This window comes from Lepidochelys kempii, chromosome 3 (genome assembly GCF_965140265.1).
Source record: "Lepidochelys kempii isolate rLepKem1 chromosome 3, rLepKem1.hap2, whole genome shotgun sequence".
Taxonomy (NCBI): Eukaryota; Metazoa; Chordata; order Testudines; family Cheloniidae; genus Lepidochelys; species Lepidochelys kempii.
In genome coordinates, this window is record NC_133258.1 from 130,690,853 (window position 1) to 130,825,161 (window position 134,309).

Below are 134,309 nucleotides of genomic sequence, written 5' to 3' on the forward strand. Positions count from 1 at the left end.
CGCTTAGTTAGAGTATCTGAATAGTGCACTGTAGCACCCTATATAAATTGAACTTGTTTGTTATACTAACTGATCGCATTTTCCAGCATTGCCCTCTTCAGTTGTTTTTTGTAATTTTTTTGTATCCTGAATTAAAATTTATAAAGAAAAAATGTATTGCATCTGTTGTCTCCTGGTAAGACATACTGCTTCATAATGATGTAACAAGAACTTTGATCATTTCAAAGACTGATTAAACAGTTCTTCTGAAGACTTGAAATTTAGAACACTAATGGTGATGTACTGAATGAGAGTGCATAGAACTCCCATGTAATTTAATGGAAATCTTGTTCAAAACTCTGAAAGTGGAATATGGCTCTGTTTCCAGTGGTATAACACTTAAAAAAAAAATTCCCATTTACTTACTCCCTCAATGTAGTTATTCCGTACTTGACACATTTCTTGGATTGCTGTACACATTAAATAAGATGACCAGCCTGTCCAACTTCAAAAGCCAAATTCTCAGAAAGAATGAGTAACTACTTTCTTCATTTGGAATTGTAGGCACTCAACAGGTGTTCAGCATCTCTCAGGATTTGACCCAAAGAAAATAAAAACCTTTTCTGTAATGTATAATATAATCTTATTTAGTGTTGAGTGCTTGCTGCCCCAGTGACAGGCTAGCAGTGACTGCTCCGTTCACTGTGTTTCTAATTTCTGGTAGTATGAATGCTTTCCTGAGGGAGCTAGGACACTGAAAATAAAATCACTGTCTTACAAGAATTATTTTGATTAGCTTTTTTAAAATATTAAATAAAGTATTATCACTGTTAATTATTGGCATGTTTGAAATAGAGAAGATTCTTTAATTCAAGTAGCTGACTGCTGCTGTGAAACTATATTTTTATCCTCTGATGCATAGAACCTCCCTCATTCTCTTCAAAGACTGCATATTGGCAGTCTACTTCTTGTGCAATACAAAAGATTATAATTCCTGAGAGAGCGCTTAAACAATACTGCCTTCACACCACTTCCACACTGCTGGGGTTAGGGTAACAGTTGTTCTACTGTCTTGCGAAAGTTTAGTAGCTGTTAAAACAGTCAAGAAAACACTATCAGCATCTTAAAATGGAGGCTGCAATTTGTGGAAAAAGGAGTCAGGTCAACAGTTGATTGTCCTTGACTTTTAGAGTAAATCTTTTGTATTCTGTGTGATGCAAGAAGCTGCATTTCTTATTTTTTGAAGAAAAACATTACTGTTCTGTCAGTTAGGCACATTAGTTTGAGCCTCTGTATTGTCCCCCAAGACACCTTTGTATTCAGATAAATTAGTTTCATATGAACCAGCTGCCATAATATCAATTCTTGAAGTTGTTATACTAACTCTGCAGATCACAAGTCTGCCTGCTTCTATCTCCTAAAACAAATTGTGTTCCCAGACAGGTAGGCAATTCCCTAATTTTCTGCAGTAACCTTTTTAAAAATAAAAATAAAAAAAAATTCAGGTCTATTACTTTCCCAGAATTTCAAGACAAGCTTGATCTTTTTGAAGAGGTGTACCTGAGCATTAACATCTCTGCACATTTCAAGGAATTGGTGATGGGTGAGGGCAGCTCTGGGTACTGTCTTCCTGATCTGTAAAGCACCTAGCACAATAGGGTCCTGGTCTATGACAGACTCCTAGGGGCTATGATAATATAATATAAAAAAAATATTTGCGAATACAGACTAACACAGCTGTTACTCTGAAACAAATAATAAAGAATACTGTAATTTAATTTCAAAGTTGCTAGTTTAAATCAAGATCAGGTCAGCAGCGTCTTTTATTCAATGCCATATGTGAAATGGGATGATTGTCTAAGTTCATTTCCTAGGTGAAAAATGGCTAATAGGTACAATTAGCACTAGTTGGCATTCTTTCTCCTGTGCCAAAGTTTGAATGACCTCCTCTCCCCCGGAGGCAGTGCACGAGTCCAGTTAAGATGGGTTGACAAGGCAATGAGGGAAAGCTTCATTGCTACAGTAGCTGCTTTGTTAATTAGTAAACACAATTTAATTAAGCAAACCTGTTGTAAGTACTATATTCTTTTAAAGTGTGACATAAGTTATGTGATAGGGAGCTAAATGACATTATAAAGAGTTTTAAAATCTGTTTTGATGGATGTTGGGAGGAGTGGATTGCACTCCAGTTCCTTTTTTTGGTTCCCCCACCCTCACTTCTGAGTATTGTTTGCATTCATTTTTGTGGTTTGGTTTTGTTTTTATGAAACAGCCATAACATGTGAGTTCCATGCCATTACATAGGGGTGAACTACCATAACAAGGAAAGACTGCAGGATAATAATTAGAATAAAATGATACAGTGAAGTCCTATTGGACATTCTGATTTATTCCCTCCTGTAAAGCAAGAACCGGAGGACACCAGCTGAAATGAAAAGGCAACTTCTTTAAAACATCTGGAAGGAATTTTATGCAGCAACGTATAACTAACAAATCTAGTACTGCAGGTATGATTGAGGCTAATAGCTTAGTCATGTTTTTAAAAAATGGGCATATGACTATGAATAGTAACTGCTGTTGCTCTAAGTAGGAAAAGTAAAGGTTTGGATCCTCAACTGATATAAATCAGCTGACCTCTATTGGCTTCAAATTATGCTAAGGAGGATGTGTCTGTCTTGAAGCAAGCCCATGGGCCACATCCACAACTGGTGTAAATTGACATATGTCCCTAACTGGGGATTTGGCCCGAGAACTATTAAACTTAACCCTTAAAACAAGAAGCTAATCCCCATGTGAGGGTCAGGAAGAAATGCCCTGTATTTTTATACTGTACAATTGGCCAGGTGCCATACCTCTCAATGTACCAAGGCCCAAATATGAGATGCAATGTGTGACCCACCCAAAGCAAGGGGCATAAGAATTATTTATGCAACTTGGTTTTGGAAGCTTAATGATGTAGCAGTCATTACTGTAATTCAGGAGTGTATGAAGGTTTTGGAAGAACATGGAATGGGGTGAGAGGGATGGGGATGCTCCGACTTCCTTTGTGGCATGTGGGGTATGAAGAAGTGCTTACGTTTGCAATGAGAGAGGGGTGCTACTTGTGTATGGGGTGTGAGGTTAGCGGGGTCCATTTTTACCCTCCCTACTTCAGCATAATGTGTGTTTTCCTGATGCTACGGAGCCTGTCAACTACATCTCCTAAAACGTAGGGGCCTCTGACTTCCCCTTCATGCTACTCCCTGGTGGCTGCTCACCAGCATCACCCAAACAACATAGTTCCAAGCTTATGGCCATGGTTGGCAGGGGAGACTATGCTTTGACTATATCCGTGTGGTTTTTCCCCAGCTGCTTGGTGTCTGTTGTTACAAGTATCTAACCATGTAGTTGCAGCCTGAAGCCTCTCCTGCTCTCCAAATCAGTTTCAGTCCCACTGGGTAGCTTCAATCCTATTAGAAATTTTTAAAAAATTATAATAGCAGCCATTTCTTATATGGGAGAATTATGAATATAATGGAAAAGATAGGGAAGAACAGTAATAGCCTTGCTGATTTGGAACCTAATTTCTTTGAAGGTATGTTTGAAGAATGCTAGCAATGATTTTGTGAAAAGTATGACTGACGCAAACCAGCCGTTAGCAAAAAGTAAAAGAAAAATGTCTTTAAAATCCTGTTTAATTTTCTCTCATAAATCGAGTAACAGATTTAGTTAAGTTTCAGAGTAACAGCCGTGTTAGTCGCAAAAAGAAAAGGAGTACTTGTGGCACCTTAGAGACTAACCAATTTATTTGAGCATAAGCTTTCGTGAGCTACAGCTCACTTCATCGGATTTAGTTAAAAATCCCCAGACAATTCAATTTCAATTTCCCTAGAGTAGATGCTGTAAGTATACTTTCCCCAAATCTGTATTCTTCATAAAAAGCAGTGCAGTTAAATGTCTGCTTAAATGGAAAAACTGAACCTTTACCTAATATGGAGGTGCTACTGCACATCGAAATGTTTTTTCTATAACCTCACTTCCATGTTTCCTTATTTGTAATGTCATCTTCAACATTAAGGTTGAGTAACAACAAATCTGTGTGAAGCACAATTAACTTGGGGACAAAAATAAGTTACACTGCTCACAACAAAGGAAATTTTAGAGATATGGCACATGCATCACTGGGTTGAGTATTAGTTTGCTTTCCTCTGAAACAGTGGTTTGTAACTTCAAAGGCTTTCCTAGCAAGTTGTATTGGGTGTCTAATTTTCACTACAAAGAGTTTATTTAGTTACTTGCAACCTGTTATCTACTGCTGCTATGTATGCCCCATAAATCATTACACTAATTTCCAAAGCAACTATTTTGAAGTAACCTGGGACTTACCCTAAAGGACTTGGGTGTATCTGAGGAGGATTAGTTTGGGAAAAATCACATATGGAGCCTAGGTAGGAAAAAGGTGGATAATTCCTGTGGCAGATCTGATAAAGGCCTCTGTTGGAGATGCAATACTAGACTAGATGAGGGACTATTTATGACATTGTTACCCCATTTGCCTAACCACTCAGGTCAAATTTGGGGTGTTGCAGGTTGCCCCAGCAAAGTGAGATGGAGAGATAGATACTTTATTTGATTTGGTTTTTTCCCCTTGTTTATTTACAAGGAACATACAAAGACCTATTTCCCCAAGGACGAAATAAAACACAGGAGGCAGTTTCTTTGCTTACAGCCCCAAGCCTCTTTAGCCAGCCTCCTCCCGAGGCTTTTCTCAGAGTCACAGGCTGGCCAGGCTATTTCGTACTTTTCTCCTGCACACCTGCCCCCTCAGTCATAGGATACTCAGTGATCCCTGTCTTGCTTCTTCCAATTGCTGGCAGCCTTGGTTGCATTAGTCTGTGTTGGGTAGAGCCATGTGCTTGTGCTTTGGGTTTGGACACTTATGTCCGTCCCTTCTTTCAATGTTTTCCCGAGAAGTTGAAATTAGGGGAGGTGTTTGAATTTACAGGGGAGTGAGGGTGAGACCGTGAGGGTGAAGACGTGCTGTTTTAAAATCATCACACAAATTAAAGTTGGCTACTCAAGCCTATTGGGGGGAGGGATAGCTTAGTGGTTTGAGCATTGGCCTGCTAAACCCAGGATTCTGAGTTTAATCCTTGAGGGGGGCCATTTAGGGATCTGGGACAAAAAATTGGGGATTGGTCCTGCTTTAAGCAGGGGGTTGGACTAGATGACCTCCTGAGGTCCCTTCCAACCCTGATATTCTATCATTCTACTATGAAGCACTAAATCCTTATTGGTTTCGTACTGTAATTTTGCACAACTCCATTAATGAACTTCTACAATGCAGTGCATTCATCTTTGGTAGCTTCTTGTGTGTCCAGTACTTCCAGTCCTTCATGATATGTTCACGATCAGGCAGAAGGTGACTTATTTCAGACCACAAAATTGTATCCAGTGAGGAAAAAGAATGCTCAATTTAAACTGTAGCTGTTATGACTGAGAGGAGCAAGAGATGAATTCCTACTTCTTTCATCCCAGGAAACACAACAAAGATTGGGACAAACCACTGGTGATGATAAAGAAGAAGTTGAAGTCAAACTTTCATTCATTCATTCATTCATTCATTGTATGATATTTCATTCTGTGTTCAAATTCTTTATTCTGTCCTGAAAACATAGCAGCCCCATTGCTGGTACTGCCTCACTCCACTCAACTGTCAGTGTTTTATAAGACAGGCATCTGTAAAAGCTCTGTAGAAGCTGAGTAGAATCCAGAAGTTGCTGTTGGTAGATTTGTAAGAACCAAATCTGTGTACTTTTTCAGCTGGCTTAACAAACGCTTCTTGGCCTCTTCACTTAAGGAGTCAATATAAATGCTTTAATCAATCAACTTCTGAACTGAAGTCTTTGCTTCTTCCAGTATGTTTTCAACTGATAACTATCTGATCCAAAAAGAAAAGGAGTACTTGTGGCACCTTAGAGACTAACAAATTTATTTGAGCATAAGCTTTCGTGAGCTACAGCTCACTTCATCACTCTGATCCAAGTAGAGCTTTTATCACTGGACAAAGATCTACTATTGTTGTAGCAGGCACTTGGATGGCATTGTTTAATGACCCAAGTGGTTTCAACAGTAGACTTAGAAGAGAGACAATGGCAATAGTTTTCTCTGAACTTAGTAGCAAAAGTAATCCACTAGCCTCACTACTTAGATCTGTCCCATCTCAGTAGATACTTTCCGAAGCCAATAATAATGGTTGCAGTAATTTTAAGACAACTGCCAAGGACCACTCATAAGAAAGTCACCAGGTTTTCCCAGGTTGCACTAATCTGAACTTCAGTCCCAGTGTATCTTCTATTTTTCCCAAGACGTTCAGTCCTTTCGGACTTTTGCTGAAAAAAATAATATAACTAAAACATTAAATTTATGACTTTTTAATGTCTTTTGAAGATTCTGCAGCTTGTACTAGTGCTAGTTGGAGTAGATGGCCTCGGCAGTGTGTATAGGAGATATTAGGAATACACTTTTCTCTGGTCAAAGCTTGTACCACATCTTCTAAAGAACTTTGCAGATCCATCAACTGCACAAGAAGCCATATCTTTAGGGTTTAATTTACAAGCATTTAACTTCTAAGATATGGGTTGTCACAGATGCAGCCAATCTATCTTCTATAACCTGAACATCTAGAAATGCATCAACTGGCCTACCATTGCCATCAAGATAACATATACAATGACTAGGGCCCTACTAAATTCACAGCTGTGAAAAATGTGTCACGGACCATGACATCTGGTCTTCTGTGTACTTTTACCCTATACTATACAGATTTCATGGGGGAGACCAATGTTTCTCAAATTGGGGGTCCTGACCCAAAAGAGGGTTGTGGGGAGTTTCACAAGGTTATTGTAGTGGGGTTATTTCACAAGGTCGCAGTATTGCCATGCTTCTGTGCCGCTTTCAGAGGTGGGAGGCCAGAGAGCAGCAGCTGCTGGCCAGGCACCCAGCTCTGAAAGCAGCACTCTGCCAGCAGCAGCGCAGAAGTAAGAGTGGCAATATCATATTTCATAGAATATCAGGGTTGGAAGGGACCTCAGGAGGTCATCTAGTCCAACACCCTGCTCAAAGCAGGACCAATCCCTAATTTTTGCCCCAGATCCCTAAATGGCCCCCTCAAAGATTGAACTCACAACCCTGGGTTTAGCAGGCCAATGCTCAAACCACTGAGCTATCCATACCATGCCATCCATAATTCTGGGTTGCTGCCTTCAGAGTTGGGTCAGGACCCCTACAGTTACAACACTGTGAAATTTCAAATTTAAATATCTGATATCATAAAATTTACAATTTTTAAAAAACTAGGACCATGAAATTGACCGAAATAGACTATGAATTTAGTAGGGGCCTAGCAATGACTTAATTCTTGATGCCCATTTGCATCGGTGCATTCATCAGTCATGTATGCACATCTTCTGAATGTGGTGAGAGAGTTCTTCACTTTTTAAACTGCTGAGTCTTTCACTGTTGCATCGCATGCTTCTAACCAGTCAGTTGAGTTTCTTGCAGAAAGAGAGTGAGCATTTGCTGGTCTTGTTTAGAATCAGTGTCCAACTTCAGGATTAACAAGTGACAATGCACCTAACATTGGCCTCCAGTTTGTAGTATTGCTTGCTTAAATAGAAAGTATGATGCGAAAGCCATATTTGTTTGCATAAACTGTGTGAGTCTCCAGCATTTTTAACAGCCTCATTAAGTACTTCTAAAATTGACTTTGACAGTTACTGGCTTATAAGGCTTTCTGCATGTCGATGCAGTCCAGAGGCTTGGTGTTTTGCAGCCTTTTCATAGAGGATGTCTGCACTGGCTTTGCTGATCACTCTGGCAAACCAAGCTCCTCCACATTTATATAAAAACACAGTATGCCCACATCTTGCATACTGTATGCAGTTCTTGTCGCCCCATCTCAAAAAAAGATATATTGGAATTGAAAAAGATACAGAGAAGGGCAACTAAAATGATTAGGGGTATGGAGCAGATTCCATATGAGGAGAAATTTAAAAAGACTGGGACTTTTCAGCTTGGAAAAGAGAAGACTAAGAGGGGATATGATAAAGGGCTATAAAATCTTGACAGGTGTGGAGAAAGCGCATAAGGAAATATTGTTTGCTCCTTCACATAACACAAGTACTAGGGGTCACCCAATGAAATTAATAGGCAGCAGGTTTAAAACAAACAAAAGGAAGTACTTCTTCACACAACACACAGTCAACCTGTGGAACTTTTTGCCAGGGGCTGTTATGAAGTTCAAAACTATAACAGGGTTAAAAGAAGAACTAGGTAAGTTCATGGAGAATAGGTCCATCAAGGGCTATTAGCCAGGATGGGCAAGGATGCAATAAAGAGTAGCCCTAGCCTCTGTTCGCCAGAAGCTGGGAGTGGACGACAGGGGATGGATCACTCCATGATTGCCTGTTCTGTTCATTCTTTTTGAACAGAACAGCCAACAGGCCACGGTCGGAAGACAGGATACTGGGCATAGTTAGACCCAGTATGGCTATTCTTATATAAAAATTAATTATAATATTGTAATAAATATTTAGTATAGAAACTCTCCAAGATAATGACCTCTTGAAATAGTGATGATGTGAGAAAATGACCTTGGCAAATAATGCATTTAAAAATGTTGTCCTACTAGGATATGTATATTTATATAAGTTTCCCAGTCATAAATCAAGCATTCTGGTGCAAAATCACTAAAACATAATCCAACACACAAGCGTTACTTTAACGTGCCCCTCCCTTCTCCCTCCACTGCACCCCACTCAGAGTTGTTGTCCTTGGTCAGTGGAGACCCAGAGTTCAGAGGTGCTTTCACACGAGTTCACCTCTCACCCTGGGGTCTGGAGAAGAACGCACCTAGCTTGTGCGTCCAGCTGCTCACCACTCGCTCCAGCTGCTCACTCTGGCCACTATCGTTTGTTGTGCAACCATTCACGCCACTGCTCTGTTGCTGATGATCCTGTGCTGTCATCTTCTGATGCCACCTGCCAGTGTGACATCTGCAAGTCAGTCTCTTGAGATTCCACCCAGGTCTCAGTGGGGGAACCTCACTGCTAGTGCAGGCTGGGCTGTTTCTTCCACAGAAACACTATCCCACAGCAGGTCTAAGCACTTAGACCTGATTATCAGTGATTTCAGCTCTAGGGTTACTTAAAAAAATCAAAGACACTCTATGGAGCCTAATTAGTTCATCTTTAAACAGGGGAGAGGACAGGTCAAACAGTGCCTGTGACTCTCTAGGCAGAGCCCATCCTCTCTCTCCACCGGGATCTGGCATCCAAGCCCCCTGATTAGCTAGTGCAGTTCAGTTGAGAGTGACCAATGCTTAATTTGTAATGAAAGAGGTGCCAGGGCTCAAGCAAGTTTTTTACTTTCATAGCTGATGTGGCAAGCCCAGATGTCCCAGGGCTATAAACTGCCAAGCCTAACTGTGCTGGGGCCCAGCCCTAGCATACACTGGCACAAATTAAGCACTGAGTATGACCCCCCGCTCAATCAGGACAAGCTTAGTACAGTTCTGCTGCCCTTTACTCATACAATAAGGATAATTATTCTTGCATTCAATATGACAGTGATTTGTAACTCAACACTGGCCAAAATTGATCACTTGGGCAACACAGCTCTGTCTGCTGGATACCTAGGGAGAGTAGGTGTGCCTGTAAATACAGTCTGGTCCTGAAGCCTTTCCCTACCACTTCCCGGCTCATTACTGGCTGTCAGGGGAAGGCTCATTTGGACCTTGCTTACAAATCATAACTTGAAATTATTAGGTTGGCCAACATCACCAAAATGAATGCGTCAACATTGTCATAAAAAACACAGCTGGGTGAGAAGCTAATCTTTGTTCATACTTTTCAAACCTACTATGCTTTTTCAGTATATATGCTTTTAAAGTCCGTATTAATGTTTCAATTTTAAGTCAAATTTCCAACAGACTAAATAGGCAACACTGCATGTAACCAGTTGATCACTGCGTGGATGATGAGGAAATTCAGAAGGGGTGTAGGGAAATCTCTGCCTTCTTCCTATTCACTTGGAATGAAAGGGGGTTGGGCAAACCTCACGCCTGACACCAGGGCTGGCCCTAGACCAAATGGTGCCCCAGGAAAGGAACATCTTTGGTTCTCCCCACCCCCGCCATTTGTTAAACTTTTGAATACCTTTTTTTAATCGTATTTGTAGCCCATTTCATGAGTTTGATACATTATTTGCATGCATGATTTATCCCTGTCACATAAGATGATAAGTTTGCACACTAAGCTCCGTAAATGCAGTTCTCAGAAAGTCTGGAAGGTTCCATGAGATTCTACGAAGGTCCAAAACATTCTAGGAGGTTAATGAAAAATGAATCCACATATTGAATACCTGAAACATGTTACTTCAAACATGCTACTTTCCCTTTTGCTGCTAACAAAAACAGCACCCTAAGCCCGGCAACCCCCAGGCGGTCACCTGCCCCTAAATCTGACGCTGCCTGACCCCAAGGTTTAATCCAAGCCCAGAGGAGGATGCTGATGGGCAGAGTGAGTCTGAGGGAAAAACCGCCAAGGCATGGAGCTCAGTTCCACCCCCCCCCCCCCCCCAGCAAAGTCAGCACGCCTGCTGGCCTGTGGACACAGAACACTCCTTCCCGCTCAGACTGTCCAACAGTTGGAGCTGGCTGCACCTCAGGTACGGTTGCCAACTTTGGTTGGACGTATTCCTGGAGGTTTCATCAGATAACATAATCTTTAATTCCTGGAGACTCCAGGACAATCCTAAAGGGTTGGCAGCCGCAGGACAGGGCGCGTGGGGGCTTCCCCCGCGAGAATTCAGTTCCTCTATCTCCTTGGGGGATCACCCGGCTCTGGAGGCACCGCCGCTGCCCCCGCCTGGTGCGGGAGGCTGTGCAATCCGCCCCCCCTGCAGCGCTCGGCCGGGACGCTGACAGAGGCGGCTGAGTGGCGAGCACTGGGGACCCCTGTCCAGCCCCCTGTTTGTGCTAACGGCGTTTCACCGGCTAGCGACAGCCCGGCCAAGGTGGGTCCCGGCTCCGGGGGCAGCGCTTCACGCACGGCACCGCCTCGGGCGCGTGGTGCTCGGGGTCGGTGCTGCCCCGCGCCCCGCCTCCCAGCAGCGCGAGGTATCACCTCAGCGCCGCCGCCTTTCCACTCCCTCCCCCGCCTGCGGCCGGAGGCGCGCGCGCCCGGGCCCCAGCTGACTCCTCCCTCTCTCGGGCAGCGGGGCCGGGAGCGTGACGTCGGCAGTTGCGACGCCCGGAGCTGAGCGTGTGGCTCTCGTACGTTGGCGGCGCGCGCGAGGCCCGGCACCGGCAGTTGGTCCCCAGGCGGTGCCGAGCTCGCGCCAACTCTCTCCCTGCGCCTCCTACCATGTTCCCTGCTGCCCCCGGCTCCCCGCGCACCCCGGGCGGACCGGCCCGCAGGACACTCGGGGCCGCCGCAGTCTCTGTTCCCCGGCCGGGCGGCAGGAAGACCCTGGCGGCGGCCGGCTCCCCGGGGCTGTTCTCCCCGGTGGGGAGGCGGAGCGGCTCCCTATCGGCGCGGTGAGTTCCCGGCGGAGGCGGTGGGTTCTGGGCTGGGCCTTAGTGCTCCAGAGCGGGGCTTAGGGGTACTGGGGGGCCGCGGCTTGTGCCCCCAGAGCAGCCGTCCCTGTCCCCCTGCGCTGCCCAGCTCAACCGGGAGTGAGAGTGACCCGGCTCGTGGCAGGTCCGCGCTGTCCGGTGTAACTGCGCGGGGCTGCTGTCTAGGAGAGCCATGGCCAGAGGCACTGAGCTGCCTGCCGGCTCGGGAAGCCGTCCCTGCCTCAAATCATCCCTCCATTGCGAAGGGCTAGAAACTTAATTGGTGCTGTTTCAATTAACAGTCTGCAGTGGGGGGGTCCCTGTTCACAACTGAAATGCCCCAGTGGGTAGGTGGGCGGGATGGGATTTATAAATCCAGTGTAATTTTGATGTGGTCATCTACGTTTAGGTTCTCTTTTTCATTCTGTAAGTGTGCTTTAATATTGCAGTGCTCTTTTATGAGTTTATTTTATGAGTGTAGCGACCTAAACTGTGGTTCAAGTAACCTGCTTGATCACCCAGGGGTTTGTGCATTACCCAATTTCTTTGTGGTATTGTGCACAGGACAGTCCATTCCTAAAGTTGGCGATGTAAGCAGGATGTCTGCCCACTTCGATTGTAAGCACTTTGGGGCAAGGATTTTTTTTTTTCTTCTGTGTTCATACAGTAGCTAGCACAGTGAGCTCCTGTCCACGACTAAGGCTCCTAATGCTGCCATAATTCAGATAAACAAACAGTATTTCCTTTATACTCATTATAGTGTTCATTTTCTTTTTGATATTTCTAAGAATATGGGGCACAGGTCTTTGTTAGGTCTTGAGTAATTTTGTGGCTGCTGGTAGTAACCCTGAAAATCACATGAACTGAAGCTCAGCATATGATTATTTCCATTCATTTTATGTCTAGAATGATCGTCAGTTGTACCTTTTTAGTTTTTGGGCCTCTGGTTGTCAAAGTTTCCATGGATTTAAAAAAAATCACTGTCCAAAAAAAATTATTGTTCTCTATCCCACATAGGTCAGAAGTGTTATAAATCCAGAACAGTTATATGACCCTTCAGAATTCAGTCTCAAAAGTAGTTATTTGCTCTTGAGACTGACAGGTGTTGCTCAGATGACATTTTCAGCCCTGGGGAATCGCTAGACTGAACTTTCAGCCTGTTTAGCATGGCAGCCCATTCTCACTTTCTGACCTTGGTTTCAGGTTTGGGTTACAGAGATAGTCAGTCTTTCTGATTGAAAGATGCTATTGCAGTGTTTTCCTGCTTGTTGGCAAGGAAAGTGCACCCTGCTGAGAAGCAGGGAAAATTTGTAAAGAACTGAATTAGAGTAGAAAGGAATCTAATAGCAACCCAACAATTTCCTGGAAGGAGCTGTGATAATTAGGCCTACAAATTTACCATCATTTTGAGTTTTAGATAAAAAGTGACAGGTTTCAGAGGAACAGCCGTGTTAGTCTGTATTCGCAAAAAGAAAAGGAGTACTTGTGGCACCTTAGAGACTAACCAATTTATTTGAGCATGAGCTTTCGTGAGCTACAGCTCACTGTAGCTCATCAACATCTGATGAAGTGAGCTGTAGCTCACGAAAGCTCATGCTCAAATAAATTGGTTAGTCTCTAAGGTGCCACAAGTACTCCTTTTCTTTTTTAGATAAAAAGTGCAACTTCATAAGATGTCACAATAACCTATAATAACAAATGTTGCTGGGAATAGATGCAAGAAAACCAGACAGAGAAACTAGATTTGTCTAAACCAAAAAGTCTTCATTGACATAACCTGTTGAAAACAGATGATGTGGAGCTGGAAATAAATGTACCAAAATTGGTGTGCCAGATATTAAGCCTAATTGGTGGACAAAATAATGAGGGTATGGGCTATTCCACCCTCGCTCGCTTTTTGGGTCCTTAAACGAGAGAGACTTTGGGGGTGGGGGGGAATGCAGAGCAAAGATCAGACTGAGGCTACTGGAGTGAGCTTCACCATCACTGTCTCCTGGGACCCCAGGCCTTCTTTGTCCTAATCCTGAGGGATGTCCTGACCAGATGGGGTCAGAGGGAGCGATCCAGGTGATATTGCTACCCCCTACCAGTTCCAGCTATATCCCTGACACCATTGCAGATAAAATGGGATCTGACTTTAACAGCAGCAGGAATAACATCAGTTCCAGCCCATCTCAACTAACTTATTTTCATTTTCCCAAAAGGAGTTTTAAATTTTTTACAGCAGCAACAGCTGCAGCTCATACCAACCAACTTCTTCTCTTTTACCCAACAGGACATATATTGCCATCTTTAATACCATCTAAGAGACTCACAAAGTTTTTTTTTCCTCCTAAAACTCTTTCCAGCTGAAAGATTTGCTGTGACAAGCGCCAGTGTGAACAGCACGTTCTCAACAGGAGAGCCGACAAACAGCGGCTACACTGCATGACTTTTAGCGGCACGGCTGTAGCGACACAGCCATGTCGCTAAAAGCTGTGTAGTAGTAAAAGCAGTGTAGACATAGCCTTTGTTTAACACTGTTTAATGTTGGATTGTGACTGGGTTTTATTAATACCTTTGGTCCATTTATTCCATCTAAATTAATACAACAAGGGAAACCTAATATATGGACTTATATGCATTTGTGCCTCTTTTCCACAAACCTGGCCATTTAATCAAATCTATCTTTTAAACAATTAAAAATGAAATAAATATTGTATATTAAAATTGCAGGAGACATAGTAGAAAATTAATCACAGCTGGTGTGTTGGTTTTTTTGTTTTTGTTTTTTTTAGAGCAACACCCACAAGGGTCATACAACATCCTTCAGCCAGTGAGACTATCAACTATGATGTTAAGAGTTTTGGATCCTCTCTCCCTGTTAAGGTTATGGAGGCCCTAAGAATGGCTGATGGTAAGGGTTGCATTTTTCTTTTCTCCACATGGGAATTGGATCAGATAAAGGAAAAATGGTAATCTCTTTATACTTTTAAATAGTTGATTTTTGAGCAAGGAGGAGGAGAAGATAGCACCTCTTTTTAATTGCATGCAGTAAGTCACTTGTCTGAGCATTTGTAAGCTTCAAAACATGTAAAACTGTAATTGTTTATGACCAGAACAACACAACTACTTTCTTTCAAATGTCAGTCATCTGGATATCAATTCAGTAACAGACTTCTTTTGAAGAGCAGAACTATTTCATTATATTTTTGTTTTATTTGTAATATTGGAGAGTATCATTCAGGTCAAGCAAAACAAGTACCTTCAAAGTTAAGGTTGCTGCTCCATACATTCAACTGTGTTTAAATGTTATCATTCACAGTCTTAGGTAAGCTCAAGAGGTGTTTAGGCCACTTGTAATAGTCATGTACAAAGTCCTAAGTTAAAAAAGGACAACCATCCTTAATTGTTTCTTGTTTTGCACTTGTTGGTTGATGCCATCAGTCGTGCTGTATAGGTGCATAGCATGTGTGCACAGTGCTGTATTTTTATACATAATTGGACTGTATCCATTGATCCAGATTCTTTACCTTCAAAACAATAACAAATGTGAGTGGCTTCTAAAATTCAAGACTTGGGAATCACACTGCTGGAAATGATTAGAATGAGCTAAAACTTGTCTGTTTTGAGAGCGCAATGCAAAACTTTATGAAAAAGTCTTCCCTCAGTAATAAAGGCTGAACTAATATAAAACAAAATCCTTTCCAAATATAAATAGCTGAATCTAGGAATGATAAAGGAGCTGGATCCTTTATCAACAAAGTTAATGAGTTTTGAATTTGGCACCTAGATAATACAGTTAGAGGCATGTTAAAAACGCCTAAAATAGTGTCTAAACGGGGATTGTCTGTGTCAAATCCAAAGGATTGAGTAAAGAAATCAAGTTGTGTATATGTCTTTTTTTCTCTCTTTCATTTATTTTGTACCTATCTCAAACTTTAGGTGCTTTAATAGTTCTTTAAGAACACATAATGCAAACTGTTAAAACACAGATACACCAGCTTGATATAATCCAACCCCACATAATGGCATAAAACCAGCAGATAAATAGAAAAAGGTACTCATTATTATCTTCTTATCATTCTCCAAAAACCCAGGAAAATGGGCTTTGCATTGAAACCAAGAATATCTCTTCAGAGATATTTCTGTACATTGTTGTTTCTTTTTTATAATGGTTCACTGTTTTAGGTTTATATTATATCTGCAGTAACTTTAAGTAATTTTCTCAGTGATTCTGCTGCTCTCAATTCTTATCTAATAAGATGTAAATAAAATGTAAATGGGTCATTTTCTTGGAGTGACTTTCAACTTTTGTGAGAAATGTAGGTTACATTGAAATGTATTTTAAACAATATTTGGTAAATGAGTGTCTTGCATTTAATTAGCTAAAGGACATAGAATTTTTCATGTGGCGTTGGATCTATTAGAAAAAAGTTTCCTCCTTTCCTACCAAAATGAAGATTTGATAGTTTAAAGACTGTTCTACAGAGTTTTAGAAGTCGTATTACTTCATGAAATTTTATATGGTCTTTTTGGATGTAGCTGATGACCTGTTAAGCGTGCAGGTGGATGAAAGTGGATGGGCCTGGCTAGTCTACAAAGAGAGGCTGATTATTTGGAAGATTGGTCAATCACCAGTTGCTAAGGTAAATGGGCTGTCAAACTGATGATGAAAAAGTGGGTGTGTATTTGTTATGCTAATTGAACAAGTCTTTCAATTGTGTAGTTTGACCCAAGGGATAGTCGAGGACCTGAGACCCTAACTCACAAGAAAAAGTGAGTGATGAAGTGAGCTGTAGCTCACGAAAGCTCATGCTCAAATAAATTGGTTAGTCTCTAAGGTGCCACAAGTACTCCTTTTCTTTTTAAGAAAAAGATGAATGGGTTTGTACAAATCCGTGGTAGCAACTGCATAAGAAAGGTGAAAGTTTAGAACTTAACTCTTGTATTTTCTCTCTGTGCAACCTTAATATTTCCCTATTTCCCCTGGTTTTTTCCTCCCCCGCCCCCCGTTCCTCAGACGTTCTTGTTAAACCCTGGATTTGTGTTGGAAATGGCCCACTTTGATTATCATACACATTGTAAGGAGAGTGATCACTTTAGATAAGCTATTACCAGCAGGAGAGTGGGGTGGGGGGAGAGAGAACCTTTTGAAGTGAAAAACACCCATTTTTTCATGGTCTGTGTGTATAAAAGATCCTCACTACGTTTTCCACTTTATGCATCTGATGAAATGAGCTATAGCTCACGAAAGCTTATGCTCAAATAAATTGGTTAGTCTCTAAGGTGCCACAAGTCCTCCTTTTCTTTTTGCGAATACAGACTAACACGGCTGCTACTCTGAAACCTTAATATTGTATTGTTTTTTTTATTTAATAGGTATCTCTCAAAGCAGATGCACTCTAGTGATCTAAATAACGTTTTTAGAAATTAGCTAGTATATTAAGATTGGTTTTGATAATCCTATGCCTGCTCTTCAACATGTGCGATGAAAAATGAATTTTTATAAGCCTCTTGTATTGTGAGTGGATGTTTTGATTAATTTCCTTTTTGTCAAGAACATATTTTTACCTATGCACCAAGAAACACTTAAGTGAAAAAACACTTTGGTGCATAGCAATTAACATCTGTAGGAGCCTGTAGTTGTTTCAAGTCTCTCTTGCTGATAGGGAATATGTCTCTCCTCCTCGGTCAAATGCAGTGTGTATTCCTTGTACAACTCCCACAGTACAATGTCCACAATACCAGAGTGACAGGTGCAGCTGTGCTGATTGTACCGATACAGTTGCCTTCCCTATTCAGTAGTCATGATTTTCTCCAGCACATTTCTTTGGATGATTTTGCCATCTTGTGTCTGAAAATGTATAACCAGTGTTCCGGCTAAAAGGCTTCAAAGAAGCCTGCTTTGTCCGTTGTAGTGTTGAGACGCACTCTTACCCTGTGTAATTTGTGAATTGTATTTTAAAATAATGTGTAAATACATATTTGAGCTATCAGCTGGCTGTGGCAATCTTGCTAAAAATGACAGCTGTGACACTCCATATGGGGACCTAATGTTAGAACTTAAGATAGTTTAAAAGCAGAAAATTGGTTCAAAATTTAGAGCTTACATTTTTTAAAAGAAAGTGCTTCATACATTAACAGTATTGTTCTGATTGGTACACCCATATTAGTGCAAAATAAGTAGTAGTTCTATTATTTACAATTTTTATTCCAGTAGCACCCAACCAGGTGCCAATCAGGATTAGGGCTCCATTATGCTGGGTGCTGTAGAAGCAGATAGTGATATAATCTGTGCTTTAGAGCTTTCAATCTAAAAGATTCCAGAGAAAATGAAGGGTTGGGGACATTGTAATGACATACATGCAGATGAATCCGATGCTTGGCACAGGTTGTTAGTTGTATGTTTTTCTTTAATTGGGGGTGTCATAAATATAAAGGGAAGGATAACCACCTTTCTGTATACAGTGCTGTAAAATCCCTCCTGGCCAGAGGCAAAACCCTTTCACCTCTAAAGGGTTAAGAAGCTAAGGTAACCTTGCTGGCACCTGATGCAAAATGAACAATGAGGGGACAAGATACTTTCATATCTGGAGGGGGGGACAAAGGGTTTGGTCTGTGATGCTTTTGCTGGGCACAGATCAGGAATGCAGCCTTCTAACTCCTGTTAAGTTAGTAAGTAATCTAGCTAGAAAATGCGTTAGATTTTCTTTTGTTTAATGGCTGGTAAAATAAGCTGTGCTGGAGGGAATGTATATTCCTGTTTTTGTGTCTTTTTGTAACTTAAGGTTTTGCCTAGAGGGATTCTCTGTGTTTTGAATCTGATTACCCTGTAAGGTATTTACCATCCTGATTTTACAGAGGTGATTCTTTTACCTTTTCTTTAATTAAAATTCTTCTTCTAAGAACCTGATTGATTTTTCATTGTTCCTAAGATCCAAGGGTTTGGGTCTATGTTTAGCTGCACCAATTGGTGAGGATTATTATCAAGCCTTCCCCAGGAAAGGGGGTGTAGCGCTTGGGGGAGGGATATTTGGGGGGCAGACGTCTCTAAATGGGCTCTTTCCCTGTTCTTTGTTTAAAACGCTTGGTGGTGGCAGCATACTGTTCAAGGACAAGACAAAGTTTGTACCTTGGGGAATTTTTAACCTAAGCTGGTAAGAATAATCTTTCATGCAGGTCCCCACATCTGTACCCTAGAGTTCAGAGTGGGGAAGGAACCTTGACAAGGGGTAAAGGTGGGGTGAATTTATGTTCTTTAACAATGGGTTTTCTGAGAAGCCTAACCTAATACCACTGCCAAGCTGGGGCTGTTGTATCTTCTCCAGCCTTCACCTCCTGAAGAATTTCTCGAAGTGGTGAGGGAGCATCATCTGAAAAATGATTGGCATTGTAAATCACATTTAAGACATTTAAATAAAGAAATAAGTTCAGTGAAATAATTGCCTGCTTGTTGGCAGACACAAGTTGCTGTCTGGTTGACAGAAGACTGGAATCTAGAGTTCCTGTATTTGTCATTAAGATGGGAGTGAAGCATGCCTGGGTATTTATTTAACACAAATGTGACTATCCTCTGATAATCCTCTCTAAAACCCTTTGCTGTAGTTTCATGTAATTTGAGCAATTTAATTGTTTGCTTTTACCTTAGTATCTACTGTCAGAACAACGATTTAGTAGAATTTGTAAAATGGATATACAAATGACTTTGTCTGAGGCATGTTTATGATAGTGTCTCTTTATTCCTCGTTGTAGTTATCTGTATGCAAGGAACTACAGTTGCCATCCAGTGACTTCCAATGGAGTTCTAGCTTAGCAGCTATATCCTGCCTCAGTACTTCAAGTGAAGTACCTTCTCTACAGGTAAGCAACTTAACAAATTAAAAAAAAAATCTATGACTATCGTCTTCTTTGTCACTCATTCTTTTGGAAACTGCATTCCCTGTGTTATAATTAGGTTGGGCATGATTCAGTTTTAATCGATAACTGTCAATAAACATCGATTTCTGTTGACATACTCAAATTGATGAAGAAACCATTGTTCGGTAACTGTCAGCGTGCCTACAGGGATTTGGTGTCACCAGCCCTGTGGCCCTGGAGGGAGTCCTCTGCAGCCCTGCTGTCATGGGGGTGAGTGGGTCAGTCTGTGGCAGTGGAGCTGCAGAGAGTTCTCTGGGCTGGTGATACCTGATCCCTGCACACAAGGTGCAGGGGGAGGCTGCAGTCTTGGAAGGGCAGAGCGGAGATCTCTGTCCAGGACTGTAAGGAAGAGGAGTCGTCCCTGGCTGCGGGCGTGGCCACCTAACTGCTGAATGACTTATGTAGCAGTGCAGGGAGCCCTCTGTAGCACTGCTGTCATGGACTCTCACTCACCAGGTGGGAGTGCTGGGTGGTCTCTGCTTTGCTCCACCAGGATGACAGCCTTCCCTGCTCCTTGTGTCTGTAGAGATCTGGCATCAATGGCCATGTAGGGATCTCTCTGCAGCTCTGCTGTCAAGTCCCACTCACTCACTTTTTTTGGTAATTAAATGTAGTAATTAGAAACTTCTTACATTGCAGTTCTTAAAGGATTAATTCATTAAAAAAAAAATCAGACTAGGGAAAATAGCATCATTCAGCAGTGGGACACCTGAAAGTTTAGTCCAGGTAAGTGAAATTTGAACATAGTGCTTCCTGAAAAAGTTATGCATCATCTGTGTTTTAATTCTGGGTGTGTGGACTGACTGCAAATGAAAACTGTTTTTTTGCCTAAGTTTCATTATGAATGCCATCCAACACTGGAAGAAATAGGTGATCTGCCTGTCTGGGCCTGCTGCTTTGCTAAATACCTCTTGTACTGTGCGGGGATGAGAACCCAGGATCAACTAGGTATACACAATATTGCACTACTGTGTACGATATTGTGTGTAACTACTGTTCACAAAGAACATGAGATAGTGGCCAGTTTTCAGTTTCAGGTTGTACACAGCATTCGTTCAGTGCACCCAGAGCTTTTCAGTGAGGATCAGATCAGCAGCTAGTCCTTGAAGGGAAGAAGCCATCCATCCTGGCATCATCTTGAATTTCTAGGTGGTGAAAAGAGGTAGTAGCATTTTGCTGTCACATCCCTCCCCCCAAACTTGACCCCTTTAATCTTGCCACAGTTTAATCATGCTAGAAGTAATATAAGAGGTGAGAACATGCAAAAGCCTAAATTATTAAATTAATCTTTCCTTAGCTGGGTATGTTTTGCAAAGACATCACTGTTTTGTGGACCACAATAGTAAGCATGTAAGGGGAATATTAGTGGTGGGAAAACTGCAAGAGGTAGGGTAAAAGGAGTAGCTCAATGACATCCTCAACAACAACATTATAACGTAAATTATTGTTAAATTTTTAAATATAATTGAATTGATCAGTAATAGTGACCATAACGTAATTAAATTTAACATCCTTGTAGGGGGGAAAATACTGAAGAAACCCACCACAGTAGCATTTAACTTTTAAAAGGGGATCTACACAAAAATGAGGAGGCTATTTAAATGGAAATTAAAAGGAATAGTCACAAGAGTAAAATGTCTTCAAGCTGCATGAAAACTATTTAAAAACACCACAGTAGAGGCTCAAACAAAATGTATACTCCAAATTAAAACAAAACAAAAACGTAAGAGGACCAGAAAAATGCCACCATGGCTAAACAACAGAGTAAAAGAGGCATTTAAAGGCAAAAAGGTATCCTTTAAAAACTTTCAGAGTAACAGCCGTGTTAGTCTGTATTTGCAAAAAGAAAAGGAGTATTTGTGGCACCTTAGAGATTAACCAATTTATTTGAGCATGAGCTTTCGTGAGCTACAGCTCACTTCATCGGATGCATGCCATGGAAACTGTAGCAGACTTTATATATACACAGAGAATATGAAAAAATACCTCCTCCCACCCCACTGTCCAGCTGGTAATAGCTTATCTAAAGTGATCATCAGGTGGGCCATTTCCAGCACAAATCCAGGTTTTCTCACCCTCCACCCCCCCACACAAATTCACTCTCCTGCTGGTGATAGCCCATCCAAAGTGACAACTCTTTACACAATGTGCATGATAATCAAGTTGGGCCATTTCCTGCACAAATCCAGGTTCTCTCACCCCCCTCCTAAAAACCACACACACAAACTCACTATCCTGCTGGTAATAGCTCATCCAAAGTGACCATTCTCCCTACAATGTGCATAATTAAGGTGGGCCATTTCCAGCACAAATCCAGGTTTTCTCACATCCCCCCCACCCCCATACACACACAAACTCACTCTCCTGCTGGTAATAGCTCATCCAAACTGACCACTCTCCAAGTTTAAATCCAAATTAAACCAGAACATCTGGGGGGCGGGGGGGGGTAGGAAAAAACAAGAGGAAATAGGCTACCTTGCATAATGACTTAGCCACTCCCAGTCTCTATTTAAGCCTAAATTAATAGTATCCAATTTGCAAATGAATTCCAATTCAGCAGTTTCTCGCTGGAGTCTGGATTTGAAGTTTTTTTGTTTTAAGATAGCGGCCTTCATGTCTGTGATGGCGTGACCAGAGAGATTGAAGTGTTCTCCGACTGGTTTATGAATGTTATAATTCTTGACATCTGATTTGTGTCCATTTATTCTTTTACGTAGAGATTGTCCATTTTGACCAATGTACATGGCAGAGGGGCATTGCTGGCACATGATGGCATATATCACATTGGTGGATGTGCAGGTGAACGAGCCTCTGATAGTGTGGCTGATGTTATTAGGCCCTGTGATGGTGTCCCCTGAATAGATATGTGGGCACAATTGGCAACGGGCTTTGTTGCAAGGATAAGTTCCTGGGTTCTGTTGTATGGTATGTGGTTGTTGGTAAGTATTTGCTTCAGGTTGCGGGGCTGTCTGTAGGCAAGGACTGGCCTGTCTCCCAAGATTTGTGAGAGTGTTGGGTCATCCTTTAGGATAGGTTGTAGATCCTTAATAATGCGTTGGAGGGGTATTAGTTGGGGGCTGAAGGTGACGGCTAGTGGCGTTCTGTTATTTTCTTTGTTAGCCTGTCCTGTAGTAGGTAACTTCTGGAAACTCTTCTGCAGGTGGGTATTGTAGTTGTAAGAATGCTTGACAGAGATCTTGTAGGTGTTTGTCTCTGTCTGAGGGGTTGGAGCAAATGCGGTTGTATCGCAGAGCTTGGCTGTAGACGATGGATCGTGTGGTGTGGTCAGGGTGAAAGCTGGAGGCATGCAGGCAGGAATAGCGGTCAGTAGGTTTCCGGTATAGGGTGGTGTTTATGTGACCATTGTTTATTAGCACTGTAGTGTCCAGGAAGTGGATTTCTTGTGTGGACTGGACCAGGCTGAGGTTGGTGGTGGGATGGAAATTGTTGAAATCATGGTGGAATTCCTCAAGGGCTTCTTTTCCATGGGTCCAGATGATGAAGATGTCATCAATATAGCGCAAGTAGAATAGGGGCTTTAGGGGACGAGAGCTGAGGAAGCGTTGTTCTAAATCAGCCATAAAAATGTTGGCATACTGTGGGGCCATGCGGGTACCCATAGCAGTGCCGCTGATCTGAAGGTATACATTGTCCCCAAATGTGAAATAGTTATGGGTAAGGACAAAGTCACAAAGTTCAGCCACCAGGTTAGCCGTGACATTATCGGGGATAGTGTTCCTGACTGCTTGTAGTCCATCTTTGTGTGGAATGTTGGTGTAGAGGGCTTCTACATCCAAAGTGGCCAGGATGGTGTTACCTGGTGGCTGAACTTTGTGACAATTTCCATCCCACCACCAACCTCAGCCTGGTCCAGTCCACACAAGAAGCCTGCCAAACAATCAGTGGGGCCACTGGATGATCAAGGTGGTAAATGAGCACTCAAGAAAGACAAGGCCGTTGTAGAAATGAATTCTTTGCATTGGTCTTTACTGCAGAGGATGTGCAGGAGATTCCCACACCTGAGCCATTCTTTTAGATGACAGATCTGAGGAAATGTCCAAGATTGAGGTGTCAGTAAAGGAGATTTTGGAACAAATATTCACCCAAGAGTTCTGAAGGAACTCGAATATGAAATTTCAGAACTACTGACTGTGGTATGTAGCCTGTTGATTAAATCAGCATCTGTACCAGATGACTGGAAGATAGCTAATGTAACAGCCATTTTTAAAAAAAGGCTCCAGAGACAATCCTGGCAATTACAAGCCAGTAAGCCTAACTTCAGTACTAGGCAAATAGGTTGACATTATAGTAAAGAACAGAATTATCAGGCGCAGAGATAAACACTGTTGGGGAAAATCAACATGGCTTTTGTATAGGCAAATCATGCTTCATAAATCTATTAGAATTTTTTGAGGTTGTCAACAAAATCTGGACAAGGATGTTAGAGTTAGATATAGTGTACTTGGATTTTCAGAAAGCCTTTGACAAGGTCCCTCACCAAAGGCTCTTAAGCAAAGTAAGCAGTCATGGGAGAAGACGGAAGGACCTCTCATGTATCAGTAACTGGTTAAAAGATAGGAAGCACAGGGTAGGAATAAATGATTAGGTTTCACAGTGGAGAGAGGTAAATAGCAGGGTCCCCCAAGGATCTGTACTGGGACAAGTGCTGTACAACATATTTATAAATGATTTGGAAAAGTGGGGAAACTGTGAGGTGGCAGAGTTTGCAGATGATAGAAAATTATTCGATGGTTAAGTCCAAAGATGATTGCAAAGAGTTTCAAAGGGATCTCACAAAACTGAATGACTAGGCAACAAAATGGCAAATGAAATTTAATGTTGATAAGTGCAAAGTAATGCACATTGGAAAACATAACCCCAACTATACACACAAAATTATGGGGTCTAAATCAGCTGTTGCCACTTAAGAAAGAGATCTTGGAGTCATCTTAGATAGTTTTCTGAAAACATCTGCTCAATGTGCAGTGACAGTCAAAAAAAGCTTAACAGTGTTAGGAGCTATTAGGAAGGGAATAGATAATAAGAAAATATCTTAATGCCACTATGTAAATCCATGGTATGCCCAGTCCCTGAGTACTGCATGCAGTTCTGGTTGCCCCGTCTCAAAAAAGATATATTAAAATTGGAACAAGTAAAGAGAAGGGCTACAAAAATCTTTGGGATATGGAACAACTTCCATATGATGGGGAGATTAAAAAGACTAACTATTCAGCTCAGAAAAGAGACAGCCCAGAGGTGGGATGTGATAGAGGTCTCTAAAATCATTAATGGTGTGGAGGAAGTGTTATTTATCCCTTCATGTAACACAAGAACCAGGGGTGATCCAAATAAATTAATATACAGCAGGTTTAAAACAAACATAAGTACTTCACACAACATGCAGTCAGCCTGTGGAACCCCTTCCCAGGGGATATTGTGAAGGCCAAAAGTGTAAATGAGTTACAAAAGAATTAGATAAATTCGTGGAGAATAGGTTCATCGATGGCTATTAGCCAAGATGGTCAGAGATGTAACCCCATGGCCCTTAATCTCCAACTGCTATAAACTGGGATTGGACAGCAGGGAATGAATCACTTGATAAATGCCCTATTCCGTTAATTCTCTCTGAAGTATCTCGCACTGGCTATTTATAGAAGATAGGTTAGTGGGCTAGGTGGACCATTGGTCTGACCCATTACAGCCATTATTATGTTACTATTTTGTGATTTTTTGGACAATCAGTTGATTAGACGTAGTGCTTCCTGTTCAGATCTTTACGTGGATAAAGGCACTTGCACCATTCTTTGGCCTTGGGTGGATCTCCAGGGAGAGTAAGTCCTAAAGTGAAGAACTCTTCACCCAAAACATCTTGATAGAAACATCTGAGAGTTTGTGTGATTATTCTTTGAAGAATACATTTGTAAAACAAGGCATTGTAGAGTTTAATGTTTCTCTTAATGGCTCCAGAACCATTTTATTTGGTTTACAGGTAAAGAGATTTTTTTCTCTTAGCCGTCAGCTTCGCTGGCTGACATTGGATATTAGTCAACCTGAGTTTTTGGGGTCACATGTCATGACCAGTAATAAAGATTTTGCATCTGGAACTTAAGTCCTTCGCTGGTTCTTACAGCAACAAATCTCACTTGCTCTCAGTAGCTATATTGACCCTGCTACATGATCAGCAGTAAAAAGTAGTAAAAATTATTTTTGTCAGTAAGACAAGCAGATGTGACTCAATATATACATCTGTTGAGTTAGAAGTTTCCATTTTTACATAATCCTCCTCCTCTACCCTAAATGTGCTTTAGTTCTGTTTGTGTGTGTAAGTATATATTTACCATTTTTTGTTTTTATCCTCTTAACTTCTGGGACACTCAAAAGAGATTTAATATTATTCAAATAAAAAGTTTCATCCTTATTATAGACCACCTATATCATGTGTTGACTATTTTTCTGTAATTCCAAGTCTCTGTCAGCGATGGTTGCCACCAGTGAAGGGTTTGTACGTTATTGGCCCAGCCTTCTGCATGAAGGTTCCTATACGGAGACTTTTACAGACTTTGGCGGCTCTCTGTGCAGTTTTCTAACAGCTGTTAAGGTATAGTACAAATTTTGTTTACATCAAAAGTATTAATTTGATTGCTAACTTAGAAACAGGAAAGAGTATTTGGAGCATCAAGTCTTAAACCCCTAGGAACTTTAATAAACTAAACAGTTGCAGAGTGAGCTATGTGACCTCATTATGGATAACTTCACAGAACTGTCAGAGAGGCGATACCACCGTGAGTGAAAGCAAGATCCCTTTCCTCACAAAAGTTCCAGAATATGACAAACACGAATAGAGAATTATTTTGTGCATGAGCTTGTTAAACGGGATATATTTTTTTTATAAATCCTAGTTTAGAAATTAGATGTAAGAGGAGTAAACTGCAAAGATAAAATGGTGGTAAGACTACTTGTATTCTCTTTTTTAACCTGTTACATTTACTAAGGAATTGTGAATTTTTTTCACTTAACTAAATGAACAGTTACACGTAAGTGTTTCAGATGACAGCAGATTGACCCTGTTGGAAAATTTTTACCTGTATTTTGCAACTTCTAAAACCTGGCACATCTGAAGTCTAATTTAAATAAAATGATTTTCCTTTTAGGGCAGAATTATTATATTTATATGTAACATTTTTTATTAGCAGTGAGTATTAAAAAATCCCCAAACAACACATATGTTTCTTGTTTAACTTAAAAAGTCTAATAAAATAATTAAGCATCTGTCAGAAAATGAAAGCAATTGAAAGTGTGTGTGCAGGCACCTCAGACTTTGAAGCACTAGACTTGCTAAACTGAGACTCAGGAAAAGTTCAAATGGACTTTGAGAAGCATTTTGAGAAGTGTAAACATTTGTTTGAAAACATTACATGGAATTTTAGCTTTGCAATTTTTGTTGACTGAAATGCAATTCCATAGGTGAAATCTTGTGCAGTGTTTAGAAGATTAATCATTGTTGAACTCCAGTTTAATATTTGTTTGATACAGACTTCTTTCAATACTTCTAAGTAATGTGTCTTTCACAGTATGGGCTATATTCATCTCTCATGTAACACCATTGAAGTTAATGACTTTGCACAAGAGGTGAGCCTGTCCCTGTCCTCTCCACTACTGTTGCCAAATAGTGCTGCATTTCGTTTAACAACAATGTGGCATCTTTTACAAACACTACATTCGCTATTACTGAAATCATTTTTAAAAGATACTGAAATAAGTCTCACAACATAGTCTGATGGATATTTTCTTATGCAGTTAGTTGTGATGTGTCCTACTTAGTTAGGTTAGGGCACTTCAGTGAAAACAGCAAGCTACCCATGGAAATAAATTTTTGTTATAGAGCAGAGCAGTTCCTAGTAAGAAGATTATGAAAATGAGCATTAAGTTCACAAATAATAGTTGTTAAAAATGTTCATTAAAGGTGGACTATTTTTGTGATCAATAAAACAGTTTTTCAGAAAATGTGGTAAAATATTAATTTAAACATGCGTAACCTAACAAATATATTATGTGCTATATGCCATAATTTTAGCCTTGGAAGAACTATAAATAGTTGTTAAAAAGCACTACATCTGATACATTTCAGTTTTTATGTAATGCATTATAATTTCCAGGTAAAGAGCACGGCCTATTGAAAAGCTGACATTTTTAACCAAGTGAAGTTTTTCCCAGGCTTTTACAGCCAGCTGAGCTTTAAATTAATTTGCTGGAAAACATGTTTCATACTATATCTCTGCTAGCCCTCGTTTTCTTTATAGGATGGCTATGTTCCCAGTCCTGTTTTTCTCCTGACCTGGTACAAATAATCCTTATTTGACAGTAATTGTTGCTGAAAGTTGGTGGTGTGTCTTTTATGTGTCTAATGTAGACATTTTTACTTTTTGTTAGGGAGGAAGTTTTGTTTTATCATCTTCAAGGGGCCAGCTAGTTCGATTGATACCAGACAGTTCTGGTAAGATCCATCAGCATGTCCTGCCACAGGGACAGGGCATGTTTTCTGGAATTGGCCGAAGAGTCTCCTCTCTCTTGGGGATTTTGTCTCCTAGTAATGATGCTGCGGTAAGTTCAAGAAATAGATTATTATAAATAGATTTTTTTTTTAAAAAATTATAATGACGTGTTCCAACTTGTCTCACTCCTTCCTTCCCCTTTCACTCACTGCTACTTAAGGACATACTGTACCAGGATACAGAACATCTGAAACCCACTCCATACCAATTATATTCACTAAGGCTTAAAAAAGAAATACTTTACTGCAGTGGTTTTCAATCTATTTTCATTTGTGGACCCCTAAAAAATTTCACATGCAGGCGGAAATCCCTTTGGAAATCTTAGACATAGTCTGTGGATCCCAGGTTGCAAACCACTGTTCTTTAGTAACGACAACCTTTCGCAGACCTCTTCGACATAGTCTGTGGACCCCTAAAGAAAACCACTGCTTGACAGCACTGATGTAAACAGAAAGGAATAATTATCTTGCAACTGTTTTTAAATTTCCTCAGAAATCATAGCATCAGTGTGCTCATTAAATGATCTGCATCCAGTATGATCACTTGGACTTAGTCCTCAACATGATTTATGTTCCAAAATTAGTATTTCTTATGCTTCCCAGAAGATTCCCTGCACTGCGTTTGTCAAACACCAAGTGGCTTAAAGCCTAGAAAACTGGAGTCTACTACTGTTCCTCCTATTCATTTGTTATAGATTATCCCTGTGGTAATTGAATGTCAAAAGCAAACTATACTTGGTGTCCTATCTAGATTTGGTATTTCTCAACAGCCTGTGGCCCTTTGTTTATTTCGTGGAGTGGCCTTACACAACATATTGTCTTCCTTTCTGGTCCATACCAGACTTGAACTAGCAGTTTAATTGCTGAGTGCTTGTGTATTTTTTAAGATTTTCATGATAGGAAGACTAATTTAAGTTAATCAAAAGAAACTTTAGTGTGTGCTTTATTGTGCAGTATTATCATTCAAGTCAGGAAATGCCAAAGTTAAGGTTGTATGCAGTGTAGTGGTACTTGTATATTCCAAGAATCTTTAATTATATGTTCACTTACCATATATCAAATATAACATACAGTTTTCTATAAAACTAGATGTGTGGCATTTTGTAGTTTTGTATATATGCTCTGCTTATGCTGACAGTCTCTGAAAGTCACTTACATACAAGATGAGCCCCATACAAGGTGAGCGATGAATGAAGCAGGCCCTGTGTCATTTGCTGCATGTTATATATTATTCACTTTTCAAGGTTATATGGACATCTATTTGTATTATTTGTGACTTATTTTGTGATTATATTGTCATGCATATCCATAAGGAAGGACATAATTTAACTTGCATGTGAATATTAACTTTGGCATTTTCTGATTTGAGTTCTTAACCGTACAACTCATATTAAAAAAACCCCAAAAACCTGTTAAGTTACGCATCACCAAAACATCCTATCCCATGCATCTTACTAGAGTCATAGGAAAAGGTACCCTTTTGTCTATCTGAAGAGCTGCAGTTTTAACATTCAAATGCACAAAGACTCATGCAGTCGCTTCTGTGGAGACCTTGCCTCATTTCTTGTGCATCTATAGCACGTTTACTTTATTAGGCAAATGTTCTTTCAGGTCCTTGCATCCCCAAAGCACAATTTTTAAAGTGTACATTGACCTATAGCTTGGTGTACACTTGAGATGTGCAGAGAATGGTGCAGGCAAATTGAATGACAATGGAGAAACTATTAGTAACTCATAGGTTCTCCCTAGATAAAGAGATGCCAGTGGTTGTGGGTCATCCTCAAGTTTTGTATGTGAATTTTACAAAAGCTGGAGAGGAGCATGAGATATATTTTTTCTATTTTTTTTTAATCCCATAAAATGACTTCCATCTGGAATTATTTTGATGCTTAAATTTTGTATCATAGTTAAAGCAGAGATTGTAAACTCTTTCGGGCAGGGACCATTTTTTTATCCTGTGGTTATATAGCCCCTTGCACAATGGGGTTCTGGTCCATGAGCAGGGCTCGTAGGCACTACAGTAATACAAATAATAATTGTCAAATTGAGCATCCATATGTCTTATCAGATTGAGTGGAGTGGCACAATATATCAGAATAGTAAGAACATACTTTAACTGACAGAGCTTGCTTTTTTTTTTTTTTTTATTAAATGCAGCTTTCTAGTGTTCTTTGGGACAAAGAGAGATCAAGCTTTTATGCACTGACCAGTTCAAATCTAAACAAATGGGAGATAGACGATTCTACTGAACGTCAAGTTCTCAGCTGGGATATCAACAGAATCCTTAAAGAACACATCACAGATGCAATTTGGGTAAGAAGCAGTACACTTGAAAAATAAAATGACATTGGTAGTTAGCTGATTTATTTCTGTCGCTATAAATTAGTGTCTTTTACAGGGCTCTGAAAGTAACTATGAAGATATTAAAGGAGGAGTCAATGTTCAGTATTTGGATTTGCAACGAAACCGGTAGGCATGAGCATTCTGCCTAGCAAGAGATGAACCATATGCTGATTTGATAAGTGCTTTCTATTTTCCTACATTGTTTTATATGCAAATTATTGGAATTTTAATTACTCTGAATGCTGTTGGGGACAAAACAGGCACCTCAGTGCAAATAACTAATTGTACTAGATGTGATGGCATTAGTAACTAGTAATTAAGTTTTAAAAATTCTTCACCCAGAATAACTCTATTAAGGTTCTGTCATTTCATGATAATTTTCTTTGCAATGTTTTTTTCCAGGAGGCTGGGTAAGCCAAATATAACTTCTATATAACTTGAAAATAACTGGTCTGTGGCTTCTATTGGTATTACTTAAACAACGTGATGGGAATTTAGTTTTCCACATATTTTCAGTGTCTAGAAACCATTGTTGCATTAAGAGCATTAAAACAACAAAATACTCCATATACCCCCTTACTGTTTTAAGTTAGAGACTAAAGTTCCTGTTTAATAAAAAAGACACTTTTCTAATACTGTTGGATACCTAAAAATATTATTTATGTAGCGTTCTACCTATGTTCCTGTTTTCTGAACCATGGTGCATGTACTAATGGCATGTTGCTTTTTCAATGAATAGTGATGGACTGGTAATTTTGGCTGCAGCATGGCATCTTGGAGACAGTCCATGTCTCACCTATTACACTCTCATAACAGTGGAGGATAAAGGTTACCACATGTCTGATGATGTTGTTGTGGAGGTTACCCAATATAATCCACCTTTTCAGGTATGGAGTCATTGGACCTTTGCTCTAACGTGAATTTGGAATTAGTCTTGAAAATAATGTATATAGGCAACATTTTTGTGTGTGTGTTTTATTTTCATCAGAATTAATATAAACAGCTTTTGATGAGAGCAATACGTAAAGTTCAATGTAAAATATTTAAATTTCATGTAAAATATATAAAGTAAAAACGCACAGAAACTCTCTCCTTTTTCAAAGTGTTATTGCTGAGATATTCCATACTGTTTAGGTTTACTATCTTGCCCTCTACATACTGCCATCTATGTCTCTGTTGTAAGCAGTTTTATTATAAAATCAATTTTGCATGAATTATGAAGTAATTCATCCTCAGGGTCTTGAATCTGAAGGAAGAGGCTGAAGGAATTTTGCTGAAAATGGACAGCTAATACAGAAAAATTAAGAGTAAAACTTAGAGCAGCGATTCTTAACTGGGGGTCTTTGGCCTCTTGGGGGTCTGCGAGCCATTTCAGGGGGGTTGCAGGGCCTGTGGCCAAAGCCCCAAGCCCCGGCACCCCCCATGGGACCAAAGTCCTGGTGCCCTGGCACTCCCCCTGGGACTAATGCCCCGAGTCCATGGGCAGATTTGGGTGGTTATGAGGGGGCATTGCCCCCCCAAACTGCAGTGCCTTACCCAGAGTAGGGAAGTCATGGGGGCAGCTCCATGCCTGCCCCACTTCCTTCTCTCCTCCAGCCCCCGAGGCCCTGCCCCCTGGCCAGGTTGGAGGCTGTAAGCTGGAGCTGGGCAGTGTGGGGCAGCTGCTACTCTGGCTGGTGCCATGTAGCTGGCAGCCATGGTGTTCCCCTGTCGTCTCCTCCTTCTGCTGCTGGTGCCTGGGGTTGCCCCCTTTGACTGCTTACGTAGCTGGTAAAGGAGAGCAGCAACCGCAGGGTGGGGAGGCTCTCCAAGCACATAGCCCCTAGCTACCCCTCTCCCTGCATTCTGAGCTACTCCCCCCTGCCTACACACAACACCTAGCTACCCCCTGCCCTCTGAACAGTTTTCAAACTTTTTGAGCTGAGCCACCCCCTTTGAGTTATAATCCCCCCTCCCCCCCGCCCCGACAACCCAGACAGGCTGGGTGGCCTGCTGAGGTGAGTAGCACTCCCTCCCTGCCCCATCCCCTGCCAATAGAAGTCAAACTACTCCTATGCTTGAGGGCCCGGCGGACGGAGCCCTAAGTCCCCCCACACTGGGCCCTGGTGTTTTTATAGCTTGTTGGGGAAAAAGAAAGAAAAAGGTTGAGAACCCCTGACTTAGAGGTTAAAAACTATTGTTGAGGTAGCTTTTAATTTTAAAGCTTGATCTTTGTCTTTTTAGAGCTTTTAAAGCAGTTAAATAATATTGAGTAAGAAGAAAAAAGGATACTTGAAGAGCATTTCAGCCAAATATGAATCTTGTCTTTATTTTAAAATGAATCTTTTGTGAGATTTGGGCAGTACCTGATTACATGGATTTATATGCCATAGATCAGTGATGTTCAGACCTTAGTAGTTCAGGAGCCGAATTAGCAATCAGCATTTCCCTAAAGAGCCTCAGTAGTGTGAATTCATTGTTTCATTTACTATAGTACTATATTTTTATTTTTAAACAGTATGACAGGGGAAATATAATATTCTCACAGCAAAATGACTAACTAACTATTATTTTATCAGCTACAATTGGTTAATAAGATAGTAGAAGCATCCTGTTTGGTTAATAACTTAGATTGGTTAATAATTAAATCAGTGTTTTAATATCATGTGCTGCAAAGAGCTGCAGTAGTCTCATTAAAGAGCCACTTGTGTCTCATGAGCCTCAGTCTGAGTATCACTGCCAGAGATTGTTTTATAGGGTATCTTGTGCTGTATATATTGAACTAATTTTCTAATCTGCAGTTGCTGCTTTATTTTTTGTACCTTGTACTGATGCTCAGCAAAGCCAGCTGAAGGTTCTGAATTCCAGCTAATATCACCAGTATACATACGCTCTTGCCCCCTCAGATGCATCATATGCTCAAAAAAGAGGCTTTGCCTCTGCTGCTGTCTGGCTTGTTGATATTTTGGAATCTCATACTTTTGATTAGAACTGAAAAACCAGACCAGATTTGAATTTAAATTTCCTCGCTTCTGATGGGGTTATTTTTTTTGGTCAGAATCTTAGCTTTTAAATAATGTGTATATAGTCTGTTATCTGATACATCAGTCTGCTTTACTAGCCTCTCTAATACCAATAATCTTGAATATCTCTGATTAATTAAACCCATCTATAACTAGTTTTCAGCGATCAAATCTTTAATTACAGATGTTCTGAAGATTTCTAACAGAAATCTGCAAAGTGTGCTTAAAATATATTTGCTTACACAACTGACACTTCACAAAAAATGTTTCATGAAGTGTCAATGTCTCTTTAATTAAGCTTTTATGTTCATGAATATTAGCTTTGACCTAACTTTATAAGGCTGGTATTTTTTCCATGGTGTCAATTTTCAAATTGGCTCTTACATTAGGAGGAGTGTCTGATGGCTGCTGAATTACTGATTTGTTCATCTCTTTTCTATCCTGGTGAAAATATACCTCTATCTCTTTTGGAGTTAGCAGGTAGATAAAACAGATCTTAAGTATTCAAAGCAAATTAGAAATAGAAACTGGGATCCTTTTAAAATAAATTTGTGATAGATGTCTGTCATGTTAAAATTAAGAAAAGGAAGATATTCATGTTTGTACAACTTTTTGAACATTTTTAAAATGCTGTATTAAGTGTTAAATATTGTTTATTTGTATATTCTGTCATTCTTCTGGACACTTGTAGTCTGAAGAACTGATGTGCTGTTTCGTGGTCCCAGACTTCTTTAACCATGCTGCCTACCTGTACACTGAAGATGAGGTCTTTGCTTGTTCAACTGGAACTGGAAGAATTTCTTTACCACAGGAGAAAATTATATTTGGTGCACAAGGTAATAGCAATAGGAAACTTAATTTGTATTAACTCACTTAGTTAACCATATTGACAAAAAAATTCTTCTTTGATTTTAATTATTTCCACACTGCATTTAGATTGAGCTATCTGTTTTGGCATTCTGTTCCTTCATTCAAGGATCCCCAGTTACCTCAAAACTAAAACTGAGGCAGCATGGGCTGATGGAATGAACAAAGGTTTGGCAGTCAAAGGTCTGAACTCTAATGCCAGTTGTTGCCGCTAGTTCTTTCTCTGACCTGCAACCAGTCACTTTGCTTCAGCTTCCCTGTCTGTGAAATGTATAAGGATAATTTGTTTGTGCACACAATTTTGAATATATATGTAAGTGCTGAGTACATTTTTATTCATATACTGCTTGAAAAAAGTCTGGGATTTTACTCTAAAAATGGGATTGAAACTCGCTTGAGAGGAGACAGACGGAAAATGAAAATAAGATGATATTGTGTAACTGTACATAGGAGCTCTATTTTTAAATACCACCAAATCTTGCTTATTCAGATAAACTTTAAGGTCAGAACGAACCATCATGATCATGACCTCTGGCACATTGCAGGCCAAAGAAGCTCTCCCACCCACTCGTATAATAGATCCCTAACCTCTGGCTGAGTTATTGAAGTCCTCAAATCATGATTTAAAGACTTCAAGTTACAGAGAATCTATCAAAAAGAAAAGGAGGACTTGTGGCACCTTAGAGACTAACAAATTTATTTGAGCATAAGCTTTCGTGAGCTACAGCTCACTTCATCGGATGCATTCAGTGGAAAATACAGTGAGGAGATTTATATACACAGAGAACATGAAACAATGGGTGTTACCATACACATTGCTGCTCACAAACCGGGTAGAATTAGTGAGGGAAGCAAAAGTGGATGGGAATCTGGGAGGCAGTGACCATGAGTTGGTTGAGTTCAGGATCCTGACGCAGGGAAGAAAGGTAAGCAGCAGGATACGGACCCTGGACTTCAGAAAAGCAGACTTCGACTCCCTCAGGGAATGGATGGCCAGGATCCCCTGGGGGACTAACCTGAAGGGGAAAGGAGTCCAGGAGAGCTGGCTGTATTTCAAGGAATCCCTGTTGAGGTTACAGGGACAAACCATCCCGATGAGTCGAAAGAATAGTAAATATGGCAGGCGACCAGCTTGGCTTAATGGTGAAATCCTAGCGGATCTTAAACATAAAAAAGAAGCTTACAAGAAGTGTAAGGTTGGAAATTTGACCAGGGAAGAGTATAAAAATATTGCTCGGGCATGTAGGAATGATATCAGGAGGGCCAAATCGCACCTGGAGCTGCAGCTAGCCAGAGATGTTAAGAGTAACAAGAAGGGTTTCTTCAGGTATGTTGGCAACAAGAAGAAAGCCAAGGAAAGTGTGGGCCCCTTACTGAATGAGGGAGGCAACCTAGTGACAGAGGATGTGGAAAAAGCTAATGTACTCAATGCTTTTTTTGCCTCTGTTTTCACTAACAAGGTCAGCTCCCAGACTGCTGCGCTGGGCATCACAAAGTGGGGAAGAGATGGCCAGCCCTCTGTGGAGATAGAGGTGGTTAGGGACTATTTAGAAAAGCTGGCCGTGCACAAGTCCATGGGGCCGGACGAGTTGCATCCGAGAGTGCTGAAGGAATTGGCGGCTGTGATTGCAGAGCCATTGGCCATTATCTTTGAAAACTCGTGGCGAACCGGGGAAGTCCCGGATGACTGGAAAAAGGCTAATGTAGTGCCAATCTTTAAAAAAGGGAAGAAGGAGGATCCTGGGAACTACAGGCCAGTCAGCCTCACCTCAGTCCCTGGAAAAATCATGGAGCAGGTCCTCAAAGAATCAATCCTGAAGCACTTGCATGAGAGGAAAGTGATCAGGAACAGCCAGCATGGATTCACCAAGGGAAGGTCATGCCTGACTAATCTAATCGCCTTTTATGATGAGATTACTGGTTTTGTGGATGAAGGGAAAGCAGTGGATGTATTGTTTCTTGACTTTAGCAAAGCTTTTGACATGGTCTCCCACAGTATTCTTGTCAGCAAGTTAAGGAAGTATGGGCTGGATGAATGCACTATAAGGTGGGTAGAAAGCTGGCTAGATTGTCGGGCTCAACGGGTAGTGATCAATGGCTCCATGTCTAGTTGGCAGCCGGTATCAAGTGGAGTGCCCCAAGGGTCGGTCCTGGGGCCGGTTTTGTTCAATATCTTCATAAATGATCTGGAGGATGGTGTGGATTGCACTCTCAGCAAATTTGCGGATGATACTAAACTGGGAGGAGTGGTAGATACGCTGGAGGGGAGGGATAGGATACAGAAGGACCTAGACAAATTGGAGGATTGGGCCAAAAGAAATCTGATGAGGTTCAATAAGGATAAGTGCAGGGTCCTGCACTTAGGACGGAAGAACCCAATGCATAGCTACAGACTAGGGACCGAATGGCTAGGCAGCAGTTCTGCGGAAAAGGACCTAGGGGTGACAGTGGACGAGAAGCTGAATATGAGTCAGCAGTGTGCCCTTGTTGCCAAGAAGGCCAATGGCATTTTGGGATGTATAAGTAGGGGCATAGCGAGCAGATCGAGGGACGTGATAGTTCCCCTCTATTCGACATTGGTGAGGCCTCATCTGGAGTACTGTGTCCAGTTTTGGGCCCCACACTACAAGAAGGATGTGGATAAATTGGAGAGAGTCCAGCGAAGGGCAACAAAAATGATTAGGGGTCTGGAACACATGACTTATGAGGAGAGGCGGAGGGAACTGGGATTGTTTAGCCTGCAGAAGAGAAGAATGAGGGGGGATTTGATAGCTGCTTTCAACTACCTGAAAGGGGGTTCCATAGAGGATGGCTCTAGACTGTTCTCAATGGTAGCAGATGACAGAACGAGGAGTAATGGTCTCAAGTTGCAGTGGGGGAGGTTTAGATTGGATATTAGGAAAAACTTTTTCACTAAGAGGGTGGTGAAACACTGGAATGCGTTACCTAGGGAGGTGGTAGAATCTCCTTCCTTAGAAGTTTTTAAGGTCAGGCTTAACAAAGCCCTGGCTGGGATGATTTAACTGGGAATTGGTCCTGCTTCGAGCAGGGGGTTGGACTAGATGACCTTCTGGTGTCCCTTCCAACCCTGATATTCTATGATTCTATGAGAGCGATCAGGTAAGGTGAGTTATTACCAGCGAGAGGGCAGGGTGGGGTGGGGGGGACCTTTTGTAGTGATTATCAAGGTGGGCCATTTCCAGCAGTTGACAAGAACGTCTGAGGAACAGCGGAGGGAGGGGAATAAACATGGGGAAATAGTTTTACATTGTGTAATGATCCATCCACTCCCAGTCTTTATTCAAGCCTAAGTTAATTGTATCCAGTTTGCAAATTAATTCCAATTCAGCAGTCTCTCTTGGAGTCTGTTTTTGAAGTTTTTTTTGTTGAAGAATTGCCACTTTTAGGTCTGTAATCAAGTGACCAGAGAGATTGAAGTGTTCTCCGACTGGTTTTGGACTGTTATAATTCTTGACATCTGATTTGTGTCCATTTATTCTTTTAAGTAGAGACTGTCCAGTTTGCCCAATGTACATGGCAAAGGGGCATTGCTGGTACATGATGGCATATATCACATTGGTAGATGTGCAGGTGAACAAGCCTCTGATAGTGTGGCTGATGTGATTAGGCCCTATGATGGTGTCCCCTGAATAGATGTGACACGGGCATGATGAATAGTTGGCAACGGGCTTTGTTGCAAGGATGGGTTCCTTGGTTACTGGTTCTGTGGTGTGTGGTTGCTGGTGAGTATTTGCTTCAGGCTGGGGGGCTGTCTGTAAGCAAGGATTGGCGTGTCTCCCAAGATCTGTGAGAGTGATGGGTCGTCCTTCAGGATAGGTTGTAAATCCTTGATGATGCATTGGAGAGGTTTTAGTTGGGGGCTGACGGTGATGCTAGTGGCGTTCTGTTGTTTTCTTTGTTGGGCCTGTCCTGTAGTAGGTAACTTCTGGGTACTCTTCTGGCTCTGTCAATCTGTTTCTTCACTTCAGCAGGTGGGTATTGTCGTTGTAAGAATGCTTGATAGAGATCTTGTAGGTGTTTGTCTCTGTCTGAGGGGTTGGAGCAAATGCAGTTGTATCGTAGAGCTTGGCTGTAGACAATGGATTGTGTGGTGTGGTCTGGATGAAAGCTGGAGGCATGTAGGTAGGCATAGCGGTCAGTAGGTTTCTGATATAGGATGGTGTTTATGTGACCATCGCTTATTAGCACCGTAGTGTCCAGGAAGTAGATCTCTTGTGTGGACTGGTCCAGGCTGAGGTTGATGGTGGGATGGAAATTGTTGAAATCATGGTGGAATTCCTCCAGGGCTTCTTTTCCATGGGTCCAGATGATGAAGATGTCATCAATGTAGTGCAAGTAGAGTAGGGGCATTAGGGGACGAGAGCTGAGGAAGCGTTGTTCTAAGGCGTAAAAATGTTGGCATACTGTGGGGCCATGCGGGTTCCCATAGCAGTGCCGCTGATTTGAAGGTATACATTGTTCCCAAATGTGAAATAGTTGTGGGTAAGGACAAAGTCCAGCCACCAGGTTTGCCGTGACATTATTGGGGATAGTGTTCCTGACAGCTTGTAGTCCATCTTTGTATGGAATGTTGGTGTAGAGGGCTTCTACAGCCATAGTGGCTAGGATGGTGTTTTCAGGAAGATCACCGGTGGATTGTAGTTTCTGCAGGAAGTCGGTGGTGTCTCGAAGATAGCTGGGAGTGTGCTGGTAGCATAGGGCCTGAGGAGGGAGTCTACATAGCCAGACAATCCTGCTGTCAGGGTGCCAATGCCTGAGATGATGGGGCGTCCAGGATATCCAGGTTTATGGATCTTGGGTAGCAGATAGAATACCCCTGGTCGGGGTTCCGGGGTTGTGTCTGTGCAGATTTGTTCTTGCGCTTTTTCAGGGAGTTTCTTGAGCAAATGCTGTAGTTTCTTTTGGTAACCCTCAGTGGGATCAGAGGGTAATGGTTTGTAGAAAGTGGTGTTGGAGAGCTGCCTAGCAGCCTCTTGTTCATATTCTGACCTATTCATGATGATGGCAGCACCTCCTTTGTCAGCCTTTTTGATTATGATGTCAGAGTTGTTGCTGAGGCAGTGGATGGCATTGTGTTCTGCATGGTTGAGGTTATGGGGCTTTTCCACAATTTCAGCCCGTACACGTCGGCGGAAGCACTCTATGTGGAAGTCCAGTCTGTGGTTTCAACCTTCAGGAGGAGACCATCCAAAATCCTTCTTTTTGTAGTCTTGGTAGGAAGGTCTCTGTGGGTTAGTATGTTGTTCCGAGGTGTGTTGGAAATATTCCTTGAGTCGGAGACGTCGAAAATAGGATTCTAGGTCACCACAGAACTGTATCATGTTCGTGGGGGTGGAGGGGCAGAAGGCAGAAATTCACCATTTATACTTGTTTAAACCTGCAAGTGATCCCTGTTGCAGAGGAAGGCTTCTCTGCAAACCAAATAAGTCTCTCTCTCCACGTGGAAATTTCATTCCACTTTTCATCAAAGATTTGAGTGGAGCACTGTAGTGAGGTCTGCTATTAGTATTTTATAGTACAGTTCTTTTACTAGGATAGGATAGTGTATAACCTAAAATAAAGGTGGACTTACTTTAATATGTGAGACTATTTTATAAATCTGTGCTTTAGATTTTTTCGAAAATTAGGTTTGTTTGCTTAGTTATTACCTCATATCATTTGGTAATCTGCAGTGGGTCTTATCGTTTGTTTGAATGATCAAGTCTGTTGTGAAGTACTGCTGTTAGCTGGTTCATGGGAAAACTTAGTAAATGTCTACATGAAGATAAAGCTATGAATGCAGCATTATATGATCATTTTATTTATTAAATGTCTGTTTTTCTTTCCCGTTAGGAGATAGCATTTTAGGAGCAGGTTGCTACACCGGAGTTCCCATTTTTTTCACCAGAAGAAGTGGGCTTGTGGCCATCTTTTCTAGGGAAAATGTATCTGTGCTTCCTGAAGACCTTGAGGATTCCCTGTCATCTTCTGTAGCTGGACCAAACAATGAGGTAATATTTAGTATGAAAATTCAGAATCTCATAACGCAAAAGGAAAGTGTGCCTAGAGTTTACTCACATTTTCATTCACAGAAAATTTTAATTTTTTAATAGATCTAGCTGAAAACAAATTTTCAAAACCCAGAACAATTTTTAGAATATTTTGAAATTCCCAGTCAAATTGATATTTGTCAGCCAGCTCTACTCATTTGAATAATGTGCTATTTTAATTCTCCTTTTTTATCTAGTAACCAACTCTTTAGAATGGAAAAAAGTTTTTTCACATGTCCATATTTAACTTTTATACAATATGCATTTACTTAAAATCTCAGATTAGTTACCTAGTCAAGAATATTTTTCTAAAGTAGAATCTTTTGCTCAAAATTTTTTAGAGAGGGATGGAAGCTGGGTTTTTAGTATGGGGCTGACCAGTTCTTTAGTTGGCTAATAACGAAGAATGAATTGGTCATTATCCCATTTATCTTACCCTCTTGGGTCAGTTGCTGTAGTAGTACTTCATAATGGAGGGATCTTATGACCATTGCTTTGGCTAGATCAATCTGTACAGCTTCTGAACTGTGATCCTGTTACCTTTGCCCCCAGTCTCTTTTTTGTTGTTGTTGTGATCAGCAAGGACATCCCACAGGAATAAAAACTTTAGATGTTGGCATGTCTATTTTAATCTTAAACCACTGTTGTTTTTAGAAGGATTACTGTCCTTCCATAATGAGGTTTGTATTTGCCTATCTGTCCTTCCGTCAAAATTTTTATTTTACGTTTCAGGGTTCTGCATTTGATGCTACCAGTAGAATGGAGATTATAGCACAAGAGGATAAAACTAAATTATTGAAAGCTGCTTTTCTACAGTACTGCAGGTATGAGGAGTCACTATGTCGATATAGTAGAGAGGGCAAGTTTGTTTTTAATTAAGGGATTCTCTTGATAAAAATAAAATTCATGCTGATTAATTAAAAATCACCATGTACCCATGTTTAATATATTCCTTTTCTAGAGAAGTGTGTATACATCTTGGACACTGTTGAGTAAATTGTTGTTGACAATTTTTTTTTGACTAGCTGTTTTATTTACCCTGAAATGCTTTTCAGATTGGTTGAATTTTTCTGGATTTTCAACACACACATCCCACGTCCCCCAAAAAACCAAATCAACCGAACAAACAAAAAACCCACAAGAAATTGGTTAAAATGTTGAGTTTGGTTTTCAAAAACATTTCAGTTTTTATTTTTTTGTGGTTAAAAAAAATCACGAGATTTTGTAAAAAGAACCAATTTTAAAAAAAATATTATTGCATGAAATAATTGGCATTCTTGAACCAGCTAGACAGTGATCCATGTTAGAAAGGAGCAGACTTGTATAGTCATTTTTACAGTTATAACCTACCAGAGCTGGTATTAATCATCTGACTGACACAAAGTAAAGCTATTTCAAGCTTAAAATTTTGTGTCTGTTCTCTCTGTAACTGGCATTGGTGAAGAAAGTTAGGGAAGAATGTAAATAAAATGAATAGTCAGGATTTTTCCATTTAAATTTTCAGTATTTAGAAGATATTTTTTATACAGTGCCATGAATGTGCATAGTGCTTCTCAAAACATAGTCATTGCCCTGATGAATGTATGATCTAAATTGACAAAAACGAGAGGAGGAGATAAACACAGGAAAGGGTGGAGTGACCTAAGGGTGAAAACAGTAAGTAATCTATAAAACTATAAAACTAAGCCTCCTAGAATAGAGGTTGGAGAAAGGACTTCGAAGAGAGGAGGATGGAGGCATGGAAGAGAGAGTCAGAAAGAGGGTTCCAGGCATAAGAAAGACCTGCATGAGAGAGACCGATATTTGTGTGGGAGAAGTGCATGAACGGGACTGTCAGGCAGAGCAAAGAGATAAGAAATTGAGTTGTGGAGATCCTTAAAATGCAAGGAGGAGGACCTGAATTAGTCTGGGAAGAGAGAAATCTTTGAGCTCCATTCTTGGTGTAGAAAGTTGCAACCAGAGAGGTGAATTGGGGGAATTGATTTGTGACAGCAGGTTGAGCAAGGGTATTAGTAAGAGAACAAGAGACAGAATGGAAGCTGTGATGAGGGAAACCGAGTGAAAGTGAGACATTATTTGGAGAAAGATGATATTGGATCAAATGGTACCAGATATGAGAAGGAATGGATAACCTGAGCCATGGTAGGTGACACCTAAACGAATACGTTGCCTCAGTTTTTAATAAGGATAATGAGGAATTTGGGAGTAGAGGCAAGGTGGATAATGGAAACAAGGATATGAAAGTAGAAATGACTACATCCGACATGAAACTCAAACTCAAACAGCTTAATGGGACCAAATCAGGGGCCCCAAATAATCTCTATCCAAGAATATTAAAGGAACTGGCACATGAAATTGCAAACCCAGTGGCAAGGCTTTTTAGTGAATCCTTAAACTTGGTGGTTGTACCCTATGACTGGAGAATTGCTAATATAGTACCTATTTTTAAGAAAGTGGGGGAAAGGTGATCTGGGAAACTGCAGGTCTGTTAGTCTTACCTCAGTAATATGCAAGGTCTTGGAACAAATGTTGAAAGAGAAAGTAGTTAATTATATAGAGATAAATGGTATTTGTGATAAAATACAACATGGTTTTACGAAAGTTGAATTTTGCCAGACCAGCCTGATCTCTTTCTTTGAGAAGATAACTGATTTTTTAGACAAAGGAAATGCAGTAGATCTAATCTACCTGGATATCAGTAAGACATTTGATACAATTCCAAATGGTAAATTATTAAATTGGAGAAGATGGGATAAATATGAGAATTGAAAGGTGGACGACTAACTGGTTAAAGGGGAGACTACAATGGGTCATATTGAAAGGTGAACTGTTAGTTTGGAGGGAGGTTGCTAGTGGAATTCCTCAGGGATCGATCTTGGGACCAATCTTATTTAACATTTTTTTATTAATGACCTTGGCACAAAAAGTGGGAGTGTGTTAATAAAATTTGCCGATGACACAAAGATGGGAGGTATTGCCAACATGAAGGAGGACTGGAATATCATACAAGAAGATCTGGAGGACCTTGAAAACAAGAGTAATAGAAATGGGATGAAATTTAATAGTGCAAAGTAATGCACTTAGGAGCTAACAAGAATTTTTGCTATAAGCTGGGGACATATCAGTTGGAAGCAACAGAGGAGGAGAAAGACTTGGGTGTATTGTTTGATCATAGGATGACTATGAGCTGCCAATGGGATGCAGCCATGAAAAAGGCGAATGCAATCCTAGTATGCATCAGGGGAGGTATTTCCAGTAGAGAGAGGAAAATGTTATTGCCATTATACGAGGCACTAGTGAGACCCCATCTGGAATACTGTGTGAAATTCTGGTCTCCCATGTTTAAGAAAGACAAATTCGAACTGGAACAGGTGCAGAGAAGGGCTTCTAGGATAAGAGGAATGGAAACCCTACTTATGAGAGGAGACTCAAGGAGCTTGACTTGTTTAGCCTAACCAAATGAAGGCTGAGGGGAGATGTGATTGCTGTCTCTAAGTATATCAGAGGGGTAAATGCCAGGGAGGGAGAGGAGTTATTAAAGTTAAGTGTTGCTGTTGACACAAGAACAAATGGATATAAACTGGCCATTAACAAGTTTAGGCTTGAAATTAGACCAAGATTTCTAACCATCATAAGAGTGAAATTCCGGAATAGCCTTCTAAGGGGAGCAGTGAGGGCAAAAAACCTCACTGGCTTCAGGATTGAGCTTGATAAATGTCTGGAGGAGATGGTATGATGAGAGTGCCTACAATATCATGTGGACCATCTGCAACTGATAGTAGCCCCCAATAGCAAGCCAAGAGGAGCATTTGACACATACATTTTTTTTTAATTAAAAAATTGTGTGGGCTGCTCCTGTTAGCTTGGCTACTGGAAAGACATTCAGCATGCATAGCTAAACATCAGGGTTTTTTTGGTCAAAAGTGACTGTAAATTACTTACCCATCAGTAAAATAGATAATACCCCTTTGAAATAGGTAATTATACTGAGATGCTTTTTAAAAACTCAGGTTAAAGGTGGTCAGTACAAACAGTGTTAGCAATTATAACCTACAAATTTCATAAAAAGGATAGTAGAAAACACTGCTAGTTGTGAGAATTTTTAACATTTTGGCCACTTCTGATTAACTTTGTTTTATGCAGCCTTTCTCGTTTATTTCAGAAAAGATGTAATCAGTGCACAGAGCATGGTTGTTGAGCTCTTTCCACCAAATGCAGACCTGGATTCTGATACTGAACTGGATAGAGCTGTAATTCAGATCAGTGTAGACTTAGTGGATGACTACCCTGCATCTGACCCACGATGGGCTGAATCTGTACCAGAAGGTAAGGCTTAATATTATTTGGGGGTTTATATGTTTATATGTTGATTGCACCACTTGGACATTTCTTTCCCTACCCTCACTCCTTCTTCCCAAACTAATCACCAACAACCTCCCCACAATTTTTGCTATGCGCTCTCAAGTGTACTTTCATGGAGGTAAAGAGGCTTTTGCCTTTGACCACTGTGTTTCCGCCTAGCAACCTCTACTCTAAATAGCTCCTTTTCACTCCTTTTAGTGCTGATGTTTCTCTAGTAATGCTAAGAAGAGAGGATGGTAGCAGTTGCTGCAGGGGGAGCTACATGCAAAGGCTAAGTGCCACTTTCTTACCTCCCCAACCCCTGCTGGAGGAATCTCGTGTAGGTGAAGCACTAAAGCAGGCCACCTTGTGATCAGACACTCCTTCCTGAGCAACTACCCATGAGAAGAGACCTTCCTTTATATCTCCCGGCAGCAGTTACCCAGAGCTGAGCATGGACTTTGCTGGAAGTTTTATATGTAGCATGTATGGACAAGTGATGCTTTTTTTGCTGTCATTTCTACCTGGCAATCTATAAGAAATTATGAAATATCAAATACTAAATTTTTAAGGATTGATAACATATTGAAAAAAAGGCATTATCTGTATTAATTTCCTGCTAATGCAAAAACTTAAGTTGATTAATCTATAAATACTTGAAAATAAAAATAAAATCCTGATAAGCCTACTCATGATGGAGACTGCAGACGCAACTGTTCTTGTGAGTTTCACATCTTAGCTGTCTTCTGATAATAGAGTATGTAGAAGTTGTGAGAATTCTAAAGCAATAAAAAGGTACAGTGGAGCTCTACTGGGATGTCAATCACACAGATATACCCAAAGAAGCTTCCACTCCACTCACTTGTTCCTTAAATTCTTTGCTACTTTGTGTCCCAAATATTACCAGGATCCTGGGATTCAAACCCTGAGGGAAAGGAGTGAGCTTGGGCCAACCATATTTAAAACAGCATTACATGGCTACATCTGGGGGTGAAGGAGAGGGAGCAATTTCCTTTTGCTTTGCTAAGCCCATATGTGCATGGAATGTACAATCTGTGCAGTGGTGGAGGTGCTTTAGGTCTTTTATAAACCCTTTAATCAGGATTCAGATAGTTATCTTCATTTTAATGTTGTCTGTCTTCTGTATTTATATATTTGTTTTATTTATATTACAGAAACTTAGTTTTAGGTTGTGTTTTCAGTCTTTTAATACCAAAACAAGGTGATCTGATTTAAAAAAAAAAAAAAGTCCAGTCTTTGTGTATTGGTTTTTGTTAGTATCAGATATGTTCTTTTCAAGGGTTTGCTCTTATTCGTTTTTTTTTTTGTAATAATTAAAGACAGAAAAGCTGCAAAATGTAAGAGATCTTAAATTCCATCTTGCAATACCATGGACTTTATAAAAAGTGCTCTTAGCTAAAAATCTTGTCTTCTCACACACGCCTTTCAGAAGCAGCTGGTTTCAGCAATACATCCCTTATTCTCCTTCATCAGTTGGAGGATAAGACGAAAGCCCATTCCTTCTTCATTGACTTTCTTCATCAGGTACGGTCCTAAAATTCTGGTGGCATGAACACTTACATTTTTTATATTATATTAATCATTTTTTGCATATTGCTTAACATTTTTTTAATAAAAGGTTGGCTTATTTGAACGTCTGGGCAGTTTTCCAGTAAGAGGGATGCCAATGACAACTCGATTGTTGCTCTGTGAACATGCAGAAAAGTTATCAGCAGCCATTGTTCTCAAGAACCACCACTCCAGACTGCCAGACTTGGTGAACACTGCTATATTGATTGCTTTAAACAAAAGGGAATGTGATATTCCACAAAGTCTTACCCCTGCAGATGTTTTCTTTAGAGAGGTAAGACGAGGAAGTCTCCTTGATTAATTGGAACCATTTTCATGATGAATTGTTGTGTTGTAAAAACTGAAATACATTCATGTGTAATATAAGACTTTATTCTTCTAAAACAAATTTAACTTTCCGGAATTCTCCTGTTAAGACTTTATTGGTAGCATTTTCTCTCATTTTAAAACATGACTTTTTGCATGCATCTGCGACTAAAATATGAATCCTGACTGACATCCTATGGCTAGAGTAAAACTAATCTGATCTCCAACAAGTTCAGCTATAGGAAGGATGAAAAGACTGCCATGTTTTCCCTTCTCATCAGAGAATTGTATCCTAGGATTGCCATGTTACAGGAGAGCACTGAAGGACACTAATGCCTTCTAGCTAGGCCTCTTTCTCATAAAGCTTTCTCATGTCCTCATCTCTTCATTCCCTTCTTGGAATGAGTTGTAACCACTCAGTGCCTTTCACTATAATATATTGCTCTCTCTGATGCAGTATGTCTAATCCAATTAATCAATTACATTTTTAAGGCAAACATTCCAGTTGTACTACATTCTGGTTGTGTCCAGTTTACATTGATTTCCTCTTTAATCTTAACAATGTGCAATAAAATGTTTAGATTTAGTTTTAGATGAATTATGTACAGAGTATTAATAACTAGTGACTGACTGATTTCTCCCTAGGAGAAGTGAAAAGTGGTGTCAGCAGTGGAGAAAATAGGAATTGTGATACCTGATTGAAACAATTGTCTGTGTTGTCTATTATCCTTTTCCTGACAGTAGTCAGCACCACATGTTTCAGAGGAAGGCACAAGGAGCCCCATAATGGACAATGATGGAAAAACCTCCACATATGGGGAGTTTCTTCCTAACCCAATTGTTTTGTGTCCAGAAGTGAGAGGGCCTATAACCCTTAAAAAAACCAAACCAAAACTCAGCTAAAATAACTGGATGTTTTCAATATCCATATAAATGTTAAATACTTTTTTGTGTTCCGGTAGGCTGTTTAATCAAGGTCCTGTTAATATTTCTGTTTTCATAGATAGGAATCATTTGGCTCTCACACATCACCTGATAATGGGTAGGCTTGTGTTCAGTACAAATATTTTTGTATGTTTTACAGGTATCCCAGATAGATACGATCTTTGAATGCTTATTAGATCACGAGGAGCAAATCTTGAAGGATACACCAATTGAATCCATTGAATGGGCCCAGATAGTTGTCGATGTGAATAACATCATAAAGGTATCAAATTACATTGATTAAGGGAAACACTCAAGAAAAAAACCAAGACCAGAATTTAGCAAGTTGAGTCCAACCCTACTTTCTGAGTATTAGTAAGCAAGGAAAAGTTGTCGAGAATGCAGTATTGTTTTATAAAAACAGGAAAGAGAAATAAAGAAAACATAAGAATTATTTCTAAATATAAAATTATAGAAATGTAGGACTGTAAGGGACCTTGAGAAGTCATCAAGTCCAACCCACTGCTCTGAGGCAGGATCAAGTAAACGTAGACCACTGCTGATAAGTGTTTGTGCAACTTGTTTTAAAAACTTCCAATGATGGGGATTGCACAGACTCCCTTGGAAGCCTATTCCAGACCTTAACTACCCTTATAGTTGGAAAGTTTTTGCTAACATCTAACCTAAATCTCCCCTGCTGCAGATTAAGCCCATTACTTCTTAGCCTTCCTTAAATGGACCTGGAGAACAATTGATCAGTCATTTATAACAGCCCTTAACATATTTGAAGACTATTATCAGGTGTCGTTTTCCCCCTCCCCAGTCTTTTCTCAAGATTAAACTTGCCCATTTTTAAAAATATTTCCTCATAGGTCAGGTTTTCTAAACCTTTTATCATTTTTTGTTGCTCTCCTCTGGGGCCTCTTAAATTTGTCCACATCGTCCCTGGAGAGGAGCGCCCAGAACTGGCCACAGTATTCCAGCTGAGGCCAGTGCTGAGCACCACGAAGGCTGGATAGAGCCGACAGTTACCTTCCGTGTCATGTGGACAACATTCTGTTAATATACCTCAAATTATATTAGCCTTTTTTGCTACTGCATTACATTGCATTACGCTGTTAACCCCCAGATCCTTTTCAGCAGTGCTATCCTCCTTACCAGTTATTATCCATTTTGTAATTGTGCATTTGATTTTTCTTTCCTAAGTGAAGTAATTGTATGTCAGTTTTCCCACGTGATTAATAAGAAAAAGGACTTGCAATGTTGAAAACAAAATCAATAAAGAAGGCATATCTGGACAGGAAACTTCAAGAAATACTTTGACTTTGCAAATCTAATTTTACGTTTGTCCTTTATGTAGGCTACATAAATATCAAATGCCATGTGCAAGACTATCAAGGTACTAATAAACAATGTATAATGTAGGATTTTATTATATGGATATTACTAATAGAATCATGTAAACTTCTGGACCTGCTCAGTCTATAGTAGAAATTAATAAGCTGCAAGAGTTAAGAAAAGAAAACAAAACAAACCCCAGTGCCATATATGGAACCCTTTTTAACAAGGCTTTTACTTCAGCCAGCCCAAATATTGGAAGAGCAGAGTGGAAGGATAGGGTAAAAAGTACAGAAAACTGTAATTTGCATTTCTTGGCTGAACAAAAACCATGGAATATGTATTAGTTGTTTAATAACAAATGAGTACTACTGATATTAAAATAAGTTAGATGGTTTCATGGTAGAGTTAGATGGTTTCATGTATAGTACAGGAATCATTTGTGGTTGTGGATTCAGTCACAGGAAATCCTTGACTACTGCTCAATAGAGTAACCTGGGTAGTTCTCATAGACAAGATGGCCAAATAAAAGAACTAGCCATTAATTAATATGAAAGTGCACAAAACAAGTTTTAAGAAGGATCCGTTAGGTGCCTCATCTTCCTTTCAGCATCCAAGCACAGTGTTAAAAGGAAATACGTAGGGAAATTCACAAACAGGGAAAAATAAAACTCACCAGTTGCCTGTCTCACTCCTTATGCATTCTGTAGTAGTTTATACAAATACAGTAGTATTTCTCTCAACAAGAGGGACAAAACACTTACTGAATATGACCTTGTTAGTGGCAGTATCACAAAAAAGGGAAAATATCCAAAACAGCTTAATCCACATTTAATCCATCCCGCAATGCCAACACAAGGCATACTCAGTCTGACTACTTTACATAAAGTTAATGTCCATCATCTGTTTAACAATATGACTTTTTGACTCCGCTTCTAGAAGTGTCATACTAGATAAAAGCTTTCTGAACTTTCTGGGCTGGCATGGATATATTCCAGAAATATAGGATCACATTCCAAGATATTGTCAGAACAGAGTAACACAACTGTAGCGAACCATATGTGATTTTGGCCTGTAGTGTTATCTTGAGATCCAATTTCTCTCAGAATTCTGGCAGAAACCAAGTGCTTAGGTAGCTCAAGCCCCAGAAAATCAGAGGCACTGATCTCAATAATGTGTCAAATCACCCACTTTGGCCTTCTTTCTCCCTGCTAAGTCCCAGGAGTCTAATCTTTGTTATGATGGGCCTGATGACCTGATTCAGTCTCAGTTCCCTTTTGTTCCACTACATCTGTCCTGCCCAATTACTAGAGCTCAAACATTTTTCCTGATTTATTTCACCCCAGTTTGTCCATTTGACAGAGCTTTGTGTAAAGGTGTACTTCTGTATTGATCAGTTTCACTTCTTCCTGGTCTCATGAACAAGCACATGATATCAGGCACTCAAGCACTGTTGCGAAAGAGCTTATAATGCACATACTTCTCCAGGCATTTAAAGAGTCTGCTTAACAGTAAGAGCAACTCATGAATTGTTGCTGTTTCAGTAGGTGGGCTTGGAAAGTCTCTCCTTTCCCAAACTCCTGCAGGGAGGCAGAAAGGAAAGTAATGAAAAGCATGGTCATGTTGGTTTAACCACCTCTTTACCTTACCATGGATCCAGAAGAAAGGTGGAAGGAGATGCACTTAGGCTCACGATCACCACCAGATCTTCTGATGGAGCTGAAGGAGGTTGGATGCCTCCACAGACGTAGAGGTGGCAAGATGAACCCCTTCACAGAGCTGGGAAGCACCGAAATTAGTGTAAAATAGTAATGGGGGGGGCCCTCCATTTGCTGGTGGAACCCTTAATAGTCTCTAGAAGCTAGCATGGAGGTGGGAGTCTTGTGGGGGATTGCCACCTTTACTTTGCATCCTTTTAGCAGGAAGGAGATGATGAAGTGATGGCCATGAACTGCAGCGGTGCACAGGAGCAGGAAGAAAGACCAGTAAAGACCAGGGGTATATAGTTGGCCACATCCTCTGAGCTCAGGAGGCAGCTGAAGTACTGGGGTGGGATTGAGGGTACATGGTGACTGTCCCTCTTGAACTACTTGTCATGGGAACCTTAAAAGTAGCAGGATGGCTAGCAGCCTGGGGGAGACTATTGATAGCAGATGTGCATGATAGAGAACTTACAGCTCCTGCGCATGTACATTAATGCTCCTTGCTAGGCCTCTGCATACTCTTCTGCTGTTTGTGAGTTGTATGCAGCAGTAGAGGGTGAAAAAAAATTAACATGGGAAAAACGTGATTGAAAGAGAAAATGTGGCAGGAGTGCTTAAGCAAGTATACTTCTCAAGTTTGTAAAATTGACCGGATTTTAAGGTGTCCATTTAATGTTGTACAGGATGTGCTACAAGCTGCCAGCCAGTATCGCCAGTCTAGAGCCTCTTTATATAAAACAGGAGAGCTCCCGGAAAGAGAACCTGAATATGTTCCATGGACAGGTGAGAATAGTGAAAATGTTAGGCAAATTAATATCGGTTTTAAAACATTAGCAAATACTGTTCATGTGTTTCAGAACATTTGACTGTATCCTCTGAAGTCTTTGCTTTAGCTCGAACTGTGAATATTAAACTGGACAGTGCTGTTATGCTCTCTTCTAAGCTTGTATGTAGATATGCATATGGATAGTAGAACCTAATGGTTTAGTTTGTGGATGGGTGGTTGGTTTCTCCATTACTGATGATATTCCTTTAAGCTCGTTGCACTGCATACTGAGAATCTGGCTACAAAACAAAGGTGCCAAAAGTTGAGAGGCAGAACTAATCTTTGTTTTCAGACTATCCTGATTCCAGCTGACAAGATCATGATTTTTTTGTCTAACTTTTAAAATAAAGCATATCTTACTCTATTTAAAACAGGTGGATAGAGTTCAAGGCCCCCTGTCAAGAGTAAAAAACTGACAGTTGCTCACTTTGCTTCTTTGTTGAGTTTCAGAGTAACAGCCGTGTTAGTCTGTATTCGCAAAAAGAAAAGGAGTACTTGTGGCACCTTAGAGACTAACCAATTTATTTGAGCATGAGCTTTCGTGAGCTACAGCTCACTTCATCGGATGCATACCGTGGAAACTGCAGCAGACTTTATATATACACAGATAATATGAAACAATACCTCCTCCCACCCCACTGTCCTGCTGGTAATAGCTTATCTAAAGTGATCATCAGGTTGGGCCATTTCCAGCACAAATCCAGGTTTTCTCACCCTCTCCCCCCAACACAAATTCACTCTCCTGCTGGTGATAGCCCATCCAAAGTGACAACTCTTTACACAATGTGCATGATAATCAAGTTGGGCCATTTCCTGCACAAATCCAGGTTCTCTCACCCCCTCACCCCCCTCCCAAAAACCACACACACAGACTCACTATCCTGCTGGTAATAGCTCATCCAAAGTGACCATTCTCCCTACAATGTGCATGATAATTAAGGTGGGCCATTTCCAGCACAAATTCAGGTTTTCTCACATCCCCCCCACCCCCATACACACACAAACTCACTCTCCTGCTGGTAATAGCTCATCCAAACTGACCACTCTCCAAGTTTAAATCCAAGTTAAACCAGAACATCTGGGGGGGGGGGGGGGGTAGGAAAAAACAAGAGGAAATAGGCTACCTTGCATAATGACTTAGCCACTCCCAGTCTCTATTTAAGCCTAAATTAATAGTATCCAATTTGCAAATGAATTCCAATTCAGCAGTTTCTCGCTGGAGTCTGGATTTGAATTTTTTTTTGTTTTAAGATAGCGACCTTCATGTCTGTGATTGCGTGACCAGATAGATTGAAGTGTTCTCCGACTGGTTTATGAATGTTATAATTCTTGACATCTGATTTGTGTCCATTTATTCTTTTACGTAGAGACTGTCCATTTTGACCAATGTACATGGCAGAGGGGCATTGCTGGCACATGATGGCATATATCACATTGGTGGATGTGCAGGTATACGAGCCTCTGATAGTGTGGCTGATGTTATTAGGCCCTGTGATGGTGTCCCCTGAATAGATATGTGGGCACAATTGGCAACGGGCTTTGTTGCAAGGATAAGTTCCTGGGTTAGTGGTTCTGTTGTATGGTATGTGGTTGTTGGTGAGTATTTGCTTCAGGTTGCGGGGCTGTCTGTAGGCAAGGACTGGCCTGTCTCCCAAGATTTGTGAGAGTGTTGGGTCATCCTTTAGGATAGGTTGTAGATCCTTAATAATGCGTTGGAGGGGTATTAGTTGGGGGCTGAAGGTGACGGCTAGTGGCGTTCTGTTATTTTCTTTGTTAGCCTGTCCTGTAGTAGGTAACTTCTGGGAACTCTTCTGCAGGTGGGTATTGTAGTTGTAAGAATGCTTGACAGAGATCTTGTAGGTGTTTGTCTCTGTCTGAGGGGTTGGAGCAAATGCGGTTGTTAGCCGTGACATTATCGGGGATAGTGTTCCTGACGGCTTGTAGTCCATCTTTGTGTGGAATGTTGGTGTAGAGGGCTTCTACATCCAAAGTGGCCAGGATGGTGTTACCTGGTGGCTGAACTTTGTGACTTTGTTAGGCCTGTCCTGTAGTAGGTGACTTCTGGGAAGTCTTCTGGCTTTATCAATCTGTTTCTTCACTTCTGCAGGTGGGTATTGTAGTTGTAAGAATGCTTGACAGAGATCTTGTAGGTGTTTGTCTCTGTCTGAGGGGTTGGAGCAAATGCGGTTGTATCGCAGAGCTTGGCTGTAGACGATGGATCGTGTGGTGTGGTCAGGGTGAAAGCTGGAGGCATGCAGGTAGGAATAGCGGTCAGTAGGTTTCCGGTATAGGGTGGTGTTTATGTGACCATTGTTTATTAGCACTGTAATGTCCAGGAAGTGGATCTCTTGTGTGGACTGGACCAGGCTGAGGTTGGTGGTGGGATGGAAATTGTTGAAATCATGGTGGAATTCCTCAAGGGCTTCTTTTCCATGGGTCCAGATGATGAAGATGTCATCAATATAGCGCAAGTAGAGTAGGGGCTTTAGGGGACGAGAGCTGAGGAAGCGTTGTTCTAAATCAGCCATAAAAATGTTGGCATACTGTGGGGCCACACGGGTACCCATAGCAGTGCCGCTGATCTGAAGGTATACATTGTCCCCAAATGTGAAATAGTTATGGGTAAGGACAAAGTCACAAAGTTCAGCCACCAGGTTAGCCGTGACGTTATCGGGGATAGTGTTCCTGACGGCTTGTAGTCCATCTTTGTGTGGAACGTTGGTGTAGAGGGCTTCTACATCCATAGTGGCCAGGATGGTGTTATCAGGAAGATCACCGATGGATTGAAGTTTCCTCAGGAAGTCAGTGGTGTCTCGAAGGTAGCTGGGAGTGCTGGTAGCGTAGGGCCTGAGGAGGGAATCTACATAGCCAGACAATCCTGCTGTCAGGGTGCCAATGCCTGAGATGATGGGGCGCCCAGGATTTCCAGGTTTATCCCAGGTCGGGGTTCCAGGGGTGTGTCTGTGCGGATTTGATCTTGTGCTTTTTCAGGAAGTTTCTTGAGCAAATGCTGTAGTTGCTTTTGGTAACTCTCAGTGGGATCATAGGGTAATGGCTTGTAGAAACTCGTGTTGGAGAGCTGCCGAGCAGCCTCTTGTTCATATTCCGACCTATTCATGATGACAACAGCACCTCCTTTGTCAGCCTTTTGGATTATGATGTCAGAGTTGTTTCTGAGGCTGTGGATGGCATTGCGTTCTGCACGGCTGAGGTTATGAGGTTATGTTGAGTATTTGTGCTTTGCTACTCAGGATGCAATGCTGTGAAAACTTGTCAGAACAAGTTTTGTAAAGTAAACATTTTAACGTTTTTCTTCCAGCCTTTGTCCAAATGGACCCCTCTTACGGTATGCATATGCCTCATGTACCCAAAATCAAAATCTTCTGAACAGCAACGTTCGTTGGTGTTATGTCTATGTCCTGCATGTCATGGTGACCCCCATGTCTAAGGGCACATGTAGATCAGATTGGCTTTGATCACCTCTGTTCCCACTTGCCACCTGTGGCAGCAAGACCAGGGTAGATTTGATTTAAATCACTAGTCAGGACGACTCGATTTAATCATGGATTTCTACATAAAAGTTCATTCTTGTTAGCTGTTACAACCTTAATACATATTCTTCACAACTCGGAGATAGATGTAGGTTTCGTGTTTAGAAGGTACACGGTATACGTTTTTAAAGTGATATATTTTGAAAACTTTTCAAATTAGTTTTACAGCTATATCAGAAAATGAATGATTGTTTGGTTATTTCATTTACCAAAGGTAATTGAAGCAGATATTTATGAAGTTCACCTCCCAATGACTATCTCCAATTCAACAGATTAATCATTAATATTTGGAGGATTTTCTTGCCATGCTGTATTAGGAGGAGAACATCACCAAATAGACATTTAAATTGTTTTATTTAACTAAAACAACAACGTTACGCATTCTGGATTTTTTTTCTTCAACAGCAAACATATTTTAACAAAACATATGAATTTTTGAATTTAAACATTCAAGTTTTTTTAAAATCAGGTTTGTTTTTGTTAATTGTTTTAAACTAAAATAGTTAAATAGTTTTTTAAAAAAACACAAACTTTTAAAAAACAACTACCATTTTTTGCTGTTAACAAGCATGTTATCTCTGGAGACACAAATCCACAGTTTGAGAACTGCAAAACTAAGCATCTCTGATGTTATCTTCTAGACTGAGTATTGAGTCTCATTGGGTGGGTAGATTATTTAGGTTAATCTTTCTATAGAGAAGTCCCTGGAACCCCATAAGATTGGGTCCCTAATCCATGAACTATTGGAACTCATTTACAAAACATTACATGAATATATTGTCTCATACTATAGAATTAGAATTTATAATCTCTATTCCATGATGAGATATCTTTGAGCTATAATGTATCTTAATTAAAACTATCTTTAGATAGGTTTTTTCCCTCAAAAAGCATTTTATCAAAAAAATTGATTTAAAAAAAATTCAATTTTTTTTTAATCATTGATTTTTATCCACCCTGAGCAAGACTTATCTCTGTGGCGTCTGCTGCACTCTGCATCATAGTGCCTTTTCTTCTAAACTGATAATTAAGGTAGTTAGTCTAGTTAGTTTTTAAAGTGATATTGCTCTGTATGCAGATCCTTCTCCATCAGAACCACTTCTTTGCAGATACTTAGTTAAAATTCTACGTGTTGGAGCAGTCCACAAGATTCTGAAAATGCTTCTCAAACTCCAAAAAGGGATGCTCTTCCCAGGGATACCCATCGTTCAGCATTCCTTGGGGTATGGATACTCCCATTACCTGTATCAAGAAAAGGGCATCAACCCTTTCAGCTCCTCTCAACACTCCAAACTTATTTCAGCACTGGCTGCATGCTTGGTGCCAAAGCTCTGTCTCACTTATGTTATACCAATAAAATAAAAACCAGCAGGATCTTATTAAAGGGGAAAAGGCAAAATGCCACATTTATTGTGAATACAGAAAGAATCATAGTAAGCAGTTAGTTATAGCTATAACCTTCCATTCAATTTCATATTTATTCACACATTCATTCATACACACACACACAAGTTCTGCAAGGTTGTTATCATAGATACCAGCCTTAGAGTTGCTCATGCCAAGCCACTGGCCAGGTAGCCTGGACACGAGGAGGGAGCAGGGCCTTGTCAGATGCACATCTGACGCTCCTGGAAGTTGGTTTGCAGAATCAGACCCCAAAGTTCTCATTTTCTAGAGTCCATTTTTATAGGAATTTCTTCCTATGCCAGTCTATGGGAATTGCTTCATCATGCTGTTGCTGAATCAATCAGCAGATGGCACATTCCTGATGGCTCTGTGCTGCAAGATGTTATCTTATTCTTCGGCTCTCCCATCCTTGAGGCTGTTGGGTGGATTCCAGTCTGCCCTCCGGGGGTCCTCTGGTTGTTTCCACTTGATGCCTTCTTCAGCCAATTGACACTGGATTCTTAGGCTGGCACCTCCCTGATCATTCATTTATTATCCACACCAAGCAGCCATCATGTACATCCTTTATCTCTGTTTTAATCATAGTTGTTAAGAAAGCGAGATGAATACAACAAAAGGGCGGGGAGTCTCTGTGTGCAGTTTCTGTTGTTACAAAGTATCGCTTTGAGTCTCTCTCTTGTGTGAATAGTTGTTACAAAGTATTGCTTTGAGAACAGACTCTGCCTTAGGATGTACTAACACAATTAGCAGCTTGCAAGTTTCACACAGAGAGGGTGAGAAACAGTAAAAATAAGAGACCAAAAACCAAGAGACCTCTTAATTAGTAATACCCTGGAATTTAAACTATAGGAAATCAAATTCATTTGTGATTTTAATACAAAACTTCTTTAATGTGATCCAATATAACACTTACACCACATCAAGGCAGGGCACATCTGAGCTGCTTTCTAAGGATGGCTCTACTAGCAGTCCTGTTTCCCAGAGAGAACAAAAAAACGAAACAAAGTCATGGGTTTCTGATTCTTGTTAAGTGACCCGAAAAGTCTAATCTCTTCAGACTGCCTAGTGTGAGCAGACTCTTTGCTCCACCCAGCTCCAAGCAAAATCAGGTCCACTCCCACACCAAAACTCATTACTGACAATGACTCCCCGTTGTCATCAAGACCCTTGGTACCAAACCCAACACTGATACAAAAATCTTCAGCAGTACCAGCAGATAGTTCAGCTACAGTCCTTGAGACACCAGCACCAGCTTGGTTACCAAGCACTGACCTTCCCAGTAACAAAAAGAATCAAGCCTTCAACACCAGTATTCTCTGTCTCATTAGAGAGAGGTCATAACCATCTGTAGGACAAATATACTCTTCTTCCTCTTCTCCCACCCCTTCTTTCCCGATAGCATCAAGCAAAGACCTTTCTCCAGATGTTCAGATCTCCCTCCTCAACCTGTTCCTTGGCAAACTTCACCTTTGAGCCTCAACACCTACCCAGCTCTATCCATTTGGCTTACCACTTTATTGGGCATTCTGGCACTGCTCTAGGAGCTACTCACACCCTTCCTGCAAATGACCTAGATCACCTTCTCCAGTTTCCCTTACTAGGCCAGTCAGCAAAGCAGGTCTCCAGAGGGAATGAGGGTTGGAGCAATGTGAGGAGGACGCAGAGGAGTAGGAGGAAGATAAGATGAAAATACTCGCTTTAATGTGATGAATGTTGTTACTGTTTAAGTCCCTATGGGAGAGGAGATGATAACATTTATTCTCCTCCTCGTTCTTGCAACCTCTACTGCTCTGATTTTGAAGTCACTTGTTAGTTTGATTCTGTTCTCATGTATATTTGCTGCTTCTCCAGTGGAAGTGTTTACTTGGCACGGGTTAAAATCTCTGGAAGCCACTGAAGATTTGTTTGTCAGAGCACCCATTGATGCAGCTGAATTAGCATTGGCATGGATAGTAACTCTGGGAAATAATTTGCTGCTGAAGTAACTCTGGGAAGTAATTTGCTCTGTGTGTTGGAGTTTGCTACACTGATGCATGCAGAAACTTGTGACAAACAGTTTGGTAGACTAAAACTTGACAACCACTGTCCTGTAATAGTTAGAGCTGTTTGCAGTGCCTCATAACAGTTTCAGAATATTTTCTGATCTTTATACTTTTTAAAATTAAATTATTAAAATAAAACAGGTCCAAAAAATCCCAATATACACTTGTTTTCATTTTTTTTTCTGATTGAATTTTTTCCTATTGCTCACCAAATCTCTTGTAATCAGTTATAAATTTAGTATGTGTCAATGTCAGCATGTCAGTCTATATTTATGGTATGTAAATTGGTTGATTACTTAAAAGCAAAATTGCTTAGTTGTACTTGGTTTATATTGTATGAATGGCATAACAAGTTAGGGGCTCAGAGTTAACCTGTGGATAAAATGGGAAGGTTAGAATTAATGCTTCGTATTAATAATGTAAAAGAAAAATGGGAATATTTTGATATATTTTTTCTCCATATTTTCTGTTTCCCCGCTGGTATTTGAGTCACACTAGCAGCGGTGTACATAGCCATCACAGCTCTAAATAAGACATTTCCAGCCTCCAGGCCCTCTTCCGCTCAAACAGGTTCCTAGCTACGTCTCACAGAAGCTTATGCACCTCCTATTCCATCTGCTCTGGCCTTCCAGTACATTCCTGCTTTGCTGACAAGAACTGGAGTAAAAGATTCCCCATTCACTTTCCTTCTAGATCTGTGGAAGGACTCCCCCTGCTATTTGTTGGCCTTTGGATAGTTCTCAAGAAGCGTTAGCCAGATCCAGTTGTATTACCCCAGCTCTATGGAAATGTCCCAAGAAAAAGTTCCTTCCCTAGCTCATAAGTGCACACTACTTCCCTACTGCTTAGTTCTGTCTCAGGATCACAGGGAGGGGAGGAACACCACCTCTGCCACTGCTCTCTTACTTTCTTTTGCTCCTTTGTGATCTTGACATTGTGCATAATTTAAAAAAAATTAATATAGAAATTCAGAAATTATATGATTTATACCAATGAAAAATAGTGAAAAAGCAGCAGCCAGCTGAACTAAGACATCAGCAGCGCCGTTTTTGTTATGTTCCCTTTAAACACCCTCTGGGGAATTGTGTACATGTGGGTTCCCAGAGTACTGTACCAGTGTGATAATGTCTCATGCTTGTCTGGTTCACGTGCAGGCACTGACAGAAGCACAAAGAAAACACTGAAAATGTGAAAGACACTACAATCTTTTAGATAATGTAATATGAGGTGCTATTTGTAACACTAGTATGTGTTTTAAAAAAATGAGATAAAAAGGTAGATTGTAAGTAGAGTGTCCCTTTAGTCTTGAAATTAAAAGAAAATTGCTAAGTCTGTATTTTGCATGTGGTGGTATATCTGTCTCTTTAATGCCTATAATTGTGCTCCCTTCATATTATTATACATAAAGTCACAAGCTAATTATAGAATCTAATGTTTTTTAATGTTCACTGTTTTTTGTCTTTCCAAGCATCTAATGGTCCAGCTGGCATACGGACAGCAATAGTACGTCAGCATGGAATTATTCTGAAGGTTGTTTATCCTCAAGTGGACAGTAACCTCCGTAGCATTGTGGCTGAACAGTTGGTGGCTCTGCTAGATTGCTTTCTAGATGGCTTTGTTTCTCAGCTTAAATCTGTGGACCGGCCTGCTGATCAAGATAGATACAATAATCTGGAAATGGAATATGTTCAGAAAAGATCGGAACTTTTGTCTCCTCTTCGTAAGTGCTGATCTCTTTTCTTTAGTCTAAGGATTAACCATTCATCTAGGAAACAATGCATGGAATGTTTGGATCCAAGCAAATACAGAAAGTTTAAAAAAAAAAAAAAAAAAGTTCCATATCAAGAGTAAAATGCCATTTCTGTGCAGCATATTAGTTGTTGGTTTGTTTGTACTATTTATGGGAAATTAGATGTAGAAATAGATTGAAGAAAATTGAATTCTTATTGTAATGATCCTAAATCAAACCTATGTAGCAGACAGAAGTCTCCTTCCTGAATTGTAAATTCAGTGCATTCTTTCTAATTATTTATTGCATAGCCTGATGCCAGGAACTTGATGTGACTTGACAGTGTCGGATGAAAATAGCTTTAAAATATATTTCTAAGTAAGCCTACTTTGTTGCCACTAGCCATAAGTCTGTTTGAATATTTATCAAACATTTATCTAGCAGCATAAATATTATAATTGTATAATGGTAATTGTGTATGATTTTAATAATCATAGCTTAACTTGTCATTGAGGTAGCCAAAATATTTTGGGTTGAATAATGTCATCTTGGAAACAGTGCTCCCTTATAATAGGTAGCACAACATTTGGTAAGTTTATGAACCTGATGTTTTTTAAGGCTTAAAATGAATTAAATTAATAGAACAGTTGAATATTAAATCAGTCAGCTTTTAAAATTATCATCAGGGAAGTCTTTGAAAATTCTGTTCTAAGTAAAGAAATTGCATGTGTTAGTATTTTTATACTAACATACATATATTCTGGTAGCGTGTAAATATGTACAAGCTCTGTAGCATTGTATTCAGTTTAAAGCTTTAATTTCCTTAGCAGCACAGTGATGGCCCTCATTTTTCTTGACTTTCATTGTATCAAAATAGAAGTGACCAATAACGTATTGTGTATATTAATCTTGTAGTCCTTATAATTGTTCTGTACATCGACAAAATGTCTTGTCTTGTTACTTTCTCACTTGTGGTGATGCCTGATTATGAACTGTAAATATTTATGACAGCAAAGAATTTCAAATGTGAAAATGGGAGTGGTGTGCTTACTTTCAGAGGTAGCTGGGTGCCTAACAGGCCTTTGTGGCTCTGAAAATCTCCCTGGATTTATTGTGCTACTTACTGTATATATGATACGTTTATGCATGTTTACATAAGCACGCATATCAGTTGTGGTTTGAAAGCTCAAATGAATGCATACTTGATATACAGCTATTTTTCTATTGCAGAGATTTTGAATTATTTTTATTATTGTGGTCCAAGACAACATGCATCCTCTTACAGACAAAGACGAGTGTGTTTGATTGACTTGTTTCTTTTTTGGCTTCCCTAGTTTCCCTAGGACAGTACCAGCTGGCAGCTGCTTTAGCAGAGAAGTACTGTGACTTCGATATCTTGGTACAAATGTGTGAGCAGACTGATAATCAGGCCAGACTACAACGTTATATGACACAGTTTGCAGATCAGGTAACTTTTTTTCTCACTCATTTAGACATTTCTTCTGCATTAAAACGGGATATAAATCATTGCCAACAAAATACTGATGGTAATTTTAGGCTTTCAAAATCCAGTTAATAGACCTTTGATATCTTAGGTTTTTATATTTAAAAAATTCTTTTCCTGTTCTTTTGATTCTCCATTCTGAGTGGTACAAAAGTAAAAGTAATCTTGCTGAACAAAAAGATTGTATCTAGAAATGGGATTTTAACTTGTTTAGTATGTGGTGTCCCTCTTCAGATATCCTGTTAGCTTCAGGATATGAATTTAAATAGGAGATTCAGTAGTCAGTTTAGTTACTAACAATTTTTATCTCCTTTTTTCTATATTTTTAGTCATTTTCTTTTGAGTCACTTTGGCAATACAGTAAAATGTTTTAAATTGTTTGACTCACCTGTACTACATAACATATGTTCAATCCTAATCTATTTCTAAGTCTTGCAAGTATATGCACAAGGTAAAGTTACTTGTTGTGTTCTGGAAGTCTTCTGTCTTTGCAAGTGTGTGAGAGACTTCCACAATCATGCATCTAATTTAAAGTCTTATAGTAAGGTGATTCTTTACAGTGGTCTTATATATCACACCGAAAAGATACAAACAAAAGAATCCTTTTGTTTTTATTATAACTGTTGAGTTAGAAATAATTTGGTCAAAATATAGTAAAACGCTGTGTGTGGTAATCATAAGCAATGTGTACACAGTTTGTTGAAATTTGAGAATTAATAGATCACAGTCTTGAATGCATTTTATGGACAATGATTCTGCATGTGAGAATAATTCATAACAAGGGGCAAGTTCTCCACTCAGATCCCTATGGCAGACTTCCAAAGTAAAATTCTACTTTCCCTGCCTAATCAGTTTGCTTATTGATGGCAATGAACTTCCCAGAAGAACAAAGATGTAAGAACAAAGATGTAAGAACAAAGATGTAAGAACAAAGATGTAATCTGTAACAACTAAAGTTCATACTAAGGATGTTCCTACTGAGACAAAAATATTGAGCTGCTTATAGCTTAAAATATGTAGAGAGAATGGTGTAGATCCTCTTCCATAGACACTTATATTTTTGATCAAAACACTAGCTTTTTCACTGGGATTTTGTTAAACACTTTTCCCTCTGGTTTTGTTGAGCAGGTAAATCCATGTTCTAACCGCCTGTGGTCTGTATAGCATTTGTGTTGAAACTAAATTGGACACAAAAACTGACATCAGTTTTTAACATGTGTTCGTGCTCCTGTAATCTTTAGAATTTTTCAGATTTCCTGTTTCGTTGGTACTTAGAAAAAGGAAAGCGAGGAAAGCTGTTATCTCAGCCTATTGCTCAGCATGGACAGCTGGCTAGTTTCTTGCAAGCTCATGAGCATCTCAGCTGGTTACATGAAATCAATAGTCAAGATTTGGAAAAGGTAGGATTTCAGTTAATTTTATATGAGAAGTGTTTGTTTTAAAACTAACAATTTGTTGAATACACATACAAGTGTAAGGGTGTACTAGTCACAACTCTTTGATGTCACTAACTAATATTTTGGATCAAGGAAGCTTTTATTAGAATAACACCCTTCACACCTTCAATTAAGGTAAAAGCGGTCACAATTAATATTTCCTAACGCTGTCAATAAGTCTTCCAACAAAACCAGGGAAACCCTAAGTTGACATTCTTGATATTTTAAAAGGTGGTAAATCTTTTTTTAAATCATCCTTTCCAACTTTTTTATACATTGTAAAGAAACAAAAAAAGTCACTAGTCCAATTTTTAAAATTATTTACAAGTTACCTTTAAATGATGAGCATGAGTAATGTGCATATAGGTTTTGAAACTGGCTTCTTCTATATTCGGGTTGATTTCAGTGATCTTCGAAATTTTGATCTTTATTGCCCAGTTCGTTGACAAATTTTCCTCCCCCTACTTCTCACTGTTCTCTTCCTTGTCTCCTCCCACCCATTTTTCTTGATTCATGGGCCCACTTCCCTTCATCCACCCCCTGAGTAGAACTCCATGGTGCTAGTTTGTTTTCCCAGCCATTAACCAGAAACTATTAATTTCAACCCATGTGTACATTTCTTGTATAAAATATGGAATAACATATCCCCCACCCATGCATTGTAGAGCTGTAATATGAGTTTCAATGACTCTGTAAACCAAAGGAGCTAAAAATCGTCAATATATACTGAGTTAATAGAGATTTGTAGCAGTGGGAGTTAAATTACTTTGTTTTCCTCTGGGTAGAATATGAACATAACATGTTAATATTTTTTGGAAAATACAACTGACATCCTATTCACATGGACTGAAATTTTTCTTTTCAAAGGAATAGATGAGCAGGGAACCCAGAAAAGAACTGAAAGTGTTAGACTAATTTCTGAATTAATATATTTTCGTACCAGAATTTTTCCACTCCCATGTCTGACATACCAGATGTATAGGCAAGGATTCACTTTTTACCTCAGGATTGTACATAAATTTCAGTTTCTAGCTAAGTAAACATTCCTGAAGTAACAAGTGAATCAGTCTGCATGTCAGACTGCTCCTTTAAGCTCATTCTGATACGGTATTTGCGCTTATTTGAATAAAGTCAGTGCTTTAGTGTGTAAAGTAGCAATTCATCTGCTTACTTGATCCTTTAATCACGTGACAGTTTTTCTTGACTAGCAATGAAACACACATTTTAAATTGTTGAACATAGTATAGGAATAAAGATCTGTCTTATCTCTGTGGGCTGAAATGGGGTAGCTATAATTGTTGGATGCCAGGTAATTTTATTTTAGAAATTACTAAAAAATATTTAGAGAAACAAGAAAAAGGGTAGGCCAGCTCTTACTAATTATTTATCTTTCTGCCAACTCAGCCCACTGTTTAGTCAGAGTGTTTTATTTACATACCTTAGGGGAACACTGTGATCAAGACCAAGCAAAATAATCATAACTATTAACCATGGCTATTTTATTATTAAAGAAAGCATTAAACTAAACAACACAAATGATTCATTGACCACAAATAATAAACTGGTTACTTCTGTTTGTACTCTCTTCTGTATGTCTTTCTGTGGAGAGCTTTTAACAGCAATTACATCATCTCTGGCGGGGTGCTTTCCTCTTGATAAGTTGAGACGAAATTTGTGAATTCAGTTTTAGTATCTTATTAGATACTTAAAACTGTTTATGTATGTGACAGGGTTCCCGAGTGCAACCTGGACTGTGGGGCTGCTGAGTCCTCTGTCCCACCAATGTGGGCTGCCTCTTATACTGTGGTGCTGTTGGCAAGCTCCAAACCTCTGGCAGGTACTGTACTTGCACAGACATTCACAGGCAGGGACACACCCAACTGAGTTACATGCATGCTTCTCCCAGCCACTCATGAACCAACAATAGAGAGGCTCCAGCCAATTCCCCCCAGCTCCCTAGCCTTGCATCTCAGAACTGTACTGTCTCGCCCTGGTCAGAAGCCTGACCAGTGTAAGTTCATTACTCAGTCTGCCCCTCCTTCTATGTGGAGAGGACACACATTAGTCTTCATAAGCTGAGCTGAGTTTTCCCAGGCTCTTCAACCAAAACACACTGTTTTAGGTAAAATATAAAACAGATTTATTAACTACAGAAAGATAGATTTTAAGTGGTTATAAATAGTACGTATAGAGATCAAAGCTGGTTACCTAAGAAATAAAAGTAAATTCGCAATCTGAGTTCTATAGACTAGACAGAACTTGAATCAAGCAGTGTCTCACCCTGATAGATGGTACAAACAGGTCACAGATCTTCAGTACACAGGCTGAAACTCTCTTTCAGCCTGGGACCACTCTCCAGTTCAAAATCTTTATCTTCCAGATATGTTTCCAGGTGGTGAGTTGTGGGGGAAGTGAGGCCAAGTCATGATGTCACTTCCCCTCTTTATAGTTTCTTCCAGTTTGCTGGAAAGATCTTTTGCTATGACGTGGGTCAAGCAGTCTCCACTATATACGTGCACTCGCTGAGATGGTCATTGGGAGAGTGGATTCCCTTCAGTGGGCCATCAGTACGTCTGGCAACTCTATTGTTGTACCTGAAAGGCTGGTTGTGTGTGTTCCCAATCTAACAACATTTTTCAGTAACACTCACGTAGCAAAACTTCATAACCTCACTTACAAGTATAGCACATACAATCCAACAGGATATTAATGTTCAACAGATCAAGACTTTTAAAATTATACCTCACAAGGCATTGTTTGTACAAAATGTATCATAACTGTATGACAGTGGTGCTGCTTTGAAATACAGAGTGCCACAATGTATGGGAAAAATAATTTAGGGGCAAATGAAGCCTGTGTAATTATTATAGATAACCAAACCGTTTATTGTTGGGCAAAATAAGCAATCTTAACTAAATTCTATGAAATTGAAGAAAATACTTAAATTAGTTACTTAGAAGAAGCCATTTAAGGAGCTGTCTTAAAACAGGCCAATTATAAATATTAAGAATCTTAAATCCAGTTACATCCCACTATTTATCGGTTTACCAATATTTAGTCCCTTTTTGCTTTCCAGAAATACGTGGTCTAAGCACTTAGTGATTAACAGAAGAAACTGTTAGCCATTCAGCATTTTGATATTCCAACAAAATCATTGCAAGAGTTTTAAATATAATCCCGTGGCAGTTTCTTAGTTAAATTCCTCTCATCAATCCATGTTGAAGTCTTGGGGAGGTTTTCCATAGTTTGGTTTCTTCTTGAGTCTTCTCTGTTTTTTTCTTATCTGTCTGTGGCAGCTTGTTTATAGAGTGCTGTGTAACAGGGTCTGTTGAGCAGGGTAACACAGGGTGTGTGTGGGGTGTGTGCTCACTTCTGAATTTTTATACCCTTTTCCTTCTTATTATCATGAAATTATAGGAAAACACATCACTTTCAGACTTGTTTAGATTCAAGTCAGTTGCTATCTTTACATTAGCTTCATGCCTTTGGGGTTGACCTAGGTGACCCTTTCAGCTCCTGAAATATGCAGTCTGTTTAATGAATATGCAACATTTCTTTAATTGCCTTTGTTCTTGTAACAGGAAACCATCAGATAACTAGCTTTGAAAGTTTTAATTCTCTTTTTAATCAGTCCATTCTAGATCTGTAATGTCTATTCTGAGATATTCTTTCAATTTTATTAGTTTGATAGGAAATGAAATTGTTTTCAAAAAGTCTAAACACTTCTATAAGAGATCTTTTTAGTTCCCAAAACAATATTTTAAAATTAAATAACTTTCAGAAAGTCTTCAGCTTAAGTTGTTGATTCCACATGACAGTTTTTGGAACTGTGACTTTTTTTTGTCTTCCTCCATTGGGTGAGGGTTTGCTTGTGCACTGCTGCTAATTCATTCATTCATCATTAATATAAATATTCTATACTTAAATGTCATCTTACACTAATTTAGCAAGGTCATTAAATTTCATGTTGGTACGTAAAGCATTTTACAGCAATGACATCAGGAGCTATATTAGGAGTATTGCATTAGCTAACATATTTTCAAGTCTGCATTTCACAAAGGTGTTTGTCATTTCAGTATTAAGAAATAAACAAGAGTTTAAAATATCTCAACATCATATGTTTTTGTTAAAGTTTTTAAGAACATAAACAGGTTTTCTTGCAAGAGGGTGGGGTTATTAGAGCCCACTTTACCAAGATTTATTGATCTGATAACACACACCCTGCATTTCTTTCACAAGCAGGTTTTTTCCTAAAATGTGAATGTTTACATTGTTTGTCAGCATGGAATTTGCTTGTTGTTGGAAGATAGAAGCAGAAACCTTTGGAATTTCTCTGATTAGCTTTAACATTTTGTAATATAACTAGCTAAACATATGTATTGTTATACTTCCAACCATCCTTGAAATAACATTCTTGTAGCTATATGTATTAAAAGACACAGACAAGTTTGTAACAACTTTAAAAAATTGCAATAATTTTACTAATACCACTTTTGCATCAATATTGAAGTCTTATTGCCACATGTCCTGAACAGTGAAATGCAGAACTTCAGTTTCCAAGTTGTGCAACTTTTTTTTTTTTTTTTTGGAGTGTTACAGCCTATAAAATCTTGGGGGGAGGGGTTTAAAGAAAAAATAGCCATAAGGGTTTAGTTCTAAAGGATTCCATCTATTCTCTTTCTCCATGTGCCTTTGTTATTTCTAATACCCTTCTTAACTTTAGGCTCACAGAACGCTGCAGGCTTTGGCAAATGTGGAGACCAGATACTTTGCAAAGAAGAAAAGTCTTCTTGGCTTGAGTAAACTAGCTGCATTGGCATCTGACTTTTCAGAGGATTTACTGCAAGAAAAAATAGAAGGTAAGAAATAAGACCAGAGCAAAGAAAACAGCAAGATAATGGATTTCTTTAATCAGAATCTTATTAAAGTGTTACACATAGTAAAGTTAAATCCTTAGTGCTGGCGCTTTGGAAGTTTTCACCACCAGTGTTGTCTAGTGTCACTGGAAAATTTGGACCCTAGTTCACAGGTGTATAGTTATTTTTTAAAAGGCTCTATCAGCTACTCTGGTAAATAGGTTAATAAAACTACTGCAATTTAAAAAAACCCAAAACCACCTCTGATCATTTCTTGGAGCCTTATGTTGACTGCCTTTGGAGGTGAGGTTACATGGTGCTACATGCCCTCATGTAGTTGCAGGAGAAAGCCTTAGCAACTTTAAAAGCCTGTCAGTTTTCCTTTATTTGCAATGTGAAAGTCTAAGCATGTGTGCTGTTAATTTGGATTGTCAGTTTTTATTTTAAATGTCACTTAAATTTTTTTGGTAGGGACATGGTTTCGTAATACTTTAATTCAAAACCCATTGAGGTTGAGAGCACCTGTCCCTTTTCCAAGTGGTTATACAGGTTCTGCACCTTGCCCCAGTTTTTAAAATGTAATCTACCTTTCTGGTGATAGTAACTATTGCTGCGTCTTTACTACCAGATTGTGGAAAGGCTCATGAAAGATTCTTCAGGAATAGCTGCTGTAATATTGCCAATCAGGGGGAGCATTGCAACATACTTCACAAAATCGCTAATACAATAGTATTTTGTTTATTTGTTTTAGTACCTATTTATGGCTGTTCTTGAATCATCCCTTTCCTGTTATCTGTGTTTTTAAACTTAATGACAGTTCACTGCATATCAACACTATTGTCATCTTAACTTGCATTTTTAATTAAAATGCTCAGACTGGGGATGTATAAAGCTCCTCTTTCAGTTTTTGTAGGGAGGTGAACAGTTATCTGTACAACCCCAAGTGAAATAATATTAAATTTACAAAGGATATTAATGGTAACTAAGCAGACTTTTTGAAACTGTGTGCTTCAGCTTTTAATATGTTTAATATCCTACATAAACTTTTTAAATAAAATAAATTGGCAGCATCAAATTTTGAACTTAAAAAGTTGTTTTGCACATTGGAGAAGCAGCCACTCTGGAAACATATAGACAGGCTGATGTGAAGAAATGCCTTTGAAACGTAATGATGAGAGCCCCAAATGAGAGAGAGAATGGTCTGTCTTGTGGTTTAAGAGTTAGGAACTCGGGAGATCTGGCTTGAGTTCCCGGTTTTGCCAGAGACTACCTATGTGACTGTGGGCTAGTCACCTAATCTCTCTATGTTAATACATCCTTTCTCCCACCTTTTCTCTTGGCTATTTAAACTGTACTCCCTTCAGAACAAGAACTGTCTCTGTACAGTGCTTGGCAAATGAGGGTCCCAGTCTCAGTTGGGGAGTCTGTGTGCTTCTGTAATACAAATAATTAAAAAAACCCTAAATAAATGCACTCTTTAAGACAAATAACTTTGTAAACCTGAATAGTTTTGTGACTTGTCAGAATTTATTTGTATGTTCAATGCTCATAATATAAATAATAATGTGAAATATTCTTCTCCCTAACTAAATGCAAGAAATATCAGAACAGGAGCGTTTTCTGTTGCATCAGGAGACCTTACCTGAACAACTGCTGGCTGATAAACAGTTGAACCTCAGTGTCATGCCTGTATTGACTGCACCTCAGCTTATCGATGTATGTATCTCAAATTTTCTTAGCTAAAGTTTACCTATGTGCCTATATTTTCAATAGAATTGGTGAGAAGATCAGAATTGAATTGTCTTTTTGTTGTTTAAAGGATGGTTTCCATCCCACCCTCAGTTGTAAAATATGAATTGGTTATTTATACTTAAGCCTCCGTTATGGCTTATGATTAAACTCTAAGGTATTGCTTCCAGTTCCTGCTTTAGCTTCCTGGTTGAACATGTGCACTGTCATGATGCATGGAGCAAATCAGAACAGCATCAAGAGCTGAGCTATTGGATTGGGGCACTGTGTGGATAAATGATAACTTGGAGTCTGGTTTAAGAAGCAGAAGGGACCCAGAACTTTTCACCTTTGGAAGACAGGGATGCTGCAAAGTGGAAGAGGGGGGAGGGCTGCAACCAGGAAGGGGGGATTTTGATGACCAACTGCACTGAGAGCCAAGAGAAAGTCTTTGATCCCCTACAGCAAATCCAGCCAACAATCACTGGTAGAGCTGACTTTCTCTCCTTTGTCCCTCACTTCTTTTTGCAGTAGTAGCTACAATCACAAATTGCCTTACCAGTTCCTATGCCTTTTTGGTAGCATGATCTTTTCACCTGCTTCTCTCTTACCACCCACTGATGTGTGCAGAAAGTAGCAGAGGAATGTATGGTGGCAGCATGTTGCTACAGTCACCATCAAAAGAAACCAGAACCTATCAGTGGTGTCATTTCTTATATTCATTGGTCTCTGTACAGCCTCTACAAAAGAAGCAGCAAGTTGCACATTCTGTTATTACTGTCCTTCTGTCTTCTTGGACCTGCCCTAATAGTCAGCAGGTTCTGAGCCCTCTACCCACACCTTAAACTAGGCTAGTTAGGGGGAAGAGGTAGAAGAGGAGATATCACATAATCCCTTTTCAAGCAGTTGGGACACTGTCAGCTGTCCAGTTTTCCTCAAATAAGTTCCTGCTACCATCAGATCAGTGTCTTTAGTCACTGTTTACCAGGAAGTGAAAATCAGAGGCTGGGAACAAAATATATTAGTCTTAAACTTAAATTTCAATTTAAAATCCTGATTGAGGGTTTCCTGTATGGAAACTGTATTAAAGGGTGAGTTGCAAAATAAGTGTCTGCAGTTTTAAATGTAAAAGGCTGATTTTGATAGCAAGCATGTCTGTTTTCAGGAGATGAACAATGGTGCATTCATTTTTATATTGCTGTGAGCTCATTTTATTTGTGGAACTAAGCTCTGGCTACAATAGGCTAGGAATGTTGCAGCCTTTAAACAGCATTTAAATTTGAAACCTGTACTATAGCATCCTTATATCCAATATAGTCTTTCCACAGACCATTGTCATGTGGGTGGAATGCTCTCCTAAAACCTTGACTATATTCCTTACCATAAAAATACTTGCAGCCGAATCAATACATATTTCAATGAAAAGGTCACATAAGTGGAAAATACATGGTGGTCTTCCCACAGAGTTCTTCACAATATCAGCTTACATCAGTTTGCAAGCTAAAAATAATTCTGTACTTAATCTTTTCATAGCTGTACATATGTGATGAGAACAGAAGAGCTAATGAGTATGACTTCAAGAAAGCACTGGACCTTCTGGAATATATTGATGAGGTAGGAAAACTGTTGGATGATCTCAGAATCAGAGGAAGTATATTTTAAGTTCTCTGAGCTGGTGTTATTACTGTAACTTGAGGATTACATACTGGCCCTTGGTGCCCCCCAATGGAAGTGACTTTTTCTAGTTTTTCAATCTTTGGAGATATGTCAAATGTGGTGTAGGTAAAAGTAACTGTGGTTTAGATCATAAGTGAAATAACACTTATCCTTGTAAACCGCAACAGGGTAGGCCATCTGTTATATTGAGAACCTTGCCAGTCTAGAATTTGACACCAAACAAGAACGGGGGGGGGGTCCATCAGTTTTAGGAAAACAGTACTCGTCCACTATTATCAGTTTATCTGTGTGCCAATAAATAATCTAAAATGAATCTGCCATGCCTCCTCAAATTGACAAGACTTCTTTGGCCTACTTCTGTGCTTTTTATCATTATGATGGTACTCTTTAGGGCATAAGACTTGCTGTCTTAAGCTTGCATCTTGAGAGGTCACCATTTCTCCTTGCACACTCTTATTCCCTGTTTGCTGACAATTTATTTTGGCAACGCCAAAAATCACCTCTCCAGGACCATCACTCCTGAGCAGCATTCTTCAGCCAAAAATAAAAGCCATGTCATTTCAGAGCAGTGTTATTTCTAAATTATCTAGGAAAGGTTGCTATAGAAAAGGTTCCAGCTTGAATCCACTGTATGATAGTGGTTTGTGCTACAACGAGGCCATTGTGTTACCCAACAATAACTTTATTGGTCATGTAGTTATTTAATTTAGATTATTTAGACCTTAAATTATGGTTTTTCCTTGTTAAAGTTCCTTTTTGTTATACCTGTTAAGTAATTCTTATTTGTGCTTTATGTATGAAAAGTTTCACGTCGAAAATGTTTGCCTGTATTTTGTGCTTGTATTACACATTATTGTATGTAATGGAGGAGGAGAAAAATTTTAATGTTTGGGACAGTGTGTTGTATCGATAGACCCAGAATTAGTTTTCTTCCACTTTAATGAAAATGTTGCTTAACACACGTACCCTGATTTGACTGCTATATAAGAACTAAGTGTAAATAATAACATTACTTTGGGAGAGAATAGCAGTAAATGGAGTTACTGGACTTAGTTACTTCTCTTCTTTCATTTGTCATTGCCTTTTTCCAAGTTCCCACCATCCTTTGTGAAAATAGTCGTATCGTGTCATTTTAAGAAAATAAGATTTAAAAGTTTCTCATTTAAATTAGAGAAACTTAGATGTCTGAGTAAGAATATACACTACAAATGGGAAAGCATAAATTAAACTAAAATTTCTGAGTGGACAAGATGACCCTAATTTAGGATTTCATCTTTATCATCCATGGAAAAGCATGCAGAATTTTGAGGCTAGACATGGGTTGCCTAATTGCTCTTCTGAGCTATCCCAGTCACACTCTAACTGGCAAAAAGCTGATAGCACAAGGACTTTGCTCACACTCTTGCTTCCAGAAGAGTCAGGGGGTTAAATAGCTGAGATTGGGGAAGGGGGGGTTAAATAGCTAAGATGCCCAAGAAGGCTAATGGGAAGACAAATGGCCTTTTGTGATGACAGCATCATTATCTGAGCAGAAAGGTCTCATGCCAAGCCTCTTAATATTTGTGCTAGAGGTCTGTCTGCACTAGGGTAAAGGCATATTTTAAAGACATGTTAGTTAACACATTAAAAAACCCTAATGTAGATAGGGTAAACTGTATTTTAACATGTGATAGATATCTGGTCATGCTGAACACCTAGCTAGCGTGTAAGACAACTTGCCCTGGGCACACTGGGGTTTTAAAACAGAGTAGCTAACATGGATTTTAAAATATAGATAGAGATAAATATGGGGTTAGAGAAATTCATAGCCTCAGCTGCAGATGGAGAGGAACAGACTTTAATGGTTGAAGTCTGAGCCATGTTGCCTTAAAATAGGAGTTGCACTCAGACAAGTGATTCTCCCCTCCTTTACAGACTTACTTTTCCCTAATAGCCAAAGCCTTTATGGCTGCCAGAGTGCCAATGGGTAACCCCTTTGTGAGAGACATTTTCTTAAACTTTTTGGCTTTGCAAGTCAAAGCTAAAGTCATTTCCAACTCTGTCTTCTCAGATGTCTTTAAACATCAAGGGGCATTTTTGCAAGGCATTACTTTAGAGCAGTGCTTTTCAAACTTTTTAGGCTACATACCCCTTTCTAAATAATGTAGTCTAACATGTACCCCCATCTGAGACAGGTAGAGGAGATGCATGGGGGGGGGGGGGAGCGTGCCCCTCCCCCTCCAATTTCTGCCTTCCATTTAGCAACAGCTTCTAGAGGTTCTTAAACCGTGGGATGTGGAGTAACATTTGGGGGTAGGGGTGGTGACGCCAGGCAGCTTGGGCCAGCCCCGCGCAGCAGGGCTCAGGGGAGGGATTGCTACCTCCATCCCCGACTCACCTCAGCAGGCCACCCAGCCTGGGTTGGGGGGAGGCATAACCAAAAATTATAACTTGCAGGGTGAGGGGGTTCAGCTCAAAAAGTTTGAAAACAGCAGGTAATGCTCCCTTTTCAGTAGCTCAAACATGGGGCTGATATTTTCAGAAGGGTTTTTTTTAATTTTTATTTCTAATTTCTATCAGATGCTTTAAGGTCTTATTAGCTATTACTGCTTTCTCAATTAGGTTTAAATAGGTGAAACCATTCTTAACTGTCTGACATAATGAGCACCGAGGTCCTTCATCTTTTTCATCTAGTAACTGTATCTCAACCAAAATGCAGTAATTTGTGGTTTCCTGAAACAGGTCTTTCCCACAAATGGGTAGAAGTTGAAAAACATGGCAGCCTTACCATAATGCTGTAATTGATTTTTCTATTTTTATTAAGACCTACCTCTGCTAGTCACTGTTGGTTTATCTCTTAGGCCCTAGAGGACCTGTTTGTATTTGCTTTTATTTTGCACCATTTTTGCTGACTTTCCCACAAGATTTGTTCTTTGTAATGTGTGCCAAGCATACAAAAAAAAAAAAAAATAGAACAAGTAATTGTGCCCTAAATGTTGCATTGAATGTAGAGTAAGTTTCAATCTTTTCTCTCCTGTTGATTCTTTTCTGTTTTAGAACACAAGATTATTTACCCTTTGCAAGCCTCTCAGATTTGGTACTAACAATTGTCCTGCTAGTAGGGCAGTAGTGCAAAATTACTCAGGGTCAAACGATCATATATTGGCCAGTTAGATGGTTTGACAATGCAAGAGTATAACACAGCTGCGTAGAAACATACATACATATTACAATGCTTACTTTCTCTTATACTTCGTTGCACTTATGCAGTACTGTTTTATCTGAAGATTTGAAAGAACTAAGTCTTAAAACTCCTGTGAAATAGATCAATAAAGTGAGGCACAGGGAGGTTATTGCTAATCTACAGTAAGCAGAGCTGAATAGAATTCAGAGTCTATGTGAAGCTTGCAGCCCCTGCAGTTGTGAATCAAAAGAACCAAATGACTGAATGAAATAGCGAGTTTTAGTAAGTTTTTGTGTCAAAACCATGTGAAAATACTGCATTTTTCACTGTTTCCACCCCAAGTCATAACTGGGCTTCATTTCAGGTACCTGTGTTGAAGTGGTAACAAAACTAGGCAGTTTTGCTTTGTTTGAGGGTTTTGAGAGATGATCTGTTGCTTTGACTACTAGACTGCACTGCCTCTCTGCAATGAAGTAGACCAACAGGTTCCTATGTACTAGTTACCAGTATCAATTATTCTTTTGTAAACAAGAGTAATGAAAGCATCCAAGTCAACTCTCAGATCTGGATGTGATGTGGTGGTTAGGAAAAACCCTTTGTCTTTTAAAAAAACCCAGCAGTTAATATTAATTTTCCTTCTTTTTTTTTTTTTTAAATTGAAGGAGGAAGAAGTGGATGTAAATGATCTTAAGCTTAAAATTCTCTGTAAAGCTCTCCAAAGAGACAGGTAGGTCATAACTGAACATACATGAAGGGTACAATTTTCTCTATTCATAGCATTGATTTTTCTAATTGTAAATTTTTGTACTATTCTCCAGCTTCTAATATCAGATTGAATGTTCAAATGGTATGTATGTATGTTTAATATAGGTTCTGAAAAGTCTGTCCAGGACAATGTGTCTTTTTAGAGGGAGAGGAGAGGTATCACTTACAAAGCTACTTCTGTAATAGTTTATCCATTAAATCCTCTAGCTATTCTACAAATACTTTAAACATTTAGGGAATTAAAATGAAACTATGTGGTTTCTTGAATTTTCTTTTGCCCTTTAATGGAGGGGAGAGATGACTGGCTATGAAACTGGATTTTCTTCTTTGAGGCTAACAGCATATTTCCAATTGTGGAATAAGCAGATCCCAAGCTTGGGATCTTCTAGAGCAGTGTTTCTCAACTGATCACGGTTTAGGAAGGCAGCAAGCTGGTCCTCGGTATAAAAAAGGTAGAGAAACACTGTTCTAGAGCACTGTCCATTAAGGCTACTGCTGGAGACTGTCATGTCACTTATGCTGGGCACAGAACTACTTTGACAAATGATTCTCCAGAGCCAGCAGTCCAGGATGTTCAGCACTGGACTTAGTTGACTTGGACAGCTCCAGGGACCTTGGTTCTGCTTATGTTGGACACAAACACTTTGGTAAGCTGTTCCTCACTTTGTAGTCAACAAAACAGGACCATTGGTAATGGAAGAGACCAGGGACCTAGATATTGTTTTAGCTAGCTATAGAGCCACTTTGACTGGCAGATCTCCAAAGTCAATATTGGACACACCTTACTAGACTTAATCAACTGGATCTGAAGAGTTTCCCTCATCACCAGTGTTTGAGGCAACCCTCCTGCTCTTCATAGATCTTAGATCAGTGGTTCTCAACCAGAGGTACTCAGAGGTCTTCTCGTGGGTACATCAACTCATCTACACATTTGCCTAGTTTTACAACAAGCTACATAAAAAGCACTAGTGAAGTCAGTACCAATTGAATTTTCATACAATGACTTGTTTAGACTGCTCTATATACTATATACTGAAATGTAAGTACAAGATTTATATTCTGATTTATTTTATAATTATATGGTAAAACTGGGAAAGTAAGCAATTTTTCAGTAACAGCATGCTGTGACACTTTTGTATTTTGCTGTCTGGTTTTTGTAAGTGAGGTGAAACTTGGGGTAGACAAGACAAATCAGCCTCCTGAAAGGGGCACCGTAGTCTGGAAAAGTTGAGAGCCACTGCTCTAGATAATGCCCATGACATGTAGGGGACCCTTTCCTCCAAAAATAAAAAGGGATAGAGAATAAGACGGAGAATATCTTATTGCCCTTATGTAAATCCATGGTACGCCCATATCTTGAATACTGCATACAGATGTGGTCCCCTCTTCTTAAAAAAGATATACTGGCATTAGAAAAGGTTCCGAAAAGGGCAACTAAAATGATTAGGGGTTTGGAACGGGTCCCATATTAGGAGAGATTAAAGAGGCTAGGACTTTTCAGCTTGGAAAAGAGGGGATTAAAGGGGGATATGATAGAGGTATATAAAATCATGAGTGGTATGGAGAAAGTGAATAAGGAAAAGTTATTTACTTGTTCCCATAATATAAGAACTAGGGGCCACCAAATGAAATTAATGAGCAGCAGGTTTAAAACAAATAAAAGGAAGTTCTTCTTCACTCAGCTCACAGTCAACCTGTAGAACTCCTTGCCTTGCCTGAAGGTTAGGACTATAACAAGGTTTAAAAGAGAACTGGATAAATTCATGAAGGCTAAGTCCATTAATGGCTATTAGCCAGGATGTGGAAGGAATGGTGTCCCTAGCCTCTGTTTGTCAGAGGGTGGAGATGGATGGCAGGAGAGAGATCACTTGATCATTACCTGTTAGGTTCACTGCATCTTTGGGTCACCTGGCATTGGCCACTGTCGGTAAACAGGATACAGGGCTGGCTGGACCTTTGGCCTGACCCAGTATGGCCATTCTTATGTTCTAGTTTTCAAATGCTAGTCCAGTCAGATTTTTTAAACTATAGTCATACCCCACCCCCCACTCCAAAGGGACAGAAGGGGAAAAAATAACCAATGAGGGAAGAGTATATTCCATGCCCACTGCAACTTTGGCAGTCAAAAGGAGCTGAAGAGCAGTTGGAGCCACTCCCGCTTAAAGGGGAGGTTTGAAAGGATAGGGATTTCCAGAAAACTCCAAGCTTACATGGCCAAGGAGCATTTATCCTACAAGTGGGAATATGCAGGCAACATAGTTAGTTACTGATTAGTAACCTTCCCCACGCCTTATTAAATTGGCGGTAGATCCTGTTTTAAAAGCCTTCACAATTACAGCCCAACAAGTTTTTAGGTCTTGTCCATTCTGGGCCAAGAACAGAGTTTAGAAATGGTATTTAAACTCTGCTAGAACAAATTTTAAACATGACTCTGGCTAGCCAAACCTAATTAATGTGGATGGGGCCAATCTGTATTCAAACCAGTTTGGGTGGAATAGTGTTTAGATAGTTTACATATGATTTCCAGATTTGGTTCCCAGTTCACTGAGGTTCTGTAGCCAAGGAGGCTAATCCCTGTTCCAAAAGAGGTAGTGGCCATTCTCTAGCATCTGGAAAATGCTACATTAGGCATTCCACAACACCTGCTTTTAGGGGTGGAGCTTGTTACATTCCCTAACTTGATTACTATACATGGTGACTGGATTCTTTGGTACAACACCAAGACTCGCTAAGCATGCTTAGCAACATCCTAATATAGTGCTGGATTTCAGTTTCTCTCATTCTCTTCACCACTCCAATGCCTGTAGAAGGAGTGGAGGTAGGGGAAAAGGAGGGTAACAGGAAACTGTCTTTCTTTCTCCTCAATAAAACTATGGGTGAAATCCTGACTCTGTTGAAGTCAATGAGAGTTTTGCCACTGACCTCATTGGAACAACGGTTTCTCCCAAGATGCTACCTTTTGTTGTTGTTAGTGTACCTATTTGGAGACCAAACCATCCATTTCCCAGTGACCACACAACGTAATTATGTCCGTTTTAGGACTGAAATAATGGGTATATCTACACTGCAATTAAAAAAAAACCCACAGCTGGTCCATGCCAGCTGTCTCAGGCTCACAGGCCAAAGTGCTGTTTAATTGCAGTGTAGATGTTCAGGCTCTAGGACCCTGTGAGGTGGCAGAGTCCCAGAGCTTAGGCTGCAGCCTGAGCCTAGCATCTACATCACAATTAAACAGCCCCTTATCTGGAGCCAGCTGGCACTGGCGAGCTGTGGGTATCTGATTGCAGTGTAGTCATACCCAGCGTAATTCCAGGCTGCATGGCATTTGACATTGGGGACAAGAAACCTCAGCAACTGAAAAATCCAGTGCCAACAGCAAGGGAAGTTATTTTAAATTCGTTTTTTTCCCCTTTCTGCCAGGCATTTTAGAATGGTTTGAATTAGGGCTTCAACAGCAGCCTGACCTTTCCCTTGAATGACTCAGCATATCTGATCACATATTAAGGCTTGCAAACCTCAGAAACTAAGGATATTTTGTGCTGAGTTAGGGCCTTGCAATTTTAAACCTTTCACTCGACATTTTGTTCTTCCTTTGCTTCTCCTGTTTAAAAAAGTATGTTGGCAAGTTGCCTTTGCTTCTGTGTTCTGAAGAATGTCTTTTTACAGAAAACTTGTCAAAATGGTGATTGTGGAATAATTAAAATAATTGTTTAAACCAGCTTACTTAAACCCATGTGTGTAATTGATTCTGAGTTCTCTAACTGAAGCAAATAACTTTTTTCTGCTGTTACGGTTTAGTCAGTGGGGAAGCATTCCTATTATCTGCCTTATTAGATTGTCTTGTAATGCCACAATTTTAATAAAATTGTTCTCTAAAATATTAAAAGGATAATCAGTTCAGGATGCAAAGAACACTAGCTTTCAACTGTAGAAATGCACACAGAATACAGGTATACTTCAAGAAAATTTATTTCTATTTTAGTATCAGGTTTTTAATTATCCTGTTCTCATATTTGATCAAGTTTTTAATCAACTTTACAACTTATAATTTATACTTTGAGTTGCAGTTGGTCCAGTTCAGAAGGTAAAGATGATCCAATTGAAGCATCTAAAGACAGTATATTTGTGAAAATATTACAAAAGCTATTGAAAGAAGGTAAGTTTTGTTATATGTAAAGAATACTTTTTCAGATTACTGTATGTCAACCTTGTTTTAAAACACTTAACAAAATAAACAGCTTTTATCTATTAAAAAGAACAAGTAAGATGTAAAAGAAGCAAAAAAGCATTGCATCAGTAATTCATCAGATAAAAATGTGACCATGTGGCACCCTATTCTGTCTTTTTGTAGGGAGGCGACAAAACATGTAAATTCTCTCTCTCTCGGAGCCTCCAGATTACATCTGTTTTGCAGGAAGATAGTGTTTATTTTTTTAGTAACTCATTATTATACAATGGAACTCAGCCTCCAGTGTGAAGATTCCCTATGAAACAGGAGGAATTTTAAGACACCAGGACCGTATTTCAGAATGGCTTAATTGCTTTAACTCAAACTTTTAAAAAACTAACAAAAAGCCTTGAGTTCAGACCATTTAAGCAACATCACAACTCAACACAAATTGTTGGGGGGAAATTTTATAAGCAATTAAGAGATTAGAATAGTAACTCAACTATTAACTATAATGTTCACAATTTTAAAAAGCTATATTGTCAAATAAGAGAAGCTTGAAGGTTATAAATCTGAAGAAATGCACTTCCATAAGATTTAAAAATGCAACATAAAACTATCTGATTCTTGACCCTTTTTAAGGCTGCAGTATCCAGTCATTTGGACTAAGTCCATTTTAATTTATCAAAAGTATGATTTGTTAAACAGGGACTTTGTGGAGTTTACATAACTGTTCAAATATAGAATGTGAAAATGGTCAAATTGAGGAGGGGAATATAATAATCTTTAAACAATGAACTCAGTTTTACAGAACACTTTATAGAGTTGTTTCACTGCGTGACACAGTAGATGGAATAGAATTAGAACAGTCTTTACAACTGCAAACAAATGAATCAGGAATTGAAATACAGGTACAGATGTTTCCATAGGCATCCTTTCTAAGTATCTTGCAATTTCTGTAATGCAAGTTTATTTGTGTTGAAGGAGTTCAGCTCAGTGAATATTTACCAGAGGTGAAGGACTTGCTGCAAGCAGATGAACTTGGCAACTTGAAATCGAATCTTTATTTTGAATTTGTGCTAAAGGCAAACTATGAACACTATGTTCAAGGACAAGCATGATGACTCAACATTTTTGAAAGTAGAAATTTCTAAAGAACTGAGTTAAAGCAGTGTATACTTCTTTACATTCTGTACGTACTTCATTAAACCTTTGTAATAAAGTTTATACAGTAATGTGTTTGGCTTTTGAAATGAACAGTCTTTACAATATAGCTAAGTCTCTTAATTTTTCTCTGGGATACTTACTTTCTCTCCCAATGGCTGAAAATGTATGGTTGAGTAGATCAAGGGCTAACAGCAATCTATAGTTATACATAAACTTTAGCCAGTCTAACAGCTATTGAGATGTCTCTCTTGGCATACGCTGTGGATTATGACTGGGTACAGGTGGTTTGATTGTATGGAGATGAGTCGGAAGGGCGGGGGCTGAGAAATCCCATCAGTACGTTCAAGGCTTGACCAGAAATGTCCACATTACTAGACACTTCAAGCTAATTTTAACAAAGCTAAAGCCCAGGAATAAGATACCCCTACAAAGAGTGCCAGTCCTTTGATATACCATTTCCCATCTCCTTTCATTTTCTGTGCCTCTTTTGGTTTCACGTTTGTTCTATACTTTTGTCTCGTGTGCAGGAAGTCTCAGCACTGGCAGCACATACACCAGGGGTGAAATCCTGGCCCCATTGAAAACCATGGGAGTTTTGCCATTGACTTCACTGGGGGCAGGATTTCACCCCAGGGGTATATATTGGGGAAAAATACAGTAAATGTTAAATGATGGCTGAATATATAGCTTTTTGGAGTAAGAAATTAAAGCCACACTTGTGTAAAGCACTCTGCTTAGAAAATAGGCTTTTGGTATAAAACTTTGCATTGATACAGTACAGCACCTTCCATCTGAAGAGATCCATGCAAAAATGGATAGGTAAGTAGTCCCCCTTTACAGAAAAGGAAACTGGCACAGAAAGGATAAGTGACTTGCACAAGGTCACTCCTTGTCAGTGGCAGATGGGAATAGAACCCAGATCTCCTGACTCAAAAATCCCCTGGCCTAGCAAATACTACATCAGTCTTTCAACTTGTACATAAATGCAGTTTTTCACATAAATTTTCAACAAATCCAGAGCAATTTTTTAGATTAAGATTACAAATACAAAAGTTATCTATAGATTTTTACATTTTTAAAACTGAGATTGACGTTTTCACCCTACAGTAATTGACAATAAATGCCTAGAACCTAAGCTCACAAGAAACCTAGAAAGCAGTTACCAAAGTGAGAGTCCAGGAAGACCTTCCTTACTCGAAGACTCGTTCTTTACTAGTAGATGCCAACTTACCCCAGTTCACTTATCTCTGACACGATGATAAAAAAAAAAGTCCATGTAACTCTTAAAACATTGTAATGGTTCTCATACTGAAATAACAGGTTTAATTTAAAATCATATAAAAATTGCTTTAATCTGACAAATCGCAGGAGGAGCTTTTCTTTTACAAATAGTTTAATGTCCAGAGATTGAATGCAGAGCAACTTGCATACCCTTATGCTCTACTTGCCCTGGCTAGGTGCCTGCTAAAACAACTTGATCCAACAGCTGAGAAGGTCATAAGTTAAATCAGTTGAAGAGAATCCAATTTCTAGTTTAAAAAGCACAGCTATCGCACCATTGCTTCCCCCCTCCCTGTGCTAATACAGTGCTCGGCTGAAAGGCTGAACATGTTTGGAAGAACAGACTTAGCTAGAGGTGTTCTAACTAATATGGAAGAGATACTCATTAGCAACCTTGTAAAAAGTCAACACAATTAAACATCATCTGTTTGTACAGTATTACATGGCTGTGAGAGCAGCAGGTAGAATTTACAGCTTTGACTTTACAAAAGGGAATAATTCAAAGTATTGGAAATTTACTTACTCATGTAAAACACAATTTTAAATGGAAACGGGATCTCAAATTATTTAAAAACTAAACTAAACATTTAGGAGATGGGAAATGGTATATCAAAGGACTGGCACTCTTTGTAGGGGTATCTTATTCCTGGGCTTTAGCTTTGTTAAAATTAGCTTGAAGTGTCTAGTAATGTGGACATTTCTGGTCAAGCCTTGAACGTACTGATGGGATTTCTCAGCCCCCGCCCTTCCGACTCATCTCCATACAATCAAACCACCTGTACCCAGTCATAATCCACAGCGTATGCCAAGAGAGACATCTCAATAGCTGTTAGACTGGCTAAAGTTTATGTATAACTATAGATTGCTGTTAGCCCTTAATCTACTCCAAAGAAAGGGTTATTTAAGCATTCTGTTTTGCAGAAAGTCAATATTTATAGGTTGTAAGCTCCTGCAGGCAGATTGTTTGTCCTGCGCAGCATGGAGTATATGTCCTCAACAAATGAACTGTGTAATGTTCACAGCTAAGGCTCTTTGGTCTAGTGCTGGTGTAAAAGGTACTTTGCATTGATATAGTACCTTTCATCTGAGGATCTCTAAAGCACTAGGCTGTAGGCAGTAGATTTAAAACAAAACTTATTTTAATAACTTCCATACTCAAACTGAAGTTCAATATTTGGATATTAGGAATGTTCAATGTGTTCACCATGTCAGTATAAAATTTGAAAGGTCAAGATTATTGGGTTATTGTCCCTTTGCAGCTGCTTGTTCATTCTATGCAGTCAGAACTCCGTGATTCCTGTTGGAGATCTGCTTCTATTAGGGCAAATGGGGTCCAAAGTGTAAATTGCAAGAGTTAGAGTTAAGATTTGGTATTTGCTCCTATTTCCAAGCTTTTCTGATAATCTGTTCACTAAAACAAAACTTTATGGTGAACACTTCTCTTATAGAATAGACTTCTCTCAAATAGGGGCACAGAGAAGATGTCTTCATTTAGCACTACATATGAATGTCACGGGTATCCTATTTTGCTTCATAATAGATCTAAAAAAATTGCAATGAAGGGAAACCGTTACAATAAGTATAGACTACTACCTGTTCCTGCAAGAAAGTTTTCAGTTAGCCATGTGGTTAAATTAAACAGGGGAGAAAATGTTCTCAAATGTTTGGGGGGGGGGTGTTACATAAGTTTTATAATTAAAGAATGTATTAAGCATTTCTTTCCTTGTAGAGGATACAAATCATTTTAAATGTCCAACCCTCACTTGTAAAATCACAAGTTTAAGAATAATGGGAAAGGGTGTGAAGTTGAGATTTGTATCAAGATAAGTGGAAGAAATTGGACATTCCACTCCGGAGATCAGTTTTATTCTTGCCCTGGTCTTATTGCTGAAATGTGAACTGACTTGTCGCTGTGGTGGCTGAGCACTGAAAAAATAAATAAATATTGGTTTAGCCCCTTGTGCCTATCCTAGGTTTTAATCCCAGAAAATGTATACAGGGGAAGTGGCCTTTTATGTGGAAAAATAATATTGCCACCAGGCATTTGTCTATATTGAATTGCTATTTATCATACTTAGCGATAGTATCAGTTTGAGATACCATGAGATTTGTTGTAGGAAAACCAAAATGGTATATGTCCAGTAATTTTTTTTTCAAAATTTACAATAAAAGGTCACTGACAATGCTTCCATTGTTAATATTTTAAGCATGGTTTATGCCACCACATATGGATGACTGGACTACAAATACATCTCTCATGAAATAACTAACCTGTACTTTAGTCTGCTTCTGAGCATCTTTTTTTAATATCTGATTGTGATTCCTTAAAATCCTCAGGAAAGGTAGTTTCTTTTTATGGTGAATTTATGTAGGTTCAGTTTTAGTCAGAGTTTGGGAAGAGGAGAAAATTGCAGAAAAAATCATTATTCCCCCAGCCTGTTTTACAACAATAGCATGGCAGGAAGTGGAAATGGAAAGCAGCAGCAAAAAGACATAGTGTGCAGCCAGAGGCGAAGGGAAGAGCTGCCAGACTAGGAGTTGCAGAGATTAAATGTTCAAGAAGAAGAAAAGTCACCTGTCTCCTGATAAACCTTGCTGCTGTCTTGCAGCTGGGGAAATCCAACTGCAGAAAATGCCTTCTCCTTCATAGTGGTTCCTGGTAGCACAGAGACTTCCTTCTCGCACTTCTTTCTCTACCCCACATTTTAGTTGTCCTTTTTTCAGAAAGATTTTCCTTTGGTTACTCCTACCCTAATTTCTCCATGGTTGGTTGCTACAAACCAGACCTGCTTTCTTCATCTCCTTTACCTGATTCTTCCTTCTAATTGTAACAGAAATTTCTAAAGAAAGTCTTTCACCTATGCCAAATAGAATCTCTGCTTATTCAGAGCCTGGCTAGATGAATAGTTAATTCCCCTTTATTTAACTATGGAGTAGTTTCATCCAGTCAGAGGCAGCTTATCAGTAAGACTAATATACCTTTTTAAAACCCTTATGGATGAGCTATTCTGAGTCACACATCAAGTCTGTGTTCTAAGCCAATCAGAACTCAGCAGGTCAATAATGGATACAGTTCATAAATGCAGTTGGAGTGCACCAGGATCCAACAGCTAGTGGTTAAATCTACATCAGCCTTCTGGTATTAGAAATAGTCACTGATATAAATTTTCCCAGGACCAATATCTCTTGAAGGGTTTCTTTAGCAATCATCCACTGTTACCCTATGCATTTTTTTCATATGTAGCTTTAAACCAGACCCAATAAAATCTGTGTGCTTTAAAGAGCTCACTAATATGAAACTGATTTTTAAATGTAAGGTCAGATCCCATATAGGGCAAATGAAACCATGAGGGGGGCATTGTGTATAAGTAAATCATAATCTACTGTTTCCTTTTCAGTGTTAGATTTTCATCTGTGCTAACTCCCCTTCTTACCTACACAATCTGTTACTTTTGTAAATGTGTTTTCCCCCTTTTATGTCTATTCTCTGTTGGGGTAAATACAATTCCTATTTTGGAGGAAGAACTGACCCTTCCCTGATTTGGCAAAGAATTGTACAAGAATTGAATGGGTACTTAATAATGTTCTGTGATCCCTACCTTTAAAATTTAATTACAAGCATTTTTTCAGGATGCCTGAAAGTTACAAACCTCTCCTCCTCAAAAAGAAAAGGAGGACATGTGGCACCTTAGAGACTAACCAATTTCTTTGAGCATAAGCTTTCATGAGCTACAGCTCACTTCATCGGATGCATGTAGCTCAGGAAAGCTTATGCTCAAAGAAATTGGTTAGTCTCTAAGGTGCCACAAGTCCTCCTTTTCTTTTTGCGGATACAGACTAACACCGTTGCTACTCTGAAACCTCTCTTCCTCAATAAGTCTTGTGGTAGATGCAGCCAGGCCTTTGTTAATTACGTATCTAGGCTATCTTGCTGGTTGCTGAAACTATAAGTAGGAAATGTAGGAGCAGTTTCTTCTACCTAATTTTACAGAGAAATAGCCTATAAAAGGATATTTTATGGTGGAAACACTTCTACCTTTATCTTCCATAGAGAAAAACCCTGGTGAGCATATGGATTCCTTCCAGCATATGTGTACATTATGTACTTTAGAAAAGTAGATGTGGGTTACCATTGCTCTAAGTGAGGCTGCCTCTCTCTTCCACTAACTTTTGTCACCATATCTGTCTTTCCTGTCCCGCTAAAGGATCCATTTATTTCAATTCTCTCTGTAAGCAGCTGCTGTGCTTCCTATCCTAACAGAAGTTTGACAACTACCAGCTGGACTTCCAGCCTTCCCCAACCCAAAATGACCATTAAACCTCTACATGACCATAAGTAGATTCAAATCCCTGGAGAATTCTTTTTAAATATATCTGAATGTATCAGTGGTACAAATAGCATAAACAACAGCAGACCCACTGTGCATGGGAGCTGTCCAACCCATACTGGCAACGAGCCAGAACGTGGGTCTTTCTCATCTATATATAAAACTGGTTTTGCACAGCGTTTATTATTATTATAAAAAGCTGCTGCTGTGCAAGATTGAATTTTTCTACCAAAAAAACAAACAAACAACTGCCGTGATTAAGACAAGGAAACGTGGCCCCCTGCGCGGGCCCTTCCCCCTGGGATGGAGAATGCTCAGCAGGAGGCAGCGTCCCCCGAGCTGCCGGTGTGTCTGACACAAAGGGGCCGCTTCAAGAGACCCTACGCAAGTGTGCCTGGCTCGCCGGGGCGCTGTGCGCTAGGCGGCCGGCATGAAAGTGGGGAGCGGGAAGTGAACGGCCAAAGGCAGGGGCCTTGCTGGGGGGCCGGAGCGGCGCTGGAGAGGTCCCCGCCGCTTGGCTCCCGGCGGGCCGGCGTCAGAGCCCCTTGCCCCCGGCCACTCACCCCGCGGCGCAGCTCTCCGCCCCTCTTCCTCGGGCTGAGCCGGGCTCGCCTCCCCCTGGCTGCCCCGGGCCGGGGGCTCCCTGCGCCGCCTTCTCCTTTCTGGGTAGCGCGGGGTCGGGATTATTTCGGACACGAGCCCTCCCGGCCCCTTCCCCTGGCCCGAGGCGGGGGCCGGGGAGGGCCCGGCAGACGCTCCTTATACGGCCCGGCCTCTGGTCCCTGGGCCCGGGCCAGGAGCTCCTTCTTTGGGCAGCCCCGCGGCCGCGCGGCGGGTCTGGGGGGCTCCGGCCGGGCCAGCTCGCTGCCCAACACCCAAATATGGAGACAGACGGGGAGACATTCCTGCGGCCGGCGGGGGAGGCGGCGGCGGCGGCGGCCCTATAAAGACCTGCCGGGGCCGGGCAGCTCACCGAGCTGGAGAGCCGCGAGGAGCCTGAGCCGGAGCCGGAGCGGAGAGCCAGGAGCCACCCGAGGTGAGCCGGGGGAGCCCCGCGGGGCGGGGGCTGAGTCCGCAAAGCCCAGGGAGCGCGGCGCGCCGCCAAACGCCCAGCCGGGGCCCGAGACTAAACAGTGTCTGGGGAGCCGCCAAAGCGCCAGCCCCCAGAGGCGGGAGCCTCCCCTCCGCTGCGGGGAGCGAGCGAGCAGGCCGGGCTGGCTCGCCAGGCTTCTGCTCTCGTGCTGCTGGGGAGGCATCGCGTCTACACGCGGGGGCACAGCTCGGCTCCCTCGCCAGGCAGCGAGAAACTAGCGCCTCTTGCCTGGACTGCGGCCGATCTGCCGGGCAACTTCCCTGGAGCCGAGCTGGCGCTGGGTGGAGGGAGAGAGTGCTAGCAGGTACGCGTTACCTACCTCTCCAGGACCTCGTTACTGATCGTAATGAACAGGGACATCGTTTAAGTGGCTCCGGCTGAGCCAGTCTTCTCTTTGATTGTAGCCCGGCGGGGCGGTGGGGTTCAGATTTTAAGGAAAAGCACAGTACCATAGATTTTTACTATTTGGATTTTAACTATTTGTGCCATCCAAGATGGTACTGGAACTTGGATTACTTCGCAGTTTCTTAATTCCATCCAATTGAAAGCAGCACGTGTATTGTTTCAAACTTTTAAAATCCTTTAATAACTAGGCGAAAAGTAACTTTTGAAAGTTTATTCTTCCTGTCTCCAGTTTTTGCCACACTATTGAATCAAAGTGCCTGGCCTTTATTTTAAAACTGTGGCTTACTATTGTTATCCTGATAAAGGTTTATAATAATTTCTCCTAAATACTCTTGGCTGCTATGATCTACTTTAACTTGTGTTCCAGATTGATGAGATTTTTAAATCAATTGAAGATGATTATAGGATCACAATTTTTACCCTCCCCCCCCACCAAATATAATCACTGTGTGTAGCTTAACTGTATATATTAAAACTACCAGATTACATGGTGACAATCTCTAAACTTGATAAAATGAGGATCAAGGAATAAAGAATGCAGTTTACTGAGGATGTGGTGGATTAATTCTGTTAGTTCTTTGAGCTAATTTACAATTTCCTATAACCCATACTGAGTGGAATAAAGATTTTAAAATAGAGTTATAACATTGAAGGGAAGGCTGGATGTACGTTGAGTTTAAAATGTGATTTTAATTAATCACTTTAAAGTAGCATAGAAGTTTTTTGTTTTAAATCAAACCCTTTGAGATGCCCTTTGGACCTTGCAGCCCCATTCTGAAGCCACGCCCCACTTTACCCCGCACCTTCTGTGGGTGGGGAGAGCCTGGCTCCTCTGGGACAGTGGATCATGAGTGGTGAGACTGCGGCTGTGTTGCATTGTCTCTCGTCGGCTCTTACGGTGGTTTGATTTTCTTGCCGTTCCCCAGAAAGCCGACACCATGTGTGATGAGGATGAGACCACCGCGCTCGTATGCGACAACGGCTCTGGCCTGGTGAAGGCTGGCTTCGCCGGGGATGATGCTCCCAGGGCTGTGTTCCCCTCCATTGTGGGCCGCCCTCGCCATCAGGTACGATGCCCTGGCTTCTAGCCGTTCCAGGACTGCAGCTTCACAGAGGTAGTGGTGAAAAACCAACCCCTGCTTTCTGGGGAAAGTCCCTAATCACGTGGGAGAGGCTGACCCCCCTCCATAATGGGACTGAGTACTTTATATGCCAGCTGTGCTACAACTGCCTGCTGTCACACCAGCTGTGACCCAATCACCCTTCCTCCCATCATGAAACTAGCATATATATATATTACTTACTAACACTTATATAATACGCCATCAGTGCCCCACAAATGTGCTCTGTGCTCCATGCAGACGCACCTGCTCTTACAATAGGCTGGATTTGCCCTAGCTGTGCCCTGTGACTTGGGAGCCTTCTCCTCTTCTGACCTGAGCTGGCTGTCACTCCCCAGGGTGGATAACGTGTGACTCTCTCCCTCCTTCCCCGGAGAGATGTTAAGCTTCCCAACCCCCTTTTGTTCCTCTCTAGGGTGTCATGGTGGGTATGGGTCAGAAAGACTCCTACGTGGGGGATGAAGCTCAGAGCAAGAGAGGTATCCTGACCCTTAAGTACCCCATTGAACACGGCATCATCACCAACTGGGATGACATGGAGAAGATCTGGCACCACACTTTCTACAATGAGCTGCGTGTGGCCCCCGAGGAACACCCCACCCTGCTCACTGAGGCCCCCCTCAACCCCAAGGCCAACCGTGAAAAGATGACCCAGATCATGTTTGAGACCTTCAACGTGCCCGCCATGTATGTGGCCATCCAGGCTGTTCTGTCACTGTACGCCTCCGGCCGTACCACTGGTAAGTGAGGGTAATGGGCCTCAAACAGCACCCACCCTCACCTGGGGGGCATCCACCTACCAGCATAGGTGCCACCCACCCTCACCTAGTGAGGGCACCGACCCACTGGCATAGACTCTTAAACATGAAGAGAGGCCCCCCATTCTGCTTTAGATTGATGTTGCCACTAGTAAAAACAAACTTTGCCTGCCCCTTTTCCGTGAGGTCCTGCAGGGTTTGCTCCTTCCCTTGTGACCATTTCCCCAGCCTTGCCTTGTGTTGGCCTAGGGAGGTGCTCGGTCTCACTCTCCCACCCCCTCGCAGGTATTGTGCTGGACTCTGGTGATGGTGTCACACACAACGTGCCCATCTATGAGGGGTATGCTCTGCCACATGCCATCATGCGCTTGGACTTGGCCGGTCGGGACCTCACTGACTACCTGATGAAGATCCTGACAGAGCGTGGCTACTCTTTTGTCACCACTGGTAAGTGGAGCCTGCACGCCCACCACCACCTCTGATCGGCAGCACACAGCAGTCACGCTCGAGGCTGACTTGTTTAATTTCCATGGGGATGGCCAAATCCTGCAAACCTGCACTCCTTTGTGTGACTAGGGATCACCACTCAGTGCAATGGGCACTTGTACTTAGCTACTTGCTTGTTAATTGGCACAGGTTTGTACTTGATAGACACAACCTGAGCTGGGGATACCTGGTGTGTATTTGCTCAGTGTGGTCTTGTTTGATAGATTTAATGTTAAACACGGGGATCTGTATCTGATGTTCCATGTTGAAAATCTGGGATCATGATTTGACTCCCCTCTCCAGTCATATTGTTGACTGACTCTGCACAGTCTCCCCCAGAGCCAGAAAACATGTAGGCACGTTCTTTTGGAGCCCTTGCCTGTTCCCCTTGACCTCTGGCTGTGCTGTTTTCTCCTCTCTCCTGTTCCAGCCTTCTAACATCTTGTTTTTCCCTGTGACAGCTGAGCGTGAGATTGTGCGTGACATCAAGGAGAAGCTGTGCTATGTGGCTCTGGACTTCGAGAATGAGATGGCAACTGCAGCTTCCTCCTCCTCCCTGGAAAAGAGCTATGAATTGCCTGATGGGCAGGTCATCACTATTGGCAATGAACGTTTCCGTTGCCCAGAGACCCTCTTCCAGCCATCCTTCATTGGTATATAATCCTCTCTCTCTCCAAAGAAGTCCTTCCCTTCAGTGTTACTGATCCTTCTGCTTCACTGGTGGATTAAGTGCACTTACCTCTGTATTCCTTTATCTCTTCATGTCACCAGGTATGGAATCTGCTGGTATTCATGAGACAACTTACAACAGCATCATGAAGTGTGATATTGACATCAGGAAGGACCTGTATGCTAACAATGTCATGTCTGGTGGTACCACCATGTACCCTGGTATTGCTGACCGCATGCAGAAGGAAATCACAGCTCTGGCTCCAAGCACAATGAAGATCAAGGTACATTTGACTATATGATTATTGACTCTTATATTCAGATAAGACTTATTTTCAGACAAGTACAGTGGAATAATATATAATACTTAACACTGCTGATCTTCAAAGCACTTTACAAACAATCAGATGCACCTATTCGAACTAACTCTATGCCATTTCACCTCCCTTAACATGTTAAGTTAGGTGTAGTAAATCATAAAATGTTTTCTGTGCCCATATATGGTTTGTTTACTGATCAGAGCTCTGCTTACTCTTGTAGATCATTGCACCACCTGAGCGTAAGTACTCTGTCTGGATTGGTGGCTCTATCCTGGCTTCCCTGTCTACCTTCCAGCAGATGTGGATCACAAAACAGGAATATGATGAAGCTGGCCCATCCATTGTCCACCGTAAATGCTTCTAAGCATGTTTACATGATCACTATGCTAACCACTCTCAGGATGACACTGTTGTAAGTTGTAGGTTGTTGAATACCTGCAACAGCCATGTAACTTTCTATTTTGTAACAATTTCTGTTACTGTTGCTGCAAACTCCAAGTGACACAGAGTGTATGTAAAGTGTACATAAATTAATGTATTATCTCGTTTTGTTTATTTTTAAAACCATGCCCTGTGGAAGGAAACCAAAAACTTCAAGAAGCATTAAATCAGTCATTCTGTCACACCCCATTGGAGTTGGTTATGTCATGATTATTTCTGTTTCTGGAGCTGAAATCTCTACATACATTTATCCTGTTCTTTAGAACTGGTTACAATTTAGGGAGGAAGAAAAGGTTACGACACTTTAAATTGACATAATAATGATGCAGGGTTATTGTACACAGTAGCAATGCTACATTAAACAAACACACTGGGTTATAGAAGGTCAGAGTGCTTCACAATTAGTTTTCAAAATATATTTTAAAAGGCTTTGGTGTCCTTTTCTTCCAGTTTAAATATAAACCTGAAACTGCTTTCTTGGTTCTGAGAAATACTTAAACATCTCTAATTTTTAGAATTACACCTGATCTTCCTATTCTGTGCTATCATACAGGTACTGCCCTAGCCTCAAGTTCAGGTTCACATTTTCTGCGTAAAATCTCTTTTTCAACAGATTACAGCCTGGCTCTAAAAAAATGGTCATAGCTGTAATGTGCCCATCTCAGCCTAGACACCTTTTTCTAACTTTTTAAAAAGGCTGTTGGGTTGTAGGAGTTGCTTAAACTCAGCAAAAACAAAACTCCTTTTGAAGGAGATGCAGTCTTACGCTGGCCCAACGCCAAAGAGATTTCACTGGACAAATGATCCTATGCAACACATGTGTTGCAAATGCCTCATTGGAACAGAATGTAAATAGTAAGTTTTTTATAACCCATTTCTAAGTGGAACTGACAGGAGAGGGTTTTTCTTTAGAACTACTAGTAAATCACTGGGCTAAACTATATATAACTTAGCTGAGCCCTTCACTCTTTATTTGGCCATTCTGTGACTGCCCTGAAACACTGCATAAAGTAAATGCCCAGTGGCAGACAGGGAGTGGGGCTTAAATATAGATCATTCCACTCTATTATACACAGGCAAATATCAACTACACCCCCTCTTGGGAAACAGGGGCAGTGCCCAGATGAGCCTTGGGAGCTTCCTCACAAGTTAGGCAAGGGACTTGGGCGCCTGAGGGAGATCCCTCTTTGAGAAGGGGTCAGAAACTTACTGTTGTAATTCTTGTTCAATGGCTTCAGACTCTGAGTCAATCTGGTGGCCCTAGTTTGGCTGTCAGTAAATAGTAAAGACTGAATCATAAGATCCAAACCCAACTATGGATACAATTAGGAGGCCCACGGATAAGCCAGAGCTAACTGCTCAAGCTCCCTTTCATTAGCCACAGCATTTCTTCCCTGAGAGGAAGCCACACCTTTTAGCCCTTGATTAGGGGATGGGACTTGGCTGCCCTTATTAATTCAGCTTCAGCAAAAATCCAAATTCTTTCCCCTCTGCTCAGGAACTCCTGACCACTCACTCTTCAGGTGCTCCACTCTCATGGACCCAGCAGTATGAGGGGATTGGAAATGTAACTGGGAGTGGCCAAGTCTTTCAGTCCACTCCTAATAGCCCAGACCCCCTGTTTGTCCTTCTAGTAGGAAAACGGAGATGGGGAGCGTTGTGGTTGTGGGGATGCACCCTAGAGGTCCTGAAGGAGCTATGGATCCTCCTTAATGCGGAGTTGGTAGGCTGGAAAATGGTAAGTGACAAAACAACCAGTTTTGACAGAGTATCACCCTAATGGAGGTAAAATAGGAAGCCAGTAACCCTGTCCCCTGTGTGTTCCTCCCTCATACCCTGGAATGACTGAAATGGGTTCCTTTAAGCATCGTGGCATGATTCTGTTAGACAGAAATTAATCTCTAAGAGCCTTATTTGATATGGATTTCTTGGTCATGATCCCATTGAAATAATTGCACAGTAAAGTCAAAGAGATCACAAAGATCCCCAAATACTGCATTTGTTTTAGATAAGGGTTTTTAGAGACATAAGGTATGTGCATGTGTGTAAATGATTGTTAGAATAAAAGATGATCACAAAGGGATTCACACTGGTATAGGACTCAATCCTACAAGCTTTAGTCATGTAGCTGAGTGTTTTCAGGTCTAGACCATTTAGTGTCTTCAAAGTATTGTCAAAGTCAGATTCAGGACTCACATAATTTGTCAGACCACTCTATTTATTAGCAAAGCGCTTTGCTAATGCACCCAGATGTGAACCCCTCTCTGAGGCTCAAGATAACTTATTTATACAGCTAAGCCAAAGCCAATTTAACATAAGAGACAAAAGAAAGCAGAAACTGACAAATATACATACATATCTTATTTGCATACTAACGTTTACCAATCTCCTAGCTCAGTAGGAGCTCTAAGTTAATTAGTTTGAGGACCCATTGTCTCACACTCCTTAATGTTTCTCTTCCTGACAACTATATTTCAACAAACCCTTCAAGTAGCATTTCTTTAATGAATTATAATTTCAATATAATTCATTCTACTTTCACAATCCCTCCTTTTGGTCAAGCTACGCAATGACCAATAATGACTGGGTTCCACATATCAATCATTCTTTATCTCTTTGTTCATCAATGATATTTAAAATCATCAAATTAGCACTCTGGTTTGGGGCAGCTATCTGTGTAGCATGCCTGACACAATTTTGGATACAACAGGAAAGTAACTGAAAATATACAAAAATTATTGGGATTCCAAACAGGAGAGTTAGGGCTCCCTGAAACAACCAGTTTCCTATGTCACAGAAATTGAAAAGGTTACTTAGCCACTTCCATAAAGAACTTGGCTCTTCGTGGGAAAGATATGCTAATTGTTCTAAGTGGCTAGCACGATCTATTACCTCATTGGTGTTGTCTGGTATATACACACAGCAGTCTTTTCCAATGAGAGTACAAGTCCCTCCTTTTGCCGCCAGCACTATGTCCAATGCCTGATGGTTTTGGAGGGCCATCTGTTTCTTTGGCCAGGGCTCTTAAACTTTCTCCAGTTTCATTTGCCATTATTTCAACTGCTGCTTGTAACCTTAGGATACTTTTTGCATGATGTATTACTCCCCCTAATGGTATTAAGGAACCGCCAATGGCCTCTTCCCAGGTTAAGGGGCTTATGTTGTTTACATACCATTGGGCATCTGTTAAGTCCCTTCTTTTTCGCCTGAAATTGCGGAGCCGTTCTCGAGGGAAGGTTCCTAGCACTCGGAATTGTGGGAAGAGTCGGGCGGGATAACAGATTCCTGACCAATTAGCTGGTAGTGCGGTATAAGCTCTGGTCCCACACACCCAGTGATGGCCTATTAAGGCCAGGAAGGGTCAGTTGCACCCATTTGTCGTATAGGTGTTTGCAAAGGAGGAGGAGTATCCCACAAAGGGTACAGGGTCATTCTCCTTACGAGGAGTGGTGTTATTTGCATGACATTGAAAGATTGTATTGTTTTCACTAAGGTTACTGTAGGGGGAACATGAGATTGATTTCTCTGTTTGATCCCAGGTTGAGAAAAAAATTCATATCTCCATACCCAGCCCGCCACTTTTTAGTTTTGTTTGAATAATCCCATACAACATTGGCCACAATATGCTGAAGGCAACGGCTTTTCCCCAGATCCAGCCCTGTCCCATTACATACCCAACACCAATGACCTTTTCCCTCCGCCACACTTATCCATTTAGATGCATTTATTCCCACCGCATCCCAAGTGTCATTGCTGTTCCATATTTTGTTAAACGGACAAGGCCCTCCAGTGAGGTCTGGGGACTTGAGTGGGATAGCCAGGACAGGAACACCAGTTTGAGAGTGGGCTGGGATGTGGCTGCAGACCCAGCAATTAGAAATATTAAGGTTCTGAGCTATCCACACCTGCTGCTGGATAAAAGAATTGTCATTGTGGTCTCCCCAGACCATAAGATACCAGCAGCCGAGGAACAGGCAGAGGTGCATGTTGGAGGCAAGGCTCTTCTGGTTCTGACAACCTCAACTGAGGGAACCACAGTCACGGTTTTATGCCCACCAGGCAGTAGGCGCTAGGCTCGCTACTGCTTTTTTTTTTTTTTTGCTCGTCGTCTGCTTCTGGCAACCCTTACAAGAGCGTAGATTGTAAGGTATTGCAGACTGTTCCTCTACGTCTTCTTCTGAAGTCAAAATTGACTCTGCGTTGTCCTGAGGCGATGGTTGGTTCTCTGGGGATGGTGCCTTCTTATACCGTGAAGCATGTATCCACACTGCGATGCCAGATAGTTTAACAGCTGTCTGTGTAGTAAGCAGTACCTGATGAAGACCCTTCCACCAGGGCTCCACGGCGTGCTTTCGATGATGGCGCCATACGTAGACCCAATCACCTGGCTCGAGGTTGCGGCAAGCATCGGAGGTGGGTTCCGTGGGCCAGGCGACTTGAACCTGTGAATGGAAGTGACATACAGCTTGCATTAGTCCCTTGCAATACTGAAGGAGCGCACTGTGAGTCAAGTTCAAATCTGGAATGGGAGTAATGGTAGTCATAGCTCGCATAGGGCGTCCCAAAACAATTTCAAAGGGACTTAATTTATGCCTTTGGGATGGAGTGGATCTCATGTCCATAAGGGCTACTGGCCAGCTTAATCCTGTAGAGTTACAAATTTTAGCAAGCTTATTCTTAAGTACACCATTTTGTCTTTCAACTGCACCTGCACTCTGTGGGTGGTAGGGACAGTGCAACAGGTGTTTGATATGCAATATACGGTCCAGGTGTTGAACAAGTTGTCCAGTAAAATGTGTACCCCGATCACTGGACAGAGTAGCAGGAATTCCCTTGGCAGGCATAATATGATTTAACAAACGTTTGGCAACAGACAGTGAGTCAGCCTTGCAACAAGGGAAGGCTTCACTCCAACCAGAGAATAAACATCCCATAACCAATATAAAGTCATATTGTTGACACTTAGGCATTTGTGCAAGAACGGTGCTTGAGGCAGGCCCCGGAACCCCTGGGCCACTTTTACAGGTTTACCAATATTATGGCTTTGGCAAATGGTACAGGCTGCACAGTGGCGGGCTGCAAAAGAGCTAAAATGGGGGGCCCACTATCCTGTCTTAGTTACAGCAGAGACCATCCCCTCCTTTTCGACATGTGAAACACTGTGTAGCAGGGCGGCCAGAGATGGGTAGAGTGAAAAGGGGGCTACAAAGGTGCCAGTAGGCGAGCGCCAAAAGGAATCGGGATGTAGAGAGCAACCCTGGGCAACCCAGGATTCTTTCTCGGTTTCTGGAGCAGAGTCTTGGAGCAGGGCGAGGTCAGTGAGGGACAAGGAGGGTAAGAGGAGAGCGGAGAGCAAGGGAATCAGACATTTCGACTAGGCGCGCTGCAGCAGCCACAGCATGCAGGCAGGGGGGTAAGCCTTGGGCAACAGGGTCTAAAGTGGCAGAGAAATAAGCCACTGGGCGGTTCTTTTTTCCGTGCATCTGAGTGAGAACTCCAAGTGCACACCCAGATTGTTTGTGGCAGAAAAGGGCAAAAGGCTTAGAGTAGTCAGGCAGCCCTAAGGCAGGGGCAGAAGCCAAACCCTGTTTGAGGGAAACAAAGGCAGAATTGGCCTCAGGGGGCCACGGCATGGGGTCAGGCACAGAGAATCGAGTGAGTTCCTGGAGAGGTTTTGCAAGGGAGGCATATTGGGGAATCCATTTGTCTGCAAAATCCAGCCATGCCTGAAAACTTCTGGATCTGGCGTGGGGAGCGGGGTCGGGGAAAGCTAAGGATACCTTGGACGCGGGTGGGAGAAAGTGCACAGGAACCCTGGGAGAGGAGAAAGCCAAGGTATGTGACAGAAGCTTGACAGAGTTGTAGTTCAGAGCAAGAAGCTTTGTGACCCTTTTTTGCTAGGGCAGTAAGGAGCACTAAAGAGTCAGTTTCAGAGGCAGACAATGAAGGGGAATAGAGGAGTAGATCATCTACATATTGGACTAGTGTGGACCTGGAAGGGAAAACAAGGTCAGCAAGGTCTCGGGCTAATGCTTGGGAAAAATATGACGGGCTTTCAGTATACCCCTGGGGCAGTGTGGTCCATGTGTACTGTTGCCCCTTGTAAGAAAAGGCAAACAGGAACTGGGAGTCAGGGTGAACCGGGACAGAAAAGCAGAGCACAAATCAACAACAGTAAAATGAGTTGCATCTGGTGGGATAGAAGCCAGAATCTTTGAGAGAGGCAAGTTTTGATTCTGTCCACCTGTGATTTGCCTCTTCCCCACCACTGCATGAAACAATCAACTTCTTCTTTTGCCAATTTAGTTTTAGGTTGGCCGAGTTTGTCTTTTAAGACGTCTACTCAGTCTTTGTCCCAAGATCCTAACAGTGGTCACTGAATTTTGGGATTCTCCTGAGTTAGCCTTTTGCATTCCCATACACAGCCTTTTGAAGCTATCCCCCACCCATGTCATGAGGTTTTCTGTTCATTAAAACACAAGAATGCTAGCAACAAGACAAACACCACAGACAAACAACACAAAACATAGATCAATGGTATTCTGAGTTATTCTTCCACTGGCGCCAGCTTGCTTGTAGAGTCTAAAAACAAAAGAAACAATTTCCACCGCCCTGGTGGGGACAGATTATTGCTTAATAATAATACCACTTTCTTTTACAAATTTCCTTGCTAACTGCAGGAAAAACAGAAGAATTACCTCCAGGCTGTACTTATTTTGTTCTATAGTCAGGCTGTTCTATAGTCAGGCTAGTGAATTACAGGGAGGATGGATGGATGGATGGATAGACACAAAATGCATATTTTGTTTCCTTCCTCAAAACTGAGGCACTCCACTATGTTTTCAAAATAATGTTTGAAGCCCTTGCAGGAGGTCAGACTAGAATGATCATAATGGTTTCTCCTGACCTTAAAATCTATAAATTTACCTCATTGGACAACCCCTGAAATCTCTCCTCTAATCCTTTAAGCTAGTCTTTGGCAGTTTCCATTGTTAATCGTCCTTTTTCGTGATTATAAATTTGTGTTCTTGATTGGATGCTGAATACATCCTTGTCACCGAATCCCCATTGACGTGCTCTGTGAGGGCAGCCATTGTACTATGTACAATCTACTCTATTTTGTTAGAGCAGATCAGTATGTGTGAATGTGGCTGTAGGCTGTTTCCAGCTCCATGCTTCTGCCAAATAAGGTTGGTGTTACGCCCATGCCTATGTCCCGTCTATGTGTCATTAATACAGGGCTGTCAACTCACACGCCTTCGGAGGATGACACCCACACATTCCCTGTGCCACCCACCCCTTTTTGAAACACTCCCATCAGCTGTGCTGGAAGGGTCGGCCGGACCAGTATTTGTGCTCCTATTCTGAGAGGGGCAAGGGAAGGGTGGTGGTGGGATGAAATGGAATAGAGAGAACATGGGAGATAGAAATGGAGGTGAGAGGAGACCCTGGGGAAGTTAGAAACACAGCAGAGGAGGATAATGGTGGGGCGAGATTGAGGCAAAGAGGAGAAAGAAAATGCTGAGGACCAGATTCACTCTTGTGATCCAGCTTTTTTGTGCCAGTCTGGTGGTAGAAAGTGGCCAGAGCACATCAGATGGGGAGTGTGTGTGTGTGTGTGTGTGTGTGGCAGGGGTCACCAGCTCAGGAAGCATCTGGTTACACGAACTTCTACACCACCCATCTCTGCAGCCCCTGGTATAGAGAGCTGGTATAGGGTGGGGGTAAGGCCAGAGCACCACTTTGCTGGGGCTATTCTTTGCTGGAGGAGTGTCCCCCTGGGGCCATAGCCAGCTGATATAGTTTTGAGAAAATCCCTAGGCTGCTCTACCATATGCTGGGCCAGGCCCACACGTCAGCCCTCCTCTTCAACTGGGCCCAATGATCCATGGGCATAGCTGAGAATCTACCCTGGAAGGTAAAAATAGATAGGAAAGAGAGGCTAAATCCAGCAAAAAGTTTTGAAGAAAGAAGATTTTAGAGAAGAAGATTCAGAGAAACATTTAAATTGGACATGGGCTCAGATTGCACCATCCTGAGTAGCTGTAGATGTGAGCTTCCCCCAACCTGGTAGTGTAGACGCAGCTGTAGTACAGTGACAGACTGGGTATGTCTGTTGCTGGAGGAGCACCACCTTCCTGAATGACAGCAGCCAGATCAATGGAAATATTCTTCATTGACCTAGCAACATCCATGCTACGGGTAAGGTCAGCACAGCTACATAGTTCGGGGGGGAGGGGCATGTGGTGTGGATTTTTCACACCCTGAATGCTGTAGCTGTGTTGACCTAATTTTAAATGTAAACCAGGCCGCATTGTCGCTCCAGAGCTCTAACACAGCCCCTTCCCTGCTTTGATCATTATACTGGTGTTATTTAATCTTTTACATAGCACTTCTCACAAATATCGAGGAAGCTGAAGAGTCAAGGCTTAGGGACCAAACTCACTTCTCAATGATGCTGTGACTCCAGGGTGACTCCGCTGAAGTAAAAATCAGCACTACACTGACAGCAGAATCTGGTCCAATGTGTGTCTTCCTTTCCTAAGAGGCGGACCACATGCCATGAATGCCACACCCCTTTTCATGTTCTGAATTGGGAATTTGTACCCTGTTCTTCTCTCTCCCATGGTGATCTGAAAATGTTAAACTGAAAAGCATTTTAACCCACATTAGTTGTTAGTATTGACCTATGCTCCCAGGGCTGGAATCGCCTCTCTCACAGGTTTTATGTCAATGTAACTCCATCAGTCATGCCTGATTTACACCATGGAGAGATCAGCATCAGGCCTAGATTAGTTATCCAATGAGGGCTTATTATTACACATTAAAAATCAAAACAGGAGAGCAGGTTGGAAACTGTCAATTATTTTTCACAAAAAAAAAAAAAAAAGAGAGAAAAAAATCACTTTTTAAACAGGTTTCCTGTGGAAACTTTTCTTTTTTTAAAAAAATGAAAACAACCACCAGCCTTCCAAAATTTTGGTTCTTGAAAACTGGAAAATGTTGGTTTTACTTTACTGACAAAAAAATGATTTTCAGTTTGTTTTTTCCAAATTTACCCCAAATGAACATTTTCTACAAAAATTTTTGTTTTGTCCAAAAAGCCATTTTGGGGCAAAGTTTTGATTATAACAATTCAGCCAGCTCTGCAAAATTGCTTCCAGAAAGTATTTGTCACAGATGGAGAAACAGCACAGCTGGGTGAGTGTGGCCTATTGATTGGCTTATGGGTTCCTACAAGGTGGTGTTGCAAATCCACATGATGCTCTTAATTGACACTTGCTGTTGCAAGGGTGGGCTAGGTGTAGAGAATTCCCTCTGGAAGGATGGCTTTGAATAAAGAGCCCTGTCAGGAAGGACTGATTGGCAGATGGAATAATTCAGAGGGTCTCCTGGCCATATCCTGTCCTAGAACAGCACCCCACACTTCTGGGGTTGCATTGACTAGATCTGGGCCCCTGTGGAAGGGGAGGTTGATGCAGCACCTCTCTGAGTGGACTCTGCACTATGTTCTGGGTGAAGAGTGAAGACTTTGATGTAACCAAGGCTCTTAAATGCTGGAGTTTGCATTTGGACAGGGGTTAACTAAACAATGTATCAAACTCCCCAGTAGTCAGACAGCTCCTTATTGCTATGCAACTGGCAAGGCTATGTCCATTTCATGACACAGACTAGCACAGGTGTGGGACTTTGTTGCATGAATAGGGTGACCAGATAGCAAGTGTGAAAAATCAGGATGGGGGTGGGGGTAATTGGCACCTATATAAGACAAAGTTCGAATATTGGGACCGTCCCTATAAAATCGGGACAGCTGGTCACCCTAGCAGGGTGAAGCTCTTTATTTTGCAAGAAAAAAAAAGTGTCATGCTAACTTTAATGATGCACAATAAATGCTACTAAGGGTAGGCTTTGGGACAGGCTATGGAACAGCCGTTCTTGCAGACAGCTGAGCTCCACTCTGCCCGCAAGGATCACAGCCAGACATAGGAAGTTCCCACCCAGTTTCACATAACTTTGCCCCAAAAAGCGTACGGCCAGATTCTGCTCTTAGTTACACCCGTGTAAATCCAGAGTAACCCCACTGACGTTACTTGGGAATCGCACAGTGTAACTGGGATCGGAATCTGGCCCTGAGCATCTAGGGAGCATCCTAAGCGGCCAAGGCATGAGCCAGCCTTTTAGCCACACCCCAGAGAGCTCCGTATATATGGCATGCTGAAAGCAGCTCCCCTCCCACCAGCAGTACACGCCCACCGCAGGCCCAGCCCCTCGCCCCCAGCACGGCTCTCTGAGCTATGGAGAGATTTACGAAAAAACCGCCAGCAGCTTATTTATTGGCTCCAAAGCAAATGACTCCTTGAAGCGGAGGGAGCCCCCTGGCGAGGGGAGACAAGAGGGAAGGATTGCAACGGAGAAAGACTGACAGACCCAGGGCCGCCCCCAGCCATTCGGGTGCCCTACGCAGCCCCCCCCCCCCCGCGTAGGGCTCCAGGCCTCCTAGGGTCCGGGAGGCAGGAACTGTGGGGGGAGGGGCCACTTTTGGGGGCCCCACAGGCCGAGAGCGGCCTGGGGGATTGGCGGGGGCCGGGAGCAGCCCGCTCCGCTCCGCTTCCCTCGCCCCGGCCCCGGCCCCGGCCCCGGCCGCGTCGCTCGAGGGGATGGGGGAAGTCGCCCACCCCGCGCGCTCAGCGGCGGCGGGGAGCTGGCGGAGTGGAGCGGGCTGGGGCCGGGCTGCTCCGTTTCCCGGGGGCGGGCCGGGGGCGGAGCAGGGGGGAAGGGGAAGAGGCGGGGCGGAGGGAGTTGTCGGGGGCCCCACACGCCTGTAGGGAGGGCCCTGCCCCTTGCAGTGGGCGCGGCCCGCGGGCGGGCGGGCGAGGGATGGGGCTGGTCGCCGGGGTGGTGCTGGGGCGGATGCAGCACGCGGCTGCCTAGGGCACCATGAAATTCGGAGCAAATCTGGTGCCCCAAGTTTCATGGTGCCCTACACAGCTGCGTATGCCTAAGGAGGGCCCTGGACAGACCCGTACCCGTAGAAACAGGCGTTTATTTTGTGTCTAATGGGCTGCGCCTGGAGCATGAAAGTCAAGAGGAGTTTTGTCATCAAGCGCAGTGGGAAGTAGATTAGCCTCGGCCATAGATCTGGGTACGTCTACACGGCAAGAGACACTCGCGGCTGGCCTGTGTCAGCTGGGGTGACCAGATAGCAAGTCTGACACACTGGGATAGGGGGTGGGGGGTAATAGACACCTATAGAAGACAAAACCTTGACTATCAGGACTGTCCCTATAAAATTGGGACATCTGGTCACCCTAGTCCAGTGGCTCTCAAACTTTTTTCCTGGTGACCCCTTTCACATAGCAAGTCTCTGCGTGTGACCCCCCCTTATAAATTAAAAACACTTTTTTATATATTTAACACCATTATTATAAATGCTGGAGGCAAAGCAGGGTTTGGGGTGGAGGTTGACAGCTCACGACCCCCAACGTAATAACCTCACGACCCCCTGAGGGGTCCCGACCCCCAGTTTGAGAACCCCTGCCCTAGTCATCTGACTTAGGCTTGTGGGGCTTGGGCTGCAGAGCTTAAAAATGGCAGTGTAGACATTGGGCGAGGGCTGGAGACCAGGCTGTGAGACCGCACGAGGGGGGAGGGTCCCGGAGCCTGGGCTCCAGCTTGAGCCTGAATGGCTACCTTACAATTTCATAGCTCCACTGCTCGAGCCCTGCAAGGCTGAGTCAGCGGATATGGGTCAGCCATGGGTGTTTTATTGCAGTGTAGGCATACCCAGAGACTCTGGTTGGGATTTTCAAAGGTACCTGAGGCCTGGTCTCTACACAGTTTTTGAACCAAATTAACTGTTTCAGTTAGGGGTGTGGTGGTTGGGGTTTTTCTAAAAAAAAATAACAAAAAAACCCAAACCACTCAAATCACAGTTATACCAAAACAACCCCTAGTGTAGCCACTTACACCAATATAAAGGTGCCTTACACTGCTATAGCTTATTTCCTTCCCCTCACAAAAATATCTGTACTCGTGTAAAGTGCTTTAAATTGTGCTATAACTGCATGTCTGCTCAACAGTCTTCTACCACTTCAACTATATCACTGTTAGAGCTGGGTGGCGAAAGGTAACTCCATTTTCCAGAGGATTTTGATATATCAACATCTGGTTTTGTTCCAATTGAGAATGAAACCCAAATATTTCAAAGTTCTCTTCAAAAGGAAATGGATCCCTGGTGGTTGCCCTAGAGTTGCAGATCCTGGGAGCCTTGCAGTCCCCATCTCCAAGGCAGCCTGCCTCAGGGATCCCGAGAGGTCGGGCTGCCAAGGATCCACAAGCTGGGGTTTCCAGGCTCCCAGCTCCCCACCAGACCTTCAGGCAGGCTGCCAAGAGGCTGAGCTGGCAGAAAAGCAGGCAGGGTTCTATTGGAACATCATCAAAATCAAACCATCTCCACAGAATGTTTCTATTCTGACAAATTAGCCAATTCCAACAACAACAACAAATTTTCATCAGAATTTTTCTGACTAGCTCTAATTGGTATAGTTAAGTGGTACAATGTGTGTAGCCTAGGGCTGAGGGATGAGGCAGGCACCCAAATCCCACTGAAATTCAATGGGAATTGGTCACAGGCTCTTTTGAAAAACCTAGTCTCTGGCAATAGTATTTAGGTGCTCAACGTTAATTATGAAAACTATATCATGCTAACTGGTCCTGCCCTGCCTAAATGATCCCCTGGCCAAAGAAATCCAGCTAGATGGAGAGGTGACACGCAAACAAAGAGACCCAAAATCAGATTTAGATCCTTCAGACCGAATAAGGTTTCACCTTTGGTGTCTTAATTACCATAACCAGTGGAAATAATAAAAAAATGGTTAATATGACACGGAGGTTATGGGCCAAACTATGCTGAGTCAGGCAGTTCAGAGTCAGCTGCTATCACTCCATCCTTAGTTCATCCTGCTTGGTGCATATGAGCCTTAGGGCAGAGGTTTCACAACAGTCTGCTGACAAGCACCATGCTAAAACTGAAGTAGTGCCCAGGTGCAGAACTAGTGCTTTTGAATGTGTCACTAACTATTTGTGGGAGTGTTTTCATGGGGTCATCTTTAAGAATGCTGAGGAATGTAAAATTGTTGCAGAAGAAAACTTTTTTTTTTTGCCTTCAAAAATTTCTTTTAATAATTAGTCATAATAAATAATATTTTGTGCCTCTGTAGTTTCTTGTCTAGGCATTTCAAAGCTTCTGATATAATGAAACTATTATTATCATCAAATCCAAGAGGGATTCTACAGCTGAGACGCTGCATTTTTGTGAGAGCAGGATTGGGCTCCTTAGCCAGGAACAGTGGCTTTGTGGTAAAGGCAAACAAGTGGGAATCCTGAAAACTGTGTATAATCCCAGTTTTGCCACAGACTTGCTGGGAGAGCATGTGGGCTGGGAGAAGTGGCTTTCTGTGCTGCAGTTTTCCCCATCTGTAAAATGGGGCTAATAATACCTACCACACAGGAAGATTATGAGGATTAATTAACATTTGTGAAGGATTTTGAGATCTTGGCAAGGAAGTAGCTATAGTAATGCAGAGTATTAAGATATGTCTAAACTACAGAAATTATACTGGCATAGCTATGCTGACGTTCAAGGGTGAGGGGATGTTTTCCCTTGGCATGTTGATGGAAGCTCTCTTCCGTTGACATAGCTGAATCCATACTGGAGTTTTGTCAGCATCGCTATGTCGGTCAGGGATGTGGGTTTTTTTCCCTGTAGCTATGCCCATATCACGTTCAAGTGTAGACCAAGCCTTAGTCATTCCAAATTCAGCTCCACAAGTCAGGTCCCATTTTTACAGTACAAATAAAAGTTCTAAAACTCACCACTGGCTGAAAATAGGGCACTGCTTTGGTTATGAGGTGCTGCAATATTGATCATCTTATGGAATCCCAGGCTGCGTGTCTCTTCTTTTGGGCCCCAACAAATGGATACAACACTATACACTCCTTTTCTGTCTGACTGCTGAGTATCCCAGAAGCTCTTTTAACAGATCTGGTCACTCCATGGGCACAAATAACTGGAGCTGGTGATGTCTTACAACACACAAGGGTCACGGTCCAAATCCTGAGTTCCAGCTCTCCAATGCCACATAGCGGATGGAGCCAGTGAGGGTGTGAGGAGCCAGAGCTCTGGAGCTGGGTTTTTAAAAAATCCAAAATTTAGCAACTTTTCAATAAAACGTGGCACAACTTTTTCACAAAAATGTGTCCCCTTTTTTCAGCCAGCTCTAGTTGAGTACACTCCAGGCAGTGAGGGAGGGGCAGGACAAGGGCAGGACTGCTATGCCATGAAGCTCCAGTCCTAGCTGTGGCATTTTTTTGTCTGTGTACAAGTCACTGTGTTAAGAAGACGTTCATCATTTTAAAAGAGTTGGCTGACCCAGCTGGGTTCAGAGTCAGGTTGTCCATATGTTTATAAATGATCTAGAAGAGCCAGTGACAATATGTACTACTGCAAAATTACTTGTTAGTAAATAGTATGGTGGCTTGTGAAGTACTCCAAACATAGCTGTTAAAACTGGGTGATTAGGCAATGTGATACCAGATGAAATTTAGCAGAGACAAGTGAAAGGTAATATGCATTAGAAGGTATACGTTAACCTACTTGTAAACAACATTGATTTCTGAATTATTGCAACTTCTCCACACAGAGCATTAAGCATCTGCATGGACAGCTCAGTGAGAACATCTAGTCGTCGTGGATCATTGCTTAAAAAACAAAGGGAATAGGTTGCTGTGAGGAGAGAACAAAGAATAATAATAAGAATATTGTAAGGTCAGCATATGCATTGATGGAACACCCTCCCCTTGGATACTGGACTGAATTTTGATACAATCATCTCAACAAAGACAGGAAAAACTCCTGAGAGACACAGTGAAAGTGACTGGAGTCATGGGGAAGATTCCTTTTGAGGAGAGAGGAAAAATCCTGGGGTCACTGAGAGCCAAATCCTACTCACTTTACTTACATGACAGAATTATCTGTGTGAATAAGGTGATCTGAGTCTGGCTCTTTGTTTGGAAAGGCCAAGGGACAGAACACAGAAGTGTAGGATTCATACAAGGTTTATGCGCTTGGCAACATTCAGGGCACACCCGGAGTGTTGTATAGGAGGTGTGCACACACAGCTCTTCTCAAGGGCATGAACCTTGGAATCTCGCCCAGATGACATGAACTGTGGGAAGCCTCCCAGGACTGGGCTCAAGGCCCGAGAGCAAGGAATGCGGTAGATAGAAACTGGTAAATAAGAATGTTAAACAAAGCCAGTGTATTCCTTTTATCTGTTGGAGAATGTAATGCGCGGGGGGAGAGAAAGAATAAAGGGGAAGGTGGAAAGCTGACAGAAGCCCGTTAGCAGACCAGCTTGCTTGCTTGCTTAAAGCTCTGTGCTGTCTTGTCATTGAACCGCAACACAGAAGGTATGAAAGAGGGATATAAAATGATAGAGAAGGTCAACTGAGTGCTCCTATTAACTCTGTTCCGGTGAGTATTATTATATAGTCAGCGGGTGTGAATTGACAGAGCTGGATTTGGCCCAAAGTGCTTTAAAGACACTTGGAATTTTGCAGTGTCAGACCCAAACCCTCTATTTGATGTACACACTTAGAAATGTGAGTAGCTTGATTCAGGAACAGTCTTAACTGAAGCAAATAGGAAAAAACTCACATGACTATAATAACTCCCATGCAAAAGTATGGGCAGGATCAGGCCATAGATGCAATAAGTGAGAGCTGCTGGGGGTAAAAGTTGGGAAACCGAGTCACAAGTCCACCCAATTTAGGCTTAATCAATTTTCACCTTTATTTTGTACAAGTTCAGACAGTGCCTGGCCGTACACGTGTGCCAGACAAATAATAACAGACATTCTGGGGCAGTGGGAGTCCTTCCACCATCCATGATAGTTGTCATCTTCTTTTATTCCCTTGTGTGGTCTTTCAGTCACATTCTTCAGTTTCTAGTCCGGTTTGGGCCAAAGTTCACTTAGGTCCTTTATACATTTCTACATTAATTCATCTTTATCCAATTGGCTTTTAGGATATCAGCCCTTTGGGTTTTAGGTAACCTGTATATTATGCATGCTCAAGCTTCAATTATCTAACTTGTGCATTTTTCCGGCAGGTTTTGCAGTTTCTGGGTCACGTTAATGTATGCCACACTGCCACTCCCAGAGAAAGTGGGTGTTTATTTATTATTCCCTGTCTGTGTATCTTTTACTTACATCTTCTAACACAACATCTTACTTTTGGTCTGTCAGCAATGACATTTAAAGCAGATTAGCAATTCTATATAAAAGAAGAATTGGCAAAACCACACTTATGCCAGCAAGGACTTGGCCTAAGTGTTCTCAGCTGTACTCATTCACTATCCATAACTACAAATTGTTAACATATAACTAAGAAAACTTTTAATTTTACCATTAACAATTCTTCCTTATATTTCAATGTTATAAGTCATTCTGTGCTATCCTTGATGGGTTAGAAAGGAGAGGAGGCATTAAAGAAAACATGATGATTCTTTAATGTTAACATTTCTTATCTTCCTTAAAGATGGGTTTTTCATTCAAATTCCAATTTTGTTTATGCATCATTACAAAGAAACTTCATTAGAAATTTTCCTGTGAATACATTTTGAGGGGTGTCTCAATTTAGTTGCTATTAACGGTACCCCAACAGAACCAAAAACAATAGCAGCAAGAAGGGAAGAGTAATATAATTAGTTATGCAGTCCAGTAATGGGCACAACTTGAGTATATGAAATGATTAGTTAAAAAAATAAAAAGCCCTCTGCCTGGTTCTTTTATTTATTTTTTTTTTTGGTAATTTTTAAACCTCCGCCTGTTTCCCGCTTTCTTAAAATTAATTTTCAAACCTGTCTCTCTCTATTTTATATCACAGAAACAGAGTGCAAAAGGGCATGCAATAAAATGAAAAGGTAAGCAGTATGTACGTAAAAACAATCAGGCTACAAATATTTCGTAGAGCTTGGCAGGTAAGATGCTGTAAAGAAGAAATCGGAGTACATGCATAAGGCCTCGTTCTGCTCTCAGCTATTTTATACCTGTATAACACCACGGACTTCAACTGATTTACGCTATGTCTACACTACAGCCACTAGAGTGGCACACCTACAGTGCAGCAGGTGTAGCATAGAGGCTTCCTGCATCGATGGAAAGGGTTTTTCCTTTCATGTAGTTAATCTACCCCTCTGAGCAGTGGTAGCTAGGTTGACAGATCTCTTCCCTTGACCCAGCTATGTCTACACCAGGCCATGTCTACACCATGTCTACACCTAACTACAGTGCTCAGTGTGCAAAATTCTTCACAGCCCTCAGCAACATAGCCAGGTTGATATAATTTCTGAGTGTAGATCAGGCCTCACATTGGTGGAAGTGAGAGCAGAATCAGATGCTGAGGTTGGCTTTTACATCATGGTTTATATCTCAACAGCAAGATGATAAATGGTTTCACACTAGTTTTGGAGAAATCACCCTAAATCAAATTGATTGAACAAGTGTATGGTGCTTTTATGGCAAGTGTGAGTGTAACGACAAGCCATGTTTGGAATTGTGAACTGAATGTTTAAAGCCAATGCCTGATAAGTTGCTCCCTGGCAGTTTGATTTGTGATTCACATTGCACAGTCCCCAAACCATGCCCCTCTCTATTTATAAATTCATGCCTTGCTATATCTGACTTGTTAAATAAGCATTCCAAAGTGTGGATGGGACTCTGGTGGTATATTATAGGACCTAGGAAATAATTTAGAAGAGTAAGTGTAATTATAAAAGGCACAGCAAATCTGTGCAAATATTCCTTCTTCCTAGCTGTGTTTTGTCATTGTCACAGTACAAATTGCACATGTTTTAGGAGAGAGGGTGAAAGTGAGGCTAATCCGGGAAAGCATCCCTGTAAAGTCAATGATACTTGAGGCAAAGTAGCCACCAGACCATGCCCCCTAGTGGTTATATGTGGCTTTGCAAGAGGTGTGCTTCAGTTTCCTCAGTGTCTTCTCTGGCCTTTTTCGGTTGTTTAATGACCTGGCTGTCCAACCAAGTCAGGTAACAGAGTCCAGCCCTTTGCATGGCCTCAAAGCCCTTCACTTAAAGTCTGATAGAAAACAGCAAAACAACTAAATCTTCAGCCCAGCTGGTAGGTATCTTGTTTGCAAGTTAGCCCCAGCTTCAAGCCATCCCAATACCAGTCCCAGTTCCTGGGTTTCACTCCTGCTCCCAGGGCCTGTCACACTCTCTCTCTACCCCAGGTTTCAGGTGGGCTGTAGTCCCTGATCAGCCCCTGTGTGCAGTCAGGCTTCAGCTGTCACCTGTTGAGCTGACCTAAACTTCAGCTTTAGGCCCATGAGCTCTCCCCCAGCAGTACTGGTGATAGGGCATGGAGCTGCACAGGACGTGACAGGTGGGTGGCTGAGAGCTGAGGGGTGCTGCAGGAGAGCTAGCTGTGGAGGGGAAAAGGTGGGACAGCTTGGTTTGGGGGGAGAGGGAGAGGTCTGGGAAGAAGATGGAGGCAGCTGACAGAGGAATTGTTTGGGTGGAGGCTGCTGGGAGAAGGAGGTGCTATAACTAAGGGAAGTTGGGATCTGTGGAGGGCACAGAGAAGCTGGGGGTAGCTAGATTAATGGGGTAGAAATGAGAGAAACTCCAAGGAGTTGGCGCCTATGCCTGCAGGCTCTTCTGCTGCTCTGCCTGCCACGCCAATAGGGACTGCCTTTCAATGTGGTGGGATTGCTGGAAGGTCTGCATTGTCTTTTGCAGCTCCAGCTGCTGCAGAGCCTGCTCCATGTCTGGATGCTGAATCTTCACCAGCTTCCCCCCCATTAATTTTCACTCACCATGTGTTGGGGGAAAAATCAAGATCTTGGACAAGCTCCCACTTGTGACAGGACACATGCCCCCACTCCGTCCATCCTTGGCTACCCCAGGAATTGCTCAGACTCTGTTCTTTTAGTGTTCACTCGGTATAATTAATTCAAGTCTCCTCCAGCCACACCTGTACAGAGCAACATGACAGTCCTAATCCCTATGACCTGCAGCCCCTATTCATCAGGGCCCTGGGATGCTATGAGAGTCTCTTTCTTGGAATCTCCTTCAATCCAATTCAATCTAATCTAATTCAGACCAGCCCTCCCCTTAATGCTTCCTACCTTTTATCCAGCTCGTCATCTGACGAGCTACTTAATTCCTTTGCTCACCCAGCTTCCTTCTCTGAGCCCTGGTCTACACTAGGACTTTAGGTCGAATTTAGCAACGTTAAATCGATTTAAACCTGCACCCGTCCACACAGTGAAGCCCTTTATTTCGACTTAAAGGGCTCTTAAAATCGATTTCCTTACTCCACCCCTGACAAGTGGATTAGCGCTTAAATCGACGTTCCCAGCTCGAATTTGGGGTACTGTGGACACAATTCGATGGTATTGGCCTCCGGGAGCTATCCCAGAGTGCTCCATTCTGACCGCTCTGGACAGCACTCTCAACTCAGATGCACTGGCCAGGTAGACAGGAAAAGAACCGCAAACTTTTGAATCTCATTTCCTGTTTGGCCAGCGTGGCAAGCTGCAGGTGACCATGCAGAGCTCATCAGCACAGGTGACCATGATGGAGTCCCAGAATCGCAAAAGAGCTCCAGCATGGACCGAACGGGAGGTACGGGATCTGATCGCTGTTTGGGGAGAGGAATCCGTGCTATCAGAACTCCGTTCCAGTTTTCGAAATGCCAAAACCTTTGTGAAAATCTCCCAGGGCATGAAGGACAGAGGCCATAACAGGGACCCGAAGCAGTGCCGCGTGAAACTGAAGGAGCTGAGGCAAGCCTACCAGAAAACCAGAGAGGCGAACAGCCGCTCTGGGTCAGAGCCCCAAACATGCCGCTTCTATGATGAGCTGCATGCCATTTTAGGGGGTTCAGCCACCACTACCCCAGCCGTGTTGTTTGACTCCTTCAATGGAGATGGAGGAAATACGGAAGCAGGTTTTGGGGACGAAGAAGATGATGGTGATGAGGAGGTTGTAGATAGCTCACAGCAAGCAAGCGGAGAAACCGGTTTTCCCGACAGCCAGGAACTGTTTCTCACCCTAGACCTGGAGCCAGTACCCCCCGAACCCACCCAAGGCTGCCTCCTGGACCCAGCAGGCGGAGAAGGGACCTCTGGTGAGTGTACCTTTTAAAATGCTATACATGGTTTAAAAGCAAGCATGTGAAAGGATTACTTTGCCCTGGCATTTGCGGTTCTCCTAGATGTAGTCCTAAAGCCTTTGCAAAAGGTTTCTGGGGAGGGCAGCCTTATTTCGTCCTTCATGGTAGGACACTTTATCACTCCAGGCCAGTAACACATACTCGGGAATCACTGTAGAACAAAGCATTGCAGTGTATGTTTGCTGGCATTCAACCAAAATCCGTTCTTTCTCTCTCTGTGTTATCCTCAGGAGAGTGAGATATAATTCATGGTCACCTGGTTGAAATAGGGTGCTTTTCTTCAGGGACACTCAGTATAGCCCATTCCTGCTGGGCTGTTTGCCTGTGGCTGAACAGAAATGTTCCCCGCTGTTAGCCACAGGGAGGGGGGAAGGTTGAGGGGGTAGTCACGCGGTGGGAGGAGGCAAAATGCGACCTTGTAACGAAAGCACATGTGCTATGTATGTAATGTTAACAGCAAGGTTTACCCTGAAAGAGTGTAGCGACTGTTTTATAAAATGTGTCTTTTTAAATACCGCTGTCCCTTTTTTTTTCTCCACCAGCTGCATGTGTTTCAATGATCACAGGATCTTCTCCTTCCCAGAGGCTAGTGAAGCTTAGAAAGAAAAAAAAACGCACTCGCGATGAAATGTTCTCCGAGCTCATGCTGTCCTCCCACACCGACAGAGCACAGACGAATGCGTGGAGGCAAATAATGTCAGAGTGCAGGAAAGCACAAAATGACCGGGAGGAGAGGTGGAGGGCTGAAGAGAGTAAGTGGCGGGCTGAAGACAGGGCTGAAGCTCAAATGTGGCGGCAGCGTGATGAGAGGAGGCAGGATTCAATGCTGAGGCTGCTGCAGGACCAAACCAGAATGCTCCAGTGTATGGTTGAGCTGCAGCAAAGGCAGCTGGAGCACAGACTGCCACTGCTGCCCCTCTGTAACCAACCACCCTCCTCCCCAAGTTCCATAGCCTCCACACCCAGACGCCCAAGAACGCGGTGGGGGGGCCTCCGGCCAACCAGCCACTCCACAACAGAGGATTGCCCAAAAAAAAGAAGGCTGTCATTCAATAAATTTTAAAGTTGTAAACTTTTAAAGTGCTGTGCTTAAAGTGCTGTGTGGCATTTTCCTTCCCTCCTCCACCACCCCTCCTGGGATACCTTGGTAGTCATCTCCCTATTTTGTGATGAATGAATAACGAATGCATGACTGTGAAGCAGCAATGACTTTATTGCCTCTGCAAGCGGTGATTAAAGGGAGGAGGGGAGGGTGGTTAGCTTAGAGGGAAGTAGAGTGAACCAAGGGGCGGGGGGTTTCATCAAGGAGAAACAAACAGAACTTTCACACTGTAGCCTGGCCAGTCATGAAACTGGTTTTCAAAGCTTCTCTGATGCGTACCGCGCCCTCCTGTACTCTTCTAACCGCCCTGGTGTCTGGCTGCGCGTAACCAGCAGCTAGGCGATTTGCCTCAACCTCCCACCCCGCCATAAACGTCTCCCCCTTACTCTCACAGATATTGTGGAGCACACAGCAAGCAGTAATAACAGTGGGAATATTGGTTTCGCTGAGGTCTAAGCGAGTCAGTAAACTGCGCCAGCGCACCTTTAAACGTCCAAATGCACATTCTACCACCATTCTGCACTTGCTCAGCCTGTAGTTGAACAGCTCCTGACCACTGTCCAGGCTGCCTGTGTACGGCTTCATGAGCCATGGCATTAAGGGGTAGGCTGGGTCCCCAAGGATACATATAGGCATTTCAACATCCCCAACAGTTATTTTCTGGTCTGGGAAGAAAGTCCCTTCCTGCAGCTTTTGAAACAGACCAGAGTTCCTGAAGATGCGAGCGTCATGCACCTTTCCCGGCCATCCCACGTTGATGTTGGTGAAACGTCCCTTGTGATCCACCAGAGCTTGCAGCACTATCGAAAAGTACCCCTTGCGGTTTATGTACTCGCCGGCTTGGTGCTCTGGTGCCAAGATAGGGATATGGGTTCCGTCTATAGCCCCACCACAGTTAGGGAATCCCATTGCAGCAAAGCCATCCACTATGACCTGCACATTTCCCAGGGTCACTACCCTTGATATCAGCAGATCTTTGATTGCGTGAGCTACTTGCATCACAGCAGCCCCCACAGTAGATTTGCCCACTCCAAATTGATTCCCAACTGACCGGTAGCTGTCTGGCGTTGCAAGCTTCCACAGGGCTATCGCCACTCGCTTCTCAACTGTGAGGGCTGCTCTCATCCTGGTATTCATGCGCTTCAGGGCAGGGGAAAGCAAGTCACAAAGTTCCATGAAAGTGCCCTTACGCATGCAAAAGTTTCGCAGCCACTGGGAATCGTCCCAGACCTGCAACACTATGCGGTCCCACCAGTCTGTGCTTGTTTCCCGAGCCCAGAATCGGCGTTCCACAGCATGAACCTGCCCCATTAGCACCATGATGCATGCATTGGCAGGGCCCATGCTTTCAGAGAAATCTGTGTCCATGTCCTGATCACTCACGGGACCGCGCTGACGTCGCCTCCTCGCCCGGTATCGCGTTGCCATGTTCTGGTGCTGCATATACTGCTGGATAATGCGTGTGGTGGTTGATGTGCTCCTAATTGCCAAAATGAGCTCAGCGGCCTCCATGCTTGCCTTGGTATGGCGTCCGCACAGAAAAAAGGCGCGGAACGATTGTCTGCCGTTGCTCTGATGGAGGGAGGGGCGACTGATGACACGGCTTACAGGGTTGGCTTCAGGGAGCTAAAATCAACAAAGGGTGTGCCTGTACATCAAGGAGTATTTCAGGCAGGACTGCACGGAGGGTTCCAATAAGAAATGGTGCACCAAAGTTATCGTTGTTATTGGAACAAGGAGGTTAGCCTGGCCTCTGATTGATACATGGCTAGATTAACCTCGCTGCGCCTTCTCTGTGACTGACTGCAGTGTGATCTAGACAGGGGAGGAGGAAAATGAGTACAAAACAAATCTGGTCTATTTCTTGTTCTGACCCACTCCATCTATCCTTTACATCTTTGGCTGGCAGCAGACAAAAAAGGCGCGAAATGATTGTCTGCCCTTGCTTTCACGGGGGGAGGGAGGGTGGGAACGGGGTCCTGACGATATGTACCCAGAACCACCCGCGACAATGTTTTAGCCCCATCAGGCATTGGGATCTCAACCCAGAATTCCAATGGGCAGCGGAGACTGCGGGAACTGTGGGATAGCTACCCACAGTGCAACGCTCCGGAAGTTGACGCTTGCCTCGGTACTGTGGAAGCGCTCCGTCGAGTTAATGCACTTAATGCACTTAGAGCATTTTCTGTGGGGACACACACACTCGAATATATAAAACCGATTTAAAAAAAAACGACTTCTATAAATTCGACCTAATTTCGTAGTGTAGACATACCCTGAGTAGCTAATTCCTCCCTATTTTCTCAATCAGCCGTCAAAATTAATGGAGACTACAGCTATCAGTGTACTGACCCATCCACTAGACCTCAGCAGTCTGTCACACCTTTACATCCTCTCCTCTCCCTTCCTTTATCTTTCTATTTAGCTATTGCTGCCTCCTTAATGAAACCTCAACCAATTAATCATGGCACTAATATATGCTGTTTTCAACCTATTATTCTGTTCCCCCTGCTGATATGTTCTGTCCCCTTCCTCTACTCCATGTCCTTCTTGTCTATTTAGGCTGTAAGCTCCTTGGGACAGAGACTGTCCGCAATTCTGTGACTGCACACCGAGACATATGATTCCCTGGTGACTCACTTATGCCAAGACCACAAGGGCATAATTTTCAGTATAGTTATATTATTCCTTAAATATTACTCACACATACATCTCATACTGATTATGAGTACTGATAAGTTACACGCTTTCAGTAGAGACCTCACATATTACCCCTCATGGATAAATACCATGAAAGTGGTGTATTAGGTGTAGTGAGTTTTTTCAGGTCTGAGACAGGAGTTGCTTCAACTTGCTTGTGAAGTTCAGTGAACCCTTTGCCAGTTGGCACCAATGGGCCTTTGTGTTACACGTAGGTACTCCACAGTTGCCAACTTTCACGTGGTAAATAAGCACCCCAACTTTCACAATAAGCCAAAATTCAAGCTAATCCCATTTCAAAACAAGGCCAAAACAAGCCAATCCCTAAGAACCCCAACACTCTATGTGACTAGATCCTCCCGGCGTGCAGTCTGGGACTGTGGTTGGCCCACTGTGCACCCCTGACTCTCTTCCCCTCTTGCCCCTGCTTGCCCCCACTTGCCCCTGCTTGCCAGGAGCCGATTAAAAAAAAAAGAAGCAACAAGCTACAAGCTAAAAACTAGCCAACAAGCAACTCACAAGCTATTAAATCTAACTATACAACTAGTAAGTCTTTGTGCTGGTATCCTTCCATAGGAAAATTGTTTCAAACTTCACATCATTTGATGTGATCTGGCTCAGACCAAGGGCAAAAAATATCCCTCTTGAGAGGTCTTTTATTTGAGCTAGGAATAATAGCCTTCCTTGGCAAAAATAGTTTTGCAATGCCTAGGGAGAGGAATAAACTATTTATCTCTGACATTTATAAAGCACCCATCATTGTAGTATCTGCACCAGAGGCAGGGAAAATCTCCCCCATCAGCTGGAATGCTCTATATAATTACTACAGTAAAATATTCCATGCATTTTTACCATCATTCTACTGTATGAGCTTTCTTGGAGACATGAAAGAGGAGATTATCTCCTCAGGAGTAAAGAATACATGAGATAAAGTGGTTGCTTTATTTAAAAGTCACACTTTATCTTTATTGCATTCACATTAGACTTAGTAAAAAAGCTGCCCTTGATCCTTATGAAAGGAAGGATATATAAGCCATATAATGAAAATAACATGCAGGCAGCATAGTGACAATGTCATTAATGCAATAGGAACAATTCTTTCTGTTTTACACTGGCTGCTCTCCAGACTGAAAGTGCCAAGCGGGACAGTGACATTAAATAACTTTATAAAGATGTGGTTGAACATTAGCCCCTCCTTTCTCAGCTGTAGTCTTTTAGCTTTTTCTGGGCTTTAGAGTGACTGGAGCCAAAATGCTGACAGCACCTTATGAGATGGAACCCTTGGTCAGCTCTTGGTCTCACCAGAGCAAGTAAAACCATTGGAGTGGAAAAAAATCAGAGACCTCTTTAGGGACCCTGATTAGAGCCTCCAGGCTATTAAATCCCATCTGTTTCTCTCTCACTCACACACTGTGTTCCAGCCTCTCGGATCAGCAAGCCCCACTCCGCATGTCTCCTTTGTACTGCTGGCCTGTCTGTTTATAACCTCTGGGGACCCTGAAGCAGTCAGGTATGATGTCCTTGTGCCATTATTAGCCATGGAGCCTTATGCTGTATTCACACACCTAAAATTTTTGCACAGATGTCAGAGCTTGGAGCTGAAATTACCTGCTCTTTTATTAAACTGATAAGAACAGGTTTTAAAATTTTATTAAGACGATGTTTAAAAAAAAAAGTGAATGGTACAGAGTTTAAGCGTAGAAGTTTCTGGTTATCAGGGAATAACGTACAGATTATCAAGGGGTGTGAAGTTCAGTTTAAGATTGGATGGTGTAAGGAATACATAATCTGCAATATCCGCAATTGGGGGTAAAAGATTAATGGGTCAAAGTACAGACATTGAGGTATGAGGGTATGTTGGTCATATAATGGCTATGTTCAGGTGTGGAGTATAATGAGTGGATACGATGATGACGATTGACTCTCATTTGGTAAGATTTAATGTTCAGTGAGTTTATGGTTCCAGTTCATATGGTCCAATGGAAAAAGTCTCTCGGTCCCTTCTCTTTACTTTTATCTCTTGGCCAAATTAGTCCCCGGTGGAATGTCAATGGAGTTACACCCAGAGTTCATCTGGCCCTCTCTCACTCTCTACTGGAAAATTGTGGGGGTTTTTGTTTTCCAGTAAGTATTCTTCATTATCTCTCTTCTTTGTTCTTCCTTGGTGTTCTAACTAGATAACATTAAAAAAGAGCCCAAGTCTAGCCAGGGTTGTGATTTGGTGGCTTCACAAATGGAGCTGGGGGAAGACAATCATCCGGTACTGGAAGGCAAATGGCTACCCCCCCCACCTTGTTGAGCCCCAGCCCTTCCAAGGGAAGCCAAGACAATGGAGGTATGAATAGATAATCTAGTGACAGGTGCTTGAAAAGCCTGTGATAACCCTGCATTGAGCAACCACTGGTATGAGCTGTGGGAAGGGGCTTGCAAGTGAAGTTGTGCAGAACTGATCTGGTTGTTGGCTTATTTTGGCTGGTGTAATGTCTGAGCAGAGACATTCTCCTCCAAGGTACCATCACTTGTTGTGCTAAAGCAAATCTGCTTGTTCGGTAAGGAGCCACCTCTATGCTAGGATCTCTGCCATGCAGGGGATATGGATAAACATGGTAGCCCTTGGTGTACTTCTGTCCTTCAGTGCTCATGAGACTGATCCATGTCCCCAGAGCATGATGAAGCCTTAAGCATTGCAGGGCTGCAGTCTGGCCTGTTAAATGGGAGAATCTAAAGGGAGTTCTTCTGAGCCCCATGTGTTAATGGGGCCCCAAGGCAAAGCATTATTGTGGGTGGGAGCTTAACTCCCCCTCCGCAACGAATGTCTGGATTATTAGACTATGCCTTAAATGGCTTTCAGTGGGTCCATCTCCGTCCTTGTATACCAGTCCTGCCCAAGCACATCAGTCAGTGCCAATGCGGAATTTTTCCAGTCCGATAGGTGTTCCATGGACCCACAGACTGGCTAGTGTGAGTGCACCAGTCCCTCGCTGGATGAACTGAACTCTCAGCTTTCTGAATGGGAGATGGCTCGACTTTGGAATTTCCTCCATCTTTCTCCTTGTGCGCCCTGGAATGGGCAGGAGGAGTGCAGTTCAGGGGCTGAAATGAGCAGAGACACCCCAGGGATGGAGTCCTACTTGCTCCAAGTGGTCTGTGCTTGTGAAATGTGTCCACTGTGCTCTGAACAGGGGCTTGTCTGGATCTGTCCTCCCTGACAGGAACTGGAATGCACTTCACTCCACTCTGGCTGCAATGATTTAAGGGCAGGACACCCGGGCTTATTCCCATCATGTCTCACCTATCACCCTGTGGAACAGGGATTTCCCTTGCTAGCCGGGGGCACAGCAGCCCTTCTCAGGGAGGGGAAGGAGTGACTCCTCCTGTGTGGAATCCTTAACAGGACCACGGCTCTCAAGGCACTCGCTTCTGGCTACAGATGTTTAACAATTAGCACCACCAACCAGAAATGTGCCTGCAATATTCATTTCACTGCCAAGCATGTGCCTGGGTGTAACAGCGGCATAGCCAACGCTCTCTCGATTGCCAGTCGGGAGATTCTGAGCACTAGCACTGGAGGCCAATGATGTGCCAGAACAGAGGCCGGCAGCCCTGTGGAATTTCGGTTGCTAGAAGCAGTATCCATGGCCAAGGGAGCAATTGCACCATGCATCGGTTTAGCATACACAACGGCATGGGAGGAGTTTCAGGGGGGCTGAGGGTCTACCACAGCCTGGCCTATCCCAGAACCCCAAATCTGGCAGTTGAAGGTTTTGCTATAGCTAGTCAGTTATCCAGGATGGCCTTTTACTGCAGGTCTGCAGGTCATCCAGAGCCCTATCAGGAATTCATGATCCGAAGAATGCGAGAGGGGTGGGCCTGGGCTGCCAGGATGTGCAGCAACGTTAGAAAGACAGTGACCTTGCAGCTCCTTAGGTAGGGTGCTGGGTGCCCGGTTTTTGACTGGAAAGTCCGGTTGAAAAGGGGACCTCAGTGTCCGGTCAGATCTACTAACTGGACACTTGGTTACTGTGGGCGGGGAAGGTGTGGAGGTGCCAAGTCATCATGCGTTCCAGCCCCTACTCAGCTGGAGCCATCTCCTACCTTTGTCAGGCAGCTGCAGCTCGCAGCCCCGGCTCTGCAGGCAAGTCCCTCCAGACCCAGGCAGAGGTTGGGGGAAGGAGGGGAAGAGTAGTGAGTGAAACGGAGAGGGGGAAAGATGAGTGAATGGGGCAGGGCATCAGGGGAAGGGGTGGGGGCAGGAGTGAGGCCTGGGGAAAGGGGCAGGGTCTCAGAGGGAAGGGGAGGTTCCAGGACTCCTGCTGGAGTGTCCAGTTTTTAAAATCTTACAAAGTTGGCAACTCTATCCTTAGGCAATTAGTTGAAGTTCTTCCTCAGGTTTTCCTTTCAGGGGGTGAGTCTGTACTCTTGAAGGCAGCCTGTCTGTTGGCTTTCTCTGGGGCCTTCTGCGTCAGTGAGGTGTTCCCTTCAGCCAGAGGAGACTCTTCAGGGCAGGCTCTCGAACTATAAGACATGCAGCGGGAAGGTGATTCTCTATGGCTCAAGGTCCACAGATCAAAAACCAATCGGATGGGGGTGGGTGAGGCTGTTGCTTTGCACTGTGTTGGTGAGGGGCACCTTTGTCCTGTATGGGCAATATGGGCATATCTGGCTCAGTGGTCACCCAGTGAAGGTCCCCTGTTCCTGCCTGGGGGACTACTCCTTCCAAACCAAATTCCAGTTTGTGGGAGTGTTTAGGAAGGGACTGTCATTCTTGAGCTTGCCATTGGGATAGTATTGCTCTCACTTGTTCCGTATAGGAGCTATAACAGCAGCTACCCAGTCAGGTCTGAGGCATCAGAGGCCCTGGCTACAGGGTGTGGGTGATCCAGAGTTTATAAATCCTATGTGCAGCTACCTGAGTGGAGGCCGACACAGGTGGGGGCCATAAGCACCCCATGTTTTAACCAGATCTGCTTCCTTCCTCATGTCTATCCTACAGAATGTATTGGAGCATGCCTATGGGTGAGGACATGGATTAGTGGGCACAGCGCTGTGCACTGGGCTTACAAGAGATGTAATGTCATTCAGCAAGGGGCTTGCAGCTGGGCTTCAGGCTGGTGCGAATTTTGTCTTGGTGCAGCAGATGGAGCATACATTGGGACCAGCTTATGCCTCCTTTGCATGGGCTGATGCCCCATGAGTACACACCAGACATCAGTGTTAGCACCTAGGGGGGGACAACCTGAGAATATGCTCCGGGCTCCAGCTGATTTGGAAGTTCTAAGCAGGCTATTGGACTGCGGGTGGACATGGTTTCCTGGCGTGGGGATAGTATAGGTGGCACCATCAGCTCACAGGGTTCGGCAGACAACCCATGGCAATCCACCCATGGAAAAGGTGGATAGGGCCTGATGGAAGCCAACTGGAAAGTAGTGACACAGCTGGAGTCCTGAAGTGGCTCAGGTTAAAGCCCAGAGTGTGGCTGAGCTTTACCGAGAGGACAGAGTGCACCTGTAGGTGCTGATTTGTTCCTGGATGATCTTGATATTGGGTTGGACGAATTTCTGGGTAGCCCCTGCAAGATGGGGTGGAGGCAGCCAAGCTGCTGCTGGCTCCTTCTCATGGCCAGTGCCCAGCACAGGAACTCAGTGATTTAGCTTCCAGATCCAATAAGGTAACATAGTGGGTATCCAGGGGGTACCTCCTTATGAGCTTGGGGCATTGTATCTAACCCCCTGAGGGCAAATGTGAACCAGGGGCTGGGGGGACCAATACACTTGAGAGTGGTACTGGTTGGGGGTTGAGGCCCCCTCTTGCCTTGACCCCCCCCAAAGGGGGAGGGTTGCTAGTGGAGACCCTCCTAGTGTGATGATTTGCTCCCCCTGTGGTGGGAGCCCCCAAGAGTTGGGAAAGGATCAATGGGGTGTGAGTGACTGTGTGGGGCTGTCCCCCAGTGGGCCCCTGGATGTAATTTGACTTATAAAGTTGCAGCCTGGCTAAAACCCATATCACGTGTCCTTGCCTCCTTCCACGCAGTGAGCTCACCAATGAGCAAACCCAATTTAGGAACGTCAGACACAGATGTGTTCTTGTGTGAAAAGCAATTGCACTGTAGATGTTGTCACCTATGTCTGTAACTTTAGTATTAATGAGTGTAGTTAATTATCTCTGGGTCAGCAAGGCAAGGGCCCCATAATGTCCTAGGCACAAACATGATTGTATAATGCTTTGCACTTCCATAAACGCCTTTCAGTCGAGTCTCATAGTGCTTTGGAAAGACTAACGACTTAACACAATCTCCCTGTGAGGGAAAGTGGTATTATCACCCTTCTCATTGCCACTCTTCTTGCATCATCAGCTGCTTAAAGCAGAAGTCAAACAACGCCAATCATCTCTACCCAGGGCTCATTTTTCCAGGTCTTTTCTGTTCCCCTTTTACAGATGGGAAAATTGAGGCATGGAGAAGTTAAGCCACTTTCCTAAGGTTACAAAAGCCTGTGACAGAGCCAGGAATAGAACCCAGCTCTCATGACGCCCAATTCTGTGCTTTAGCTAAAAGCCCATCCAGGTCCTTGATAGCTGCTAGTGAAATGGGCAGTTCACATCTGTTTGTGGATAATGCTTAGCTTTACCTTACACCTCAGATAAATATGTATGAGAACGATCTCTTCTTGCTCTTTAAACTGAGCTTCTCTTTAGATCAATGTCTGTTATTTCTTGAATTCTCTACATGAAGCGCTCCCCGACTGTAGCCATTTGTTTCTAGTATAGCTTTCAAGTGAATTCTGTGCCGGAAGGGAAGATATCAGTTTGACATGCTCCAGGGCAAAGTCCTCTCTGCTTTGGCAGAACAGGTACTGATCCAGCATGGGCAAGCTTTTCTCCTCTTCTGAAGGGGAGCACCTCTGGGAGCCAGAAAACATTTTAATTCTCTGTGCTTATTGAGTTCTAGGTCTCCCTGCTGAATAGGGTGACCAGATGTCTCGATTTTATAGGTACAGTCCCGATATTTGGGGCTTTTTCTTATGTAGATACCTATTATCCCCCACCCCCTGTCCCAATTTTTCACACTTGTTATCTGGTCACCCTACTGCTGAGGCTCCTCAGCAAGGTTACCAGTTGTGGTAGGGGGCTTGGTGACCACCAGCTCATTGCACACAGGTCAGCAAACACACTTCAGGGGTGGGACTGGGCCTCAGACTGTAACAGTTTTTGGTCACTAGTGGTCTAGGCTGGATTCAAACCAGCTACTTAGAGATGAAAGGTTTTGTAATTCAAGCCCCCAAAGCTATCCAGTTCCTGCTGCTGGGTAAATACCTCACAATAAACAATGGGTTTCAGAGTAACAGCCGTGTTAGTCTGTATTCGCAAAAAGAAAAGGAGGACTTGTGGCACCTTAGAGACTAACCAATTTATTTGAGCATAAGCTTTCGTGAGCTACAGCTCACTTCATCAGATGTAACTGACAAATGTCAGATCTGTCTCATCACAAATTGTTCATGAATATAGCATGATTTTGTCAAACATATTTGTTACTCAAAATCATTCTTCCAAGAATCCTTTGTGGACACCTCTCCAACATTCCTTGGGAGAATCGAGCATCTGAAATTAATCTGTCTTTAATTGGACATGCAAGTCACATGATATATATCTCTTCCCTGAGTGGAAGAGTTTTTAACTTTCAGAATCAAACCTCTGGAACCAATGTGTGTGATCACAAATTTGAAATTTGCTTTCCATGAGGATATTGCAGCTTCTGCAACTGTCACTGCTTTTGTGATCATTCTTGTTGGGAGACTAGTTTGCTAGAATATTTGTACGTAGAGAATGCAAAAAGGGCACAAACATAGCTGAGGTGAATTCATTAAAAATGTGAACAGTTAGTCACAGAAAACTTATTGCAGTGTTTGATCAGTGCTATTTATAACATGTCTATCTTTCTATGAGCAATTATGCTGCCTGTGTAGACTTTTTTCATCACTAAGAAGGCAAGGCTCATGACAAGATATAGAAACCTTCACATGAATATATTCGGGCAGAGAGCAACTTGTAATATTGTATGTGAGCCCTCTCTCCTTCACCTAAACGTAGGTCTCCTGTTTAATTATAGCACTAGAGCTGGAAAAGAACTATTAGGTCATCTAGTCCATCCCTATGCCAGGGCAGGAACTGTACCAGTACAACCTCCTAGTATTCTGAGTAATGCTATGCAATAGGCCAAAAAAGCCAATGTCAAGTAATGCTAACTTCATAGCAATGCTGATAGACATCAGAAGCCTCCACAATAGCCCTATCCAGACTGAAACGGCAACTAGCAAGCCACAGATATATGTTTCACCCTTATTGGGGCTCCCTGGCATCCTGCAGCTGTTGTCTCAGTCACACAGACGCTGTCAGGCTGAACACGTAGGTTAGGAACTCTGACTAAACAGAAGACTTTGGAAGGCAGAACTGCAAAGCTGATGAACTGTAGGAGTAGGAGCGCTTAGCGCATGCAGGCAGCCAGCCAGCCGGGATCTTGATAAACCCAAAAGAAGATACACTCTAAGACTTTAATCCTCTGTTCTAGTAGCATTTTTCCAGACTGTTAGTCAAGCCAAATGACTGATTTAGTGCCTCTCTCTAGCTACAGATATACACATACATCTGCGGACTCCAAAGAGTTAAAAATAAAGCCCACCCCTTTGTGGCTCATTTCATGTCCATTTAAAGGTGTGACATGCTTTCCATTCTAATACTCCTCTGCCAGATCTGAGGAAGCGTCTTAGCAGTGGCATTTGGATCAAGATCTTTTTATGATTTAAAAAAAAAACAACAATATGTATGTAGGATAGTGTCCCTTCCAAAGGTTGTTTCTGCAGGAGCGTGTTTGCCATCCATTTGTCTTGTTTTAAACTGGGAAATAAACTGTGTTTGCCAGCACATTTCCGGTTCTCTCCACTGCTACATGTGTGGTGCCTGCTATGCGGTCAATTAGAGGCATTGGCACACATTCAGGAGGTAATTATTTTATGCATCTCGGCTGATGGTATAGCAAGACAGGGTCTTTTTGCTGTTTTATACAACAATGTGAACCTTTTCCATTATAGATTTTGCCCTTTTGCACCTTTCTCCAGTCACAGACCTCTGCCTTGTTCCTTTTTGGTGCTTTAGCACAGTGAATATTTGTTCAGATAATTGCTGTCAGTTCCTGCAATCAATTATGTCTTCCTCGGGCTGTTTGGTGGTAAATTGTACTGGGTATAACCAAAATGAACATGCAATACCCAGGTATTGTGTAAAGAGTCTTTCAAACAACGTGTCTCCTGAGAGTTAGCAGAAGGAACTTTAGGTTTGTCTTCACTGCAGCGTTAACTCTGGTGATCGGCACCTGGCGTAGCCTCATCTGGGTGAGTGGCCACACTGCAATGCCACTCTTGAGTTATTGCGTCCTCACTGGTGCCGCATTCCCCCATATGTATCTGTTATCCTAAGCACCCCTCAGGATAACAGATACCTACATGCTGTGGTAATAATCTTTGTACAAAATATGCCTTGTGAGGTATCACTGGAAAAATAATAACTCACCACCCATTAATACTCTTGCATGATGGATGGATGTGGTGTGCATTAAGAGTTATGGATGTATGCTGCAATGATGATTAAATGTGTTTAAAACAGGCAAGTCAGGGGAAGTTGGTAAACTGAAAGGAATATATTTGCTTTTCTGTCCAGCTGGGTCACCGGGCAAAGACAGTGAAGGTACATTTACATATCAGGTAAACAAAGCTATCAAGCTAACAAATAGGGGAGGAGACAGCAGGGTGTCTACATACTGCATGAGAGAGAAGCTTGGTCTGGGTTTGCTTGTGATAGACTGTATTGCAAAAGTGTACTGGTTTATAAAGGGGCTTGGCTGAACCTCAAGTGATAAGCAATTGAATCAACTGATTGGATACAATATTACTTTATTATAAAAGTGTACTGAGTGAGGTATTTTATGTAAACCTATGACACACTGGTGATATCATAAAATATATTAACACTATATAAAGAATTATAGATCCTCATTGATATTAGGCTTTACAGTCTGTGTCTGAACAAAAGGGAGAAACAGGTCTCCCCAGACAGGAGGGAAGGCAGCTATCTAGCTGTCTCCAATGAGCAAGGTATGACCAGAAATAATGGAAGCCCTATTTACATACAGGGAGATGGGAAGCCAACAAGAAGGGAAAAACAGCATAAGATCATCATGCCTCTTGAAATAAGGTCATTGAACTTTGGAAGATATAAGCAAAGACAGAAACACTCTTTGGCATTGATAACTAGACATACACAAGGGAACAGAGCTCTTACAAACTGAGAAAGATGGATCCTTCAGGTAAGGGGTGGAGGTTTGAAGTCTGGAAACTGAAAATAGGTGAGAAACCTGCTGTGGCAAAGATCTTTCACCTTGGAAGACAAGGGAAGCCAGCCTCTTGTGCTTCTGTGGAAGGTCCTGACTGAGGGAAAGTCAGCCATGGCTGGGAAGAAGAATGATTGGTGAGAGAAACCATCTTGAACAAAGCCTGCACCTTGCTGGATTACCTTTCACACTTTGAGATGCATGTTTTCACTTTTATTTGCTTCTTACCCTTTCTAAGATTATTCCTTTTACTTGGCATCACTTAACCTAAGTCCTACTGTTAATACATTTGTTTTATTTTTACTATAAACCAACTCAGTACTGTGTGTGAAGGGAAGGGTGTATTTACCCCAGTGACGTTAATAAGCTGTAATGTGCTTTTGTCTCTTCTCTGAAGTGTCCAGCCCTCTCCTGGACTACTCAGGGCACCTGGTTTGGGGAAATTCAGGACACGGAGTGTGTTGGGGTCACCTTGCTGGTTGTAGCCAAGACTGGTGGAAGCCAGGGTGGGACTGTGAGGCTGTAGACAGACTGTTGGGGTCAGAGCTGCTGAACCAGGAATGGCTGCATAGCACACAGACACTCAGGGTGTAACCTTCATTATTGTTGCTGACTGTGAGTGTCCTAGGCAGAGTGCTACAGCAGCAAGGCATTGTGAGGTGCCCATGGTTGCAGGGAAAATGGTGACAAAACCCCCCACTGGTCTGGATTACACCCCTCAAACTCTGTTATGGCATCACTAGGACTTCTGGAGGCACATCCCATGGTTCTCTGTGCTTCACGAAGCTAAGCCACTCTGGTTCTTTCCCAATGAAGTGTGGGAGAACTTGTCTGTCCTGGGCACCTGGAGGGAATTGTGGGAAGGCACTGAAAGACACTCAGCACTCCAGTGATTTAGCATGTATCCTCACTGCCAAGTGGGTGGGTTATCAACCCAAAAGTAAGTGGCAGGGGCACTGTAGCCTATAACTCCAGCCATGCCAGCTAGCGTGGATTGAAAGCACCACCAAACTTGAGTGATAGGGGCTTTTTGGTGTGGATGGAAGTGGGAACTAGGGAAAACCCGCAGGCAAGAGCCCCTGCTACTACTGTAGTGAAGATGCATCCTTTTTGAGGTTTAGTCAAAGGAGAACAGATGTTGAAATGAGATGAGGTGTCAGCACATTGGAGTGACACGGAAAGGCTGTTCCAAATGGCATAGCCTGCAAAGGGGAAGGTTCGCACACCAACAGAGGGGAGAGGGTGTGACAGGACCGAGGAGGTGACCAAAACTACATGAGGAAGCCTGGGAGTAAAGAGAGACAAAGTCCATCAGATGAGGAGCAAGTCCATGGAGCATTTAATAAAAGAAACAAAGGCCAGTTGGATCTGGATCCTGCAATGCATGGGGAGCCAGTGGCGTTGCTGGAGCCAGGAGACACATGGTATACTCTGTACATTTGAGGAGATAGCTAGCAGCAGCATTCTGCATCTACTGAAGTTGGGACAGCTGAACTTGGAAAGGCCACAGAGAAGTGGGTGTCAGTAGTGAATGTGGGAATAGGCAGATTTATAAATATTGGAATTATGGAAAGAGAAGGGGTCAGAGAACCCACTCATCGCAGCTACAGCCAGGGGAGGCAAATGGAAAGCCAGAGGAAGGGAAAAAAGCAAAACCAAGTCTGAGAATTCACTTCTCCCAAGGCCAAGCACTTCTAAGACCATTAACTGAAGGAGAGAGGGTGCACAAGGCAGAATAACGAGGATCAGCAAACCAACAGTAGCTAAGCTTTTAACACAGAGGGCCAGATTCAAAGGCCTTCTCTAAGGCTATGGCTACACTACAGAGCTTACAGCGGCACAGCTGTATCTGCACAGCTGTAGCGTAGCTAGTGTGACACTTCAGCCGATGGGAGAGGGCTCTCCATGGACTAACTCACTCCAGCCCCTGTGAGCGGTGACAGCTCCGTCGGTGGGAGAAACTCTCCTGCCAACGTAGCACTGTCCACACCAGCGCTTAGGTCCGTGTAACTTATGGCGATCAAAGGGCTGGTTTATTCACACCCCTGAGCGACATAACTCCTCCCAACTTAAGATGTAGCGTGTACATGGCCAGCGTACACTGTCTTTTTGTTCTGTGTTTGTACAGAGCTTTGCACATTGGGGTCCTGCTCCATGACTAGGGCTCCTAGGCACTACAGTAATGCAAATAATACAAGCAAATTTGTGCCATTTTAACTAACTGGTGCAAGCCACTAATGTAGACTTAGGCCATGTTTACACTACCACTTATGTTGGCATAACTGATGTCGGTCAGGAATGTGAATAAGTCACCCCCCAAGGGACATAAGTCACATCGACCTAAACATCAGTGTGGACAGCTCTGTGTGGGTGGGAGAACTTCCCACTGCTGCTCATTGGGGGTGGATTACGTCGACGGGAGAGCTCTCTAGTGTAGCCATAACCTCACTTAACCAGTTTAGTTTAACCTACATTTAAATCAGTTCAGTTTGGATCAATATATTACCAAATTAAGCTACACTGATTTCAGGAAGGGTTAAACTACTTTGAGAGACTCAACGCTATTGGCTAGCACCAGTTTAACTAGTTTAATTTTAAAATGATTAGTAAACTGGTGCAACTTTTCTCATATAGACAAGGTATAAGATCACTTATAAGGGTGTAAATCCAGAGAAACTCTACCAAAATGAATGGATTTATCTGGATTTACACAGGTATGATTGAGCTCAAAATGCAGCACAGTGACTTCATAGCCACAATTATTACTTTATAAGTAGATGTTATATCAGGGTGACTTACTATAGTAGAAGAGAGTTGCTGTCAGAAGTTAAGCATTACTTGAAAAAGGATACAAGGATTTTCTTTGCTGAAGTCCATCAAATTCTGGTCAATATCATAAGCTATGCATAGTCTTCCAGACAACCACTTACTGCTGTGCTGAAACCCAAGAGAGCCTGGATAATATCCAAGAGGCACACTTGGTTCACATATCAAGCCAGCCTCACCCTATCTCTGCTAAAACCCAGGAAGGTTTGCATTCATGTTAGGACCTGGATGCTTTTATAAGGGACTACATTCTACCCTCAAGCACCCTACCACCAATCACAAAAGCTACTACCATATATGGAACTCCATTCACCAAATCTCAGTAGCAAGCCTACTCTCTCACATTTCCCACAGTATAACTCCCAGTCAATGCAGCAATCAGTGAAGTTCCCTCTAGTCCAGAGGTGGGCAAACTACGGCCCGCGGGCCATATCCGGCCAGCGGGACCCTCCTGCCTGGCCCTTGAGCTCCCAGCCGGGGAGGCTACCCCCAGGCCCTCCCCTGCTGTCTCCCCTCCCCCACAGCCTCAGCTCACCGTGCCACCAGCGCTCTGGGCGGCGGGGCTGCGGGCTCCTGCTGGGCAGTGTGGCGGGCTCTGTCTGGGTGGCACAGCTGCCAGTCCTGATGCTCTGAGCAGTATGGTAAGGAGGCAGGGAGCAGGGAGGTTGGATAAGGGGCAGGAGGTCCCAGGGGGCAGTCAGCGGACAGGGGGGTTGGATAGGTGTGAGAGTCCCAGGGGGCCTGTCAGGGGGTGGGGGTGTGGATAGTGGTCGAGGCAGTCAGAGGATAGGGAGCAGGGGGTTTGGATGGGGGTGGGGTCCTGGGGGGGCAGTTGGGGCAGGGGGTCCCGGGTGGGGCGGTCAGGGGACAAGGAGCAGGGGGGGTTGGATGGGTTGGGGGTTCTGAGGGGGGCAGTCAGGAAGTGTGAAGTGGGAGGGGGGTGGATAGGGGGTGGGGCTAGGCTGTTTGGGGAGGCACAGCCTTCCCCACTCGGCCCTCCATGCAGTTTCGGAACCCCAATGTGGCCCTCAGGCCAACAAGTTTGCCCACCCCTGCTCTAGTCTGACTAAAGAGGTAGTGAAAGCAGCAGTCAAGAGGTGTGTAGGAGTGAGAGGAAGTATATGTCCATAGGCTCTTAAAGTCATATCAATTGGCTGTCTGCTAATCTCCCAAACCAGCATTGCTCCCAAGTGAAAGTTAAGACAAGCTACTAAACCAGCAGCTAGAGATGGGGGAAATTCTCACTTTCCTCTGCTGGAAATGTATTCTTTCTTTGTACAAGTGTAACGTGCATTTTCTTTCCTCCTTTAGAAACTGCAACAGAGTCCTCTTGCATCCAGCCAGAACCACACTGGATAGCCCATTCATTACGCACAGTTAAAATTATTTGAGTTGCTTTAAACTAAACCCCCTCCAGGAAGCACAAAGGTAACACATTCATGCTGCGTGCCACGCTGGAAATTAAGGCTAATCATTGCCCTCTATAAGAACATACCACTCCCAAATATTTGTACTGCCTTCCTCTGATAATACAGCTCAGTAAAAATTATTTTCTTCTTTGCAATTGTCATTGGTCTAAAGGCAGCATGCGTCAGACTATTCAAACTTACCACTCATGCTCCATACTTTACTTAAAGCACTAGGAATTGTTTTAAAACTACCTTTCACCAAGGTGAAAGAGCCTGCCATACCACTGGTGTGTAGGCATTTCTGTGGTGCTATCTGAGTGCCTCATAATAATGTAAATTTCAATACACCTTCCAATCAAGGATCTCAAAGCCCAAGATATACCACTCAGGTCTGTAAGTGGAGTTGTATGCAGGCTCTCAATGCTGGGGTGAAGAGACTATGTTTAGAAAGAAACAAACATGTAAATTTAAGATAAGCGTAAATTGTATGGATTTGATCCTTATTTAAAAAGGCAACCAACAACAAAAGCAGCGGAGAATTACTATTCAGAAATGCCTGCTCAATTTCTGCCATTTCAAATTGATATTTAGGAATATGTTTGCTGCTGCTCAATTGCATAACTGTTCTTAATAATTAGTACTTAGCATCTTTAAAGTCCTTTGGAAACATTAGCCTCTCTAATTTTCACAACGCTCATGATGTGTACGTGCAGTATTATTGCCTCCACTTTACAGATGGGTAGAGAGAAACAGAGGTTACGTGACTTGCCCAAGACCAAACAAGGTGTCAATATTAAATTCAGGATCAGTACTTGGGGGCTCATATGGCAGCTGGGCACCAGAAGTGTACCGGGGGAAACTGATGTAGTGATGAGGTCCCAAGGAGTTCTTGGCTTCTGCACCTGTGCTTAGACCAAAGAAGAAGGCCCATCCCCTCTCTCTAAATGACCACAGAGCTTGGACTGAGCTTTTAGGAGGCATTATGTTGTAACCAGCCCTTCTCTAGTGGCCCCTTTAGTTTCTGCAGAATGTAGGATGTCACATAAAACAAGATAAATATTTAACCTTCATGGGTCTGAATGTACACAGCCAGCCAGCCTGAAAGAACAGTTCTGAGTGATGGGAACTGCACCCATTCAGCTCAGCTGAGTTCTAACCCTGAAGTCCAGTGCTGACCAATTTAAATAGCAGCCTTGTTAAGTATTTACTGCACTTAATTTAGTAGAAACATCCAGAGCTTGAGTAGCACTTTCCTTCCCCCAAATGTAACTCTGGTTATGGATAGTTATGTTGGGTTGCATTGGTCAGATACTTTTGGTGAAGGATTCCAGATAAATTAATTTTATTGTTGCTAAACTAGCCTGCCAGGGGTCTGCTCCTGTTTCTCACCTGGATGAGATGAGAGCTCTTCACTTTGCTTAACAGATGGGAACGTTCCTTGGAACAGTGCTTGGCTCCATGCTCTGGCCCTGCCTCTTAGGCAGTGCGGGGAGAGTACAGATTACTGGCATGAGAAGGGGAGAAAGGAGTGAGCGGCTGCATTGTCTTCATGTCCAGAGTGAGGGAGGAGGAAGATGGGTAGGATCAGATACAAGTCCAACTTCTGCCCCTCTCCCTTAGTGGTGCCCAGTGTGATTATAACATCTGCCTAGGTAGGGTGAGGTTCTGCTGCCCACAGTGAGAGACACCTTACTCCTTGAGTGGCATATTGATATCACTGGGACTACTTCGGGAGCAAGGTGTTGCTCAGTGTGAGGAACGGTGGCAGAAACTGGTCCAGAATCACAAGCTCTTTGGGGCCAGTGCTGCCTCTGGTGTTGTGCGTTTGATTACAGCCCCAGTGAGAAGACACTATGTGTGTGGGAAAGCTAGTAAAGGGGAAGAGATAAAAGCAAAGAGGAAGCCAAAATGGGGCCGGGGGGGAGGAACAAAAGGGAGACACAAATAGAATCACCTTCCTGCATCCAAGCAAATCTCTCACCTTTGACTGGAACTTGGCAGCTCTGCTTGTGGCAACATGATCCAGCATGCTGGAGCTGGCCTGCTATTCCCTTCGGGAGAGGGCAGTGAGCAGGAGACAGCCACACTGGGCCAGAGCCTCAGCTAGTGTCAATGCAGCTTGGCTGATTTACTGCAGTGGGGATGAGCCGATTTCTACCAGCTGAGGGTCTGGCCTGCACACTTTCAGGTGGAGGCATGCATGAGAAAGATGAAAGGATCATAGGCCAGAACAACTAGGGGGACAGGCTGGGGAGGTATCAGTTCACTGATCACTCAGGGTTGCTTTTCTAGAGAATGATAATTGTGTCCAGACACAAGGGATCCAGCAGTGGCTGAGTCTGCCCATGATCTTATAGCTGTGGTGACCAATTTATCAAGTTTCAGAGTAACAGCCGTGTTAGTCTGTATTCGCAAAAAGAAAAGGAGTACTTGTGGCACCTTAGAGACTAACCAATTTATTTGAGCATAAGCTTTCGTGAGCTCACTTCATCCGATGAAGTGAGCTGTAGCTCACGAAAGCTCATGCTCAAATAAATTGGTTAGTCTCTAAAGTGCCACAAGTACTCCTTTTCTTTTTGCAATTTATCAAGTGTGTTTCACTCGACAGGAAACAGCAGGGAGTCACATCACATCACAACCCAGGGGGAAACAGGCAAACTTGACAGCAAGGATTAGTCTGCTAGGAGGTGGGGAGGGTGTGTATTCAGAGGGAAGCCGAGGAGCTGGATGGGTCTGAATACACAACTCTCATAGTTAAGTAACATCACAGAAAAGTGGACCAAGGGTTTAATGAGATGGCTGGTTAGGAGACAGAAAAGGAGTGTGTTCTGGTTTGCTGTGAATAGTTGGATCAGGATTTTAGGGGTAAGTCACTGGCCACAGGCAAAGGACCAAGACAGCAGATCATTATGTGTGCCAGATGATTATGGGCAATAGTGCTGTTTTGGGATATGGCAGAGTTGAATCTCCATAGCAGATTCCTGTCTATAAATTAAAAAACAAACAAAAAGCAGGTGTACTTGTAGCACCTTAGAGACTAACAAATTTATTTGAGCATGAGCTTTTGTGGGCTATAGCTCACTTCATCGGATGCATTGAATGGAACATATAGTAAGAAGATATATATACATACAGAGAAGTTTCAGAGTAGCAGCCGTGTTAGTCTGAATTCGCAAAAAGAAAAGGAGTACTTGTGGCACCTTAGAGACTAACCAATTTATTTGAGCATGAGCTTTCATGAGCTACAGCATCCGATGAAGTGAGCTGTAGCTCACGAATACAGAGAAGGTGGAATTTGCCATACAAACTGTAAGACACTAATTAATTAAGATGAGCTATTATCAGCAGGAGAAAAAATCTGCTCAGTGGTTTGAGCATTGGCCTGCTAAACCCAGGGTTGTAAGTTCAATCCTTGAGGGGGCCATTTAGGGATCTGGGGCAAAAATTGGGGATTGGTCCTGCTTTGAGCAAGGGGTTGGACTAGATGACCTCCTGAGGTCCCTTCCAACCTTGATATTCTATGAAAAGGGAAGGGTCTGAGGTGGAAGGGCAGGCTCAGTCAGTCTGCCCTGACAGTGAGATGCAGGGGGGGCATTAGGACCCTGCGGCAGTAGTTGCTGCAGGGAGTCAGCATGGAGCTGCAGGGAAGAGGTAGAGGCAGGGACGCTCTGCTCCGGGGCCCGGGGAGGTGCGTGGGGAGCTGGGGGCAGCAAGAGGGGGCTGGGGGACACTCGGGGGAGGGGCGGGGGGGTGGCAGGTGGGGCTGGGGGGGGGGCACCCGGGCCCAAATATTGGTGGAGCTGGGCCCCTGGGCTCTGAATATTGCTGGTGCTAAGGCACCACGTGGAGATATATAACTCGCCGCCCCTGGGAGTCTGTGCACATTTATCCCAGTGTAACCCAGATCAGGGTCTGGTCCAATGACGGTTACATGCACTAAACAAGCTGGTTTTAGTGCACTTTGTTTAAATGTGCAGTTTACTAAAAAACTTGGGGCAAACCTGGCTTCACCTCCCTAAAGCCAGCATGTTTGTGCTGGCGGAGGGAGGGAGGGGAGTGGAGAGGTTGGAAAGGAGATATATCCACCACCCCTTATACCCAAGACCAGTGTGTGCACCTGCTGTGTAGGCTCTCACCCCATGGCTGCTATTCTCCTAGGGCTGGCAAAGCAACCTCAGCTCCTCTCTGCTACTTGTGTGAGTTGCTAAGGCTACAGAGCTGCATGA

General features: G+C 42.3%; 3 protein-coding genes across 6 annotated transcripts; all 3 read left to right on the plus strand.

The window, feature by feature from the left end:
- Positions 1–11,246: 11,246 nt before the first annotated feature.
- Positions 11,247–80,580, plus strand: NUP133 (nucleoporin 133). 3 transcript variants are annotated; one of them, XM_073338052.1, is made up of 26 exons: positions 11,247–11,557; positions 14,353–14,471; positions 16,100–16,203; positions 19,310–19,417; positions 25,941–26,072; positions 27,905–28,075; positions 30,183–30,338; positions 30,424–30,494; positions 31,108–31,255; positions 34,062–34,206; positions 40,091–40,248; positions 41,020–41,111; positions 44,450–44,613; positions 46,079–46,173; positions 46,268–46,492; positions 47,609–47,731; positions 51,173–51,272; positions 59,784–60,035; positions 61,379–61,512; positions 62,790–62,948; positions 67,708–67,843; positions 69,438–69,556; positions 71,102–71,182; positions 75,071–75,135; positions 79,235–79,329; positions 80,326–80,580. In XM_073338052.1, the coding sequence occupies exons 1-26, from the start codon at positions 11,385–11,387 to the stop codon at positions 80,460–80,462; spliced, it is 3,462 nt and encodes a 1,153-aa protein (XP_073194153.1). In that variant the 5' UTR covers positions 11,247–11,384; the 3' UTR covers positions 80,463–80,580. The 3 variants fall into 3 exon arrangements, with proteins under 3 accessions (XP_073194153.1, XP_073194155.1, XP_073194154.1); XM_073338053.1 differs by having other exon boundaries at positions 11,248–11,557; positions 79,241–79,329; XM_073338054.1 differs by lacking the exon at positions 46,268–46,492.
- Positions 80,581–86,545: 5,965 nt separating this feature from the next.
- On the plus strand, positions 86,546–91,599 carry ACTA1 (actin alpha 1, skeletal muscle). Of its 2 annotated transcripts, none has more exons than XM_073338055.1 (7): positions 86,546–87,153; positions 88,542–88,682; positions 89,152–89,476; positions 89,780–89,941; positions 90,442–90,633; positions 90,752–90,933; positions 91,190–91,599. In XM_073338055.1, the coding sequence occupies exons 2-7, from the start codon at positions 88,554–88,556 to the stop codon at positions 91,331–91,333; spliced, it is 1,134 nt and encodes a 377-aa protein (XP_073194156.1). In that variant the 5' UTR covers positions 86,546–87,153; positions 88,542–88,553; the 3' UTR covers positions 91,334–91,599. The 2 variants fall into 2 exon arrangements, with proteins under 2 accessions (XP_073194156.1, XP_073194157.1); XM_073338056.1 differs by lacking the exon at positions 86,546–87,153 and adding an exon at positions 87,262–87,514.
- Positions 91,600–110,534: 18,935 nt separating this feature from the next.
- Positions 110,535–112,783, plus strand: LOC140908293 (uncharacterized). Its single transcript, XM_073335254.1, has 2 exons — positions 110,535–111,623; positions 112,211–112,783. The coding sequence occupies exons 1-2, from the start codon at positions 111,041–111,043 to the stop codon at positions 112,729–112,731; spliced, it is 1,104 nt and encodes a 367-aa protein (XP_073191355.1). The 5' UTR covers positions 110,535–111,040; the 3' UTR covers positions 112,732–112,783.
- Positions 112,784–134,309: the final 21,526 nt, after the last annotated feature.

What these genes read in the sequence shown, in the direction of transcription:
- NUP133 (XM_073338052.1), top strand. Translation starts at nt 11,385, where the DNA reads ATGTTCCCTGCTGCCCCCGGCTCCCCGCGCACCCCGGGCGGACCGGCC. An exon ending in GTGAAGTACCTTCTCTACAG is followed by an intron (nt 19,418 to 25,940) that starts GTAAGCAACTTA and finishes TGTAATTCCAAG; the next exon opens with TCTCTGTCAGCGATGGTTGC. An exon ending in ACATCACAGATGCAATTTGG is followed by an intron (nt 30,339 to 30,423) that starts GTAAGAAGCAGT and finishes TGTCTTTTACAG; the next exon opens with GGCTCTGAAAGTAACTATGA.
- ACTA1 (XM_073338055.1), top strand. Translation starts at nt 88,554, where the DNA reads ATGTGTGATGAGGATGAGACCACCGCGCTCGTATGCGACAACGGCTCT. An exon ending in CTTCCAGCCATCCTTCATTG is followed by an intron (nt 90,634 to 90,751) that starts GTATATAATCCT and finishes TCATGTCACCAG; the next exon opens with GTATGGAATCTGCTGGTATT. An exon ending in CAAGCACAATGAAGATCAAG is followed by an intron (nt 90,934 to 91,189) that starts GTACATTTGACT and finishes TTACTCTTGTAG; the next exon opens with ATCATTGCACCACCTGAGCG.
- LOC140908293 (XM_073335254.1), top strand. Translation starts at nt 111,041, where the DNA reads ATGCAGAGCTCATCAGCACAGGTGACCATGATGGAGTCCCAGAATCGC. An exon ending in AGGCGGAGAAGGGACCTCTG is followed by an intron (nt 111,624 to 112,210) that starts GTGAGTGTACCT and finishes TTTCTCCACCAG; the next exon opens with CTGCATGTGTTTCAATGATC.